At 36.2% G+C, this 106361-nt stretch overlaps 2 protein-coding genes across 5 annotated transcripts; both read left to right on the forward strand.

The window, feature by feature from the left end:
• Positions 1–1532: 1532 nt before the first annotated feature.
• LOC134542963 (E3 ubiquitin-protein ligase RAD18-like) lies at positions 1533–29530 on the forward strand. 2 transcript variants are annotated; one of them, XR_010076871.1, is made up of 8 exons: positions 1533–1823; positions 4825–4903; positions 6778–7426; positions 8946–9086; positions 11716–11848; positions 17749–17809; positions 21464–26113; positions 29446–29530. XR_010076871.1 is itself a non-coding variant. In XM_063387592.1 (7 exons), exons 1-7 carry the CDS (start codon positions 1776–1778, stop codon positions 21967–21969), a joined length of 1617 nt encoding a protein of 538 aa, XP_063243662.1. In that variant the 5' UTR covers positions 1533–1775; the 3' UTR covers positions 21970–29530. The 2 variants fall into 2 exon arrangements, 1 of the variants encoding a protein (XP_063243662.1); XM_063387592.1 differs by having other exon boundaries at positions 21464–29530.
• A 5785-nt stretch (positions 29531–35315) lies between these two features.
• LOC134542962 (NADP-dependent malic enzyme-like) lies at positions 35316–101164 on the forward strand. 3 transcript variants are annotated; one of them, XM_063387589.1, is made up of 13 exons: positions 35445–35538; positions 36383–36578; positions 81127–81285; positions 81974–82155; positions 83132–83312; positions 85795–85923; positions 86407–86589; positions 87747–87972; positions 88904–89046; positions 92977–93147; positions 94215–94338; positions 98416–98542; positions 100807–101164. In XM_063387589.1, exons 1-12 carry the CDS (start codon positions 35486–35488, stop codon positions 98535–98537), a joined length of 1869 nt encoding a protein of 622 aa, XP_063243659.1. In that variant the 5' UTR covers positions 35445–35485; the 3' UTR covers positions 98538–98542; positions 100807–101164. The 3 variants fall into 3 exon arrangements, with proteins under 3 accessions (XP_063243661.1, XP_063243659.1, XP_063243660.1); XM_063387591.1 differs by having other exon boundaries at positions 35316–35538; positions 98416–101164; XM_063387590.1 differs by lacking the exons at positions 35445–35538; positions 100807–101164 and adding an exon at positions 96347–96465 and having other exon boundaries at positions 98416–98599.
• Positions 101165–106361: the final 5197 nt, after the last annotated feature.

Here is a 106361-nt window from a genome sequence, read left to right on the forward strand (position 1 = left end):
TGAGGCTGGTGCAGATATCGAACCCCCTGGCCAATATATGGTGGCCATAGACCATAGACTATAGACCATTTGCCCTGTTCTAGCACCTGTTGTCAGTGAGGCCCAGGTGACTACAAATTGGGCCTGCTGATGTCTCGGCATTGCGCAGAGAGTTTCTACAGTTGGTTGGTCCCCATCTCCATATGTATCTGAAAGCCACTTTTTCACAACTCGGAGCTCCCCTGAAAGAGCGAGGTTCTATCCTTGAAGTACTTCGGTTGGTGTGTTCTCCCTTAATATGTTAGTTTGTCAGTTAAAGCAATATAGCAGCTTGAGCAGGTGGACATTCAATTTGGTGCGGTGATCCACTCGGTCGGGTTGGCCTGGGGGTGATATGTGGGAGTTGTGGTGGTCTAGCATCAAACTCCTGAAATCTACCTGCCAGCACCATCTGATGAACTGGATGATGTTATCCATTAGAGGAACACTGGAAAACCAGTACTGAGGGTACATCTCATTGTCGAGAGGATTGTGCCTGATCTGTGATCGTGCCTGCTATCATGTTCGATACTGTGAACACTTCCGGTGTTTTGTCTGGGTTTCTGCCTGCCATATTCACGCCATGCGCTGACATCAAGACCAAAGGTAGGAGTTTTACACTCTATTACTCACGCAATACAAATCCTGCTAGGTGGTACCTCGGCACATTTCATCACCTAAAACATTCTGTAGCATGGCATCAATGCAAAACACAATTATGTATATCAATTTTCTATTAGTTTGCATCATTTAAATTTAAATTATTCAACTGTTTATTATAAAATATAGTTAAAGGCACATGGATTTTTTTTCTTAACTTATTTGATGGGTGTTTAAACTAGGTTCGTAAATTTAAAGCTTCTTGTTTTAAATGTCGATTTTTATTGTGATTTTATCGTTGGATTTTATCTAAATAATGAATTTTCTTTCGTCTATGGAATTGTTTTTTTTTGTGTGATGGATAAAGGTGTAAAAGTAACGAAAAAAAGTGTACCCGTATGTATTCGTTACTATAACAATTAGTACTCGTTACTTTCGTATCGTTACTCGTTACTTCTGGTTCTGATACCGCATAACATGCAATGTTATGTAACAGCAACGAATCGAGTCGTATTTCGTACGCGTACAGTATGACGTCGCATAAATAATAATAATAATAATAATAATAATAATAATAATAATAATAATAATAATAATAATAAATCGAATATAAACAATTAAAAATATTTGGTAATTAATAGCTTTTGTTAACCAAGAAATAATTAAATCTCATTAGAGCGGCTTTATTATAATATCTCTTTTAAGATAAGAACAAAAAAAGTGAAAATACGCGATAATAAAAAACAAAAACATACCTACATATTTATAATTTGTAAAAAATAATTTATTACGTTGTTTCTGTTACAATCTCAAACTTTGTCTACACACACATAAACTGTAAAAAACTTTGACGACGAATTTCCAAATTATACAATAAACAATCATCGTTCTTTGTAACGAATAAGCGCGCGCATGCGTAAAACATACGAAAAATGCGAGTAACGAAATGCATTCGTGTGTAACGTTTCGTTACTCGTTACTAGATGCCGCACACGTTACTCAGTAACGAATACATACGGTTTGCTACAGCTCTAGTGATGGACTAATGGTTATGATGCAGGAATGTTTGGCGCCAAATGATTTGTTGTTATGAAGGCTAGTTTTGATCAAATTTTTAATGCATTTTTACTATTTTAGCGTCTTATTAAGAGTTGACAATGTGCGATGTGGATATAAAGTGGCCTTCATCATTTCCAGGGCTTAAGGTCGGTTGAATAAAATTATTTCATAAAATGGTATATTTGTAGAGTAAAAGTTAAAGGTCGGGATCTTTAAATAAATTCGAATATTGTAGTAATGAGGTAATGTTTATTGACTGTCCCATAAAACGGCGTTTAGAATTTTGTCGCTGACCTCCAATCGATTACAGTATTTTAAATGTGCTAATTCAACCTAACTTACCATTTGCCTACACGATTAATCATTAGTATTTTATAACATAATCTAATCGCCCACTTAATTTTAAAGTTTTTTTTATAATGTAGCTAACAACTTTCCTAAACAACTGTTGACTCAATTTTGAAAGGTGAATGTATATAACCTAAACAAACTGATCGTCTTCATGAGTTCACTGTATTTGTATTGTTATCTTAATCACTCATTTAATCAGTAAACTACTGAAGGTATAATAATGCTCAGCGAATGATTCAAAAACATGTTAGGAAATAGAAAAAAAATTTTTTATTTTTTTTTAGTAAAGGTAGATCTCCAGAATTACCATGAACCAAACTTAACTAACCATTTAAACAGCAAACCACAGGCAAACTCTTTTAACTATAAATACTGGCTTTTTCAGTATTATCAACGGCAATAACAAATACTAATTGTGTAACTAAAAGAAAGCAACTTCAAAAACTTTTTTTTATCAATATTTACATTTCTTGAAACCACACTTTTTTTTTATTTCATAGTTTTTTACAACTAAGGAATTTTCCAGAGTCCACTCACAATGTTCTGTATCACGTAGTTCATACCTTGATCCTGATGGTATGATCCTGTATAAATTAATCATGTGGCACATGAAACTTGCTGTTTTATTTGTGATATTCAAGTTTTTGTTATATTTGTAGGATCTTTCGATGTACGAAATTTAAACAGCAAGCATAATGTACTAAGTACAGTATCAATATCAAACTTATGTAAGATCATGCCATCAAAATCAAGGGGTAATCTTGATACGTGATACGGAATAATTGCCATGAATAAAAATACCATTTTGCTATATTTAATATTTTAACTATAATGTTACTGTGTTTTAAAAGTGTCTGACCTAACTTAATCAAACATTTCATGTAGGCATTAAGTCATGCATCACCTAGATTAGAAAAAATCTAACAAACAAACTGTTGTGTAAAATTGTAAAAAAAAATTATACAGAAAAAAATATATACCTACCTATACTTATTTTCTCTCTCCAGTTTACTACGAATCCTTAGTATTAAATTGCACACATTAACTTTTGTGGGCTAAAACATGCTATGCAGTAAGAACTTTAAAAAAATACTTAAATAATCATGAAATATTCACCAATTCTCAATAATTATACTAATTTGTATAAATGCTTTTTATAAATTAAAAAAATATATATTTACATGAATGTTTTTTTTTGGCATCATTCACTTATTCGGAGAAGGTATTGCGAATGTTAAGCTTCATGTTTAAAAATTGGTTCCAAAATAAGTTTGTTACCTTCAGCTTTTATGCCTCTAAGATTTTAAAATGTGAAAATCCTAATTGTGAATATTAGATGATATTTCTGATGGAAGGAAGATTAGCTGATAAAAAAAAAATTATTTTTCCTACAATCTAGACTTTGTGAATGTGTCACTGTAAGTTATTTCATACATAGCCAACATTTTTGCTACAGCTTAACAATAAGACTTAAAATTTATTCTAGTATTGCATTAGGCAATATGTTAGGTACTTGTTTTGTTAAAGTTAAGAAACAGTTTCATTTTGAATTTTAAGTTCTTCATAGTTTGCAATAAATTGCTGAGGTGTAGTAAGTAGGGTTAGAATTTTTATTTTATTTTACCCATTAACTTAAAATTTAATGTTAATTTGGGTGGGGTAACATTCACCAAAGTGATTGGCTTTTTTTGAAGCGAACCTATTGTGTGCTTATCATGGCATCATTACTGGGAGTTGGAATAATACACTTGGATAATGGATTTCAAAATTTTTGTTCGATCAACCAATTTGCAGCCACTGTTGCACTTTTCATGTGCTGGTTTCGTCCAGAGCTCATTTCAGTCAGCTGCCTAGCTCTCTTTGTGAGAGTTGAGCAAAGTGCTGCATATGCCTTGCTATTCCAGGGTTTGTACGCTTCCTTAATATCCATAACAAGCCCTTAATTTGTCTTTTATAAGGGCCCTTTACAGTCCTTAAATTTCACTAATTATTCTTAATAGAATAATAATCCTTAATAAAGACTGATAGTGTGAAATTATTTGCTAACTGAATTTTTTTTTTTTACATGGCAGCAAACAAGGCTTTGCACATGGCCAGTATAATTGGTGAATTTCAGGCCACGTAATTACATTTTATATAAAAAAACCTTAGTTCATTTTTAATAATCCTACATTAGCAAGCTATTTATAATCGTTATTACTAGCATTAATTTAAATTAAGAGATACCAAAAACCATGCATTTATTTGAAGCAATAATCAAGTAGGTATCAGAGTTTGATTGAATTAATATTATTGTTTTATTTTTTAGACTGGAAATGTCAACATAAAAAAAAGATAATGGTGTTAATAGTGTACTGTAATTCATTTATTATCTTGCCAGATAGATTGATAATACAAGGGGTGAAACATTGGATGTGACAGGCAGTGGCGTAGTCAGGATTTGTGTGGGGGTGTTAAGAAGCATCCCCCCCCCCTCCGTATTAAAGCGGTGAGTCCAGGGGTCCTCCCCCGGGAAAATTTGGATTTTACGGTGTAAAATAGTGCTATTTTAGCAGTTTTCGGTACTTAAATTTAAATATTGTAATGGTAAAAATTTTATTAATTTTAATATGAAATTTGTTTGAGTGATGAATAAGAAATTAATTTTTAGATTTGGTGCTAAGGGTGGGGGGGGGGGGGGGGGTTGAACCCCTAAACCACCCCCCCCCCCCCCCCTGGCTACGCCCCTGTTGACAGGGAAATTGGCTGAAGGAAGAGAGAGGGAACTGTGCTGATATTAATTCTTTTCTTTTTCAGACTGTGGATCAGCACTTGCGCTGTGGTATTTGTTATGAATATTTAAGGACTGCCATGATCACATCATGCTCTCACAATTGTAAGTAGACTTATGTATTTACGTATGCATAAATACTGCTTGATATTAATATTGAAACCTATAAGCATTTTATGTAATTTTTCAGTTTGTTTACGAACATTCAGTTATTCTGGCATTGGATTAGGTGTCTCAATTTATATAGTTGAATTCTGTACCAATTCTGCTAATAATTAAAAACAAATATGGATTTTTATCTTTCAAAAAATCATATTTAGCCTAGGTATCAAATTAAAAAGTTTTAATTTTTTTTTAACTACTGTAAATTTTCTTTGAGTGTGAAATAAATTTCATCTGACAAGTTACGCAAAATATTATCTGCAATATAATAAAATGGGAGGTACTCAAACAAAATTGAATCTTCACAATATTGTAAGATATTTTACATAAGTGCATGGGAAGTCAAAAACTATGAACTGCAAAGAATTTTTTAGGTTTAGTATTGGAATGTGTAGTGTACTATGTTATGTACTTAATGATATACGGTAATGAATGTGAGAGGTTCTAGAGTGCAGCGTATTCTGTAGAAGTTTTTGTTTTAATATTATAAATTAATAGAGCATAAAATCATCACTAATAAATAATTAAAAGAAGCATTTTCTTTAACACCATCAATATTTATTGCTTATGAAAATTTTCTCTCAGGTAATATAACTAGAACAAAATATATTGATTGCTTATTTTTTTATTCTTTAAAACATGGTCCACCAGAAATTTAACAGTTAAGTATATTGCATACAGTATGTTTTTCTTGTTATGATACAAATAGAATTTTAAAATACAATATTAAACAATTATTTTTATATGGAAATATACAATATATAATTTATATTTTGCGGATGTTTAGTGTTTCCAGACTTATCGATTTTCAACAAATAGTGTTGTAATTAGGTAACATTTTGGTCAGTTTTATTTATGTACTCTCTACATAATAGGTTCTTTGAGTGGTTGTTGCGATGGGGGAGATTGATTTAAGATGTTGTTTTGAACATATGCCATTGCTGGTGACACTTGATGTTATAAGAAACATCAGTAACGAACAAAAAAAGTATGAATATATGCAAATACACAGAAAACAAGCCAAATTCCAGCTGTATCAAAAAATTTAAAACATAGCACAGAAAATTCTGTGGAAGGAATTAGTCAAAACATTATTACGGCATAGACCAACACAGTGTGCTAACGACAAGACAGAAGCTACAAGAGCAGAAAAAATACTACTTTGGATAACGTGGTGACCAATAGAAGAACCCAACGTTGATACTAGACGGATAATGTGAAAAGCAAAACATCACAGAGATACACAGGCAAACCAGGCTGTGTGACAAAAAATATATCCTGGACACTGTAAAGAATACAACACTGACAAACACAAAGATAACAAACACAGTAGGCTTCTTAAGACAACAGTTGTGATGTTTCGGGAACTGAGATCTGTTCCCGTCCTCGGGCAAAACAGATTGATGTCACATCATTGGGTTCACCTGTGTTGTCTGTTTTCCACATTATCTGTTTAGTATCATTGTTGGGTTCTTCTGTTTGTTGCTGTGTTGTCCAAGGTCATTTTTTTGTTTTTATTTACTGTTATTGTTGCTACTGTCTCCTCATTAGCCCACTGTATCCATCTGTGCTGTAATAATTTTTTGATATTGCCCAGTTAAGCTTGTTTTCTGTGTGTTTGCATTTCATCATTTTGTCCGTTATGTAGGTTTCTTATGCATATAATGCACAGTGGTGTATTTACAAAAAATCTTAATTCACCATAGTAAAAGGTTACAAACAATACATTTTAAATTTGTTTTGCCTAGTCAATTCACACTGTTTGGTTATTTCTTCGAAGAGTCAAGAGTTTGCTAAAAATAACTTTCTCCTTGCAGATTGTTCGGTTTGCATCCGAAAGTCATTGCAGTATAGGACCCAGTGCCCATCATGTTTCGAAGGAACGGTGGAGACTCAACTCCGCAACAACCGAGTGCTGGACGAACTCGTGAGGATCTTCGCGGAGATGAGGGACGACCTGATCCACTGCATTCGATCGTCCGAGTACAAGCGGTCGGTCGCCCAGAAGGTCGGGACTGGTGCGTTGGGCAAAGGCGTCATGGCCGCGGCGCCGGCGACGCCCCTGGGAGAGCCGGTCGTATGCAGCACCCCGTGCCACACCCCTGACTCGCTGAGGTCGCCGGTGATCCAGCCGAGGAACCGGGCGGCTCTGTCGCAGAACCCCGCCGCCAAAAACTTGGCCGGCGAATTCGACAAGCGTGCGAGGAACTGCCCCGTCGACGGGGCGCAGCAGCCGTCCACCTCGTCGGCGCAGGGAAACGCGGTGATGTGGAGCGACGACCCGGCGTCCACGAGAGAGGATGCGGTTACGAAAAGGGACGTGCTCATTCCATCCATCTTCAGCCCCAAAAAGCCGAGCAGACCGAAAGTTCCGGAGAAGAAAGTGGCATGTCCCGTGTGCGCCGTGGAGGTTCTGGAGGTGCACGTGAACCAGCATTTGGATGCCTGCTTGAAAACACCGCTAAAGTAATAAGTTTACATAGTATTAGTTTCTTGGAATTGATTAAATTAACTGCCCGGCTTATACTCTTGATGGAAATGAAAATCTACATTGTGGTTTGCTACCCAACACAGGGTCAACATGATTATGATCACATCCATCCATCCATCAAATTAGGTGACCTGCAGCCAATCAGATGACCTGATAATATTTGTCCACCAGTACTACGTCAAAAGCTTTCTAAGCTTTTTTTTTTTTTTTGGGCGGATGGATGTAATCATAACATCCAAAATATTTGTATTATTTGTTTGAATCTGTCCATAACGTTGTTTAAATAGTGTTTGAAAATAGTTTGAAATTTTGTGTTTGAAGTAAAAATGTATCAAGATTCAAAGTGTTTTTAAATCTCTTAGGTACCTAATTATATATTTTAACTCAGATTTCATATTATATATATATATATATATATATATATATATATATATATATATATATATATATATATATATGAACTAATCTAGCTCTACAAAAGAACTTTCCCCCAAATTGAAGCAATTTTTCATCAAATTGCAGCTTCTGTTTGGAAAAGGAATTTGAATCATGTAGGCTTCAGAGTATTGTAAATCGCTCAGTAATGAGATGGATAGTCGGATAATGGATGGATGGATGACAGATGGACAAGAGGGATTATTGTAAACTTGGCTTAGTGCTAAGTCTATCCGAGGGACAGACTTATTACTGTAGCCAGCCTGAGGAATGCTCAAGGTGAAGAGAAGCTGTGACAAACTACCCTGAGAAAACTTTCCCATTCTCTGTAACCTGTGGCCTTCTGTTATCTTTGTCATTCAAAAAAGATTCTGAAGGTCATTTATTTTATAATCAATAAAACAAGTGGTTCTTTAAATTTGCTCCCAACCTTGTTTTTATGGTATGATTTTTGTAAACCACATATGTACTTATTTATTATTTTAAAAGTTAGGAAGTGTTTACAGTGATGGGTCAGATCCTAATTTTCTTGAATTAAAATCTCAAATTAAAATAATAAAAAAAAGTACCTTGAATCTATACTTCAAATCCAAATCTAGGTCTCCCATGTTTAAGATTAAAATAATTTACAATCAATTAAAGATATTACAGACCTATGGTGTTGAAACATTTAACACACTGAATTTTCATTTTAGGAACTATGTATGTATGGTTCCAGATTAAATACATATTTTTTACTTCATTATGTACTATAAGTTCATCTTTTATTAGGGAGTGGTAATATAACTTCAGAGTTGAATTTTTTATTTTACCTATTTCCTCTATTATTTTTCAAATCTGTTTCCTTGAATAGCAGAACTTGTGATTATTGAAAATTTGATGATATTTGGGGATTTGACTAGTTCATTCCTAATTTTAATATTGAACTATTTAAAATTCTTATGAAAATTAGAATTTTTTAATTTAAGATGTTTTAATAGCAGTGAGTCAGTGATTGCAAGTGTTATCTGCAGTTTAAAATTTTGGTTTTGATTACATCTTGCATGATTGTACTGTCAGACAGAAGAAGGTTGTGAAGAGGGTTCCGTTGCCAAAACTAGTCTACAACCTAATGAAGGAGAAAAAGTTGCGGCAGAAGTTGAAGGAAGCCGGTCTGAGCACGCAGGGTGATTACAAGACGTTGGTTCAGCGACACTCACGGTAATTCACTCGTTTCAGGTTCCTACAGACAGGGAGAATCTGGAAAACTAAGGGAATTGAAAAGGTGTCTTCAAAACCTGGAAAACATGGGGAAATTGACAAAATGATGATTACCTACTGGATTAATAATTCAATAATACTAATGTGTTTTTTTTTAATGTCTTAAAACCAGTCTGAACTTAAATCACAAATTCATGTGTGGTTGAAAACCCATTTGGTATATTCATTAATTAAATGTAAGGACAACAAATGAATCAACTTTGTATTGTTTTGATGATTTAAAGCACAATGAAATGTTGATAGTCATTTACCTGGTAAAATAATGTATTATTTTCAATTATTGGTAAAATATAGTGGTTTTATATTACAAACTGAAAGCATTGGTTGCATGCATTAATGGAAATGTTAAAAGTGCAAAATGTGCATGAAAGAAAATTTTTATGGTCAATTGATAGATTAGAGATCACGTGTGGTTGAAACGTGTTTTGATACATAATTTTATTGTAATATATTTATATCATCTTGCCAAATTGATTAATGATATAGGTAAAATATATTTGGTTGAACACGAAAACTGACGGTAACTGTCTAGATTAAGAGTGTGGGTATTCTGCATTTGTGCTTGTTTCGTTGTTGTCTAGCACTTGAGTTTTATATAAGGTATGTCAAAGTGAAATATTTATCATATCGTCGTATATGCTTGCCCTTATTGTGGCCGTATCAGCCACTGTATGATTAGGGGGGAGGGGGGAGGGGGATTGTGTCTGTGGTCATTGCTATTCACTTTAATTGACAAACAATGTAAAGGAGAGGCAAATATTCTTCAACTTTGACATTCTCTGATAACAGGCGTTCACATCACTCCTGTGTAAGTAGAAACTACATGGTAAATCAGAGAAATCCTTTCCATATAGTATATTTAGGTGTTCTTTTGTAACTTAAGTTTTAATGCTCAAAATTACCAGTTTGGTTAAATACATATCTATGGGTGGTATTCAAAGACATTCAGGTAAGAAGCGAATAAGCACTACCTTGTTGGGATACAACTGTAACCTAACTTGCAGACTGTATTCCAGAACGTGTCCTAATCCAATCCCTGTTAGCTAACGAAAAAGCAACCTTTTTAATAAACTATGCCCTGTACGAGGCTAGAAACTAATTTCAGTGCATTTTACCGGACAGTTTGGCAACCATTGGTACATTTGCAATGCCAATAATCCTACAGATAGCCCTATCGCTTGAATTAAATGGTTTAATTTTAATTTTCTCAAGCTTTTTAAAATTACAATTATTGGTTTTTATGACCATTAAAGTGTAGAAAATGTATTCCAGGATAGTTTCGCTATCATAAAGTTTCATTTGGCACACCAACATACTTGGTACGTCCCCCAATGATGACATAAATGACTATATATATGAGTTCATGGCGCCAGATGCGTTTCAGCCATCTGGACAAAATCAACTAAAACATTAGCTCTGTGCATGCGCAGAATTCGGGCAACAGAACGGCAATGGATAGGACACCAAAATATGATCGCTAAAAATAAGGGAATGGCTGTGTCCCATAGTGCACTAGGAATACGGTTAGAGTACAGGTAAAGCATATTCAATACCTAAACCCTTATTTTTGTGTCTGGAATACTGGCCTATATCTACTCAGTAAGTGTTATTGTATGTATTAGTACAGTTTGAGTGGCATCATGTAAGATTTAAAAAAATTAAAAATGAGGTACTTATCTATTTTGGATAATGGTTCCAGATACATATACATATTGCATTTGACAACAGCTAAATAAGCTGGATTGTTGAAAGATCTTGGTCTTTAATTTTTACTATGTACCCTATCAGCCTCTCACTTATCAGTGCCTGTGTTTAAGCACTTAAAAATATGAATACTAATTAAATTATTTAGAAATTTATGAAGTTAATGATATGAAGGACTTAACATACTGTGAAGGAATAAGATAAAACAATAGCAATAAATGTTAGTTTTGTGAAATGTTTTTAAGATCTCGTTTACAGCATTGCTAGGTACTCATAAATTTGATACAGTTTATACATCAAATTTGATGTTACGGCTCTGCCACTAAACAGTACAAACAAGGTAATGTGATATTCACTCGCTCAGACCTCACATGTAACACTGGGAGTTCACAAATAGCAGCATAGAATTATTCAAAATAGAAATGATGCTTCAGAATTTCTTGTTTGTTGTGCATAGAAAACATTTTTTTTTTGTTTTTTAAAGACTTCCCCTCTTAAACATTCATTTGGTGTTTTTTTTTCCTCCTGTGTTTTGAAGACATGCTAATACAGTAGTACCACATAAACTGAAATTTTTTTACTATACTTTTCTGATTTTTGCTTTCTAAGTATTTCAAAAACATAGAAGTTAATAACTGAAATAATGCTTAATACATATTGTACACTTCAAGTACTATTTGGTGTCTGTATTTCGGCTACTTACCTTATGTTTAGACATAACTGCAGTTATGACAAGCAGTTTGAAAAAGGCGAAGTTCTATTTTAATGATTAGTAAAATAAAATTTTATATTTTTTAATTATTTAATATGATTGTACTGCTGGGGCTTTCGAGCATTTTTCAGTTTGTGTCTTGTTTTTCGACAGGTACACTTTGCTGTACAATGCGGAATGCGATACACTGGACCCTCGGCCAGTGTCGGAAATCATCCAGCAAGTCGAACGGGAAGAAAGAGATGAAAAAGAGAACCAGGCCTCCTCTAAGATTAGTGATAAACTGGTAAGGTCATATTTTACAACTTTTTGGTCTTAGTTTGTATAAAGGTCTATTTTACTGTGCAGGTAGTAGCCCTGGGTCAGTCAGATAACTATCTGAATGTTTATTTATTTGTTATATGCCTACCAACAGTTGGAAACCTTTTAAGGTAGGCAAAACATTAATACATTCCGAGTATTTTATTTTATTTACCGAGTATAGCACATAGTATTTTTTTGTACTAAGATGATTGTCAAAGAAATGAATATGTTAATATTGATTATTGAAATTGGTTTAATCGTACCTGATAGTTTTGTAACATGCAAAGTTTGGTAGGTAGGAATCAAACTGCTAATGGTTATAAAAATCTATGTTATCTTTAATAAAAATATAAAAAATCTAATTGTGATGTCTGCTTAATACTGAAAAATCATCACATTTTCATTTCTTTCTTTGTATTACAAACTTTAAGTGCTGTACTACTTCATCGTAAGCGTATTATGTTTTTACGGGAGCATGAAATTGAAGCAGTACAAATACATACTTTATGTATTGAGTATTGTTAGTTGCATTCAGTTAGAAAGTTCTTTGGAAAAGAGAGTGAAATTTGTTAATTTGAAAGAAGTTTAAACTACGAAGATTAGTATTGTTTTAAGATGGTTCAGTATTACAGTAAAACCTTGGCAAGAAAATTTCCTGCATAATAATTGAAAAAAAATTAGCACTAGACCTATTAATACATAACAATTTTACCCTTTAAATAAATTTATAAGTACCTTGAGGAACTTTGTAAACTGTGATTTACTGTCTTTTCAATTACTAGGGAGAATATTAATAGAATAGGATCAATTTCAAACTACTCATTTTTTTGGCAGATATCTGGGTATAATTGGTAACAGTTTATTTGTTTCTAGCAAGGAGAATTCAATGAGCTGACCATTTGTAATAGGACTGTCGAGAGAAACTAAGGGCCCGGAGCAAATAATTTTGTCAGGCCCTCTGTCTGTTATTAATGTACAACTTTTCTATATCTATATTTAAAAAAAAATCTAAACTGTGTAAATGTTACTGTGACCGTTGTTATAAATCAAAGCCGCTTTAGTTTCACTACTTAATATTTATTTTCCACAGAATAAACAGGCATTAGTTATTTATACAAATACTCCAGCATCTTTACTTGAACATCTTAACTAGACACCGACGCCATACAGTTTTTCTCTTCTTTTGTTTTGTTTTTCAGTAGTACAATGTAAACAACATGAAAAACATAACCTAACACAAGTCTCATGATTGAGAATTATTTTTCATTACTTTTGTTTTCCAACACTCCCCCGTAATTCTCATCATGAAACTATCTCATTTGCGAGACGTCCAAATCTTACTTTTGATAATGGTTTTGTAAAGATATCTGCTATCTGTTTTTCACTTGGGCAATAAAACACTTTCAGCAAGCCTTCTGTTACCTTTTCATGAATGTAGTGAAACCTAACATCAATGTGTTTTGACCTGCGGTTGATCACCCCATTCTTCACTAGACTTATAGCACTTTGATTATCAATAAACAGTTTAGTTACTATTTCTTGACCTAGAATTTCTTCAAGGATAGTTTTCAGGTACATGAGTTCTTTTGTACATTCAGCGGCCGCAATGTACTCGGCTTATGCAGTAGAGAGAGCAACTACAGGTTGTTTTCTTGTGCCCCAGCTGATTGGTCCCCCACAGTAGTAGATGACGTATCCAGTAGTACTTCTCCTTGTCCTTTTGTCGCCTGCAAAGTCTGAGTCGCAGTAGCCTATCAGTTCTGTTGATAAGTCACCTGCAAATCTAATTCCTAGGCCAGCGGTCCCTTTGAGGTATTTTAATACCCTCTTGATTGAGGTTACATCGTTGTCAGATGGTTTTTCAGTTTTTCTGCTGCACATGTTCACTGCACACGAGATATCTGGTCTTGTTTTATTTGACAGGTAGAGAAGTCTGCCAAGCAGTTCTCGATATGGAAAAACACTATTTAATTCTGTTTCGTCTTCATCCACTGCATTCATAGCAGGTGTGGATACAGCTTTGGCATCACTCATATTAAAATCCTTCAGCAGTTGAGTTATTGCCTTTGTCTGGTTCATGTGTAGACTGTCTTCTGTTCTAGTGAGCTCCATTCCAAGGAATTTTCTAGGAGTTTCTTGAATCTTGATCTTGAATTCCCCTTGAAGATCTTTCAACAGTTTCTCAAGGTTTGTTTGGTTTGTACCTATGACTATGCCATCATCCACATACAACCCAAGAATCAGCGAGCTATCACTGTTTATGAAGATGCAGGGTTCTGATTTAAGCTGACTAAGTCCTTTACTTGTTAGGAAGGTTGTTATTCTGACATTCCATCTTTGAGGAGCCTGTCTCATACCATACAGAGATTTATCGAGTTGACAGATGCCATCTATTTTGATACCCTCAGGTGGATACATGTATGCGGGTTCTTCTAGATGACCATATAGAAATGCTGTCTTTATGTCAAAGGTTTGCAGAACATAGCCTTTACTTTGGGCCATACCAAGCAGAGCTCTCATAGGTCCACTGTTCAGCACTGGGCTGTATGTGTCTTCATAGTCAATACCTGCTTCCTGATAGCAGCCTCGCACGACAAGTCTTGCCTTGCGGTGGCCATCTTCTTTTGTCTTGAAAACCCATTTACTTGTTAGTATTTTCTTTCCTTCAGGCACTTCATCCCTTGCAATTGTAGTCCATGTTTTATTGTCGAGAAGTGATGCGATCTCCTCTTCAATGGCTTTTTTCCAGTTTTCCCCATCTGGTCCTGACAATGCCTCTTTGTAGGTCAGCATTACATAGTCTTCGTATCTTTTTGGTGCTTTCTTGTCTCTTCGAGATCTTAGGTTTTCTTCACCAGCAGATGATGTCTCAGATATGTTTCCAGCTTCTTCAAAACCATGGAATGGCATTTCTTCATCAGAGTCGTCAACAGTTTCTTTTCCGTATCTTGAATCTTCCATATTATCTCTTCCTTGCAACTCTGGCAGCTGTTGGGAGTTCACTGCTTCATTGTCACTCTTGCTTTCTGTATCATTTAATACCAGAACTTTGACCGGGAAATCTTCGCTGTGGCCATTGCAGTTTTCCACAAATTCTACATCCCTTCGGATGACTACTTCCTTTTTTGTTTGATCCCAGAGTCGATATGCGGTGTTTGCATATCCAACAAATATCAACTTTTCACTTCTTGGCTTCAGTTTTGGTTGGTGTCTGTTTATTTTTGCATATGCTTCACAGCCAAAAATTTTCAAGTTGCTCAGGTCAGGTTTTTTTTTTATACCAGAGTTCAGCTGGTGTTGTCTCAATCCCCTTCGTTGGACTTCTGTTGATGAGGTATGTGGCTGTATGTGCTGCTTCATTCCAAAGTTTTTCATCCATACCAGAATCGAGCATCAGTGCCCTGGTCTTGTTCATCAAAGTTCTGTTAAAGCGTTCAGCTTTTCCCTGATGCTGAGGAGTGTACGGCGAGGAAGTATCAAGCACTATTCCCTCATTGTGAGCCCATCTCCTGAGTCTGTCGTTTATATATTCTCTGCCATTGTCAATCCGAAGTTTGTGAGTCTTCATGTTTTGACTTCGTTCTATTTTCTTAATGTGCTGAATAACCAATGCGGAGACTTCGGTTTTTGACTCCAAAACATATATTTCTGAAAAATGAGTGAAGTCATCGATGAAAGACAGAATGTATCTCTTTCCATTCCACGTAGTTGGAGTCATGGGGCCAATCAAATCAGAATGAATGATTTCTAGAGGCCGTTTGGCCTTTGTTCGTTCACTGCTGAACGGAAGCCTTGTTTGTTTCGCTTGAATGCAAATTTTGCAAGGTGGACTCACGTGATGCTCACCAGACCAGTTGATACCATCAACTATTCCAGACAGATTCTTCAGGTAATCATGGCTTATATGACCTAGCCTTCTGTGCCATACATTTTGTGTTTTTGCATGGTCGACGGTTAGGGCTTCTGGCTTGGGCTTTAAGTCAAGTGTGATAGTATACAGTCCATTTGCTGTCTTGCTACCTCTATGAACAATTTCACTGTCTTTTACGATTGTGACATCATTTTCTGTGAAGCTCACTTCACCGCCATTGCGAGTGATGACATCTACAGAAAGAATGTTCTTACTAAGCTCTGGCACATACATAACCTCTTTTAGCTCACAGCAATCAGTAACAATCTTGCCCACTTTTTCTGCTAACATGCTACTCGATCTTTTTGCCAGTCCAATGTCTGTATTGATAGATGTCACATTTAACAGGAAGCTGTCATCATTGGTCATGTGGCACGTTGATCCAGAGTCTAGAATCCACTCGCTTGTACCTGGAGTCGAAATGCCCGTGAGAAAGGACACGGCCGATGATGTCTCTTTCCTTTTACGAAAGTAGCAGTCCCTGTCCTCATGATTATTTTTCTTACAGATGCTGCACATTCTCTTATTATTAGGGCATTCCCTTGCAACATGACCTATTCCAGAGCAAGTAAAACACTTAATGGTTGAGTTACTGTGTCCAGTGTTTGTTTTAGTGTTCAAGTGGAAGTTGGACAGATGTCTATCAGATCCACATTGGAAGCATTTCCTGATGGTTGTTTTGAATGCAAGAACATCACTTTCGTCCTTTGAACTGCTGGCGGCACATCTTTTCTCTTCTGCGATCAGTCTTGTAGTCAAGTTTGCCAATGTTTTGTTAACCAGTGGAGTAGATTCCCATGCAGTGTGAAAATGATTGTAGGCTTCAGGGAGAGTTGTCAGAATTTTAGAGATCAGCATAGGTTCAGGAATGTCATTGTTTAATGTCTTCAATCTGAATGCCAGGTTTTCTAGTTTACTTATGTGTGTTGCCATGTCAGTACCAGAAGCGTACTTATAGTCAAAGAAATTTTGCAGCAAGTCAAATTTCTGTTGTGAAGCATCACGCTCATATATGTCACAAAGTCTGGTATACATCTCAGAGGCACTGCAACAGGTCAGAATGTGTGTGATGGGTTTTTTGTCAATTGTGGAGATTATGATTTTCTGAGCTTTGGCATCTTTCTCTGCAAAATTGGCAAACTCACTTGTGCCTTCTTCGGGTTTTTTCACTGTTCCTACAACCACTTCATACAACCCTTGGGCCTTAAACAAAATGTTAACCTTAAATTTCCATAACTGAAAATCATCAGGTTCCTTAAGTTTATCTACAATTGAAAGTTCACTTATCTCACGAGAATCCATCTTCTTAGTTGTTTCCTTTGACCTCTTCAAAAGTTGGACATTTGTTGCACTACACACGAGTTTATATTTTAACAAAAAACTTTCACTTTTGTCTCTGGGCCCATAACCTGTTATAAATCAAAGCTGCTTTAGTTTCACTACTTAATATTTATTTTCCACAGAATAAACAGGCATTAGTTATTTATACAAATACTCCAGCATCTTTACTTGAACATCTTAACTAGACACCGACGCCATACAGTTTTTCTCTTCTTTTGTTTTGTCTTTCAGTAGTACAATGTAAACAACATGAAAAACATAACCTAACACAAGTCTCATGATTGAGAATTATTTTTCATTACTTTTGTTTTCCAACAACCGTGACTGTAAATGTGATCTGCATGTATTGCATAACTTTTAAGGTTTCTTGTAAATTGTAGTAACAATCTCGAAACTAAACCAGGATCCCCTGCCCAGGGATTTTGACCCCCTTATCCTCCCTCTTGATGGTTCTGTCTGTAAAAATACCTACAACATGCTTTTGTTGCCAGCATGTTGTGATGATGCAAGTTTACACAAAGGTTGTGAAAGAGTTGCAACTGAGGCACTATCTGTCACTGTTTTGTTCTGTCAACAGTGTGTGTAAATAACTTTGTTCAGTTGTCACAAACAAAACTTTGTGTTTCTTCCAGAGACTGCTAGCAGATAAGAGGAGTGATCCAAAAGTTGTAGAAGAAGCACGGACCAAGTATTGTGAGTTTGCATTTTCTAGCATTATGTTTTTAAGTGATGTTGCTGATTGTTGAATCTTTTAATTTGGGGATGTATTCAATGTCTTGACAGTAGAGCTAGGGGATTACATCTGGTACTGCCAGTAGAAATGTTGATGCAGTACAATTGTGTATAACTTCATCACATTTAATGATATAACCTAATCCTAAGATTTCAAGACATGTAAAACTTATCTTCATAAGGTATTACCGTAATCACTCGCGTAATGTCCGCAGTAATTTGACCACATTTTTTGCCAAAAAAATGGGGTGCGGACATTATGCGAGGAAAAATACAAAAATACAAAATTTTGTGTCTTAATTATTACTAAAAAGGCACAAAACGTATCTAAAATCAATTTGGATTTCACTAGCTAGGTATTTTAAAAGAATATTGCTGCGGGATCGCTTGCAAACAACCCGGCTTAGACAATGTTTATTTTGCTGTAATTGCCACCGGTAACTGTCTCGCACCCGCCGGAACATTACAAAAAAATTACGCGCTACACTGAAATAAGTGTGGTTACGTGTGCCTTATTAATGTGATGGATTAAAACGGCTATTAACGGCACAGCTGCAATATTTTAGCCGTACCATATCCTTACATGCGGCGCGTAGGGAACCAGCGAGCTGACAACAGCGCAGTGACTCACCAGTTCCACATCTGCTGCGCACTGTACTCCCCCCCCCCCCCCCCCCCCCTCACGGCAAACTGATGGCCTTCGTGACGTAGAGAAGGAGGAAGGGGAAGGAAACATTTAGAGCGTGAGAATGGCCAAGGGAGGGATTCCAACCAAATGTAAACAAAGAGGGGTTCTGTTCTGTCCTGACACGTAAAACAGGGTACACACTAATTAAAGTTGACGTTTCTTTTACGCTGCGCTGCGTGTCTTACCTCAACAGAAAACAAGACTGATCCACGCCGTGTTGCATTTGTTGACTGCCACTGTTCTTTTATTTTCCGCCACTGACGAACACTTTTTTCGTGCACTTCAAACTCCCTTTCAGCAGCCCTGTACCCATACTCTTCAGCATAACGAACAACTCTTAATTTAAACAGCGCAGTGAAGGATTTATATTTACCCATTCTGTACTTGACGCGAAACTCATGCCTTGAACTTGCGTGCGTATTGGTCAGCTGTGTTTACCGTTACAGTGCTTTGTTCGGTTCAACAAATTTTCCCACCCTTTCAGGACAGGAGAGAAAGGACAGCTCAAGGTCACGGCTTTGTTTACAGAGCCGTCAACTTTCCATTCTACTGCGTCCTTTAGGGGTGGCCAAAGTTGTGTTGCCCGCCGTAGATGACTGGTGTGGACATTATGCGAATTTTAAATTTTTTCTTTTAAGGATATATAAATAAAGGGTGCGGACATTATGCGAGGGCGGACATTACGCGAGTGAATACGGTAACTTATGTGTGCTTATTTGAAATAAAACTTGGGAAATTTGTAATTCTTTCCTCAACTAATTTCTATTATAATTTTTTTAAAAACATGTTTAGTTTAAGAATATTGTAAGCTTTACCAGTTTTAACAAATAGCTTTTTTTTTTTTTTTAATTTCTGCATAATATTAGTTGTAAATATTCTAATCAGAAACAAAAAAAAAACAATATGGTGGGTAATGTCAAGCTGTAAAGTCACAATATACCAGTTAAATATGAAAACTGTAATTGCATTCCTAACTGAAACAAAGATGGGAAGTTATAACTGTGCTCAATTTACAATTACCATTTATTTATTTATTTATTTATTTAGTAGTATAAAACTGACACATCAATGTTTGCAGATTTTTTTCAAGCTAAATTCTTTATTACATTCAACATTGTGCGAAAAGTTATTAATTTTTCCAAGAGAAACTAAAGAAAAAAGTATTTTAATGTCCTTCAATGTTCAAGGTTTGTTGCAAACCAGTATTTATTATTGATACCCTACAAAAATTATATAATAAAATTTGTGGCTTAAAAATAGGAAGTTTACATTATGGGAAATCAGTGAAAAGTTGGGGTAGTTGGAATTGGTCAGAGAAAGTCTGGGAATTTTTCTCAGAACCTTGGAAAAGTCATGGAAATTCATAGTGATAGTTATCTGAGGGGAAAATATTATCGGGTATTGTTTTAGTACATTATCATTCACACTATAAATATGAAGAGCTTTTGGAAAGAAAACAAACATTGACAAACAAACTCAATATTACATATTATGGTTCATCCTGTGGTGATCACTAGTGGGCATGCATAGAACCATCTGTTAAAGCAGTAACAACCATAGTTGGTTTGATACAAGGCTCAGAAATATGGAGTGATCAGCAAAAACAACCATCGTCCACAGTATTCTAAACAAAACTAATCATTGTCCACACTCTATAGTATTTTAAGTTAAAATGAAATAACTTTTGTTATTAGTATTAAAATGTCAAAGAGGGGTACAAAGGAGGAACATTTTTTGCTTCTGAAAAATCTCATTTTGGTACTATGGTTGGTTTTGCCAAAAGCTCTTCAATTGTTTATGCAAGCTGCAAGGATATGTTTAAGTTTTAATTTTTATTATTTATTCTAGGCTAGCTGTGGGGATAGTGAATGGTGATTTTTTTTAAATTGAAAAATATGTAAATTTTTTAACTGTATCAATCATGGAAATTTAAAATTTTAATCAGGGAAAAGTAAGGTAAATTTTATTACAGATTTGTGTAGCCATCCTGTTAACAACTACCATACAAGAACTCTGCAACTAAAAGTATAATTTAATGAAATTAAAATGACTTACCTGTATAAAATTACTTGACTCTTATAATAATTTAAGAATGTGTAAGTTATTCAATGTTTTTGAAAAAGATCCTGACTTTTCCGGCTTGTTTGAAGAGAAGTGAGGTGTTCAGTAGTGACAGAATCAGTGGTTGGAGAAAATGGAGCACCTCTAGAAAACCTGCTGGTTGAATATTCACCCCTTAGTATGCCTGCAAAACTTTACATTTTATTCTGTTGTTGGGATTCGAACCCAGATAGATATATTTGCAACGGAGATTTCTAATGTTGGATCCAGTTCTTGAGCAGAAATTTTGAGATTGTAATCATTATTATATTTTTGATGACATTGTGATCGTATTTCTATTTATTTCGGTAAGAATTTTTAAAATTAAAACACTTTGCAAGGCTTGGCCTCTCTGGCCATGCTGTTTTTTCCTAATTTTTTTGTCATTAATTTTATTACAGAGCTATTTCCAAAATTTTAACTCGTTACCTCCTTTGCATTGGTTTTTACTCCCTTAATTTTTTCAACTGATATCCACCAAGTGTAATATGATGTGTAAAACATTGCACAAGTCTTTGTAATTATCGTCACTTGCGCTACTTTTTTACACCCAAGATATTACACAAATTTGAAAATATTTGTGACAGAAGAACAAACGCAATGGAGGTATAGAGATAAAAGTATAGAAATAACCCTTAAAAAAGTAAGGATGAAAAACTCAATCAACATGGCATGTGAGACCAAACCTTAAAAAGGTTTGTTGTCCATTGAAATGTATTGTAATTGTTCATGGCCAGTATATTTTTTTACATTGTTTGTAAATTAAAGATACAATTGATACAGAAATGTCTCTAATGTGAAGAGATAGTTTTTCCTTCTGTTTCTAGTACAAGAAAACAAAGAGAGTTTTAATCAGCTGATAAAGTCGCTGAAGCAGAGGGAAGCGAGGAAGCAGTTTCCGAGTGCTGTCGAGGATGACGTGCGGTCAGATGCCAGCTCTGACAGCGGGGAGCCAGCGACCAGAAGACAAGTTTGCGTCATGTTCCGTGCCCGCGACAGCAGCCCTGACACCCCAGACAAGGTTGAAACCGTTGTGGTCAGTGACGACGATAGCTCCATTTTCTACGAGCAGACTCTTACTCACAACACTGGCGCGCGATCGCCGTCGCCGGAAGGCAGCGTGCGATCGCCGTCGTCGGAAGGCAGCTTGCGATCAGCATCGCTCGTGAATGAAGCTGCTGAGAGTCGTGACGGTGACGAAGAAGACCACGCCAGTAACCAGAGCTTCAGCCTGCTGGAGAACTTCGACCCAGGTATAGTGCTTTGCATCTTATCTACTCATTCTTGCCTTCTTGCTACACATACAGCTGTCTTTCGGCCTAGAAACCATTAAAATTATAAATGAGCAAATGAGTGGTATTGACATGCTGTCAGGAGGAATGGGTGTAATACAAACTATATGTTTAAGTGGAATTTTGTGCGGTTGCTGGAAGGAATGACACTTAGACTGTCAATTTCAAAAGACTAACTGAAATGTGCCTTTATCCTCTGGGTGGTTTCAGTGTGGCTGTATCCAGTTTGGTTCAAATTCATATTTGGTAATTCTGAAAGAGAGCTTACTTTCTGACATATTTTTTACAATACTTCAAGTACTTAACCTTTTTTAAAAGTGGTTAGGTTTGTGTAATGCAAATATTTATATCATTGAGAATAGTCATTTGTGTTGGGTTAGCTACATTAAAATTAATGTAAAATAGCAAGGACATTTGGTAAGGTTAATTGGTAAATCATAATCAATTCTCAAATGAGTTTATATAATTTTTTATGTAGCTATGCTAACTTCAACAGTACATTTTTTTTAGAAATATTTCAGATGTAACTAACGTAATCCAACAGAACATTCTCACAATAACTAGGGACAGGAACTTTTCTGTGAGTAAAATTAGTGAAAAGCGGTGAGCAAAAATGCCAAAAGCGGTGAGAAAAAATGCCAAAAGCGGTGAGGAAAAAAAGCGGCGAAATGTATCTACGCGTACCTTTTTTAAGAAAAAGTTAAATGAACTCAGTAATGAATAGTCAAAATGTTTAGAACTAATATTTAGAAGTGAAAAACCCTTCAAACTTAAAAGTAGCTACTCTTCCAGAATGTCAAAACTTTTGGGTTTAGAGGGAAGGTTTGTCAATAAAATATATTCCTAACTCACGTGGTATGCTAGGCCAAAAAGTTAGGTTTCTTTAGTTTTAGGTTTGGTTGGTTTAGGTGGGATATATTTTATATTTGGTAAGTTTAGCTTAGGTTAGTTTTAAAATGCCCATTTCCAACTAGCCTAAATTGGGTTTGGTTTTGAGAGCTTCTAAATTTAAGCCACTCCATGATTACAGATATTGATGTAGGCATAAATACAAAACTTCAACATATTTCTTCATCCAGCTTAAAATACTGGGGTCCTGAAGTTTATGAAGTGGGATGTTCGCTTTGAGGAACACCTCAGTGGTCTCCATAGCAAAACGTTGCGCTTCAGTTTTCCTTTTTTTTTTGCTTGCTGCGCACAAACACCACTAGTATGCTGCAGTGCTACAGTAGCGGGGGAAGAAATGCGTGACTTTTTGTGCTTTTCACTGCTTATGTGCTTAACAGTTGAGGGGTTGTTACCACAATGCCGAAATACCACAACGCCAAACGTACAATAACGCAGAATGTCAAAATTGACCACAACGCCGACAGCTAGAAAACTGCTGTGTACCGTAACGCTGAAATAACAACTGAATGAATTTGTGTGTGTTTCTTAAATGTACCTTAACGCCGAAATACCATAATCAAACCTAACCTTACCTAACCTAGCGTAATATAACCTAACCATTAGGCTTCTGCGAGCAGAAGATTTTCACTTCGAGTCGAGCTCGAGCGAGTTTGCTAAAATACTCGCGAGTATCGAGTCGAGTTCGAGTTTTTTTTTAAAGTTTATTGCACATAAATTTACTGTGATGGAGTAATAAAATGTGAGAACTTTTGAGAAAAATATGGAAATAAAAAAAGAAACCATTATCATTGTTAGCCTACTAAATAGATAGACCTACATTAGAGGTCTGCAAGCCTAAGAATTTTACTTTGAGCCAAGCTCGAGCGAGCTTACTTGAAAGTTCTCGAAGCTTGAGCTTTTGTGATACAGTTACACTTTTGGGAAATTATTTTTACCTTAAACTTAGTAGGTATAATGTTTGAATAAAGTATTAAAATGAAGTGGGCTTATTAATTTTGGGTAACTATTTACAGAGTGCTTTTATAATTTGCACTGCTAGGAAAAAAAACATGTTTTCCATTGAATCTAACCTGTTTCCATTGGTTCATTAGCAACTGATATCATCCAACTAACATAACCACAGTTTACAAGTACGTATATGTTTGTGTAAATGTAACATATCTTTGGAATAATTTCATCTTTGTCAATTTTTCTGGAGTCCTTACTGAGCTTCAACTAACTGGGCACCAAAAATCATGTTGTTTGAAAAGTACATTCACATTGTTTCAACATTTCCACTTTTCGGCACAAAAATTCTGAGAGAGATTGTCACAGAGTATTAAATTCTGTTCTTCAATCTATCATGCAGAAAAATAATTTGTTCTGCACGTTCAGGAGTTAAATTAGCTCTACGATTGGAGATGGTGTTTACAGCAGATGAGAAGCATTTCTCGCTGGCAACCTGTGTGGCTGGAATGCTTTAGTAAAATTGTTGGTAAATATGTAGAGTCGCGGTATATGCGGAAAAAAAAATGCTAAAATTCCGAAAATACTTTTATTCTATGCTCTTTCACTTCCTCTTTTCAAATCAACCGGCGGAGATAAGAAATTCCAAATACTTTAGGAATATCGAATTTTTTAATTTTCATCACAATACCTGGGTATTCATGTGGCTATCACCATTGTTTCTGGTTTACGAGTATCTATTATGTTTCTTATTGGACAATTTTGTCACGTGACAGTTCCGTGATTGGCCAGTATTCAAATGAACCAATACGTGATTATTTATTTATTTATTAATGTTCCGTCGGAGGTATCGCGACGTAGGTGAACGACTACATCATTTCCTTCTAATGGCAAAGGAAATGTACCCGCCTCCAACTTAGGTGGGTTTTTAACGTTTCTAATTTTAAAGTCTTATTTTTTATTTGGATATTGTTGCGCAAGTAATAAGTAACAAAAATATTTTACGTGAGTTGTTAATGTTCATCATTTGTCCGGGTTTGTTAGGTCAGGTCAGTTACATTATAAATACTTTAAAACTAAAGAACCATTGAAATTAATTCACATTATTTTTTATGTCCGCTTAGTTTGAAAGTATTAATAATGTAACTGACCTGACCTAATCGACCATTTTATTTATTAAGCATTCACGAACATACGGCAAAATAACAAAAATGGCGTCGGTCTAATGGTTGTACAGGTGTTGTATTGCAAAATTAAAAAATTCTATATCTCCTAAAGTATTTGGAATTTCTTATCTCCGCCGGTTGATTTGAAAAGAGGAAGTGAAAGAGCATAGATTTTTAGCATTTTTTTTCGCATATACCGTTACTCTACATATTTACCAAATTGTTTAACCTCAAAATTAGTGTCAAATATCTGTAACTTGTCATTAAGTTTAATCAATTTAAAGTAATAAAAATAGAAGCATTTTACTTAATTCAATTTACACTTGCAAAAAAAACTTACGCACAATAAACCTACATGGAAATTAAAGTCTTTTTCAATGTCCTGTAGTCTGAAATATGTTTACTCATGTCATCAAATGTAGAGCTGTACTGAAGAAGCCGATTTTGCCAATATTTAGTTGAATCGGCATTTCTGCCAACTTCCAATACTCTTGTTAATTTTCGGCCGATATTACTGAAAAACGAAAGAGAGACTGCCATAACCTAAAAATCCACGAGTACCCTTTTCACTTTTCGTAGTAGTACTGCATTCTTTCAGATCACATTATTTCTTAGCAACATGTGCCAACCGTACATATCAAGATTTAACATCCTTTTTTTTTCAATAATGTTCTTTAATTTTAATATGTCCTAAATAAATACATTACCATCACGGTAAATACACATCTCGGTTATTACGGCAACTATAGTGCAAATGTGGTAACTATCATGCTTCTGCAGTAGTTATGGTATCTACAAAGAATCTTTAGTTCTTTTTATGGTAATTATCTTAAGATAACTATTGGAATTGTACTGTAGTTATGGTACATCATCCATATTTCTTCGTAAGTTGTTGTTCATTTGTCTTTTCTTCATATTTATATTTACGTGCGCCATTACTGGCAGGAACTTTCATAAAAATTTTAAACGGGACTTTATATCACACATTTAATGGCGTAAATGATGAGACCCCGGACAATTTAAACACTTTTTACAGTAAAATGCGGGAAATGTTTCCGCATAAAGCGGGAAATACTTCCGCATAAAGCAGGAAAGTGATACATTAATGCTATGCGGAAAATTATAGAAGTAAAAAAAATTAATCACGGAAATTCGTAAATCCCGGGTACGTAAAAATGATGTGTTCATGTATACGGTCGATCATGTTACATTATAAAGTAAAGGATAATAGTGTTGTAAGACTTTTATTCCGATATAATGAGAGTTTTTTTTTCTATAGGTAGAGTGCAAGAAAAGCTCGCTCGAATTTCGAGTTGTTGAAAAGCCACGAGCTCGAGTTCGAGTATTACTAAAAAACTCGACTCGAAACTCGAATTTCGAGTACTCGCAGGTGTCTACTAACCATACTTAACCTAGCCTATCCTAACTAGGGCTGTGCGAATGTGACTTTTTCAATGCAAATCAAATGCAAATCAAATAATTGCAAATATTTGCGAATAGCGAATAATTTGCGAATATTTTCTAATTAAATTCTAAGTATAAATCTGAATAATTACAATCAAATTTGGCATATTATAAATTGTTGTTTAAAAGAGTAATGTTCTTTAGCTTTATATACAGTTTTATTGCTCAAGTAAAATGTAAATTTTTATGTCTCTTCTAATGGTTTAGTAAGAAAACACAATCAGTGATATAGAAATGTCTTCGTCAAAAGCCAAGCCTACACCTTGCCATCAACATTACGTAAATTGCAGTGCAAAAAGACCAATTTCTTTACATGTTCTGGATCCAGGCATTGCCTCTTGGAAGTGACAAGGTTCCCAGAAGCAGAAAAACAACGTTCTGAACTTCACTTCTTCTTCTGATAATTAAAAACTGCAAAAAAAGTTTATGAAAGTAAACAGATCTTCGATGTATCAGTTTTATTTTCCGCAATAAATAGTCAAGCTATTACTAACTGATATATCAAAGAGTTGTTTATTACAACTGCTCGTAAGCATGGTCAATATTCCGTTCTCTGAGTCTTTTGGAATCAAACGTGTCAAGGCAAAATAATTTTTAATGAATTTTGTTTATCGTGTCTTTTTAATTTTATCTAATTATTTACGTAACATTTTCGGTAGTTTAAAAAGCGATTGCGCTGGAGCAATTCTAACAACACAATTCTCTGGCCAAGGGCCACTCTGCTAGCCATAACCACAAACGGACACGTTTTCTTTTTTTGCTGTAGCCATGATGGCAGCTGTGTTTACTTTTATATTGTTAAAAAAAATTCTCTAGATTTGTATTAGTAAACTTAATAGAATGGTGACCAACGAGTTTGTGTGCATTAGTTTTTAAAGGTTATTTATGAAAGCTGATGCGCTGGCATTGTTTTAAATTGTTTTACACTTTTATATGGCACATGGCTTGCCCAAAAATTGTGCTAACGACAACTGGATATAATAAATTAATTATGCTACACATCACGTACAGTTTGCAGTAAAATCGTAAGCATTTATGATAATTTTCACGCTACATTGGCTTTAACTGTTCTCAGTATGCCCATGTACCTAACCTAAAATTTTATGTAAGTAAAGGTCCGCTTACAGTTTTTTTTCTTCCATTAAGTCTCTCGGGAAAATGATTTCTCTAGGTTCGACATATTATTGTATCACACGTTTTGTCAAACAAAAGTAATATTTTAATACATTTGAAAACTTTCGAATATTTGAAATTTTCAAATACCTAATTTGGTTTCGAATGTGAATCGAATCAAATATTTGATTTGCACGAATATTTGCAATTTCGAGTATTTGCACACCCCTAATCCTAACATAACCTAATCTAACCTAACCTAGTCAAACCTAACCTAGTCAAACCTAACCTAGTCAAACCTTTGTGGAAGTCCTGGAATGACATTTTTCGGTTTTTATGTATTTCTGCGTTGTGGTAATTCGGCGTTGTGGTACACAGCAGTTTTCTAGCGTGCCGGCGTTGTGGTCAATTTGGCACTCGGCGTTATTGTACGTTTGGCGTTATGGTATTTCGGCGTTGTGGTGCGTCCCCCAATTGAGTCTCTACGGTCGCAATTGACTCTGCAATTACAGTATTTACAAAATAAAACTGCCTTATCTGTCGAATAGAGACCATCAGAAGAAAATTCTTAGGCCCTATCTAGTGTGTTTATGTCATACTTCGTTCAGTTACCGCAACGAATAGTCACCGAACAATAATAAATGCACGCATGTGCAGTAACCTAACAACCGAAGAAAAAAAATCACATACATCCATCAATTTGTTTGTTGCAGTTTAAAATTGCCTAAAGTATTTTATGGTTAAGTAAATTATGAAGAAAAAACACTTATAATTTTCGTTGATATCAAAATTTACGCGTTCTGAACGCGGTATCGTTTTTATCTACCGAACACGCTTGATTGTATGATCAAACAATCGATTGTTGGTAAACGTTCATGTTCTTTCTCGCATTCTCGTACTGCTATGTTGGTAACACGTTTATTGAGAAGCGTGTTTTGTTTTGATAACTTCATGGCACGAGAAACAAATGTTGAAGCTTGTAATGTTAAAATGCAAAATATAAACGGTCCTGGATTACCGTCATCTGTGGTCAACCTCGCCGTGATTTATTGCCACAGAATGTGGTTTTTGTGGTTATGGTTGGAGAAAATAAATTGTTTACCTAGTTTTGCCTAGTAATGTTGCCGGCACGGTGAAATGTATTTTTATGTAGTGTTTTATTGTTTTATTTTTTATTGGTGCGCTGGTGTTACGAACGGAAGATGAATTATATCTAAATTATATGTGTTTGTGGCAATTTAAGCTTCAAATAACGAAATTTTGACCAAATTCGCGACGAAACAGTGGAAAATCGCAAAATTCGCATTTTCGTAAAAAGAGGGCCAAATTCGCGAAATAACGACGGTGATTCGCGATCGCGAAAAGTACCTGTCCCTAACAATAACACATTATTTGTTAAAATATAAAGCTTACCTAACCACTTGTTGAAACAGTAAACTACTGGTAAACCACTTGCAGTATCACATGATTTGAAAATTGTCAGGAAGTGAAAATAAAAACATTTTGGGATTTTTATTTTTTTCAGAAACACCTCAGAAATTTTGTTGGAAATGTGTTGACTAATTTAAATCATTATTTTTGACATATGCCATTGCTAGTTTGCACTGTATGACATGTGAAACCCAAAGAACAGAGCAAAGAAAGATGAATACAAAGATGAATAAATAAATCTTCAAATAAATCAATCAAAGAATTTGCTTACTGTTAATGATAGTAGTTGATTAGTTTTTCATGTAATTTTATTCTGTATCACCACAACCTTACTCAGTTTCAAAACAAGTTATAAACATTTTTTGCTCCCAAGGTAAACCGTACCCACTCCTTTCTTGTCATAAAAGAGGCTAGTTTGCCTGCTGAGCTGACACAGCCAGCTGGGCAGTAAAGCGTAGATATGAGAACTGCTATTTGTTTATTTTACAGAGTCCGTGTTGAGTTCGAAAATGGCAGATAGTTGTGCAAGCAGGTGGAATATGGACAGTGATGGTGCCAATGAAGACTATAAAAACAGAGAAGTTAAAAATAGTGTTTTGGAGGCACAGCAGAAGAATGTGCCAGATTCGCAGCTGGAAGATCCCAATTACGAACCAGATACCCAAGACTTACTGGACTCTGAGGATAGCAATGCAGGGTTCTGTACCAAGGATCGGTGCGTTAAAAAATCAGGTTTATCGAGAAAAATGCCTAGTGTAGGAAGAGTGGTGTGGTCCGATAGAGGTGATAGGGATGTTAAAGGTCAAGGTAGAACTGATGTAACAAATGTGGCCGCAGCCACAAAGTTGAAAACCAGATTCTGCAGCAAGAAGTTGGCTTCCAACCGCAGGCAAGGTGGTTTAACAGTTTCTATAAACGTATCTAATGGCCACAGCAAATCGATTGATGATGATGATGATGATGATAATGCTGTGGTTAAAAAATTTTGTCCGAGAATAAAACGAAAAGTGTCAGGCTGTATTAGTGATGAAAGTTCAGAAACTAGCGTAAGTAGTGAGGAGAATGTTTCAAGTCGTGAAAAAGGTAAAGTAAAACTTCCTACTGGACAGCAAACCCGAAATTTACGTCCGCGAGCAAAAAAAAGATGATATAAGGAGCAGTTTATTTTCATCTATCTTCATGGTCAAAGAAACTGTCTTAGTAAGTCACTGTACAATAATTGTATGTGTATAATCAAAATTATTTTTGTTGGTGTATTCTTTGAAAGCATTAAGTTTTTTTATGTAATTTTTGGAAAAACATACAAATAAGTTTCAGGGGTCTGAAGATGAAAACTGGTTATTTTTTCTTTACTCAATAAATTAATTTTCAGTGACAGCCTGAGCTGTAAACTTAGCTTTCAACTAAACAAACTTCTTGAGAATTCTGTTTCATTATTTGTTAGCATTTAGTCCAAATCCATTACAAAACATTCTGTTGCATTTTAAAAGTTTTTTGGATGTTTTTACAAAATGTACATTATGATTAGCAATTATATATAAATTTTCTGTAAATAATGGGACAATTGAAGTTTTTAACAACGTAAATTTGTAAGTGAAAATGCTACATACCAAAGAAAAGTGAATTTAGTTGCTTAAAATATCAATGTAGTGTATTTTTGATTTCTTAGAATAGATAAATATTGTTGCTGTTTTGACAGATCAGGAACATTCACGGTTAAATAAATGTAAATTGTTATATTTAAATTAATTTCATCTGTTCTACTTTTTTTCTGATCAAGAGTTCAATAACTGACAAATTTCAGTTCTGTTCAGTTTGTGTAAAATTTTGAAAGCTTATTGTATGATGGTTAATACATCTCCACAAACAGAGTACATGTAACATTTTATTATATTAATATAATGTTTGTAGTTATATATGTTATTTATTACTATAATAATTTTTTTTCTGTAGTTATTTTGACTAATAGAATTTCGGTTCCAAATACGTACTGTATTTTTTTGGAAGAGAGAAACCAAATAAGTTGAAAATACTTTATATTTTCATAAAATATGCACATAGTAATCTGTATTATAAATTATGTAGATTTTAATACATAATAGTCACCTAAATAATATATTCTTTATATAAGATCACCAGAAAAAAAATTAGTCACCCCTGGAGAAGTCATTACAATCATTATTTATAACAGTGTAACTCATCCTCTGGACTTGATAATCGCCAGGATTTGTTTAGGAAGAGAATCCTTGAGGTTGTTCAGATAAGTCACATCCAGGTTAAGCCACTCGCTGAGGATTTGATAGCGCAAAACACCAAATTGCGGGGATGCTATCTGTGTTTTACCCACTGTTCCAAGTCCCACATATTTTCAATGGGGTTCAAATCAGGTGTTTTTGCAGGTCAGTCTAGATGTAATAGGGTGGGGGAGTGTTCATAAAACCAGTCACATATGCATTCAGCCCGATGAACTGTGCTGTTGTCATCTTGAAAAATTGGGGTATCGATATGTACAGATGTTAACTGAAAGGCAACACCTTATCATCCAGAAAGTTTAAATAAACTTGCAGTGAGCGGGCCCAATCCATGATACAAAAAACACCCCGAAAACATCACAAGCCCACCTCGAGCTTGAACCTGACCTTGCACACAACCAGGATTAAATACTTAATTTGGCCTTTCAGTGCAATCGACGATGTGCGTCATTGGAATACAGGCAAAAAACGTGATTCGTCAGACCACATTATGTCCCGCCAGTCAGCTACTGTCCACATTCAATGATTTTTAGTCCACTGAAGATGTGGATCTTTATGTGCCTCTGAGAGCAATGGCCTCTTGCGAGTTGACCGACTCCAAATGTATATTGCATGCAGTTCCCTTTGCCATGTCCTCTCGCTAACATGTTGGGATGGACCGTCATTCAATGACTGCAGCAATTCCTTTCAGGTTTGGAAGTGATTTTGATTTACAAGCTGTGAAACATGTCTCCTGTCTCTCTCAGTCAGAATCTTTTTCCTACCAAAATTCTGATGTGTTTCATGGCCTCATGTAGTACATCACTGCTTGTAAATACACGTTGTACAGTTCGCTGTGAAACACCAAAAAATCCAACAACTTCATGCACCGTATGGCCATTCGGCACTGCCAAACATGTTTGCCCCTTTATGCCACTCTCGTCAAATCCTTACATCTACCCATGTTGACGTACACTGTAAGCTTGAAAAATCAGTGTCTCACTGATCGCTATTGCCTTATGGTTATGCTCACGTAGAGGCAGTGCGCAAGCAGTTGAGCACGGGAATCATTTGCTGTGCCATCTGTAGGGACTTAACGATCCTTCCGTGCGTGCGCACCTTGGTGACTAATGTTTTGTCCGGTGAGCTTATTTATAATAGATATGTATGGCATTAATATATCTTGCTCTGTTAATAATTTTTTTTAGTAAGGAGGGGGAGAATTTTTCTTGGAGGGGGGAAGGTGTTGAAGTATTTCATTCCAACCCCTTAAATTTCCTCCGTTTTCCTAAGTGTTCTGTTTTTAAACCAAGGTAATTTTTAGGCATTTGTTTCTAGCTCATGATAGTGTTAAGAAATGTGTGATCATTCCATTGACATGTAAATAAAATATATTAGATTTTTATTTTTGTAAAACTATTGTTACTTTCAGTGGTTTTATACAGTGGCGGGTACAGAAATTTATTTCAGAAGGGGATTTGAAAAAAAATAATTCAAAATATGAATTTTTATATTCTGTAAATTTATGTCAACAACAAGGTGTTTGGGCAGTTTATCTTCATTTTCAACATGCATTGCCTTTGTGGTTTGTGATTTCAGGTGGTGTAACAGCTCACCTTGAATCACCCAAAATAAAATAGATACTTTTTTTGCCGAGATCTTGCATATTTTTTCATAACTTCTGGATGGGATATATCCTCCCTATCCCTCCCCTGGTTATCTGTCACTGGTTTGTCAGTATTGCGAGTAGTTTTAATATTCAATTGTTAGATTTTGAAAGAGATAAATTCATGTTACCATGTGAGATTGAATTTATTCTGTTACCTACAACTTAGTTTTGTATGCAACACAAACATTTTTATCTCGTCACACACTTGTTTACTGTTTAATAATTGTGCCATTTGTGATTTTAAGTTTGTAAATAATTTTTACCAGAATGTTTTGATTTAGCATTTTAATTTATGTGGATCAATGTTTTAGTAATGTTTATGAGTTCTCTGTACATAATAAATTAAAACTAAGTTGGTTTACATATTTCTTTTAGCTAAATTAAATTTTTATGCATTTCTAATATCTTTAAAAGTATTTTTTTACATGTCAAGTTATTTTTAGTTATAGGGGTTATGGGAGGGTAGTAATTTCCCCCATTGCTTTTCCCATAGGACCGCTTTTGTACATAGGTACATGATATTGCAGTGCAGTAGCATAATACACTATTACATATTATGTTATTGAAATTTCATTAAAATAAGTGTTAATTCCTTTGTTAATTAATAGTCATTATTTTTTTTAAAACATTCATGCATATTTTGTAAAGGTGCTCCAAGTGCACATTGATAATTACATTATATTAAATTAATGTGGAAAGCCCTTTTGCACACATTAATTAAGCTGTTTTCAATTTCAAAGTTGAAACTTTCGCATATTAATAATAAATTGATTGAGTTGTTAAGTATTCAAATTCTAAGTGTGTTCAGTGTAGCTGAAAGTTTTTTTGGACTACATAAATTTGGTTTGTACTTCACATTTAAATCCAAGGGAATCACAGGATATAAAAAACTAATGTACGATGAAGCGCATACAAAACATTGCTATGTCTGAACATCAGGTAAAGAAGGAAAAGTGGTTGAAACCAGTAGTGAACACACAAGTAGCTTAGTTCTTGGGGAAACCAATTAAGATTTATGGAGGTGGATGTTGGCGGCAGTGGTTTGAGGGAGTGCTGCAGGCCGTTGTGGACATTCACCGCCTCGCTCGTGGCCTTAAAAATGTGGCACAAGGTCACGTGCCCACTCGTTGCCTGGACTGGGCAGTTATGAAATTGTGTTTGGCTGCTCACCAGTTGGGAAGGTAGCAAACAGCCATTTCTTCATTAACATTGGGTTATAATAGGGAACCAGTGTTTGCATATCCAAATGTTAATACCCAATAATTTTTTTTCTTTAATGCTTTTTGGTTTCCCATGCAATAATGCTGGTTTATTCCATTTTTCATGGCAAAGTCAATTTCTTTGTATGTTCCACTATGTAAGCATTGTGTTTGGTTTTATGTAGCAAATTTTGTTGCCAGATTAGTAAAATGGCCTCGCATGACAATTTTTTTCCCCCAGACTATTTGTGCCATGGTCGTTCTTTGGAATTCATTTTCAGAGTTTACACAGCTGGGTTATGCCTACCTATAGTCAAATTTTAAAACTTTTTCTTTATATAAAAACCTAGAATCAGAAGAAAAAAGAGAAAAAAAGGTTGAATACTTGAGATGAGGTATTAGTTCTTTTAGTTCATTCAATAGTCAATACGTAATTACAAATGTTAAGTAATTAGCAGTATAATCACAAAAAATTTTAAGCCTTTAATAATCCACTCAAGTATAATGGTAACAATTTTATTTGAAAGATAAAATATTTAACAGCAGTTATAATTTTGTGATATTTCTTTTTTAATATTTAAAACACTTCACATTTTGCTTTTATGTGCCTCCTATCAACAAAAACATGTGTGTACACAGATTTTACTGTCTTGAACAGTCTTGGCCAACAAGTTTTGTGAATGAAAATTTTAATGGATTCAAAACTATTATGTGACTGATATAAAGAAGTGTTTTACCTACCTTGGTTTTCCCCCCAAAATACTTGTGAAATTGTTGTTACAATAGTGATATATTTCATATTGAGAATCTAGAATTGATGAAATTTCTCCAATTCAGAGTACCTATTATCATTTGAGGATTGTCAAATCTATACATTGCCTTTCAAAGTGATAATACTATCAGAAATTTATGAAAATAACTGTGGTGACTTGCTTGGATACCTAAAAATTCTTCTAACATTTGACAAATTTAAAATATTAAGTGAAAATCTGTAATGGGCATTGCTTCATTTGCCTCCATCAAAAACTGTGGCAGTGCCATAGCTGAAAATTTTGTTTTGAGGGTCATTCTATGCTACTCCCATCTGAGCCTGTTTTAAAATTTATCACTGGGACTTTTATATTCAGAAATTTTAAACAAAGTTACTATAGTAAAAGACAAATGGTTTGGTTTTTTTTTACATAACTTTCTTGAGTATTTTTTTAAATATTTTGGAGGGTCTACGGACCTCACAGGTGCACTAATGATTGCGCTGATTGTACACCAACCTCGAGAGATATGATGCTACGGCTACGGGCACCGGCTCATGGTCGTGGTCTGTTTGCTGCGAGCCAAGCCGTGGTCCTTGGTTCCACTCCTTGGATTGCATCACACCCAGGCGAGCAGGGAATGTGTGGCAAGGCAGTGACTTGGACTGCACTGTGGTTTCCATGGGCAACACTGCAGCTGTTGCCGTCTCCTGTCCGAAGTGGTGCAGCACCAGGCAAGTCTATTGCATGCAAGTGTCTCACTTGCTTACTTTGCTATTAAAAATAAATTTAACGTGCACAATCTTTTGGGGGGTATTGAATAGCAATTAGTAGATTTATAAATATATATAAAATAGTGAATACCTATTATATAGCATATATCATATGAAATAGATACATGTATATTTATATATTAAATATCTACTGTGATAAGAATTAGGTAGGAGGGAGGGACGTGTGTGTTCATTGGGCTTAAATGATTAGAGTATGTAGTTAAACTACATGAGACTTGATAATTTGTCTCTGTGTCTTTTTTTTTTTAATAAATTCACTTTGTGTAGTGAAAATAAAGTTTTATTTAACATGTTCAAAAATCTTTGAGGCATAAGTGTAAAACTTTTTTTTATTTAAATGAAAGTAACTATATTTACATTTATGTCCTTTATGTTACTCTAAATTTGTATACATCTATACTGAAAGGGTTGTGTGTGTGTATGTACATATATTTAAAAAAAAAAAACTGTAATGAAACAGCTGAAAAGAGGTTCTATTCCCCCCCCCCTTTTTTTTTTTTGACGGGTCAAACAGTTTCAACTAATTCGTAATCTGATGAAATGAAATTCCACGTCATGCACGTGAAACAATTGTAAAACAAGAGTTAATAATGCTGCAGTGTTGAGTAGGTATTGAATTTTTAATTGTAATTTTAAGCTGTAAAGTTTAAAAAAATGTTTAGTACTGAAGTTTGTTTCTCTACAGAAACGATGAATTTTGGGACATTTCTAAGTTTGTGTTGGCTGAACTGGTTGCGTTTGTGCGCACGCGTCAGTCGTGACGTTGATTTTTTTTTTTCCTCAGGGAGAGGGGAGGCAGTTTCTGTTATGGCGACAAATACCGTATTATGAGCGACGCATTTCCTAACTTACCGGCAAACATGACGGACGAAAGAAGAGACCGACTCGGTCAGCGACCTTTTTCGGAAGGTACGGGGACGAATGTTTGCCCTTCCTTCGTGCGTGGTATCGACTACCTACGCAATCCTCAGCTTAATAAGGTAAGTGTTGACGTTCTGTTTGCCGATTCATTGTACTGATTTTATTTTGACTGTTAGTGTTATGACCTATTTACGTTTACTATTTAGCTCAAAAAAAAATTTAAACATTATCCTTTAGTCATTTTGTTGTGGCTTATTAGTTGTTCGCAATTGCAATTTTTATCTTTACTGCCTGACTTATTTATTCTCATGATGGAAGTCGTAAAATATTACCAGGACGTAAATATGTTTGAACCAAACTGATCTAATGCTATTGGCAGGAGTCATGTATTTAAACTAATATGCAAATTGAAAAAAAAATTTTTTAGGAACGATGTAATTTTTTCTTTGCATTTTTTTATTGACTTTATAGCACTCGTGTGCAATAATGTGTAGCAATATGCATACTTAAATCGCGTGATATTTAGCTTACGCACCTAATTTAATCTTCGTTCATAATCAACAGATAACCTATGACTTGTTACCTAACATGCGAAGGCTTTTAGTTTTTAGAATATGTGCTTAGCATAAAAACAACTTCAACTAGTAATAATGCCGTGGCTTCGACGTTTATTTTTTTTTCTTATTGTGCTTTTGAAATAATTTCCACTAAATCTTCCCCTTTGATAATTGTTCAAAGGCAATTACTCTTAAATTTGTTTAGTAGTATTATGTTATTCATGTACGATATAACCTAGGCATATGCATTTAAGCAAAATGTAAATCGTTATCGTGTTGTAATTTGCAGTGAACGTTTTGAGCCAATATCTCGTTATTCTAAATATATATCGTTTTTAGCCACAAATGGGTAACATTTTTTTTTAGATTATTGGTTAGTAGTTTTTATTTTTCTCTTAATCGAGCAATGGATGTTGAAATAACTGGTGCGAGCAGTGAAATACATAATTTAAATATTTCCCGCGCAACTGCTGCCAACTAATGGCGTGGAAGAATGTACAAGTCAGATTATATCGCGATAATATGGTTTTATTTGTGAATGGTTTGCAATTTTTTTTTTAAATGTTAGGTTTTAAGGTTTTCTCCACAACAGATTCGATTTGACGGGGGAGAATAATTTGTCTAGAGTTCATGGTTCTTAGGCATCGTGCCATCATTTTTACATCAACCACCTTGGTAGTCTGGTTTATCGATTCTAAAAGTTTGATTCGAGAAAGATAATTTGATTTTAATAATTACTTTATTTTCAAAAAAGAATGATTTTAAGGTCCCCTCCCACCTGGTCACACATACGGCGTGCAGAGGGTCAGAAAAAAACACGAGGTGTAAAAACTGCTCAAGATATCAGTGTGCTGTCTACGAAAAACATTTAAGAATACACTGGGGGCGGGTGAGTTCTGTCACCAAAATTCTCTTTTAAATAGTATATTTAGAAGAGTGGAAGATACAGTTTAAAAACTAAATATGACAGATACACAATAAGGAACAATTACCCAGCATCAGGTTATGGTTACCACTCAAATCTCATACTTGCCTTATGCACGACGAGAAGACGCGCATGAGCTCAGAGTATTGCGCTTAGGTCCGCTATACAATACGATACAATAGCAAATTTTTTTGCTCTTTCTAATTGTACCAAGCACGAGATTGTAAAGATTATTAGAAAAAAAGGTTATAATAGGATTACTGAATTGGTCTACAATTTTTGGTAATTCAGTTTTTACACTTCTAACATAAATTGCACGTACTTGTGGGCTTTTAGTTACGTTTTGCGAGTTATGTTTGTAATCTACGTAAAATTCTGAATAAGTGTTGTGAATTTCATGATTCTACATTAATAACTTATTACAAATGAAATTTGAAGCAAGATAACACTCGACTTTGGTTGCGGATTAAAAATAATCCACCAAACAAAGGGAAACTTTGAAGGGCTTTCAATTCCAAACAAGAGCCAATATTCCAAAAAAGAAAAACACTGGTTCTTATATTTGTCTGAAGTTACCAGGTACCAAATTTAATCCAAATCTGAGATGGTGGGGTGGATAGCCCTGGATGTACTGGCTTGGAATGCCCCATTTGCCTACAGATAAAATAATAATAGTTATTCATAGCTGCAGTTCATGGTGTTGCCCGGGCTGAACACAGGGTGATAGTGCTATATGACAGTGCAGTGGTGGACATAGAGAAATGACACACAATTACTTTTTGTATGTCTATGATTTTCTGTTTACCCATGGAGATCGATTGAACGGTTTAGAAGTTGATGCGCTGCAGCGCCATCTAGTGAAGAGTTATAACAAAATGGAAATCGCGCAAATATTCTCCGTGTTCAAATATTACCAATTTTCATGGCGATCGGTTTAATGGTTTAGAAATTTATGCTCTGTAGCGGCGAGTTACAAAAACATGGATAGCATGAAAACATTCTCCATAAAAAAAACTTCTATGTGCCAACTTACATGGCCTTCGGTCAAACGGTGATACCAACATCATATATATAAATATATATATATATATATAAATATAAAAGATTAAGTAATAGATATTCGTGTATTTTAAACTATTTTTAACTTTAACGAATTTAGTGGTCGCACGGAGTAATGTAAACGGAAGAGCCCAGCATTGCCGAGTCATCGTAGAAACCAGGGGCATAGCCAGGGGGGGGGGGGGGTTTAGGGGTTAAAACCCCCCCCCTTAGCACCAAATCTTTAATTAAATTTCTTATTCATCACTCAAACAAATTTCATATTAAAAATTAATAAAATTTTTACCATTGCAATATTTAAATTTAAGTACCGAAAACTGCTAAAATAGCACTATTTTACACCTTAAAATCAAAATTTTCCGGGGGAGGACCCCCGGACCCCCGCTTTAACACGGGGGGGGGGGGGGGAGGGATGCTTCTTAGCACCCCCCTTACACAAATCCTGGCTACGCCACTGGTAGAAACTCTGATCTGTGAGATCCGTCTCCGTTGACGTGATCTTCATTTCTCTGTCACTGTATAACGCGCCTTGGAGGCGATACCGCAGGAGAAGTATGACAATGGTGTGACTAGAGCTGGCTAGGCGAAAAGAAACTGCTGTGATTGGCCACTGCATTTCGTAGGGACACCGCAGTACCCAGTACTGAAACCGGGACGGTAATTTGCCACAAGTAAAAAATTCTCGACCTGGCCGCGAATCGAAGTTGGGAATTTTTGACTTAACAGCTAGAAGCTTGTAACCACTGATCCACAGAAGCGTAAACGCAGAATATAGTTTCAGGAGAGAGAAAAAAAGGACGGGGGGGGGGGGGGGGAGAGCGATAGAACATTTTTGTTTTCTGTTTGCTTTCAAATTCTTTCAATTTTTTCGGTTTACGGGAGAGGGGATAAACCCCCTCCACCGCAATCTCTACCCTTTATACTGCGTACGCTTTTGCTGATCCAATATGTCTGAAAATATGAATTTAGAAAGCAGTATTTACTACTAAATGATACGAGATACTTGTTCATTACCAACTTGACTATTTCATACAACAGAAGCAATAATTTTGGATATGCTTCACAGTTTTAATTATATATAGAACCTAACCTATGTATGGAATTTTTGTCAAGTCAGTCCCTTTATCGAGGTTCGCTAGTGTTTGCAGTTACCTTGAACATTTACAGATTCACATTCTCTCTGTCTCTCTCTTCCCTCCCCCCCCCCCCCCCATCTTTATTCCCCTTGATACCTACTGCCTTTGTAGCTGCGCGTCTTTGTGTTAATGAACAAGCGCCTTCGTGAGAAGGCAACCCGGATAAGATTCCAAACTTTTTTTATGCGCGAGTTCAACTTAGTTGTTTATAAATATTTACTACAAGTCTACTGCCAATTGGATTCATTGGAAACCTTACAAGTTATGTGATACGCACAGTTCACGTTTACAGTTATGACCACGGCAATTTTTAGTCGTTAATTTTATTTTTAATTGTGAAGAGTTTGAAAAGTGTTGCACCCATGCACTTAGTTTATCTCGACGGCCCTAACATATTTATAGGCAAATGTATAAACGACACTCGTGTGAAGGTCGCGCTTGTCCTCATTGGAAGTTCCTCACACGCTCAATACACACACTGATGTGTGGTCGACAACCTTCACACGAGTTAGATAAAATTTCAGGGTCAGTTATCGAGTTAATAAAGATGCGTTCAAACTGGGCGTCAGTGATTTTCCTCGTGACTCCATCCAATACCTACAGTAAGTACAGCTTGTTTCCGCTTTTACGGAAGAAAAAAATTAATGAATTTAATAAGTGCCCGACTTCTCAATTTTGTCTTAATATGATCCTTCCTGGTCACACATATGGTGTGCAGAGATTCAGAAAAAATCCACGCGATTTGAAGATATCAGAGTGGTGTTTGTTTACGAAAAGCGTCAGAATAATTTTTAGACTTGAAAAAACGCCCTATAAAGATTCTTGAAAGCACGCAAGGGCCTTGTATTTCTCCGCCATCTTATGTTAAGATTACCGCTCAAATTTCATAGTTGTCCTATGCACAACGAGTAGACTGACTGCGCGCCAGTTCAGAGCCTTGTGCTTAGAGACGATACCGCGCCAGAAACACCAGCGAGTGTCGCACTTATCATCCCGCCTCACTTAACACTGATTAGATGGGGTACTTAATATTGTTGAAGCGACTCGCGATATTTCAATGGCTTGTTTATAGCTAGTTTCCCCCGCAAATGATTTCCGTAACTGCTACATTCTCGTATCATCGCCCGTAATTCCAGCCACCTCTCTGCCGATGAGACATTGTGCTAGGTATATGAAAAAAGTCACATGCTATAGCTATTATAAGCCAGGTGGCGAGATCCGAGACGGCCGACCGCAATATTATTATTCTAGTTGGCGGAAGTTGCCCTGTTCGCTGGCCCAGTGGGGGATCCAGAGGTTCACCTCGTAGGGCACTCTAGGATTTCAGAATATCCAGAGAAAAAAGTCTTAAAATTACTAAATTTGTATTTAATCTACTCACACTACACATAACATCCAACCACCAGATTTTAATATTCTACAAGAAATTCATTAATTATATTAAAATATTTTATTGGTTTCAGAAACAATCATTTTTGTCGGTAATATTAATGTAGCAGACAACTGGTTTTTCGGGAGGGGCACTTGCCCCTGGTGCCCCCCCTTGGATCCGCCACTGGGCTGGCCTGGGTTCGCATGTCGGACGAAGCTGAAGCGAGCGGACAGCAATGACGTGTCCTGAGAGAGCGCACACGCCGCACAGGTCAACGCCTGGCACGGGCCCAGGCACACGTACCCGGCGGTAAACAGTAAACATGGAGGGGCTTCCCCTCGAAGGGGGTAAAAATAAAAGCTCCCCCGTAGAGCCGGGAGATGACTCGGCGAATCTCTCGCGATGTGAGCACGGCCGCAGCGACAGTTTCAATGCCGTGCTTGGATTTGGAAACTTATACACACATGGCCTTGTTTACTAATGCCAGAGTAATTTTGGAGTCAAGAAATAAAAAAAAATTATGTATGTAAGAAAAAGTGGCCTGCGAGTCTAACTGGATGAAAGTGTTTCGAATTTATTTTTCACTTTTGAATTCAACCTATCATTCCATTTTCGGCAATTGTAATGGGGTCTAATTTTTGGTTTTACATATACATACCAGTAGATTTGTATGCATGGACGTAAATCCGGTGGCCCCCCCCCCCCCACTACCCCCCTGGAATTAAAAATTCACTATACTGCGGGGGCTCCTTGCTTTTGCAAAATCGTAGCTGTGAAATGGAAATGATGAAAGTAATTTCCCCCCCCACCCCCCCCCCCCCCCCCCGCACCGTCTTAGGGAATCTACTGATATAGTCCGTCTCACGCTTAGATTGCAGTACAGAGTAAATGTTGAACCTTGTTGCCAGATTGATGCTACCCGGCTTTTTAACATTTAAAGTATTAGTTTTATCATCGTTAATTTAAATTGTACTATTTCTAATTTTTCTAAGACAATGAAATAGTGTCTACTGACAGTATTGTTACAGGTCTAGTAATTCTGATATAACATGTAATTAAGCGTTAAACACCAATTGTTATTTCACATGAGCACTTTTTAAAAAAAAAAATTAAATTATGTAAACATATTGTTAGCTAAAACTGCTGGAACCAAGTGGTCTCTTTCAAGTTATGTCACCTTAGAAATAACAAAAAAATAATAATTTTATCAGATGATGCTCTTGATAAAATACAACATGATGTTTATCTACAAATCTAATTTAAAAAAAGACAACTTTTTTTTTAGATTTATTAAAAAAATATATTCATTACTTTACAAAGTCGTTTCTGAATCTTTTGCGCTCTGTGGTGTGCATCTGGCAACAGAGCACGCCTAAACAAGGACAGCGCTAATGGCAGAAATCGTGCGCTGTAAAGAGAGAGTAAATGCCCATTTAAATGCACACTTGCAATCTTAGGGATGAGATGCGCGCTGTAGTGTGTGGATCTCCCGCGGGCGAGAGTAGAGGGAAGCCTACAACTCACGTAGTTTCTGTTCCCTACCACGTTCGTGCAACTTCGGATTTCTCTCAAAAATTGAAATTAAAAAAAATCGAAGGGTTAGGTCAGTCACAACATGCTTGTTTTCATTGGAAACTTCTGATTTAGCGGCTGAAGTGGCGTTAATACCAAAACGCAAAACTTCGGAAATCTTCTGAAATTCTTGCAGGGAACCGAAACTACGTGAGTTGTAGGCTTCCCGAGAGTAGGCGGGGGTGAACGCTCAGGGACGCCGGAGCAGTTGTCTCCGTGCACCGGGGGACAGCAGTGCACGGGCGCGGGGTGGCCTTGGGGGGGCTCGCACCTCGCCGTGCGGCCCGGCGGGGTTTCTGGGGCAACCCGGTGGCGCAACCCGGACGCCTCGAGTTCGCTGATCCCGCCTCGGACAGGCTCGAGGCCATCCCCCCCCCCCCTCCTACTCACCCATTTTACCTTTTACTCTGTCCTACTCCAGCACTCTGTCGTCCTGTCGGCCGGCAATTACACGTAATTGTCGCGGACTCCTTCGCCTTGGTCGACATCATGCCAGGACATTCCCCCTGCCAACCTCGGAATTTAAATTGACCAAAAAAAAAAATCCGCGTTCGTAAAAAGAGCGTAATTTATGTGGCCCGATGCCCTCTTAGGAAAGTATACCAGTTGTTGACTGTTTAATTTGGTTTTCAACAGTGATCGGTCTCTAGTTTTATGCACAATGGAGTAAAAGTTGGAATTTTTTATCTGCATTGGAGCGCGTTTGACGCAGTGTAAGACAGATAAGTCACCTATTCCAGAGGACCTGGGTTCAGATCAAAGGTACGGCTATCCCGATTTTGTTTTTTTTTACGTGATTTCTCGAAAATCTCTGCAGGAAAATCTGGGATGGTCCCTTACTATAGACATTCCTCCATACATATCCCAGGTATGTTTCGTTTGTTTAAAGTCCCCTCGCTGTCGACACTTTTTTAAGTCCAAGTCTATAAAATGACTACTTAGTTATTGCAAACTTCCCTTCTGTTAGCTTTATTCCTCTCGAATTACGGAAAGGCATATGTAATGTACATACGTAAAGCGTTACTCTTATCTAAAGGCCCCTTTTTGCTTGGATTTGGCCAGTACCCATCAGAAAGTCATTCTGAATACATAAGTACAGTTTATGGGACATATATAGGTAATTGCTGTTAAATGAATAATATAAACCGGAGTATTGTGTTTGTCTGAGGAGAAAACCTGGCAGCATAATCGAAGTTCTGGTTTCATACGAGAACTCGTAGACTATCCACGGACGCATGAAGCAATTTCATTGCTCTCTCTCTCTCGCTCTCTCGCTCTCTCTCTCTCTCTCTCTCGCACACACACTCCGCCGTGGCATGCGAACATGACCAGCGAAGCGTTAAAATGCAGATTCATGGTTACTGGTTCCTGCCTGGCGTGTTTTACAAGACTATTTTTGAGGCCCACGCTGTGTGGGGCAGGTGGGGGTTTGGTTGTAATGGTTTGTCGTTGGCCGCAGACGGTCGATGTGAACGTATGGCTATAAAGAAATACGACTGTCAACATTCAGTTGTGTCCAAACTTATCCGGGTCATGGGTTCGAGATCCATCTCTCGAGCACGTAAGGTTTTTTAGAATGTTGTCAGTAGTTAAGCCATTCTGTTCGGCAGAGACGTTAAGGGGAGAGCTGGGAACTGAAAGGCGCCATCTTAGTATCAACAGTTTTCATGTGTATAACTATTTTTCGTCATTTAGTTCTCAAAATTTGGCTTCATTAAAGTATAGTAAATGATTTAGCACAACGACTGAAGTTAATATTGACTGGCTGTTACGAATATTTCCTCCGTTTGTGATCATGAAATACTGTCCAATGTGTGTGTGTGTGTGTGTGGGATCTCGGCCTTAAAGAAAGCCAATCTTCAATACTAAACGATACAAAATTATGACATAAAAACTGTTGGAACTAATGTTATCTTTCGCAGCCACATCGTGCAGGACATTCCCGCCTACCTCGGCACTTTCGTGACAAGAAATCAAAAAATCCCCCGTCCGTAAATGCGTGCAATTAGGCGGCCCGATACCCTTATTGTAATTTTGCATCAAATCAAAAATTCTGTGCCGTGGGAGGTTTTAGAATTGATGTCTTTTTTAGTCATTCCACTAAGGTAGAGACTTTAATCATTTAGACCTATGAGATAATAATAAGTGCCCTTCTTGGTAGCCGTGATCCGCTGAGGCTTCACGGTAACGAGGCGAGGATCTGTGGTTCGATCCCCACTTCCGGCGTTGCCCTTTTTATGAGCACCGAGTCTTAAAGCTGGTTTTCTTCCAGACCAGTGCGTGTCGAGTGGACGAGAAAACGGCAAGTATGCGAGTGAGGCAAGAAGCTAGTTTAGTTGATGCTCGAGTGTCTAGCTGTACTAATTAACTCCACTAAAACGTCGTCGTTCATACCTTTCCACTAAAGTGCGAGTGAAGAGGGGTGAAGTAATCTACTCGGCCATAGAACGAGGAGGGAGAAACAGTGAAAACTGAATCCATGTTTTGCGCGACATGTGACGCTATCTGTTGGGTGGGCCCGTAACTATAACTACTAGCGGAAAAAAAACCTCTAAAACCTGAGGATTTAAAATTGAAAGTTTAGTTTTATAATGTTAATTTAATTACTTGACTAATTGCTTAGTAACAGAAATTTAAACTGTGCAAGAAATACTTAATGCTGAGTTGTAATAAAAAAAAATATGTTCTATAGAACCACAAATTACGTGGCTACCAAATTAAAGTGTATTAATTTTCACTGGTTTGTTTGCCTGATAATAGCTTATGCATTGCTTTTCACAATATAGCAATGTTATTAGTATATTGTGAAAGCTACTATCTAGCGGGTGGGTCCAATAAAACTACTTCAAAAAACTAGGTGTCAGTCTCGGAAATTTAGAGTACCTCCCTCCATTTACTCGACCGTCGACTATTCACTGAACTCGATCGAGCTCACTCGCCGTTTGACTAAACCACGCGACTACTCCAGTTCTGTTCACACACATGGCGAGTTTACTAAATTACTGGTCTAGTGTAAACTAGCCATTGGACATCCAGAATGCGTGTAGTATATATATATATATATTTTTTTTCATTCTGTAGCTTTTAAATCTAGTTCAGCTTTCTAAAGTATTTATGGCTAATGAGTGTTATGTGAACTCTGTTTTCCCACATGTAAATTTTTAACTGAGGAGCAAGTTTGTGACATGGTTTGATCAAGAAAACAGGTTTGGTCGGCAGGCTTTTATATCGTGCACGTGAAAGTTTAACCTTTTATTCAAATTAAAACGAAATCTGTATGATGGGTGTATTTGTGTGCACGTGAAATACGGCTATGGGCAGTAAAACAACAGTTAGTGTCTGGCCTAACGAATATCGCTGCCCGGTTGCTTTCGACGCCTTGGATACCATTTATTACATCGCTGCTTTCGACGGGCGGCGTAAGGCTAAAGGCTCGCACCAAGGGCGAGCGAATCAAGGCTGTCGCTCAGCGATGGTTTGCTATTATTGATCGCGGGGCCGCAGCCGTGCGTGACTTACCGTCCAGACCGTCTCACTGACGACAGCTTGACCGAGTTCGCGACTGCTTGTACAGGATGCCCCAGTTTCAGTGGTATACTATAAAAGTTTTAATTTAGACTATTTACAACAAATCATACCATCGAATTGAAGGTAAACTAACCTAGGTTTTCTTACAAAAATGTTGAATATATGCACTTTTAGTTATACGGCACACATCCCAACCTTCAGTCCAATTCTTCTCACTTTTTGGCTAACACGTCCGGAGTAATGGACGCAACAGCCTCTTCAATACTGTGTCTCAACTCTGGCAAATCATTAGGTAGTGGCGGAACGTAAAAGTTCGGAAGGAAAAAAAAAATCTCATGGTGGTATGTCAAGTGAACGCGGAGGCCAGTCATCGCGACCATTGGCGGATGTTTTTGCCATGAAACGTACGTTGAACTGAAATTACAGATTCACTCTTGGCAAATTGCAAAACACACAACGCTTTACGCTCTGGAGTCGTCATTTTGCGTAGGTGGTGTTGCAAGCGAGAAAATAAAGCAGTTCTCGCTCATGCGCTTATCTAAAATTGTTTGGAGTTACTATTTAATTGTGACCTTAGACCAAAACTCTATAAACGCTTACAGTTGATACTATTTAAATTTATAACTGGGAAATGTTTTTATGGACCTTTATTCAGAGTGATTTGAAATTGATATTTCGAACATTCATGACCTCATCTTCGTTCGGATATTCCATCAATCTTGCAAAAAACAGGTGTGTGCTAGATACGTTACAGCAATTCTCAAATAAAAATTTGTATTTCAAGTTACCCGTAGTCTTGACATAGTATGATTACAATATAAGGTTTTTAATTATTTATCAAGCTGATAGCTTTTCTTTTTAAAATGGTTAGTTATTTTACCATCCCGAGGTGTTCACAGGAGTAGCCAGTGTTGGTACTTTTAAAATAAAGTTAGTTTTCTTTCTGTGCGTTATTACTCAGTATTTGGTTTGTTTGTTTTACTCTTACAAGGATTGTGTGGTTCTTGGAGACTGTTGCCAACGATGACACTTGTAAAAAAACGGCTTGCCTTGCAATTTTAAAAGTTATGTCGTTGGCAAGAGTTTCCAAGGATTTTCCTTGTAAAAAATTCAACAAATTTTTTTATGTATACTAGTGAAGCCACGTGATGGAGTCGTATTTATTTTTTGAGACGTGTGGCCAGTTCGCGCCGAGCTTCCACTGGAAAGCGCTCGTGGGTTTTCACCAAGCTCGCGATGCTGAACATATTCCAGCTATCGGTGACGCAGCTGTGACAAACATCAAGAAGTGTGATGCTGAGGTAGTGCAGGTGAAATAATAGCTGCTCTTCGCGTATTTCCACTATCGCGTGACCGTGCATTCCAGATAATCACTTTTTTTTTATCATATCAGAGTTTTCGTTTTGACCACGTTTACACCGCACTATTTGAAGACATTCTCATGATTGGTAAGAAAGTGCTTGGCAGGATTCACGGAAATAGATCGTTTACAGCTCGAATCTATCCAAATATTTGCTTTTCAGTGTTTACCACGGTGGTTGTTTAATTGCATGTTCAAGCCATCATAATAATAACCTGTACATCAATTCACTTACACAAAACCAATCAAAATATTTTATTTACCTTTTGGGAGTACCGGCTGTTGCACGTCTTTTTTAAAGCTAATTACAAGCAAATAGAGAATATATGTCGTTCTGAAGTAAAACCTGCTTAGTCTGAATAATAAATAACTCCGAGGAGAACATGTTCAGAATACATTTGTAACTAGTTGCTGAGTAAAGCATATTCCACTGAAGTAGTTCCAAGTGTCGTGAGACTGTGGCATTTGACCCGAAGCAGTTTTGATACGCAGTCAGCTGGGGCAGCTGTAGATCAAGCTGTGTTATAAGTTGAATTTCGTATGGTTGTCGGAAAGAAATGACGGTTGTTAGTAGAATCCTGTATGTTTAGATAATAGTTGTCTCACGTGACGTGTCTCGAATTTAACACTTGTAAGGGAACTTAATATTGGAATTTTATGAGGTGGTCTGCGGCTGGCGAAGGAGTGTGTTCGCTTCGTCAGCAGAGAGAGTTGGCTGCCCTGGCAGTGCGCCGCTAGAGGCGTGTGTGCAGTTCAGCCACTGTGCAGGAATCACTGACTGCTAGCGTAGCGCGCCCCCTCGTGGTCACTCACCGACTTTCTTACCGTGAAGCCCAGCAGTTGGACGTGCGCAGACAGAGTGATGGTAGTTGTGCCGAGAAGCGCGTGAGATTTACTTGTGTAGTGGAATGGTGGTTACCAACGAGTATAGCGGGTTGCAAGGCTGGAGGTCTCCGGTTCGGTGCTAGGGAGAGTGAGAGACTCCAGCGACCGAAGCTGTGCAGGGCAGATCCGTGAATAGGAAATAAATAGTGCGTGTATGGGACAACAGGCATGAACTAGTTTTTGAGTATAGTCCATGACTCTCCAGAAGAGGCAAATCCAGACATCAGAATTCCGCCCACTGTGGTCCCTAACCTCTTCCTCATCCCCTTCTCCTTCCTTTCATAGTTTACTCTGGTGGGGTCAGACTTAAGAGTGAAGACCCCCATCCGAATATGGTACATTACACAGTGGACTGTGTATCCTGCCACGGTTATTCTGTCAGCAGTGTTTGTAAACAGCTGCATATGTTAGTTTTCGTAAACAAACATGTGTTGTTTTGCATGTGACAGGAAGTGTGTACCTCCAGGACATGAGAACCGTCAACTTTAAGACAATAGCTGTAATGAATGCACTGTACTTCCGGCGCGTGGTGGTATAGGTTGTAACCCGTCCATTTTCATAGGAATTACGGCAGTTACGTCCTTCGATCTGTTTTACTTCATGATCCGGCTATGACATGGTAAAAGCACAAAACTGATTGCAAGATCAGACAAGTTAAAAAAAAAATTAAAAAATGGCCGCTTGTTAAACTTGGCTGCTAGGGGTACAATTTATGACGAATTTAACATAATAATTATTCTCTTACCATTAAGTTCTATTGAAATCACAGAACGGATTTATTATTTAATAACTGAACTATCTCATGTCCTCCAAAGGCCGATGCAATTCCTGAGGTGTAATGAGACCCTAGTTCATGCTAGTTCAGTGACCCGGACTATCCCAGCCCACCAACCAGCACTCATCGGAGGAAAAACCTAAACCCCGCCCCTGCAGTCAGATTTCATGTTTGTGGCCTTTATACTTTGGTACATGAATTTCTTAGATCAGAGTTATGATGTGAATGATATAATGGAACATTAAAAAAAAGTTATTATTCAACTAGCCTTGAAATACATCTTAATTGGCCAGGAGGAAAGAAAGTGACGGGTAGTCTTCCTGGCTGGTGCCGTTAGCTTCGCGAGCAGCTCCGTTCGGCCTATAGCCCGTCCCACTCTTAGATTGCAGTACACGGCTTATGGCGCGCGCTGTTGCCAAATCTCTAACATATTACGAATTTCAGGAGATGCGTGTCTTTGTAATTTGGATCGAACAACAAGCATTTTAAGAAATCATATCGTAATTTATAATATTTTATACTATTACACATATAAATTTGTAATAATGCCACTTTTATGTAAATTTCAAATAAAAACTACCTATTGCAGACGAAAATTTCTTATAGTTTTCTTTTCTGTTCTAAAAATCATATATATATATCACATTTTCATGGGCCCGATAAATGCCGTATTTTTGGACAAGTCATGTCCAAAATGATAAATAAAATACGGTAATGGAAATTCTCGGTCAAGTAAGTTATGGGAAAAATCCGAGCAATTGGTTCGAAATGGGGAAGATTTTTTGAAAAACAGAAAAATCGCTACAACTCCCATAATATGAATAATATCGAATCCGTTTTAACGTATGATGAGTCGGATTACCTAATGCCGAAAAATGTTTTCTAAATACATTTTTGATACGACCAGCCATAACTGCATGGGTTCGAAAAAAATTTTCACCGGACAAAAAAAACGTAACTGCCTTAGTAGACACCTTATCAAATCTGTTTAAATTGTTTGTAATAATATCATAATTATTTTCCAAAACTTTGTCTAAAACAATGTTTGATAAGATGCTTGGTGTTGAGAAGGATAGAAAAATAATTCAAAATTTTGTACCATGATCGCTATTGAATTCCTTCGTATTTATTTCATACATTTTACATATTATGTTCAAGAATCGATTATAATATTTTTTTGTTGGCTAAGGAAGCCATGTATTTGAAATTGCTTGTAGGACAGAACCCCACTTATCTTAACACACGACCCTGTTTCCTCTTACGACGGCAGCGCGCGCTCTTGTACTGATAAGACACATCTTTAACAGCTATTTACACGGAAACTGTAGAAGCAATTGAGATGGGGCTGCTTTTAAAAACAAATTCAATTCATTTTGAACATTTTTCCCGCTTTCGTCCCACATCTATCTTTAATAGAAAAAAAATTTTCCGCGGGTCGACTTTTTGATGTGTCAGTTTGTGAGAAAATGCATTTCAATATATTAAAAAAATTATTTAAGTGAAACCTGTACAGTTTTTGTCTTAACATTTGTTCGGTGGCGTCCTAAGGCATTAATTTACTAATTAAAAAAATCTGAATGAAATACACATGTAGGTTTTCTTTTTTTGATGTGAAACATATCGGAATACTTCAAAACAGTTCGCAGCGAATAAGTTATGTTTTTTAATTTTTTCGGATACTTAAAATATTGTTAAGTATTCAAAATAAGCATTGCCTGATGCGTATTTTGATTCTATACAATATGAAAAAAAGCTTGGTCCAAAAATTAAAATTTTAAATTTCGTTTGATATTTGGCAACAACGCACGAAGAAACAAGGACAGTGCTAATGGCAATCGGCGTGTGATAGAGAGAGAGAATGCGCCCATTTACTTCCACACTGCAATCTAAGAGTGGGATGCTCTATAGCTGTAGAATAGTTGGAATCAGGGGCGCAACAACAGGGGGGGGGGGGCCAAGGGTATTTACCCCCCCCCCCCCTGAAACCATTGAAGTGGGGGCAACCGGGGGCAAAGAAAGTGCTGTGTAATCAATTTTTAGATAGTAAAACTGCTTAAATAGCACCATTTTCCACCTTGAAATACAAATTTTCCCGGGGGAGAACCCCCGGACCCCCCGCTTCAATAGGGGGGATCGATGATTCTTTATAAAAAGGTATATTGCCCCCCTTTTGGAAATTTAGTTGTTGCCCCCCCTGGTTAGAATTACTGAATATTTAACACGGGATCTTAAATATTACATTTTTGGAATTCGTTGATGCGTTATTATTGTGTAATAAATGGGACGGGCGTGCTGGCGCGGGTGCGTGCGGCGCGTGGAAGGGAGGGGGGCAGTCGGGTCGATGGGGCGGTGCCCGGGGACGATGTCTCCGCGTCTCGGGGCGCCGCCGGGCCGCGGGGCAAGGAGGCCCCGGGAGCCTCGCAGCTCGGCGATGGACGGCCTGGGCGAGTGGTGGCAGCTGCAGCAGTGCCCCCTGGCGGACGACCTGGCCGCCGCCGACGGAACGGTAACCCTCGCCGCTTCGTTCGCTCCCCGGGGTCGAGGCTACAACAGCGGGGAAGCCTACAACTCACGTAGTTTCGGTTCCCTGCAAGAATTTCCGAAGATTTACGAAGTTTTTTGCGGTTTTGGTACTAACGCCACTTCAGCCGCTAAATCAGAAGTTTCCAATGAAAACAAGCATGTTGTGACTAACCTAACCTAACCTTACCCTTTCGATTTTTTTTTTTAATTTCAATTTTTGAGAGAAATCCGAAGTTGCACGAACGTGGTAGGGAACCGAAACTACGTGAGTTGTAGGACTTCCCACAACAGCGAGCCATCACCAACCCTGCGACTTGGAACTGTTGAAGAAAATCTTTCTTCAGCGAAGCTTCTTTTCATACTATCGAATATTGCGATACGGACAAAATGGGGAAACTGGTAAGAAATACGCGAGACCAGTGGTGTCAGCGAATCTGGCGGTGTACCTAAGTTATGTGCGTGAAACTAGTTTACAGCGGCGTGGAGTGTAAAATGGCTTTGAAAGCTTAGTACAGTGTCTCGTGCTTCGCCAGTGCTAATTGGCCAGTGTTTCCCATATTATCCTATTACGATATTTGATATCGAGAAAACTTGTGATATACTTAATTATTTGATTTAAAAGCGTAATTTTTGCTTTAATTTTGCGACAATTTTAACAAGTGTAAACGTGATGCGTGTCGCGAAAATAAACTCATGGCCTTCTAGGCACAATGTCTGCGTGTTAGAAAAGTTTTCCAAACGCTTCAATTCAAATATAGAAGACGGATACGCAAGCCAAAACGTAAATTGAAAGTTGGTCGCTGATTGCGTTGCGTTTTTGCGTCTTGCGTAATTTATAATCTGGCTAGAATAGGTACCTTCTGTGCTGAAGACCTGAAACTCGCTGGAAACCTAGGAGATGGGTGGATAAATATGGAGAAGTTTTTTATTAATTCTGTCTTGAGTTACATGAATGATTCTTATTCTCGCATTTTATAACCGGCTCTAGAGAACCGGTATGCTTTCTGAATATTTATCTAGCATTTTTCAAATGTGCCACTTAATGTTGAATATTGTTTACAAAGCCACAAGACTGTGTTCGAAGGGGAGGAATAACAGTTGGTTTCCACTATCAGTCGCGCTTGATTGATTTATCTATGAACAGCTCGAGCACCAGCTCATGGAAGTGTCTTATCGGAATCAATTCGCAGGTTTTTTTTTAATAGCAAGTTTGACATTTTATCGCCTATTATTGTCGACACTTTTACTGTTAAACAGCTTGTTCGCACTTTTCACCTAGATTAGCCAGAAGCACTTAAGAGTACGTTGACTTATTACGAACATTTTTCTTGTCTTACTCAACGAGTTTTACCTTCTCGAAGACACTTGCATGAAGATCCACTAATATAAGTCGTTGTGTACTTAGGAGCATGTTTGATCTAGTAATTGAAGGTCTGTTGTGACACATTTTAACAAGATGGAGAACGAAACAACACTGAATATTACACACTGTGATATTTTGTCCCCTCTTTGTTTGCATCATTTACACAATTTCAGTTTTTTTTACAAAATATTTATGTATCTCGCAAAAGCTAGCTTGTGTGCGAGTCCAATGAGTGTATTTCATAAATACTAGTAGTACTCTTGCAATGTGACGTTACATAAACATCATAACTACTAGTAGTACTCTTGCAATGTGACATTACATACACATAATATCTACTCGTAGTATTCTTGCAATGTGACATTACATACACATAATATCTACTCGTAGTATTCTTGCAATGTGACATTACATAAGCAACTATACACTCGTTGAATTCTATGTTGAGAAATACAAGTAGTAGTTTGTAAGATAAAGTAATAAATTAATGTAAAATACATATTTGAAATATCGATTAAAAGAAAAATTAATTTTCTATTAAATAATTGTATACTACGATAGAAAAGAAAACCCACGAGTTAAATTATTTAATCATTAGTTGAATTATTTTCAATTTAAAGATAACTTTTTTAATAATAGCTGCCACTATGGAAGCAAAAAATTCTAAAAGAACTATATGAAATAATTTGGTAAAGTAAAATAGTTTGTAATGTTTTTTATTCTGTGTATGCCGTGTAGGACATTATGATAAACTTAATTTAACAGAATTTTACTTCTACGCATACTAATTATTACGTACAATGTTTTGATTACATTACTCTTAGAAATTTAAAGTTTCTTGGATGAATACGCAAGGAATTTTTTTTTTTTAAATTTTAATTAAATGTTCTTCCAGCATATTCAGGCGTCTATTTGTAAGGTTGGAAAACTATTCGCCATTACAAGTAAACCGATGTACACTCACGCTTATCAGGTGTTTTTTTTTTTTACGATGGCTCTAAAGATTGACACCGTCCTGCCTTTAGATTGCGCCATGCCATGTCATAGCGTGGGATATCTCCGGCGCTCCTGACCACTCGCAGGTAGGCCGGCTCCCAATTCACCTGTACCTTTGAATATATATACTGTATAGAAGTCGCGAGTGGATAGGATTTACTCTACGTTTTTCATAAGCGTATAATGAGCAGCTTGGGATTTTCACCGCTGCAGTGCGCTGCCGTAACGCCCTGTATCGTCTTAGTTGTTATTTATACGTTAGAGCGCAGCACTGTCGCCCGCTGTCATTCCCCGCACCCCTCATCCATCATTCTCTGCAGCTCAACGTCGTTCAACAGGAGGGGGAAGGGGTGCTTGAAGAGTACGACACTTGTCCGCTAGGGACCACCACAAGTCGATGCCCTAGAGATGGTGGCGATTGCGGCGGTGAATTAACCAACTACCTCAAAACCGTATTAGAATTTTTAACCTGGGCTGGCGACTTCTATACAGTATAAATATTCAAAGCCTGTACGTACCTGTCCTCGGAGGTGGCATCGCGAGGCTGTCCAAACTGGAAGTAAAGCATGCAAGTAAACTTAATATACGTCTAATTTTCTCGTATTCTCCCAAGTAGGGGCCTACAGAAATTACGCGATTTTGAAAAGCGTTTTGTAGGTTACGTTTGATTGTAAACTGAAGTAATCGACTCTTAAAATAACTTCACTTAAAATATAGTTCTATAATCGGCGTATGTAATGAAAAACTAATATTTAAAATTTTTTTTAAAACTAAGTTTGAACAAAGACATGCATATATACCAATCGTAACTAACGAAATAAAGGTGAAAACTTAGTTAAGTAGAAAGCGTTTGAAATAGTGTAAAAATTTACAATTTTCAGCTTTACATTTTTGCTGGGATGAAATTTATATATTACTTATATATCCATTAACAACCTGTTTAGCTGGATAATGACATTTATAGAGGCCAAAACATTTTCCCGAGTTGCTCTAGTACACCTCAAAGACAAGTGAAGTATGCAAGGAGGCAAGTATAGAACTGTGTACCTTAATTCGGACACTGCCTTAATTCGCCAGCTTGACTAGAAGTAGAATGACATCAGCGGTTACACCAATGCCTCTTCGAAATTTACTGAAAAATTTGTGAAAAATGCGCAAAATAATGGTAGCGGAATGGAGTGGGAAATGGGAGTACCCCGGGCACACGCGTTGTTCCTCTCATTTCCCTCTTTCCGGAAATACTGGAAGGACCCTTTGGGGATTGAACCCTGGCAGCCTGGCGTGGTGAGGTAAGATAGCGAGCGCGAGTGGCCTCGTCAAATAATCTACCTTTTCATCACCAAAAAAATTTACAGTTTCCTCTCCAAAAAAAAAACTACAGTTTCCTCTCCAAAAAAAAAACTACAGTTTCCTCTCCAAAAAAAAAACTACAGTTTCCTCTCCAAAAAAAACTACAGTTTCCCCTCCAAAAAAAAACTACAGTTTCCTCTCCAAAAAAAACTACAGTTTCCTCTCCAAAAAAAACTACAGTTTCCTCTCCAAAAAAAACTACAGTTTCCTCTCCAAAAAAAACTACAGTTTCCTCTCCAAAAAAAACTACAGTTTCCTCTCCAAAAAAACTACAGTTTCTTCTCCAAAAAAAACTACAGTTTCCTCTCCAAAAAAAACTACAGTTTCCTCTCCAAAAAAAAAACTACAGTTTCCTCTCCAAAAAAAAACTACAGTTTCCTCTCCCAAAAAAACTACAGCTTCCTCTCCCAGGCAATCCAGTCACTACCGTGGCTTCACCTTCAATAAATCGGCTCGATTGTAAATGTTTGCTAATCTGCGAATGCCTCTAGAACTGCAAGTTAAATTTGACTTTGTAAAAGAAAGAAAACTAGTCTGAACCGGTATGTACAGGCTACTGACGTTTGGTTATCGCATAACCTTGTGTATACTTTTAGCAGATATTACTATTACATAAGCTGCTGGTGCCTTAAGTTCTTGCGGAAAATTATGAATGACCAAATAGGCCAATGGGTCATCTATCAAAGGGGTATTTTAATTTCAAACAGTTGATGTCGGGTCATCCTTCGTAATTATTGCGATCGGCCTAACAAATTTCTTGCATATTTTGCAATAGACTTATGTTTAAATTTAAAAAATATATATTTATATCGCCTAAATAACGCACGTTTGCTGTAACAATGTGCCGACACAAAATCAGGGTTTTGAGGCCTGATTTGTGTGTGAAAGTTTTCAGTAGCATTGTATATGAAGTGTGTGGAAGGTACGTGCCAAATTCAGCGTTGGAGCGTTGACCTGGTACTGTATGAACTCAGAGGTATATAGGTGGAAAATAGAGTTGGCTTAGCACGCAACGCACAATGACACCGTTACTGAGGCTGAGACACGGTTGAGAGCTAGCGTGTGGTGTAACACAACCGTTGTGCGTAGAAGCACAAGTAGAGTTTAAGGACTTTAAATACTTGTAACCTTGCTAGTGTGCCGTATTATTTACATTATAATTTAGAATACTTTGTGCTGTTGCGTGTTTACCTATCAGCTGCTCTGTTTATTTTCAAGGCTCTTACATTCATCCGCGTTGTGATTTAAAATAGTGACAAATTCGTATACCTGTAACGAACTTCGCAGTTGCTTCAATTTAGAAGCAACTTTATGTAACTTAAAAAAGTACACGTCAAATGCTAAAAGTTGCGACGGCTAAACTATGGAAACTAAGTTTGCATTTCTTTGACTTTTCTTGTTTCAGTTTTGCATACAAAAATTCAGGTTTATTCTCCTATATATGGAAAATCACTATTTTTTTTTTGTGGTTTCTGTTCTGCTTTATATGATTATATTATACTAACATTAAATATAGCTTTTCTACCTAGTGAAGCATACCCAATTACGAATATCATTTTACTCATCCACACATACAGTGAAGTTGTAATGGGAATTGTTTACAACTAAGTATTTTCACAAAATACTTGACGGGTAGTTTTAAAAACACAAAGTAGAAGTATTATCTTTTGGGGAAAAATTTGTCTCGTTTCTGTCTACAGTGTATGTATACTTTATAACTTTATCAAATACTTAAGACGATATTTTGTTTTGTCATGAGTATCAAGTGGTTGTATGTGTCAAGGAGTTTAAAAACAAAAAGCATACAAGCTCCTTGGCAATAGGGATGGCGGAGTGGCAGTGCACTATGATCGCATTCCAGAGAAACCGGCTGTGAATCCCGATACACCTGATTTCGATTGTGCTTTGTTTCTCGAAATCACTCCATGCAGATGCTGGAATGATCTAATTTTTTTTTGTCTTGGAATTTCGACCTTAATGGCACCGCCTACCTGGGCACACATTCGGTGTGCAGAGCTTCAGGAAAAACGCGATTTCAAAACTACTCAAGATATCCGAGTGGGGCCTATTTACGAATAGCATTTAAGAGTTCGCTGAGGACCGAAAAGTACTTTTAATTTCGGATTAAGTTTTTAAACTGTATTTTTAGAAGCGTTAAAATGGCTAAAACGCGTGTTTTCGGCATTTTAACGCTTCTAAAAATACAGTTTAAAAACTTAATCCGAAATTAAAAGTACTTTTCGGTCCTCAGCGAACTCTTAAATGCTATTCGTAAATAGGCCCCACTCGGATATCTTGAGTAGTTTTGAAATCAAGTTGTTTTTCCTGAAGGTCTGCACCCCGTATGTGTGCCCAGGTAGGCGGGCCCCTTAAGAATATCATGTGTATCATTCATTATCATTTATATCATAAATCATGTATAAATGACCGAAAAAGTCGGATATGTATTAAAAGATGTTTTTTTTTTTTTTAAGCGGGGCGTATGTTACTAGCTGGTATTCCATACCATGCAAATTAATCTGCTCATCCTCCTCCCTCCCTCCTTCGTAAGATAAGTGTTCGCCACTGCGCATCGACGAGCGCCGAGGGGATATGGACACAGCAGGGAGTGGCGGGAGTGGTCGGGAGACGGGGCGGAAAGGTCGGGGGACCGCGAGGCACCTCCGGAGTTCCGGGAAGCGAGTGTCTCACTCTCTCTCGAGTGAAGTGGCGCGCCACTTCCTCGTCGCCACGCGCTAACGTGCCGTCGGTCACGAATTTACCCGGCTCCCGGGGCGAGCAGGTTTCTACGCTACGTTAGCCGACAGCCGGAGAGTATGTGTGTTGAGTAGAGAGAGAGATAGATAGAGATAGATGTATAGAGACAGATGTATAGAGACAGATGTATAGAGACAGATGTATAGAGACAGATGTATAGAGACAGATGTATAGAGACAGATGTATAGAGACAGATGTATAGAGACAGATGTATAGAGACAGATGTATAGAGACAGATGTATAGAGACAGATGTATAGAGACAGATGTATAGAGACAGATGTATAGAGACAGATGTATAGAGACAGATGTATAGGGACAGATGTATAGGGACAGATGGACAGATGGACAGATGGACAGATGGACAGATGGACAGATGGACAGATGGACAGATGGACAGATGGTGGTACAACGGGCATGTTGACAGCGTCCTGGAAGCGCTGGCCATTCGCTCAGACCAGCTGCTTATTCAGGCAACACCGCGACACACGACATTGCTCGTGACAAACCTCAATACCAGACAAAAAAAAACGAATGTGCAATTACACAGAAAAGAAGCCTAATTCACTCCTATGTGAAAGGTTAAATGCATAGACAGCACAGAAAAAATTCTGTGGGACGAATTGGAAAAAAAATATCACAGCACAGATGAACACACGTGTGCTGACTGGACAGTTGCAACAAGAACAGTCAATAGACAAAACATTACCTTGGACAACACAGCGAAAAACCGACGAATCCAACGATGATGCCAACATCAGATGATGCGGTCAACACAATGAATGACAACTCGGAGACGCACAGGCAAAAACGAAGTGATGTGATTTAACAGATATTCTGGACAAAGCAACGACAGCTTTCTAAGACACAATCAGACTGATAAATCGAAGTTTTTAAAGGCATACAGTGTAACCAGTAGTGACGTAAGTAAAAAAAAAAAACACTTTAAAACAATCTTTCCTATTGCAAGAACCGTTCAAAGATCGTATGCCGCGGATAGTTTTGTCATCATAGCAGCAGCGGGTTGGTGGTCCGTTCGCAGATCGGGAATCGAGCCCCCGTGCCCTAGCATATTTCAGAACGCTTATTTCCTCGCTTGTAGAGCGATAATTGAATGATAAACAAGAAATGTAAATAGCATGTTAGTCATTCTACAGTACTTAAGCTTTGTATACTGAATTTTCGAGCTTCCATTCTGCAACCTGTTTCGCACAAGTGTCTTGTTTGATTGTTGCCACTTGAGTCACTACGGTATCTTGGACTTTTTTATATGAAATATTCCAGATAATAATTATCTTCAGATTTATAAAAATTGCCTGTTTACTTTAGATGATTTCGTTATCTTAATGCTATCTTTATCTGAAACAGTTTGCTGTCCGTGTTAAGGGGATTGGTGCACCAGCATCGTATTAAAAAAAACAATATATTTGTTAATGATTCAGCTACTAGAGAAGATTTGAACCATTCTGGTGTAAAATTATTTTTTTAATTTTTTTATTTTAATTAAGTTATTGCTGATTTTCGGGAATTTTTTAAATTCAAGCTTTATTAATAAACTATAAAGAATTCAGTGGTAAAACTTTCGCAGATAAATTTTCAGACACGGGAGATATGACTGTGACCATTATTTTATCTGTAATCATTATTAATTTAACGTATTTACAATTTGAATTTTAATAAATGAGCTGCTACGAAATTGCGTGATATTCATTTGCGAATTTAATAACATTCGCGTTTTCATTTGTAATTCAAACGCCAATATATCTGTCGGCTGAATGATTGACTTTATTTTAGTCTTTAGCTTATTGCAGTCGGACCTAAAGTAAAAACGTAGCTGTAGAAGTTTGAGCAGCGTGCAAGCTCGGATACGAGAAATTATGGAGCGCGCTGGACAGTAGTGACACCTTGCGACAGTTTCCCGAACTGTTTGCAGCCAGTGTTTTCTCTCGTTCCCACCCTGCCTCAGCTGTCTGCTGTTTACGAAGGGGAGACGGGATTTCGCGCGAAACTGATATGAAGGTCAACGTACTCATTTTCAGTAGATAAGAGAACGTGTTTGGTCTAGCTCGGCGTATAATTGAATGGTTATTCTCTGTTATTATTTAACACAGTGATTTAGCTAGATGTTTTTTGTTGTAAGCGTGAGATTTATTCAGGAATAAAATGCCGAAGAAACCTCCACCAAGCATAGTACACAAAAGAACAAAACTATCGAAAGCCATTAGAGCGCTTAGAAAAAAGAATAAAGAAAGATAAGAGATTATTTTATTATAGCTTTTTTACCATACATTTATTTTTCAGAGTTGCGTATGTACAACGCGATGGACGCGATGCGACAACATAAAGATGTGTAAAATTGTAAACATGCTTTTTTTTTTCCAGCAATGCGTGAACCATTCATAAACTATACTCAACATGTATCCGTATGATTACGTTTGAATTTTTTTTATGACAGGCATCAATGTTAACAAGTTTATTAAGCCACAATATACTTTTTTTCAGAAAAATAAGTGTAGCAGAAAACACTCAACATAGTCTCACACAAAATCAGTTTACATGAATGCAGTTTTAAGAAGTAAGCTACGTAAATAATAGTTAAACATTATTTAATATATGCTGGTAACGTTTCCAAAGTATCAGCTTCGCCTTCATTCACGAACAATATTCGTGGCCTTATTTATTTATTTTGCGGGCGTTTCGTTGGTGACTGTTAGGACTGCAAAACTAGTAAACATTTTTCACCCTATCCTGAGTTAAATCTAAGTGTGCGCGGTTAGATGAGGACCTAGATGTGTCTCATGCTTACGCCTTTACACTCTACTCATGCGGGTATTAACCATGCGCGTAAGGGCGTGTTGCCAATGACCTGTACGATAGTCAATCCTTTACGGACTCGAAAAATGTCACCTGCTCATTGGCTACTTGACTTGTGACAACTGTTTGTTATAATGCCTGTGATTCATCGTTGATTTTGTTAAGGAGTTTTCAGGGATTCAGAGCCTCCCATTTAACTGTGGCCGAATTGAAGAAGCAGTACAAATGTTACATGCTTGAATTCATAGCGAATGGAAACCACAAATATTTACTGATGTAGTGGTTGGTAAAAAAAAATATTATTCGTATCGCGTCCATCGCTTCGCGCCATGGTGGTTCCTATATTATATGGATTTACAAAATATAACGATTCATTTACGACACTTAAGATAAGGTGTGTAGGATTTTAAGAATTCACTTGAATTAATATTTAAGAACATATTTCAGGATAACTTGTGAAGACGCTCGTACAGACGGCACCGGTTGTGATGATTCATTGTTAGGGACACCTGTATTTCGAGAATACATTTCGTGTCAAGGTATTTCACAAAATGCTGTAGTTTTTCTCCTGTGGTTATTGGCTGAGAGCGGTGAGAGGTGTCGTCCCGCTCTTGACGAGGCCAATGAGAATGTGGTCACAGTACTGCTGCACCCTCACAATTTGCCTTTCCTCTTATAAAAAGCTACAGTATTTTGTGAAATACCTTGACACGAAATGTATTCGCGAAATACAGGTGTCCCTACTCATTGTTACCAGAGCAGGGGCCATCTCGTGTACACGAAGTGGCATGCGAAACCTCAACACAACTCGAAAATCAGTGAGTGTTACATTGAAATGTGTCCGCTACAAATGTTCAGGAATTATAATTTTGAAATCGAGTAGAAATATTTCTGCAATTAGCATTAGGTATATTTTAATAGACATTGAAAGCGAATCATTAAGTAGCTTCAAAATCCAAATACCAGAATACATATAGTCTGTAACAATACAGACCTCACCGACTAGATATGGTCCAGATTGTTAATACTAACACATTTGAAAAAAAACTGACTAGTTAATGAATATGTTGAAATTTTGTAAACCTGTTACTTAAGATGATTGGTGATGTAATAATGTCTCTTGGAAACTACATAAGATTTTAACTGCTTTTATTTCTCCATAAATTCGCAAATCACCATGGCGGCCAATTTACGATCACGATTTAGTTCTTAAATTTTAAATTAGTTTATTTGTTGAGAGCCTGGTACAATGTATCTGACCACTAAAGCGATCCGAGCCGCGTAGTGTATACTACTGCGAGGTTGCAGAAGTAGGCTCGGGTCGGGACGAATTTCGCTGTGAAAAAACAAAGGTTTTTAATACATAGAAAATTATCCCAAAGCCGAAATTTGTACAGTAGTAGAATGAACATTTATTAGTAACACGTCAAAAGTGTAAGTACTGCCGCAAACCTTGTGTGTCACACCGAAAACGAGTAGTTAAGTCCAAAATTAAATTTTTTTGCAACGATCCACAATAATGGATATTGCAAATGCAGTTTATGGAGTAGACCTCAGTATGGAACCCAAAATAATCTAGAAACATTGCCCTATCTGAGGATAGTGATAAAAAGCACAAAGTTTAACATGTTTCTATAAAATAGACCTTTTAAATCATTAAAGTTAACGAATTCACTTTCATTCAATTTTAAGGAAATATAAATACATCTTACATAAACTTAAAGAGCCCAACGTGGAAATCGCTTAAAGTAATCGTTGTTGCATATTTATTCATCTTTCAATTGGTATATTTTTTAAGTGTCTCATACAATTAGTCTGACTACTAAAGCGATCCGAGCCGCGTAGTGTATACTACTGCGAGGTTGTCGAAGTAGGTTCGGATCGAGACGAATTTCGCTGTTAAGAAACAAACATTTTTAATACATGGAAAATTATCCCAAAGGAAAAATTTTGTACAGTAGTAGAATGAACATTTCTTAGTAACACGTCAGAAGTTTACCGATGAAACTTTGTGATCACACCAATAAATGAGCAGTTGAGTCCTTAATGATAATTTCTACAATGATCCACAAAAATGTTTCGTAAATTTAATAACTTTAATACTTTTTTAAGTCGGTTCTCATTATGGCACCAAAGTAATATAAAATAATGTCCTACATGGTAACTGTGATAAACACCTCAAAGTTAAAACGTCCTATTATTAAATTGGTAATTTTAATCATAAAAGGTAAGAAAAAAAAATATTTTTTTATAGAAATTTGACTACATGTTACATAAATATTTTGAGCGTAACGTCAAAATCACTTCATAAATATTGTCTGTGTTTCTTTTTTTTTTTTAAGGTTTAAATGTGTATATTTTGAGTGTCTGGTACAATAGTCTGACCACTGATGTATTTCAAGCTGCGTAGTGTGTGTGCAGCAGTGTTAAAGTCGCTCGTGCTGGGACGTTTTTTGCTCCAGAAAACTAAGGTTTTTAATGTATGGTAATTCCAGACTGAATTTTACTCTGAAAGAATAAAAGTTTCCTAACTGCAAGTGATTTTTGCTGCAAACGTAGATAAAAATCTTCCAGGATGCAATTTGCATAGATAAAAATGTTAGTATGATCGACTCTTTAATTTCTAAATTATAAATAAATAACAATAGAACTTCCCGGAAAGTTGTGATAAACTGACGATATTGCGCGAGTAGCAGACCCGTACGTGACTACAGAGAGAGGCTATTTTCCTTGACCGTTAGGATTTCTGGGACGAACACCCTCTCACAGCTGGGGTCATAAAATACGGTCAAACTCTTGCAAAAACATCCACCACCGCTCTTTGCCACTAGCAATTCAACGAAGTAAGCTAGGCGCAGCACTCCAATGAATTAACTTAGAAAAAAAATTACTAAATATGTAATTCTATCAATACATTTTACAACACAACTTATGTATTATTTATTTTCTGGAAAAAAATAATATTATCATCCGAATTATGTTATAAAAGTGACAAAACTCAATAAGCACATTAACGGTGTATCGTTTTCTTCAATTGTTATATAGTAAAATAATTTCATACAATTAAATATATATATATATATTTTATAATATAGGCTACATTAAAATTTTGCACAGTTCTGATCTAAAATAATATAATGTATTAGAAATAAAAAATAATTATATTTTTTGGTATTAAAATAATTTTTAATAATAAAATTTTTGTAACAAAATACGAACACACATATATAAAACCAGAGGTCCTCTAGAATTTTGATTTACAAGTTCCAAGCAGAAATTGTTTATTGTTAATTTTATTGTATCAAAAATGATTCATATATAAAAAAATAATATGTATATCTCAATAGATGTAACATGAATACACCCTATCATATGCATTAAATATATTTTAAGTAATCCATAAATAAGACCAAGTTTATTGAGTGTCGCAGTACGCAGCGTGTTTCAAAGCCCGCCGGCCGTGAAAGATCAGTACGGCCGCAGTACACTGCAACGCTCGGGCAGCTTTAATGAGGCAACTAATTATGCTAGACTCTTTATAAATATACTATATTAAAGCTAAAAGTATAATTAAAAACATTTATTTAGACATTTTTTCGCATTGGGCTCTTCAAATCGGTGTAAATCGTATTTTTATCTGGGTGGCAAAGATAAAAAAAAATATGTCTTGAATTAATCGCTTTATATCATATATATTAAAAATTTAAATTTTTTCTAACATTAATGGGTCTATTAAAGTTTCTAGATTATTTTGGTAAGTTTATGGACAGTCTAAATTAAAAACTGTATAAATGGGTAGCATTTTAATGGACTGATGCAAGTTGCTGTCACCTAGGACTTAAATGCAAATTTTCGGTGATAACGCACAAGGTCTACAGCGGTAAACTTTCGGTATGTTATTAAGCATAGTCAACTCTACCACAGTACAAAAATTCAGCTTTGGACAAATTTTTCACAGGTTGTCGTGGTTTCCTGGAGTAACATGAAAGTCTACGCGGGGAAGGGCGGCTACCTGATCCGAGAATGAAGGATAGGGCGAGATGGGAAGCGAAGATAAGAGCTGGTTGGGTGTCCGTGTTGGAGAGAGAGAGAGAGAGAGAGAAAGAGAGAAAGGCGATATTGTGGAAGACCTTCGAAAGATTCCCGCTAGATGGCAGGCCTCAGAGCTGCAATATTCGACAACCTCCCCTCACAGAAGCTCTCTCGCCACTAACTTGCCAAATCTCACCCGCTAGCTTATATACGTGCTGGCTGGCCATACAGTAGTAATAAACAAGCATTTATGAAACACTTAAGCTCATTTCCAACAAATTCTGACGAATGACTGTTTTTTGTCCTGCACCAATCCCCTTAAGGCTAAGATCCTGAGTTTCTCGCTAGCGGGCAAAGACACGCGTAGTTATCTTTGTCCTCAACAGAGCGCACTAGCAGTACTGTTGAACGATGTAGCGACGCGCGGAAAAAGGAGGGGGGTGGGCAAGAGGACGCTGTTCTCAGAATTCTTATCGCCCAGCGGGGTGTCATGTTTACGACCGGTCTGGGAGAGGGGGGTGGGGAAGGGTGTACTCTTCCTCGGCAAGCATTAGATTTCCAATCCCTTTGCCTCTCTGTCCCTTTCCCATACACCCATCCATCCTCAACAAAGCGCAAGAGAATAAATATTACTATTTTTGGTACATTTCAGTTAGAAACCCGTACGTAACCGAGTGCAACCCAAGGTAATTATAATAAATATTAATTTGGTGCACTACACATATACGATATACAAATTGTATGTTTTACTGCGGTGATTATGTGGCCAAAACTATCAAGATTTGGTCTCTTTTCCAAGAACGCTTGTTCACAGCTAACCGCTACATTCAAATAAGTTGGCCAGTAATGTAGTTTTCCTGCCCCCGTAAAAAAAAAAAATAATTTTTAACTGTGTACTACAAAGGTTTTGCGCGCCTACAAATTTTATTTCTTTACACATTTTGTCACAGGTGTGTGCGTATGTGTATTACACAAACAGTTGAACGTTGACCATCTAATAGCATGACGTTATGTTGCAAAGCGGTATTATTTGCTATATTTGATATCTCATTAGGACTGTATTTTTCTTTGCAACTATATATACAGGTGAACTTTTTATACTATCGGAGAATATTTTGTAGCTGAATATCTGTCTTCAAAATATTGCAGGTTATTGCATTAATTTTAGTGTTTTAAATGTATTATGTTTTTAAGCATGTATACATGAGGCTAGAGCTAGAAAAATGTTTGGTTTCCGTTTTTAGCTGACCTGCAGCTTATGGTTTTTGATTACACTTCCTTTTTTTATATGTAATGTTTAAAAACGATGTTATTTGTAAATGTCCTGGCATTCGTACTTCTTGTAAAAAAAACAATCATATTTTCTAAAAATAAGCTATCATTTAGTAATTTATTATTGCAATATAAATACGTGTGTATGCCAGTCGCGTCTGGCGAAATGAGGAGCTCCTTCACGCTATCCCTACTGGTGACGTCAAGCATCACATCTTTTATGTATGAACTGGAAGTCAAAGAGGCTCGAAATAAACATCAGTTGTAACTAATAATAATAATTTAATTCTGAAAGGGCCACATACTCGAAGAATCGCCTTCTCTACGCAATCAAACGTGTTGGAAGTAAAATATCTAAGGAGTAGGCTACACGTCATAGGTTGTATAAGAATATTTCGGAGGGAGCTAACCAAAGGATATTTTATCAAGCATACAGATAAAGTGATATTTTAAGAGTAGTAATCCCCCCCCCCAACACCACCCACAAACTGACGGATGTATTGACACATCCGTACATAAAAAAACACTGCTCCAGAATCTGCACCTGAATCGTCTTAGTGGAGAAAAGGTGTACATAAATTACGATCACTGACTGAGGTTATACAGGAGGTAATCAACCAGAGTAAGTGATTAGGAGCAAGGAATAATAATCCAATAAATATGCCATTGATATAATTTAATGATAATTTTTACTCGCGTTTTAGAATTTGATATTGCTGAATAGCAAATTTACATTTTAAAATATTGTAACAATGAAAAATTGCGAACCAATAAATATTTTTTGCTGAGTGTATAATTTGATTATGTCTTAAGACAAATAGAAACTAGATATTATGAGTACAAAATATTTGTAAGTAATAAAAATTTAGATAATAAAATACTTACATTCATACAAAATACAAATATTTTTTCTTAGATATACAAGTATAACTTCAATTCATTTTCGGCCAACGAACATAAAGTTATGCTTTGGGCCCTGATAATAAATAATACCTACATAATTACATTTTCACTTTTCACCAAAAGTACATGAGGTACAAAAGTCAACAAACCTTAAAACACAATAAAAATATACCCGGTATACATTATATTTTAATACAAACACCAATACAATACTAATTTTAACTGAACATTTTTTGGAGGTATGCATAATTTTATTAAAATTAATCAGAAAGTAATGCAGTTACATGTTTACAACCTTGCGTACTTCACTTGCCTTTGACGAATCCGGATATGTTCAATGTTTAGCCAGCCGAAAAGGATGTTTGGATTTTATTTTTAAACACATGTGAAATTAGTCCTTTCTTTTAACACTTCATCGCTGTCACGTGAATTTAAGGCATCTTACATTATTATTGTACTTTTGTTTTGTAGTAACGATCGGTAGGCTAAATATATACATGTGTTTGTTGAAACTTCGTTTTAAACATCCATAAATTAATTTTGTCAATTTATTTATTGATACCAGTAAAATACAAAATAAATGATATTTATTTTACGACCTCTTAAATTATTTAAATGATATATAAAATATGACCAAATTTTTTTTCAAATGAAGACGTATTTTCAACTGGAAGTACGCGAGAATTACACAGATTCATTTACTTGCGTATTGCATAGCATACTTCACGTCCATTTCTGACAGCCTTGCGAAGTCACTTCCAAAGTATCTACAAGTATATTCTTCAGGCGAATTCGGACACGGCATTATAATCTTCCATTATATCTAGAAGACGTGTTCTTACATTTGCTTGGAGTTTTCAATTATTTTTTTGAAATAATAAAGGCAATTTTAAAGTTTAACTCCATTTCAGAAACACTTACGCAATATATTTGGTGGTTCTCTGCAAGTGTATTTTGTGTTTTATTCTATTTCGATAATGAAGTCAATCTGAATTTATTGCCTTTTTTTTCAGATTTGTTTATACATTAGATGTATATAAATATAAAAATGTATGTAACAGGATGAATCTTATATGGTTTGAACAGTTATCTATAATGACTTAGTTGGTTTGTTCATTAAAAGCCTTTCTTTTTTACTGTTCAAGTTGGATTCCTTTATAACTCAAAATAAATTATCACGTAACTAAAAAAATGAATAAAAGAACAAACTTCTGTTAGTATAAAGGTGTTAATTTTATGAACATAATGTAATACAATTTGTTCTCTAGATAAGTAGATTTAGAAGTAAGACTTCATATATCAGTCGTTACCGTGGTACGACTTCCGGAAAAGTTTTACATACATATATTTTTTTTTACAGAAGGTACCGGAGCTTGCAGGTTGCGCAGTAAGTAATTGTATTGTTTGCGAGAGTTCTCTGTTGGCAGTAACACCTATGATATATGTTTGATGTTCTGTTTCCAACTCATCGTTAAAACTAAATTTTACAGACTGATTATTATCCTTTGATTTAAAATCTAAGTTATTTACAGTGTTTAAAATATGCTTTCTTGCGTTTAAGAATATTTCGTATTGTTTGTATGATGTTTGAGTTACCCGCAAAGATAATGAGATAGTTATTTTATACTGATTCTTTCGCGGTTTTTTTTAAATTTTAGTCTTGACAATAGGGAATGAATTATTCAGGCTGTGCTAAATAGATAGCTTATGCTTTATGTCATTAAGATCAAACTCTTCTGTTTTTGTGCATTGTATAGTATTCCTAGTTTAGTTAATTTATCCAACAATATATTTATACAGTCAAGGGCTTAGATGCTTTATAAAAAAACTCAAGTGATTCATAATCAGTTGCCGTGCATAGATATAATTTGTAGAAAATAAGCAGTATATGTTTTACTGCTTAGAGTTGATATAAAACCATGTATAACATTTGAAAGTATTTTGTACTTTTCATATTTAAAATTATCATGCAATGTTCAAATATTTTTCGATATAAGTAAGGACACATGTATAAAGCGAATACATGTCGTGTCAGGCTATTTCACACATAACTGTAGTTTTTTTCTTAGAGGTTTGGCGAATTGCGGGCGTGCAGCAGTACGGTAACTACGTCCTCATTGGCCCCGTCAAGTGCGGGAAAACAGTCTACACCGACCACAGCCAATAATTACAAGAAAAATCTACAGTGTTTTGTAAAATACCTTGACACGAAATGTATTCGCGAAATACAGGTTTCCCTAGATATAAGACGTAATTGCTCTCTGACGATAATTTTCTTTACTGGTATTTGGCAGGAGAATAGTTTTTGTAGTCTTGTGATATCCATTCTAAAAGAATTCCAATAATGGAATATGTGTTTATTATAATTAATGGAGAAGTGTATATACTATTAGCAAATGGATCATTAAAAATGTGAAAATAAATTATAAAAAATTACAAATTAGTCTACTGCACATAAATCACAGATTTTAAAAAACCAAATTTACTATACTATTCAAAATATTACAGAGCGTGCCATGTAGAAAACACGGACGCATGTTGTTGTCTAAATGAAATAAATAAAATACAAGTCTGCGGCTTTAAATATCAAAGAAATAAAATGTTTCATAAATATTCAACGCTTGTAAGGGTACAACCATACATTACACTGATAGGACATATTTTTTCTAGTACATCATACTGATTCCTAACCAGACACACATATATAAATAATTTGTGTTACACTTCAATTAATTTGGCCATGAATTAAACCTGATAAATAAACACTGCAAACAAGCGAAACTCTACAGAGTATCGTCAAATAAAACCTGGGCCAAAAGTAAATCAATATTTTAGTGCTCAATACAATTCGAAGGAAATGGAAGATTTTTTGTAGTATTATAAATTCTCATACAAGGATTGCTGATTTGGTTTTGTATTAATTTTGAGCGTAAAACTACCCCGAAAATATTGAATAAATTTTTCAGTTAAGCTGCATATAAACTGAACTGGTTTGCTAGCTGTCTTGCCATCGTAAACATGACTATGAGTCTGATTGGCCATGTTGGTGATAGGCACGATTTTCAAGGCAGTCTCCCGTTATTATATGAAATGTGTTTTATTTTTATACAAAATGAAGCACGAATATGTTTTATATTTTTTGTGTGAGATACCAGTTGCAAAGACTTTGCAGTTTGATTTTATGGGTAGTGAATCAATGGTATAAAATAACTTCATTTATTTTTTCCTGATAACATCTTTTTGACATTAGTATAATTGAATCACTCGCCAAGCAGAGAACCTTATTTTTTGTAGTCACGAAAAAAATTGTTTGTATTCAATATCAGCTAATAACTTACTATTGCTTATGTCATCAAATACATTTACAGTACTGTTCAATTTGTACAAGCATGAGAAGTAAACAATAATTTCTGCAACAACGTTCTTCCGAAAGAAGGTATAAACCGATTTTAAAGGTGCGTCCCTATTTCTTAATTTTATTTTTTTAGTAATTAGAAAATAAAAATCGGTACTTTTCCGAATTTACTCATTGAGGCTGCGACCCAAATTTCAAGTTTCCAGCCCTTTTGGTAGTGGGTTGGAATTTTTATAGGCCAGTGTGTGAGCGAGTGAATTACTTTTTGCATATTCGAGCAATTCAAAACTTAGGCAATAAAGTTTAATTATAACAATTTCACGTAAGCTAGAAAGCTCAAAGGCTGGTAAAACAATAGAATTTTATTTCATATAATTCTAGATCAATTTCATCTAAGTATAACACACCCATTTAAACACATTTTATATACATAATAATTTTACTTCAGCAAGGTCTTCGGTTTCTTGTAACACAAATAAAATTACCTAAAAAAATTACTGGACATACTTACAAAAGTTTTTAGATTTATATTTGCCAAATAATTTAAATAAATCTAACTGAAAATGTAAGAACACAATATAAAGGTCTTTAAAATTGTATTTTGGAAAATTACCTGAATGTTTATTTGCTAAAACTCCCCATTTCACTTGTTCAAAAGTATTTACATGTATACATATGCGTGCGTGTGTGCGCGCACTTGGAACTTATGTTTCTTTGATCATTTATAGTTGCAAATAATGTAGCGGAAGTTAAATTGAAAAATATATAATTCTTTCTGGCCAATATTTGTTTACAAACATAATTTTACATGACCCCAGAAGAAAAATAAAAAAAAAGAATCGCCACTGCTTTGTAATTGTGTTTCTAATGAACTTGTGTAACTAACGAAAATGTTTAACTGCTCAAGGTTAGTGATACAATAAATGCTTGGGTAGTGAAAAATCTATTGTTAAAAACCAAAGGTAATTTTAAACGACTTTTAGTTAACCATTGTTCAACGACAGCATCGAGAGATTGGCCCTTATTTTTGTATCGTTATATACATAACTAAATCATTACGGGAGGAAGTTGCCATAGGCGGCTGGTCCTTCAGTTTCTATTTTTTTTTAAACATCTCTATAGAGTTGCAATAGTAACTATTAATATTTTGATCATAACTCATTTATGTAACATTACACCCAGAGGTATAGCCCATTCTACTAGAGCTAAAGTCGAGGTACAAATATAATTAAAGAAACACAATTAAATAAATTTATAGAAAATCATTATCATTTTGCAAATAAATTTTTTTTACAATAATTGAAATATTCTAATAAAATCTTAAACATTATTTATTTGTCTTGAATGTACGATTCTTGAATAGAAGTATAAATAATAATTTAATAATTTAAATTGATTTTGGAAGTTATATTATTATATGAAACCATTTTGCTATTATTGTAATACACCGTGATTGCAGGATTCATTCATGTGTTAAGGTAAAGAGTCATATCAAAATACATAATGAAGTCACTAAGATAATATGTGAAATAATGTTGTAATAAAATGTAATGTGCGACGTTAAGGTTAGATATTATAATCATATTTAGCACTTTAGTATTTCCAAAATAAGTTTTTTTTAAGACGCCCAACTATTATAATAAATCTCTATCTACCAAAACAATTCAGTAATTGTAGTTAGATGATTTTAAATAAAAAATATTCTATGAATAAATTTGTCACAAGTGAAGCATATTAATAATAATTTACATCACTGAAAAGCTGACAAATATATCTATAGAAATTGTCGACAACGTGAGACGGTTTTCAATTCATTGATTACTATTGCTGATACTAGTGTTGTGTTTTGACCGTTTCGAAGCGATAATATTCCCGCCTGAACTCCTGCGATATTAGAGCCATCTAGTGAGTAAACTCGGAACTAATCGGAGCTCTAGCGGCAAACTGTTGAACTCGTTCCTTTCGTCAGCGGCAAGTGACAGTTAAATCACAGTATTTAATACTCAGATTATTTAAATTCTGTACGTTGTATTAAAAAAATTACTAGACAGAATTGTTCATTATACCTCCTTTAAGTTGTGTGCAAAGTAACAGCCGTGTACCGTTAAAATATATACCTAATATTTAGTTTTGAAAATTTCAAAATTAAAATTAAATAAGAAAGCATTTTTTGAAAAAAAATTTATCGTCATATTTACAAAATTCAAAGTTTTATTTACAATTCTGTCTAGTATGTATTTTTTATCTACTACGATATTCATGGGAGAAATAATTTTCTTGGAGTCTGCAAAACTAAGGATCTTAGCCTTAAAACGGAAGTTTTTAAGAGTGATAACGTCCCGAAAGTGCAGTTGACGTGACCACTACTTACACACACTGGGCAAAGAGTGCTCCAAGATTCATTCGATGTCGGAGACTGAGGATCAAAACTGGATGTGCCAACTTTCTGTGTATAGTTAAAATAATTAAAAATAATTATTAATTCTGCAACTATGAAATACTTTAAACGGCAGATTCACCCGTTATCTATCTGCTAAAGCTTAACGTCTCGACATGGAAGTCATAATTTATTATCGTTATTTCCGCCCTGAATAAGTCAGAGTGCATGACGGGCCTGACGCGAGACTCGTCGTTTCAGCGGTGGAGCAGCTATGGGAACCATCGGTAGGGGAAATGGAAGTACCCCGAGGAAACTCAATGGCTGTTAATAAGTGGATTTAGTTTCTTGACTAATTTTTGTTGTTGTCAATTTAATTACATGTTGTCATAATCGATACTTGGTGTAAAATCTCTCGTAGTCTTGTTCTAGAGAGCTCGGTTAAGTTTCGAAACTAAATAATTTTTTTAAAATCGCTCATTTACCCTGATAGTACTGACTGACACAGAAAAACGGCAACTTTCGGCAAACAAATAAAAATAGAATACATGCAACCTCACAAAATTTTACTGACTGTAATTGAACTATTACATCTTGCCTTTTAAGGAACAACAATCCTAATTATCAATTTTATTTATCGGTTTGTGGGGCTGCCTCAAGAGTCTGGTTCATATGACTCTACTAAGGACGCCGGATGATTTGAAACACAGAACTGAAGACGAAATTCGTGGCAGCCCAGCCGAGATATTGCAACGATCAGTGGGGGACCTGAACAGATTAGAAGAAAGTCTGCAGGACGTAAATTTCATTGAAATAATTGTAAAAGTTCCAAAATTTCCCGTTTTTTTGGTGTCATCTTGTAGAGCGAAAAATTTGTCGGTAATCTTAAAAGTTACGCAATACGCACATATCACGTCAGTTATGATCACTGTAATATTTACAGGTTTTTTTTAACGGTCTTGAGTTGCAAAATTTGTGCAAACACTAATGAGGTTAAAGGAGGGGGGGGGGGGGGGGGGTGACAAACTAATTTGCCCCCAGGCACTTGTTTCTCTCGACAGCCCTGTGTGCCGGTTCCGAAGGTATAATGTTAAGGCCCCCGCCTACCTGGGAGCACAAAACGGTGTTGCGGAGCTTCAGAAATATCCAGGTTATTTAAACTGCTCTTAAGATATCAGAGTGGTGTCGATTTACGAACACCATTAAAGAATACACTGTGGGCGGATGATTAGTTCTGTTTCCGTATTTCGTTTTTAAACTTTTTTTTTTTTTAGAAGATTGACAATGCCTGAAACGTGTTTTTTGTAGAATAAATTTTGGACATGAACATCCGGTAGAGATTCTTGAAAGCACTCAAGAGACCTGTATTACACTTTTATATTATTTTCTCCACCATATCATGTTATGGTTACCGCTCAAATCTCATAGTTGCCCAATGCACGACGAGAATACTGCACGCCAGTTCAGAGCCCTTGCGCTTAGAGGCGAGACCGGGCTAGAAACATCAGCGATCGTCGCACTTATTCATCCCGTTTAACTAACTCAGATTCACCCTTAATTTGTTTCCCAGTAGCATACACCACGTTGCCCCCGTCCTTCGGACAGGCGGGCCATGCCAGAGATAAGGCTGGAACCATGAACTCTCACGCCACATGAACGCGAGCGACGCGACGCCTCAGCGATCAGTCGGATGTCGCGTGATCTAGTGGAGGTATTGCGTGTGGCTGGATCAGAGAAGTCGCACTTTGAGCAAATACGAGACAGCAGTGGAACTGTTTACTGTACTGCGATAACGGCAATATATGGCTGTGATAGAGGTTCGACAGGCTTACAGCCTCATTTTGTGTCCTGTTGCTAGGGAATACAATATACGAAGTGGCAGCAGCCTGATTCATGAACACTTTGTTACAAACTAAAAAAAAAAAAAAAAAAAAAAAAAAAAAACGCAAGAAAAATAAATGCAGGTCGTGGTTGTGACGGGGATGTAAACGCTATGCGCACAGTTTTATCTTTTGCGGGTCACACAAGCTGATGGCAAACTCTCTTACACAGTGGCGAGACATATCTGTAATTGACGCTACGACAATGCGCTCTGTGAGAATTTTGTGGAACTACTTGAATTTTACACGGCCCTTTAAATTACTTGCGAGCACCTATCAAGGCCTTGCCTCTTAAGTATTTCACACTCCATGCTGGTTATTCATTGTCTTGCTATTTGTAATGTTTGAAGGCTTTCCCTGGAAATTTAATACGATAGCTCTCTTGCATTTTGTTTTTCTCAAATTTTCTGTACAGATATTTTCTAAATACTAAACATCTTAGTGTTAGAAAGTGACATATTACAGCTCGAAGATAACGTTAGTGAATATCTCGCAAGAACATTTGTGACACTATCGGAATAAGTCAAGAAAGTGAAATAACCTACTTGGCCTGTAAGGCTGTTGGGTCAGCTACGTTTAAAAAATGGAATAATCGTAATGCTACCCAGAAAGGACGGTTCCTAAAATTACGAGCGCGTTTTTCTCCGGCGTCTGATCGAGGATGCGTGAACCTTGGGCCACTCGCGCGGTGGTGACGCGTTGCGTGGTGAATGCCATGGTTATCGTCGGTTCCAGAGGACAAGGTCGCTAAGTCTCGCCGCGTGAACAGCGACCCAGCCTCGCGGCGATCGCGAACGGTTGTTTGTTTAACTCGCGGCTCTGTGCTGCTCTGCGGTTGCGTCTCGGAACGAGACATCCGCCTTTCCCCGCCACTGCGCCTGTACTCCGGGTACGTCCAGTGGCGGATCCAGGATTTTGGTTTGGGAGGGGCTTGACCCAGCTGAGGCTAGGCTTTATCAAGGCAAACACTAAAACAATAGTGGACCCAGATGCTTTTGGAAGGAGCTTGAGCCCCTTAGCCCCCCCCCCCCCCCTCTCTGGATCCGCTACTGGGTGCGTCGGAGCGTTTACGCAAGTGCGTGGGAAAAATAACTTTATTTCTGAAACAAGCAGGTGCTGCGCATTGATATATTATTGTTTTTAATTTTTGTGGGGTTAATTTTTACAAATAAAACATGTCTCGGCGCAACATAATAAATTACAACTACTTAGATAAATTTTCTTATTACCGCAGTCAAGGTTTTTTATTTTTAAAAAACCTTGCCTTGAGCTTTATTTATAGTACTAACGAACGTAAGACGTATTGGAAATTGAAGCTGTTTGAACTCGAACGCTATGTCGGTCGGAATGAGTTGAATTCGTGGAAGTAGTAAGTCTTCACCGTTATGAGGTCCAATCAGAATTGTTGCTTCAATTAGATTGTTCATATTTTTTCTCTTCCAAACTACTAATCATGTGTCATTACATAAACTTTGGCTGATTGGTGTTTCGGAGTAATATAATTTGTACTCCAATTTTTAAATTCAGAATGTGTGACGGTAATCCGGTAGCATAGTGAATTAAGAAATTCCGTTGAATATTCACTACTTCATTTTGGTTTCCACGGTGGATTTGTATGTCACTGTTTCACCCGCGATTCTATTAAAAAGCAGTGACTAGTCTAATCTCCTTTCTCGCTCGGCGTTCCAGAGATAATTAGGTTCTAAACTACATATTTGCATAATGTGAATAAAATGTATAACAATTCTATTAAAAAACCCAACTTTTTTTCATTCCTAAAAATGATCAGACTCGTATATGTTTATTTCTAACCGAACACCATAATATCAATATTACTGCTTTGAAAATTACTTGACTTCCCGGGAATTTTCCACATTTTTAAAAAATTTTATCATAAAAATATTTAAAAAAAAAAAAAAACACTTGTATTGAAATGCAACGTTGTGTAATTTAAATTAAATCGATCGACTACTTTTCGATTTTTGCGAGAGCAACATATAGACTGTAAATATAGATAATATATGTGTATATATATAATATATATATAATCACATTTCTAGGAACATAACGGCCGTAATTTTTCACAAATCACTTCCACACTGTTACATAAAATATAATCATGGTAAATCTCGTTCGAGTTCGTTAATGAGCAATTCCCGACCAATGGGGTAGAAATGGGGAAGGTTTTTTGAAATGCAGAAAAATAGCTATAACTCCCATAATATGATGAATATCACATCCATTTGAACGTATTTTAACTCGGGGTAATACCAAAAAACTTTTGGGTAAATTCATTTTTGATACGATTAACTATAACAGCAAGGTGTGGAAAAAAGAAGGGTTGGAGGACAAAAAATTCATAACTCCCTTAGTAACCATACTATCGAATCCATTCGTTATTTTAAAATTGTTTTATTTTTATCTAAAACATTAATATAAAACAATTTTTGATAAAACGAGCCATTGCAGAAACGGTGCTAAATAAAACAGGGGTAGAATTTAAAAAAATCCTTAAATTATTATCTACAACTTTCGTCTGAAATAATTTTTATACGACCAACTATTACTGCAAGGGGTATAAAATAACACGAGTTGAAGGACAAAAACATTAATAACTCCCTTAGTAATTTCAATATTAAATCCGTTCCAATTGTTGTAAACCGTATAAATATTATTTAAAACTTTGGCTGAAACAATTTTTATGAAACGAATTATTACTGTAAAAAGGGTGTTGAAATTAAAAAAATTCAATACTTTCTTAGTATCAAATCCGTTCAGATTTATTTTAAACCATCTAATTATTATTTTAAATCTTTGTGCAAAGCAGATTTTTATACTACCACATTATTAGTGCAAATGATGATAAATAGTTTTCGAAGTTAAAAAAAATTAAATTGAAATATTACCTTAGTTGGCATGTAATTCATTCTAAGCTATACAATGTTGGATGCATTGAGTTAAAAAAAAGTCACGATACTTTCACTGCGTGGAAGTTGAGGTAAAAAAAAATTTAATCGATCATTTTGTAATATTGGAGAATATAAAATGTACATTAAGTTATTCAAATGTTCCAGAATTTCATAGAAGTTTGCAGAAATGTAGGTATCCAGAAGATACGCCTGTAGGCCGTGCCGAAATTTTTGTTACAATAATTGCAATTTTTTTTTAAATCTAACTGCACAATGACCGGGAAGTAGTTTAGCGCGGCCCATAGTTTACTTTCGATCACCCTGCTCTTGCAGTTCCTTTGCCCAGGGTTGTTGTGATGAGATGAGTGGGTAGCACAGTCAGGGAGGGGGGTGGGGGTGCTGGGTATGATCTTTGAATATATATACTGTATAGAAGTCGCCAGCCCAGGTTAAAATTTCTAATACGGTTTGAGGTAGTAGTTGGTTAATTCACCGCCGCAATCGCCACCATCTCTAGGGCATAGACTTGTGGTGGTCCCTAGCGGACAAGTGTCGAACTCTTCAAACACCCCTTCCCCACCCTCCCTCAAACACGCGTTGTCCTCCATCCACCCTCTACTCCACCTCTCATCCTTACAGTTTTGTAACGCACAAACTCCCGTTGAACGACCTTGAGCTGCAGTGAATTTTGGGTTGGGGGTGCCGGGAATGACAGCGGGCGACAGTGCTGCGCTCTAACGTGTAAATAACAACCTAAGACGATACAGGCCGTTACGGCAGCGCACTGCAGCGGTGAAGTTCCCAAGCTGCTGCTCATACGCTCCTGAAAAACGTCGAGTAAATCCTATCCACTCGCGACTTTTATGCAGTATATATATTCAAAGGTATGATGCAGTCCGCGGAGGAGCCTCCGCGCCGTTGAGACATGACTGACTGCTTTCCCGTCGCACGGGCGTTGCGGAGCGGCAGGTCGGTGCAGGGTGACGGGAGCTTGTTTCCCCAGCGAGCCCGCGCGCACGGCCATTAGCAAACAATCGTGGGTGCCGACACTGCTGACACTATGCTGCCCGGAGTTCAACGGGCTGATGTCGTTGTTGCCGGCCGCAGCACAGAACGCTCGGTGCTTGGAGCTTTTTTGTTCGCTTGTTTTTCTATGTGTAAACATATTGGCTCTCGGTGTACGGCATTTGGTAGGAGAAATTTCGTGAATGGATGCTGCCATTTGTGGAAGTCTCAGAAACATCGAAAATATGCCGGATCCGCGTGATTCATACGTACATATTAACTTTCGCGAACGCCGGGGGATATACTAAGCGTATTGGTGTTCCATACCAAACTTCACAATAGTAAAACTATCCTTTGACACTTTGTTATAATTTATAGTAATAAACAGAAAATGAAAACTTAAAAAGTACACATGACAATTTTGACATCCTTAGTTAAAATTTAATGTAGGGATAGTGCAGCATTCGTCGTAATGTGGACAGTAGACACTCGAAAGATTTTGAACCTAACCTACATTTATATTCGACGCCAGTTGCGTGATGGAATTTTTACTGTTATATCTTAAATGTTGAATCAGCTCAGTTAGGTTAAGGTTGGTTTGTGGGAATTGTTTACAGGCTGATTTAATTTATTTAAGCAAAAGCAAATATACATAACATTTACTTAGTGTAATTTTTTTTAATGTTTCGGGTTAGTTTTGTTTTAATAGGTTTATTGGACTGTAACTTTTAATTTGAAAAATACTTGAATTATCGGTTATGTTCGTAATGCTTTAGAGAACCAACAAAATGTTAAATATCTTTAACGCAATGTTGGTTCCTACAGAATTTTCCTGGATAATAAATTAGATATTTTTTTTTAAGTTGCGTTTATTAGTTATGTCCAAGTTTACAAAATGTATTCCAGGATAGTTTCACTACCTAAAGTATACATTGTACTTAGTACATCACGTGGGTCCCTCATCTTGACGACTCAAACTCGTAGGTATAGCAGTTTCTGCATGCTTGTGCATTGTACTTTCAACCTGTAAAATTCCGTTCTGTAATACGCGCTTATTTCATTACATTTCTGGTGCATACTGAACTCTTTCACCCTCAACCCTTTTAAAGAAGTATAACCTCAAAAACGCATACGTTGAAAATTTATTTAGTCTAGGGGAAAATGTCTCAGGTCCAGTGTTGAGGCATATGTGTGTGACGCGTTTTTGTACTCCCGTTCGGCTAGCCTTGAGAAATCCATTGTACCATCCTGTTTAACAAAATTATAATTAGATTGTTCAAAGGAGAAAGTTTATACAATTTTTCCCGAAAGTATATTTCTCACGCCCCGCATTATGTTCAAGAATTCTATTTTAAATTTTGTGTCCCTGTTTCGTATTGTGTTTTTCTGCAACATGATAAACGTGAATTCGCTTGTTTCCTAGTTCAGATGTTTACACATAATTGGCGAGTACTGAAAGACTAATCTTTAATTATTTGTAAGTCGCCCTGAATTCTACGTACCTATATCAAGGATATTATAGGGAAAAACTAGATGTGTTGTAAAACCACTATTACATTTGAGCGAGTTTGATATCTATTCGTTTAGTGGAAAAACCTCGTATGCATGTTAATGCATTGTTCCTCGCTCATAAAGTGTCTCTTACTTACACCTGCTTACTCACTCACAATAGGTTTCTTGTGAGGTCGTGTTTGTGGTTATTTGTATTTATGGTTATTTTTATTGTGTTATTTCCGTATTTTCGCTTTTTAAAAACCAACTGAAACAGTAACCTAATATTTTTTCAAACCTAAAATGTTGAACACAGCAAGCTGGCGAGTCGTTGAGGCTGGCGATCTCTGTCTGCTTCCACATGATGGTTCAGTTTTTGCGTAATTATGTTGCTAGTTCAGTGATGGCGCACTCGGTTCCACCTGGCAGTTGTAACCGTGGACGCTGACGGCAAGTGGTGGTGGCTGCTGCAGGGCATGGCGTTCACCCTGGAGGAGCGCCAACTGCTGGGGATCCACGGCCTGATCCCGCCCCGCTTCAAGACCCAGGAGGAGCAGCTCGAGCTGTGCAGGATCAATGTGGAGCGCTATCCGGAGGACCTCAACAAGTACATCTACCTCATGGGGCTGCAGGTGCATGTCGCATGTCCTTGTGGACTTGCGTGATATAAAATTAGTGCATTTGAACTGCTGTACGGAGTAAAATATAAATTGTTATGCATATATCAGTAGATACATGCAATATTCACACCAGTTTGTTACAAATATATGTGGGATGGTCTAGAATTGAAACTTCTTTTTGTACCTACAATCTAGAAGATGCCCAGTGTGTGCACAGTATTGGTGCAGACTCGAGTTTTGATCCCATCACTGATGGTTTGTGATTGTATTTTGAACAGAAATTCTACCAGAAGATGCCTTAATGTTTTGAAATAAAATATGAATCTGTGTGTGTGTGTGTGTGTGTGTATGTATTTATATATAGTATGTGTGGTGTTTGTATGTATGTTTGTATGTGTGATGTTTGTATGTGTGTTTGTATCACCTTTCTGTAATTATCGCAGGTGTAATATCTCTTATACCTCCGGAACACTACTTGACTTCACTATGTTCAGAACAGTGACAGTGTGCCAATGACTCTTAATTGTCATAAATAAATTAGATACAATATAATAGGTAGATTTACAAAGGACAAGAATTGAATAAGAAATTTGCATTCGATTTATCCCTCCAAATATTGTAAGATTAAAAATAATAATATTTTTTGAGAGGTGTTAGTTTTAAAATTGTTCCTGCGATGTCCAAATGCTTGATTGTGCAGGATCGCAACGAGCGCCTGTTCTATCGCTTCATGTCTGAGAACGTGGAGCAGTTGATGCCCATTGTGTACACCCCGACGGTGGGCCTGGCCTGCCAGAAGTTCGGTCTCATCTACAGGCGACCCAGGGGCCTCTTCATCACCATCCACGACAAGGGCCACGTCTACGACATTCTGCGCAACTGGTGAGGACACCGTTTCCTTCATCCACAGTGTGTGTGTTTGTGTTGAGATTACAGCAAGTGCATAGTGCTTCTGTACACGCAAAATATTATATTATACGTAGCTTTTCCATTAAAATTTACTGCTGGTTGAATTGTAACTGTAAGGCACAACTGTTTGTGAAACATTGGAATTGGTCATGTTTTAATATGTGTTGTTAATAAGTACATGTTTGTTTAGCTTTACAAATTTTTTTCTCGATAAAGGGAACCCTGTGCTGCATGGTAACGAAGTTATTGATTCACTATACCATTGTTTTTTATTAATGTATTTAATTTTAAGTTTCATTCTTGTATTAATGTGTCTAAGAAGGAAGGTCATTAGACACACACACACACACACACAGCTAACTCAATACGGGACAAATGTGGTAAGAAATGGTCAAAGGCCTATATTAAGTACATATCCCAACATTTCCTAGAGATTTTGTGAATCCATGGGAAAATTAATCCAGGATTGGAATCAGGCTCCTCTCGGATGTTAGGTCTATACTTCACCATTATGCCAACCTGCTCAGCGGTGCTTGAACCTTGGCAGAACAGCTGGGGAAGTAAAGGTGCAGGTGCGCAACACCAAGTGCAGCGGAAATTTGTAAATGCAAGTTAGTACAGTACTCAAAGCCTTGTCAGATGCACTTCGCCACTAGTAATGTGTACAGACAAAAAATATTGCTGCTCAGTCACGTTATACCATTTAATGGATTGAAATGATAATTTCAATTTTGAGGTTTTTCTTTTTTACTTAAATTTCCCTTCAAAACCTAAGGTGTTAAGAGAACAATTTTTCAAAATTCATTGCCAAAAATTTCCTATACCGCAGACAGGAGGTTAAGATCGGCGCTGTGTAGAGAGTGGTAACTGACTGTAAATGGTATACCGCAGCGATGAGAACCTTGTGAACCGAACGAAAGGCGCAGGGTTGGGTTGATTTGCGTGGCAGGCCCGAGTCGGACGTGCGTGCGATCGTGGTGACGGACGGTGAGAGGATCCTCGGCCTGGGCGACCTGGGTGCCTACGGCATGGGCATCCCCGTGGGCAAGCTGGCGCTGTACACGGCGCTGGCCGACATCAAGCCCTACCAGTGCCTGCCCGTCACGCTGGATGTGGGCACCAACACTCAGGTGCGCCGTGGCCCCTTCCAACCTCTCACTTTTAAAAAAAAAAAATTTCCTAGGGAATGTTTATGCTAACTTTAACACTTAAAATTCGTATCTTAAACTTTTCTTTCATCAAAAGTTATATGACACTATTAAAAATGTTCATAACCTGACAATGAAATTGTAAACATTCCAAGGACAAGCTCTGACTTATTTATTGTAATTTTTTTTGCAACTGTGTCATTTTGTTTGTATGAACGCCCCTCCTGAAAAGTCTGCTCCATTCTCAACAAAATATCCTGACGCCGACTAGGAATTAAGGTCAATTAATAGTCTTAATTAGCATAGTTACGTAACAGTGCACCTACACGGAGGTGTGGCCAGGAGGTGACCCACAATGCATGCAAGTGTGTGGGTGGAGATGCAATATTCTAGGGACTGCATTCCCTACATTAGTTTATTTTTAAATAAAATTCTAATTACAGTTAACTTTACAGTAGTAGTAAGCCTCTCATAGTTTAAATAAACAAGAGGGTAACTCCTTCAAAATATATAAATGACATGTACCATTATTTTATTTATTTATTTATTTAAATTTTTTTTCATGCCCACCAACAGTCCATGGACTTAAGCGATAGGCCTGACATACATAAAATAACAATAAAGAAACACGAAAGAAAGGACAAGAACATACAAACAAACAGACAGCACAAGGACAAATATAATACATAAAATAATATTAGTATAAAGTAATAAAATAGTAAGCAGCAACACACAATTTAATAGATATATCTAAATATATATATCTAAATATATATAACTCAAAGGTGACTGACTGACATAGTGATCTATCAACGCACAGCCCAAACCACTGGACGGATCGGGATGAAATTTGGCATGCAGGTAGATATGACGTAGGCATCCGCTAAGAAAGGATTTTGATTAATTCTACCCCCAAGGGGATAAAATACCACTCACTGACTCACTCATCAAGAGATCTCTAAAACTATACACCCGATTGACTTTAAATTTAGCATAGTTACTCATTTTGTGATGTGGACGCTCACTAAGAACGGATTCTGCGGAAATTCGATCCCAAGGGGAGTTTCGGGGGAGTAATATATCAAAATTTCCAGTTTTTGGTAGGAAATCACCATGGCAACGGCTGTTGCTTTGTTGATGCTTCATTCGTCTCTATGGCAACGACTATTTCATTGTTAGTGCAGTCCTCATCACCGTTGAAAGTTTGGCGGGTACTTTAAACTTCACAGTAATGTACCTTATGTTACGCAGGATGACATTTTCCGAAAATTAGATCCCATGGGTGGTTAAAACCAGGCAACAGTGGGTACTTTGTCTGCATGAGAACAGGATTTTGCATTGTTCATGCCTTCTGCGTCTCCGTGGCAACGGGCATCGCGCGGCAGTGGCGTACCCACAAGGAGGGGCATGTATAATGAGCGGTGCAAGAGTGATCTGCCTGTAGACTTCCGTAGCGAAGTACGGGTACATCAGTTGTACGTTGCGTGCACGAGTCTGGAAACCATCGGTGCTATTCATTTTCTCTCCGGTACATTATACAGCATTGTAATAAATTTTCACTCAATTTTTTTTATTTACCATTACTGTAAATGGGAGATGTGGCTTAATTTTTTTCCATTAGTATAGCCGTGCGAAGCCGGGTCGGGCAGCTAGTTACTAATATAAACTTGAAAGTGAAAAAATTCTAAATATAATAATACCACACAGAATAAGGCTAACAGAAATAGTAGGGGTAGATATTGTTAAGGTTCTTGCTGACAGAGAAACATGATGTGAAGTCACACACATACTAGAAAAATACTGAGCAAATACATTGGATAGTGTAACAGAATCACTTGAAACCTAACCATCGATTTTTAGTGAGAGGTGATCATAATACCCATTTTTCATAATTTTCACAACGCCAAAAGTTTTTTGGATTGTTTTTGAAATTATTGCATAATGAATCATTACTGTAATAATAATTACTGTAATATACCTACACTTTTTAATGCAAATCAAAATAGGTATATTTCTTAAAGGCTAGGTAGTTAAGCAACTTAATTATCCATGTCAAATTTTAAAATATTCTAAAGAAATATTTTATTTAAGTTTTGGCAAATATTCTTTTATTGGAATTTATTTTCTTGGCCTTATAATAATCAAGTAATTTTCTTTGCCCCTTTCAAACTAATTGGTTTTAAGAAACTATTCCTAACTACCAAACATTGCTTATATAATCTAAAGAATGACAGTAAAAAGTTAATACTTGTTTTAACAATACATTTATTACATTTTGGTGGAGAAAAGTATCGGGACAAGTGGAATCATTCTTTGTGATCTTGAAGAATCTTGGTGGTAAATAATGTTTTGTATACAGCTTACAATTATAACTAAATATTATAAATAATAGGTTAAGTGGTATTTTTTTTTTAGTTACAGCATAAGTGAGTTGCCTGTCTAAAGGCTCAGCGGTGTGTTGCAGAAACTGCTAGACGACCCACTGTACATAGGGCTGCGACAGAAACGGGTCACAGGGCAGGAGTACGATGATTTCATCGATGAGTTCATGCAGGCAGTTGTAAGGCGCTATGGCCAGAATACGCTTATACAGGTTTGTGATGTTTTTATTTATTTGATATTTAATCGCTGGCTAATCCCCATACTCTCCATATTCAGGGCTAATCCCCATACTCTCCATATTCAGCCACTGCTCCATTAGCGAGTCTCACTCGACATTGCATCCTGGCGATGGTAGATGCCTATAGGCTTCCAGTACAGAAATATGTCATTGAGATATAAATCATTTGAATATTGCTTATTTTTGTAAATTATCTTGAGCTTTTGCACATCACCATGTGAAAATATGTTATTGATAATTAGAGAAATTTCCTGGTAATTTATGTTTGCACTTAACTTTATCAAAAATTCTGTAATAATGTAAACAGTGGCATACCAGGGGAGGAGATAGATGGGGAGGGGATATCCCCTCCACCCTTCGAAAGCCTAAAAAATCTTATCCTTTCCCTCTTCACCAAAAATAATGTACACTCCTGATTGTGAAGGCGACTTCTTTCGATGTTGTTATGCATTTCAGTTTGAAGACTTCGCCAACCACAATGCATTCAGATTTCTGGACAAATATCGAGACAAGTACTGCACGTTCAACGATGACATCCAGGGAACGGCTTCAGTGGCAGTTGCTGGTCTGCTGGCCTCTTTGCGCATCACCAAGACTACCCTCTCGCAGAACGTTATTCTTTTCCAAGGGGCTGGTGAGGTGAGTCATCTCGAACATGGCGTGAGTTGTGGATGTTCATTGGTTTGTAATGAAAGCATCCTCACTGGTTCAGTTACTAGTTTACGTATCGCTTTTCTACTGCTTCATTTTGAAACTACAATAAGAAGAAATCAGTATTATCTTTGAAATATTTGTGCAATGGGATTGCATGACTTGATGTAAGTTTTTGGACAAACGCCATTGCTAAGAACTTTTTCTGTTGAAGAAAAACAAAAAACTAAAAATAAAGAAAATAAATAAAACCCAAAAAAGACAAAAAAACACAAAATTAAGCAAAAAAATTGCTGTTGTCAACAAGGATATAAACAGCACAAAATATTCCGTAACAGGAATATGGTCAACAATACAAAGAAAAACAAAATGTTTTTTTGTCTTTTTTTTGGGTTTTATTTATTTATTTTCTTTATTTTTATTTTTTATTTTTTTCTTTAACAGAAAAAGTTCTTAGCAATGGCGTATGTGCAAAAACTAACATCAAGTCAAGAAATCAGTAATTGTTTCAAATTCCCGTCTGCTCGCGGTTTTCCGCGGAGTCCTGACATCGCACTACAGGCAAATTTTGGTATCGTTTCCCCAGTTCTCTTGTACTGAATTGTTGAGGCTATCTGTCTGTAATGATCTAAACCACACGAAAAGCTGGGACCACGGAATACCCTAAAGCAGTGGTTCCCAAACTTTTTCAACTGGCGACCCACCTTTCCTTACAGGAATACCTCCACGGTCTATCGGTCCATGGTGGAGTAAAAAAAACCTTATTTGTATTGTATCCCTTCCTTATTTACAATATATAATTAACCATCAAATATTGCAAATATATATATATATACATGTATCTGCTTTTTTAAAGATACCGAATTGATTATTGATAAACAATTTGTGTTCTGATTTGAAAATGGTTGACAAAATATAAGCACTTTGTAGCAAAACAGTTATTTATTTAACAATAGATATGTGTTTTTCGATTTGTGTCGTTTTTTTCTTATCATTTCTGATGGTTTATTCGATGGTTTCTGGTAGTTTTAGGATCGAGTCGCGACCCACCTGTAACCCTTCTGCGACCCACCGTTTGGGAACCAGTGCCCTAAAGCACCTGTTGCCCAGGCGGTGAGGAGCGTGAACTGTCTGGCCTTGTGCAGGCGTCCCTGGGCATCGCCGACCTGTGCGTCATGGCCATGCGGAAGGAAGGCACCTCGGAGGAGGACGCGCGGGGCAGGATATGGATGGTGGACTCCAAGGGCCTGATAGTGAAGGACCGGCCGGAGGGAGGCGTGGCCGGCCACAAGGTGTACTATGCCAAGGCCCATCCCCCCATGAAGGACCTGGAGGAGATTGTGAAGAAGATCAAGCCGACTGTCCTCATCGGTGAGTACCTGCAGTTTGTTCGTGCAAGTTCAGGGCGTTTTGGTAACATGTTGACTTCCTGTGGAAGTCTGGCAATTCTAGTTTACTGGCAATTATAGTTTACTGGCAATTATAGTTTACTGGCAATTATAGTTTACTGGCAATTGTAGTTTACTGGCAATTGTAGTTTACTGGCAATTGTAGTTTACTGGCAATTGTAGTTTACTGGCAATTGTAGTTTACTGGCAATTGTAGTTTACTGGCAATTGTAGTTTACTGGCAATTGTAGTTTACTGGCAATTGTAGTTTACTGGCAATTGTAGTTTACTGGCAATTGTAGTTTACTGGCAATTGTAGTTTACTGGCAATTGTAGTTTACTGGCAATTGTAGTTTACTGGCAATTGTAGTTTACTGGCAATTGTAGTTTACTGGCAATTGTAGTTTACTCATATAAATAAATGCTAGCTATTATTTTGTTAACATTGTTTCAGTAATCGAGGACATACGTTAAAGGTGTTTTGAGTAAATCACCTTTTAAGGTTATTAACTACTGTTTTTCTTGACATGAAAATTTTTTTAACAACATAAAACATAATAAAAACAAAAACGAAAAAAAAATCCTGTTTTATTCAAATTGTGAATGATTTGAATGAAGTAAAGCATGTCAGTTGTTATCCAAATTATGAGATGTGTTGATTTAGGCAATATAACAACATGGTGGCCCTTGTAAATAATTCATACAAAAATATATGCTGATCACTTCAATTTTTTGAGTATTATAGAGATTTTCAAATGTAGGAATTCGGTTGGTTTGTTGATTTTGTATTGAACATTTGTTAAGTACATTTTGCCTAAATTATTATTTTGTTATCAGCATTATTGGTTGCTACCTAGTTCAATATTGTCCCTCATGCAGCTCCTAAAATAATACTGAACTGGTTGTGGTTATAGGTGCTGCTGCTATTGGGGGCGTGTTCACTCCCCGGCTTCTGAAGGAGATTGCTGCCATAAACCAGAGGCCAATCATATTCGCTCTCAGCAACCCCACCCACAAGGCAGAGTGCACTGCTGAGCAAGCATACACCCACACGGAGGTGAGGGAAATTAGGCTGTGTAACTCTTAGAGCTACCTTTACCAACTTGCACTCAATTTCAAGTTTCTTTTTTATCTACAGCAGGCACACGTCCAGACATTATCTAGAGGGAAAATGCTGTTATGTTACAAAGAAGATCGATACTTTTAACATTTATTAAACGTAATTTTAATGTTCCTTATTTTCATTCACAACTTATGTGTTTTTAAAAGGTTATAAAATATGATTTTTGTTCAGTAATTATTTACAGTGATAAAATATCTTAACAACAGATACATACAAAATGTATCCTCAATACAGACTAACATAACACCTATAATTAAAAATATAACATTCAAAGAATGGTTGTGGCTGCTTTCTTAAAATTTTAGAGCAATTTTACCACGTGGCATTGTGGCAATGGCGTGCCTCTCCCATTTACTTATTAAGTATTATGTTTTTTTTTATTTTACCAACACTAGTTTTATTTGATTATGTTTAGAACTTATTTTATTTAATTTGTTTAGATTTATTTTTATACTCACCTTAAATTTGATTCAGAATGATAAAAGTTAACAATGATTTATAAAAAAAGCTGGAATGTACTAAAATATGTATAACTGCTTTCAGTTACATTCTTTATTAAATGTCTTCAAGATTTAATACAGCTCACTATGCCATCTTTGTCGCTGTTCTCTCCTGCATGCCATTTGTTGCCAACCCTCAAACACTAACTGCCAAACAAAAAGTTTCACTTCATTAGTTAAATTTTTGTAGATTTAAATATTTGATGCTCAATACTAGGGATGGGACGAATCCACATTTTGGTCGAATCCGAATCCTTGTTCGAATCCTCAGTGTTTGTCATCGAATCTCGAATCCCAGTCCCACACTAAACTTCACCACATGTTATTAAAAAAAATCACACATTTATTATAAAAATTATTTAGGCCTATGTATTAAAAAAAAATCACATGTGTATTTATAAAATTATAAAATAAGTGCATAGTGTATACACCTGATATAAAATAGAGACAAATAACCTCAAAAACCACACACGTAAGTTTGTATCCGTCTAATTCTCTGTTAAATTAATCCTTCCTATGCTTTCAATAAAATACGTTTGTATAACAGACACCATTTTAAAAAAGTTATGTTTTTTTCTGCAATATTATATTATTGAAGGTTGGAAATGATGGATTAGTTATGCTAATTGAGAAAATGCAGCATAGTTTATCTTATGTTTGTGCTATTTCCATTACCTTTATAATATAGTTTAGGTATACAATTTTCTAGAGCTGGACAAACCTCAGTTCTCTGGTTTCGAACCGAGCAGAACCGAACCTCATACAGAAATAATTGTTTCGAATTAAAATGAACCGATGACCAGCATTTTGGTCTTTGAGAGGTGAGAAAGAAAGGTTCTCCAGCCATATGTAAAATTAAAACATATAGCTTAGCTTATATATATACCAACTTTTAATTCATGAAGAAGTTCCATCTAAATTTAAATAAGACTATCTTCCTTACTCAGTGTACACTAACCTACATTAAAAAAAATATAATATTATAAAGATGACGAACATTCAGCATAAGGCCACATAACATATTTTTGTGGTAGACATAACCTAACATTTTTAATAAGTAAAACCTTTTAAAAGGACATTAAAAAAAAGTCGAATGTGAATCAAGTTACCTATCTACATTACAAAACCCGCTGACTGCAGTTTTTGTTTTCTTGGAAGAATGCTGCTCGTCAGAAGAAACTATAGACATTTTTGGGGTGGTTCTGGGTCATCTGGGTCGTCATTATCTTTTCTCCATTTGGAAAACTTAACGACGTAAGCCTGCTCATCACAAATCACCTCAAGAACAATAATATTGTAAACGTAACGTAAGTAGAGCTGTAGCAAACCGTATGTATTCGTTACTGAGTAACGGGTGCGGCATCTAGTAACGAGTAACGAAACGTTACAAACGAATGCATTTCGTTACTCGCATCTTTCGTATGTTTCACGCATGCGCGCGCGTATTCGTTACAAAGAACGATGTTTGTTTATTAATAAAAGTATAATTTGGAAATTCGTCGTCCAAGTTTTTTACTGTTTATTAAAGGTACTGTGTGTGTAGACAAAGTTTTAGATTCGAACAGAAACAACGTATGAAAGTATTTTTTACAAATTATAAATATGTATGTTTTTGTTTTTTATAATCGCGTATTTTCACGTTTTATGTTCTTATCTTAAAATATATATTATAATAAAGCCGCTCTAATGAGAGTTAATTGTTTCTTGGTTAACAAAAGCTGTTAATCATCAAATATTTTTAATTGTTTATATTCGATTTATTTTTATTTACGCGACGTCATACTGTACGCGTACGAAATACGACTCGATTAGATGCTGTTACATAACATAGCATGTGCCATGTCATGCGGTATCAGAAGTAACGAGTAACGATACGAAAGTAACGAGTACTAATTGTTATAGTAACGAATACATACGGGTACACATTTTTTCGTTACTTTTACACCTCTAAACGTAAGAAGTGTGGTTATAGAAATTTGCGTCGGAAAAAATAGAACACGAGAAATAATGATGGCTGCCACGACTACGCTAGTCAACTTAGTACCGTACTGTAAAATTTACTGGATCAGTGTGCTTTTAATACACAAGATTAAATTAATATTTTCAGTACCTGACTGTTATAACCAAAAAGGCCAAAGAAAAGAAATACATCCCAGTAATTTAAAATACGTAATTTACGTAATCATTTCCTACCGCATTTGTCTTGTGTTAACTTGATCACGTTAGTTTTGCCGAAATACGAGAGTTCTCGTACATGCACTTTAGTTTAACGTATGGGGTACGCAATCTTTGGTGATTTTACAACACTTCTCGTACACACACTATAGTTAAAGGTATAACATACAATAACTTTGGCATTTGTACGATAGTTTATATTACGTAGTACGAGAAATGCATACAAAATTCTCTAAAGTAAACAAAAAACAAAGCGCGCCTACATGAAAAAATGCTATGCGAGTTATGCGACGATTAATAATTTTTATTTTGTCTGCGCTTGAAACTGTTGAGGCGACTATTATGCGATAAAAGTCGGAATATTACAAGTAATGGAATTTTGTTGTGCTGTTTTGTGAATGGTCTCAAATGGAGGTTAGAAAATTAGAAAAACTTAATTTTATTTAAACAAACGTTCGGTTTTTCGAATATATTTTAAGAGGTTTCGAACCGAAACGAACCGAACGTAAGGGTTCGGTTCGGTTCGAAATTTTCGAACTTCGCCCAGCACTACAATTTTCAATTACTACCTAAAACTCTTAAAAACCCACCTCGAATCCAACCTCGAATCCCACCTCGGATCCTACGAATCCTCGAATCCATAGGATTCTGTATATTCGACGAATCCAAGATTCGAGAATCCCATCCCTACTCAATACCCATTACATAATATATATTTTGTGCAGCATAATACTAGACTGCAAAAGTGTCAGATTTTTATATTAATTAATTTGTAATGTCTTTAATGTATTTAACACAGTGAAAAAAAACTACTCTAGCATGTAAAAAAACACACTAATAATATTAGAATGAGTTCAAAGGATCATTGCGAAAAGAAATTCCATTTCTCCACCTCCCCGGTGACTTTTCATAAATTTTAATAAACTTACTGAATTTTATATTATGGTTAAATGAAACAAAAAAAAACTTTTTTTTTTACGTGTTTGAATTTTTTTTTGTTTACTTAATCTGTATCTGGTTTATTTCTGTTTTAGTGAAATTTGCTATAAACAGTCGTATTGTGTGTGGTCATTGGCTAATGAGTTTTATTTCACAGTATTGTGATTTTGTCTATCCAACTGCTGACGCTACTACTTGGTGCTTGGACTGTTGGTGGCTATGCGTAGTGTAACGTCCTAGGTGTTTGCAGGGCCGAGCAGTGTTTGCCAGCGGCTCACCGTTTCCTCCGGTGACGTACAACGGGAAGACCTTCTACCCAGGGCAAGGCAACAACTCGTACATCTTCCCTGGGGTGGCCCTGGGGGTGATCTGTGCAGGAGTGAGACACATCAGTGACGAGGTGTTCCTGATCGCTGCCCAGGTAGGCAGAAGTCTGCATTCACTGCCGCTTCTTATTTTGATGTTAATTTTTTGTCTTAACTATTTATGAAGGTATTTTCGTGTAAATTTATTCAGCTCAGCTGTAAAAGGTTGCAAAAGTGATAATAATTTTAAACATCTGAGTGAAATTCCACAGATACCAGATAATACTTTATAACTATTTGTTGGAAAATTTTAGATATAAATAAAATGCAAGAGTACTATTCGGATGAATTTAAAAGAAATCCGCGATGAGTAGACGATTGAAAAAATCAACATGGCATGTGGGATGGAGTAAGAAAGAGCACAGCAGTGAATCTTGTAACCAGGAAGGAAACTTGCCACAAGTAAAAAAATAATCTGAAACCTTTGGCTCACCAAACCGAAGCTCTAAACCACCCAGCCAAAGGTCACTACTGTAATACTTACCAGAAAATAATTTTTATAGGCTGTTGCTGTCACTAGAATTTTTGCTGTTTTTGGTTTTTAATTCTTCCAAGTTTTGCTGGAGGATTTTATTCTCATTCGCAAACACCTGGAACCCATTCTACAAACTCATACTGTCAGACAAAAGTTAGATTAACTCTCTGCTGTACCCAGTAGAGCGTTACTATAAATGGTTTATTATTTTAAAGTAAATATTTAGTATATATTTTCAGGAGTCTTAGTATATGTAGAACATTTAGTAACAGTTCAGATAAAATACGTGCTTTTTCATTTAGTATACATTTTTAAAAGTATATTATTAACATTAATTTTCACTATTATCTCACTAAGTAGTATGTGCAAATTTGTCATGGCACCAATAAATTCAGGCTTGCATATTATACTCAAACAATTAAAGTGAGTCTTTTATTTAATGGTAAACATAAAATAAATAATATTTAGTCTTGTCCAATACTTTTACCTATTGCATGAAAAATAAGGCCAGTGTGATGAAATCTGCAAGGGTACTAACTGGTAAAACATTGGATTTGCTTGTTCACGTGCACGTCACAAGGGCGTGAAGCGGGACGAAACACAGCCGGAGCGAGTTGTGAAATGCACTGTTCACATTTCCTCTGGCAGGCACTGGCGAACTTGGTGACGCCCGCTGACCTCGATCTGGGCGGCTTGTACCCTCCGCTCAGCAAGATCAAGGAGTGCTCCATTGAGATCGCCACCAAGATCGCAGAATACGCATACGACCAAGGTAGGCGTTAGTGTGTAGAGGATGGTGCAACACTTAAGCTATAGTGTGTTTGTTTTGTGTGTTGTATCTGACATCTTGTTATTGTGTTTGATTTTGAACTGTGTAATTGTGCATACAAAATATAGGTAAGAAAAATAAATATAAGTTATTCGTAATGTGCGACCATAGGCTATACTAGTTAGTGGTAAATACTTAAAAGGTTTTAAGTTTTTTGTAATTATTTCACAGATATTGTAAGGTAGACTTAAAAAAAATCAAACTCTTGTATGTCATTGAAAGGCTTACTTAAGGAATTGCCTCCCATTTCAGGTCAAGATTTTATATTTACCGTAATTACAGATAAACTTGTAGACATTTTTAAACTTTTAACTTTGACGAAATGAAAAATATATACAGCGCATACTTTTTGCTTAATTAGCTGCCAAAGTTACATTTTTAACGTTTTTGGGTTGTACAAATAAGGAGAATTTAATTTATTGCAGAACTGAAACTTTTTAGGTTTAACTGCAATGCCACGGGCTACTTCAAGAAATGGTTTGAATTTCTTTCAGAAAATATTAATTTTACCTGGCATTTCAAAATTCTTAAATTTTGTTACGATTTCAACAGCAAGAAACATGAAATGAGTTTTTATGATCATAAATATAAAATCTACTCTTAATTATTTTAGTTGTTAAGATCAAATAGTATTCCCAAGAATATTAACTTTAAAGTAATAATGCAAAGAAATACTGGTCTTCATTTACTCTTTCTTAACTACATACCGTGTTTTATCGCACATTGGTCGCACGCGCGTAATCGTCGCAACCATATTTTAGGCTGTCAAAACCTCTCGCGTAAACGTCGTATGATCTTTTTGGTCCCGCTAGTAGATGCCGAGCGCTTTGTGTAGGTATCTTTTCCGTATAAAACGATGTATTTTAAAATAGAAATATAATATTTCTTCGGTCATTACCACTTACTTAATAAATTAACGGAAAAATACGAAGTTGTTTGACGTATACGTAAATTTTCTTATAAAGACGTTTTTAAAAGTTGTTTCCTTTATCTGATTGTCTGCTTTGCCACGGCGTACCGCTTATAAAAATTGCTTCCCGTATAGAGAGCGCGCACGTAGTCGAATATTGATATCTCGCCGATTGGATGCAACGCGCGCACTCTGTCAGGTGCCGAGTTAACTACATTTGATAGCCCGCATTCTTTCGTGGTAAGTGTGTACTACGACACGTTAGTTTACTTCAGATTCAAGTGGCTTGCGTTCGCGTTAGAGTTTTGGTTTTTCTATTTAAAGTTGAAAAAAGGTTTTTGTTTAAGGAATTATTAATATACATAGATTGTTTGGTGTGCTCTTGTAAACTCCACCTTTTTTTAAATAAACGTACTTTCCATGAACAGGTTTTTTTTTATGAATATCTTTACCTAACAAAAATAATTTTTTCTGCATATTGGTCGCATCCCTAATTTTCAAACTTGATTTTAGAATAAAATGTGAAACGATTATACGAGAAAACACGGTAATTTTTTTCTGCCCATTTAAAAATGTAAAATGGGGTTTATACTGTATCATGGTAACTACAAAATGTAAAAATCAAACTTTCCTGACAAAAAAAAATTCATAATGTTCTACATTAAGCCAAATTGGTTTTAATGCTTGATAACTCTCCTGTAAACTACTACCAATACCTTTCACACTTAATTATTTAAGTGAAGTGTTATTTAAAATTACAACTTCAGTGACTATTTTCTCTGATATAGCCAGTATTTTCCTGGCAATTTTCAAATTTCCTGACTCTCCCATGTTTTCCAGACCTGTTGCAACATTGCAACCATGTCTTTTTACAGACAAGGTTTAGCTTAGTACAGTTGTGCAAAAGGTATGTAATGCAGTGTTTCAAGCTACCTTGGTATTTGGGTTTGGGAAAGTATTGCTCTTCGCTGTTTGTATGGTACAACTGTGGCTTACCTGCGGGAGAGAAGTGGCATCTTGAGGGAGGGGTGTGTGTTGCAGGTGAAGCGTCGGTTTACCCCCGGCCCGGCGACGTGGCAGGGTTCATCTGCGCTCAGCAATACGACTACCACTACTCCTCTGCCCTGCCCGCTACCTACCCCTGGCCCTCGCTGTGAGAGGTCAGCAGTCCCTCGCTTGATCCTCGCTTGATCCTCGCTGCTGCGTCCTAGCCCCCTCACCATGACCTCTCTCTCTCTCACTCTCTCTCTCACTCGTGCGGTGTTAGTCGCATCATGATGCTGTATCTGTGTGCACACGCTCGGGTCGACACTCTTTGTCTCGCACGTATTTTGTTGGATTTTTTAATTTCTATTCTTCGAAGGTTTTTACTGTAAAGTTATCATGATAGTGTTCATGCACAATATGTTTCGTCTCAAGTATTCTCAACTGATATTTACTAACTATTATCTAATAGAAGTAAAAACTTCACGCAAATGTTCAGAATTATCATTCGTGTGACCTTTCACAGCTCGTAAATAATGTTTAATAAATATCTGGTTAGAGAATTTGTAATCAGCAAATGAAAGTGAGCTATCACATTACTATTCATTACTACCAAGATATTTTACTGTAAATTTAAAGAAAATTAAATTACTTCGCATATAAGACCGTGCCTAAATAGAAGCCTCACGTTTTGATTATAACTTAGGAGTTTTTTTTCTTTCTGTTTTTATATACTTTCAAAATGTTAAAATGGTGTTTTTACTAATAGCTTAAATTGAGCAAATATACTTTTTTTTTTAAAACTGGTTGTAGTTAAAATTTAGAGCATGGCAAATTAACGTAGCATAATTAAAAGTAGTGCAGTAATTGTTACGTAGAGACCATACTGACAATCATACTGCTATGGAGTGTTTTGAAATGCTTTAATTGTAGTGAGGATGATACACATAATATGATGAATACTAATTAGGGATACAAAAATTACTCCTCAATACATACTAGTTTTCAGATCTGTACACCATGGGATGGCCACTCATTAGTGGAAATTAGTAAAATTAGGTAGTTGAAATTTGTGGGTTGAATACTAAAAATTTTTTTATGAGTACTACATAAATATTTTAAAATGAATACAAATTGAAATGGCTGGATGTGTGCGCACATACAGTATTCAAGATTTGAATTTTAACTGCACCGTGTGTTGACTGTTTGGTTTTGGCTTCTTCCTGTTTTATGTACTAATTAATACTTCTGTGTGTATATTTTTAGTAATTTTGTTTTTGCAAGCAAAAAAAATATTTTAGGCTTATGGTTTATTTGTATTGGTGATTGTGATTTACATTTGTAACTGCTCTCTGTTTGGTTGGTTTTGGCTTCTTCCTATTTTTTTTTGTGTTTACTGTGTTTGTGTTGGTAGTTTTCAGCTAGCCAAAATGTTTTCTCACATTTGCATGTTTTAGCAGTATCTGCATCATTAACTATAACATTAAACCCAGGAATAGAACAAAGCACTGAACAGAAGTACAATGCATTATTCATTTTATCCACACAATGATTAGGAAAGTAGCAGATGTTGCTATGTGCTAATATGTTTTCAGGTTACTAGTTTTCACCCACCCATTCATTCCATAAATATTCCATGCTTATCTCATCACCGTCTAATGACCTCAATGTCGATGAGACTGAACCGTTACTGAGTAATTAATAATTCATTTAGAGCACTTCATTATTTTGAATAATTGAGTCAATCTTATGCCATTTAAACACATGCCTACAAGGCATCTGGAATTTACTTTGTATTATAACTAAAAAGAAAATTTGTTCATGGGCCACCTTGTTTGCAGTAGTAAGCTTTTGCCAGCTTAGTGAATTTATTACCCTTATTGTCACGTTAAGTTCACCAATAAGTTGTGTGTTTGCTAACATTACTCATTGGTATTGGAATTCTGCATCAGCAGCAGTATTGGTTGATATAAATCTTTTATTTTAAAAACAAATTTTTATGGGAGGAGGGTGGAGCAAGGGAAATTGGAAGAAAATTTAAATTTATAATTTGCTCTGTAGACATCTAGATAGTGCAGCATGTTATCCCAGTGATTAAGTAATTTATTACATGTTTGTTTGCGTAGGTGTGGCCTCGTTCTACCCGGAGCCTACAAACAAAGGGAAGTTTGTGAGGAGCTGCCTGTACAACTACACTTACGAAAAGTCTGTGCTGCCAACCACGTTCTCCTGGCCAGAAATAAATTAATCAAGGTGCATTAAATTAATCTATGTACTGTAAAAAAAAAAGTTAAAATTTTTAAGCTGTGAGGGTTTCACTTATTTTATTCAGTGATATCTTAAATATGTTTGTTATGTATATAATAGTTTAAAAATTAAATGACATACAGTATTTATTAAAAATGTGTAATTTCTGGTACATTATTTAACATAAAATACGTTCCGATTTTTGCAGTTTTGCTCTTGTCAGAGAAGGAATTGGGAAATAGACATAGTACAGAGAAATAATGAACACTGAATGGTATATGCAAATGGGGGAATAGATGAGGTAAAATGGCTGGGGAGAGGGAGATAAGGCTAGAGAAGGTGCAGAGACAGAGTAAAAAATAGTTAATACTTAATAGCTAGATAACAAGATTGTATGTTTTTATTTTTTATGAAGATGGTGGCATTATTCAACATAGTACAAGATGTGAAGATATTACTCAATACTTATTTCAGTTCTAAAAATTGTTTCTTGATTTTAGAATATCAAACAGTAAATTGGTATTGTTTTAAAATAATATTTGGTGTTATAAAAAAAAACCTTATGTTTGAAACACAAAATAAACATAACAGGAAATTTGTTTTAAGAAGTTGAATTAGAAGACTGGTAATAGTTGTAAGTCAAATCCTGTTGTCAATTACTAGCTAAAATAATATTTTCTCTACAAAAAACTCGAAGAGGAATAAGTAATTTAAAAGGCTGACAAGAATATTATTACAGTAAACCAATTTCACAAGAAAATAACAATTCTGTAAAGTTGAATCAAGAGATGAAATAAGGATAATCCGGAGGCAAACTGAAAGAAGAGCATTGACCGGAGTACTCCAGTTTCCATTTCGAGGGCCCAAACCACGAAGGAAGGATGTGAGGCTGCAGCAGCCAATTTTGCAGACTCGCTCGTCTAGGGAGGTTGACTCCCACTTGCTGACCTTTTCAACTCTCTTGCAGATGTCGGAAGGGCACCTACGGTTTGTCACAAGCGAGTATCACAAGTACATAGAGATAGAGTGAATAAAAGATGTATCAAACTGTTTTGTTAAAGTAAAAACCATTTAAAGAAATTACTAATCTCTTTTAAATCAATTTGCTTATTTTGATTGGTAAGACTGCTAAGATCAATTAAATTTTTTTTTGGTTCAATTGAGTAAATGTTACATGAAAGCACCATGAATTCAGATTTTTTGTTTATAGTTAGCTTTGCTAAGCTGTAACATAATAGTTTAATGTATTTGAATGCTTTGAATTTCAAAGTTGAAACCAGATATATCTATGTTGCAGATTGTTTGAATTTGAGAAATATACTTTTATTTTGATTGAATTTGTGTACTAAACGCAGTGGTAGAGTTCGCCGCTGAGAAAAGCCGAAATTAAAGATAGTCACACACAGACTTAGTAAATATTAGTCAATTTGTTGTGTTAACTGAGATTCAACTGAAGAACTGAGATGTGAGAATGGGGAGATTAATTTTGTGTTATTGTCAAATTATATTTTGATAACTTTGGAATAAATTTAATAATTTCGACCCTCATTTGACCCTATAGTTTTCAGAATACAGTGATATTTGAACGTGGTAATAGCCACATTTTACCTGGAACAGCCAGCAACCGACTGGATGGATGTGTGTGTGCAGGCAGAAATGGCGGACCGGATTCATGCATGCTACTCGCAACTTAACCTCTGGATGCATAATTATGCAAATTGTCAAATGCATCATGATGCAAATAGTTGATGCATCATAATGCATCAGACCATCTGCATCATGATATACCAGGTAAATGCATCATTATTATTATGCAGCCAGACTAATTCATCATGATTCAGATGGTCAGAGGCATCTTGAAGCAGACAGAACGCAAGCCAGCCAGCAGCTTACCTGACGGATGCATGCTTGCAGACAACCATCAAGAGACCAGAATGCAGAAAGCCAGCCGACTAGATGAATGATGCAGATTGTTGGTAGTATCATGATGAAGACAGTGAGTCAGAAGCGACTGGATGATACTATTAAGATAGCCAGCCGACTGAATGGATGCAAGCATGCAGACAGCTAGCGGGACGGGACGGGACGGGACGGGACGGGACGGGACGGGACGGAGTCAGCCAGCCGCCTGCGATTGTAATGTTATTGACTATGGGTATTTATGTTCTATCACAAATCAAAACAGCACAAAATGTCACGGCTGTCTGCAGATAAGGGAACACATCCATGTTAAAAACAGACCAGTGTGTGAGGCATGCTGTGTGTTACAGAAGTTTATAGCCACTTCCCTGGTGCATCAAGTAGCCTGCCCAGCCCATCTGCTCGCCAGGATACGTCCGTCACACATCCCCTGGAGTTAAAGCGGACGCTATTTAACAAGTGGTACATACTATGTTACATAACAGCTGGAAGAGTGCATACAAGTGATAATTACTTGAATAACATTTTACTGCTGTTATTTAATATAATAAGCACATCTGCAGAAAATTTATTGAGTAAACAAATGTGAGGAAGATATTTGTATAATGTAAAGAAAAACACATGTCATGCAAAATGTAAATTGTTACTTACTGACAATGACATATGGATATGTATTTTGCCGGTGCAAATAAATGGTAATAAATTGAACCTGTCAGATTTTTTATTACCATGTTTGTATTTTATTTAAATGTTAAACTAGAAAACAATTTTTTTGATGTTGGACTTAGGGTGATATTTTTAAGCATTTTTGGGGGGCAAATTGGTAAATTTTGTGCTGGTTTTAAGCCAATGCAGTTTATTTTGGGGGGAAACAGTTGTAAAATTTGTGATTTTAGTTTATTTTTACAATTAATGCTGTATTTTTATTCAATTAGATTATTATGAACCAACACAACTTGCTTTACTTTGAACTTTTTTGTTGCCATTTTGAAATTGGTTGGTTTGAATTATATAATGAACAGAAGAATATAGTTGATACATCAGAAGTCTGTTAATATTCACATAAAGACAAAATTATTAAGAAACTTACCAAAATATCCTTTATTTGAACTGAAAATGTCCTAATTTTCACCCAAAAATCCTTAAATTTCACCTAAAATATTGCCCTAAGTCCAACACCAAAATCTTTCATTCCTAGGTTTATACAAGAGAATTTACTTGACCAGGGTACTAATAAGACAAAATAAGTTTCCTGTTCAAAACAAAATTTATTTATATTTTTAATCATGCTACACAAGTGTACTCAACAAGGTATCTGTTACAAGATTTAAATTTATGTGAACATGTTCCTTATTAAATAAGTATTATAAATACTTCATTTATCACATACTCAAAGGTCACCAAGTTTACAATACCTAATGACTACAAACATTAGATGCTTGGCAGACCACATAGGTTAGTAAGTTACCATTACTGACCATCTTAGTGTTTTATCGCATAATATTCACACATTTTATATTATGTTTGAAAAGTTATTGATAAAATGGAAATTATGTTTTTAATTAAAAAGTATAAAATAGCAACGCAAGCCAAACAATTTACATTAATTTGTCATGCAATAGAAACCTATTTAGTTAACCTTAAATAGAGAAGGAAAAAAAACTAGCCCTCACGTGAGATAGAAAGCATATTAAATTATAGATTTAAACTTTAAAATACATACATAATTTTATATTGGGGGGAAAATATCATGGGCAACATCTTACATGGAAAAAATAAGGAAATTCATATTGCGGCAATTCATTTTAGTTGTAATGCTGTATTTTCCCATTATAACTACGAAACTGCCTGACAGCAACTTCAAAACTGAATGTTGTTCAACACTACACGATCAAAACCATCATATGACATCTGTGCGAGAATTTTTTCTCTCCAAATTTTGACGCCCTAAAATAATGGTGCGATGATTATGCGATAAATCACTGTAATCAATTTAAACAAAGCAAACCATACAAACATTTAAAAATTGCACAAAATTTTAAAAAACAAATAATTTAAACAATATGAAATACTCTTAACATTCTAAATGCAATCAGTAGTTAACTGCATTCTGCCATATATTTTAAAAAATTTACATCTAAATTTTATGAAACCACTTTACTCAATAATAAGTACACAATAGTACTTCAGTGAAACCTCATTAAATTAATACAAAATGTTCTCAGTTCCTAGATATTACTTAGAAATTATAGTGCTAAGCAGATTATTTACCTAGTACAAAATATTGTTCTGATCATGTAATACAAAGTTTTTTTGTAGGTAATTTCAACTTACGTAAATGTTGTAAGAATACCTAGAACAGAAGAAAATTTTTTACATATCTTATTATTGCTTAAAATTTACTTCTGATAATATGTATAGTTACTATCAAGTTTTCTTACAGTGCATTTTTATTTTGATTGTCTATGAATTATTTAATTTGCTATTCAAAGAGTTAAAATTCAATAGTTTGGTTTATACAAACCTCATTATAACAAAGTGACAAATTTATGGTCCCTCTATTTTGGTATTAGTAAGGTTTGTCTGTATACATATTATTAGGGATGGGACGATTCCAAAATTTTAGATTCCGATACCCGATTCTCGATACTCACCTAGTTAACTTAATATTAAATAATTCAAATTCTATTTGCAACATTTTTTTTTTTTTCAGCTTTCAATACATATATGATGTAGCATACATCATAAAATCATATTTATCAAATTTAAGTACACAACTAAGTTATTAACATTAACTCATATAAATGTTTACATTATTAGAAGTTAATGGCTCATATGTCAAAGGGGTCAAACTAATCTAAATATTGTTTTGTAATACGTAATAAACTATAAAAAAAAATTTTAAGCTTTCCTTGAGCAGTATAAATTATTTTCGTTCATACAACTTGCCTAACTTAGAGAAGGGTACAAATTAACTAAAAAATTTGTAAAATGAAACAGTTACAAAATTAACAAACAACTAGAGAACTAGCAAATAAAAGTGTTGTACTTGATTGTGGTATTTCGGCGTTAAGTTACATTTAAGAAACACAAATTCATTCGTTGTTATTTCGGCGTTGTGGTAACGACCCAACAAAATCTATAAAACACTGACCAACTAATCATCATCGTCACACCATTCGAAAATGAATGTTTGTTTACATTTTTCCGCTTTTTGGCGCGATTTAAAATGCTTGTGCTGCCCCGTACGGCTGGGTGACGAAGTAGCCTGGTTCGCCCGATAATCTGCTTGATACTACGATGCTGTTCCAACTATATGCCAGCGCCCCCGGCTGACGTGGTATGGCCACTCACGTAAGGCTGTTCCAAACACCGTTCGCCCAATCATCTGCTTGCTTTTGTATTTATCCGGTGTCGCTGTTCCAAACTGACGCCAGTGCCCCGAGCAGTGTGCGTGGACTTTAAAACTTCGCCTGTTTGTCTTATCTATCCAAACATTATGCCGGAAAGGAAAATAAACTCCGTAGGTTTGCATATTTTTACAGTATATTTTTGGGTTTAACATTATAACGTGAGCGTGTGTAAGCTTTTGTTTGCTTTAGTGCATTTATGATTAATGTTCAGTAGCGGCCATGTTGCGGTGTTTGTTTACCAGTGACGAGACAAATCTTTTACCCAGTATTTAAATTTCCCGTAAAAACATTACGATTTCGCGTTTTAATACTAAATTTCGTGGAGAAACGCTGTGTTGTGGTGATTTCGAGTAAAAAAACTGTATTTTACGGTGATTTCGCGTTTATCGTCGTTTACTTGTGTATAACATCGACCCAAGTTTTAGATATTGTTTATTTGTGGAAATATGACTGTTATATATGCGTCTAGTCAGTCATAACCGCACTCAAAGAGTCGTTAAATAATTGTATCTGACAGATTTGCAATGTTGTGAAATGGTTTTTTTTTTTCTACATGCGGGAATCGACTTTTATCATCGATTCTCGATTCTCAATTATTTAAGTAGAATCGGTAGGTATCGATGAAATTGGGAATCGGTTTTCCCATCCCTACATACTATACATAATTTTACAATTCACAATCACTGAAAAGAATTCTATGTCATTTCCAGAATAACAAAAATTGCAGCACTGTAGCATTCTTTAAACATTGCTTAGGAGTGGGGCACTCAATATTCCTTCACCCTGCCAAGCATTCTAGTCATCACCTCAACTCACTCTACCTCTTAGGGATCGTCCATTAATCACGTGAGGCTCGAAAGGGGGGGGGGGGGGGGGGGGGTTTCCGGGAAAAATCACGAAATTACACAAGGAAGGGAGGAGGGCTGTAGAGAGATATCACGTGTATTTATTTTTTCACGCGATTTTTTCTACTAGACCGAAAAGCGACGCGTGACCTTGACTCGCCGTAGCCAGGCAACAATATCCCCGCCCGCCGCAACATGAACCACCCGGCTCGGCTTGCCAGTCGCCAGTAAGACTGTGATTTTGGCGCCGAATATACATGCTGTGCTTAATTTTCCAGAATTAAATTATATTATACCTATATTTAAATATAATATTCTGAAATTTTTAAAAATATTTTGTACCAAAAAAATACACGTGATTTATTGAGGGGGGGGGGGGAGGGTAAAGTCTAAAACCTCACCACAAATCACTAGGGGGGAGGGGGGGCTAAAAATTTGCTAAAAAAACATCACGTGATTAATGGACGACCCCTTACCGGCTGTCACAAAAAAAAAAAAAAAAAAAGTGAATGCAAACTATTCAACTGTCTTAGGCCAAGTTTAAAAACTAAGCATAGCAATGCAAGTATCAACAAACTTTCAAAGATGCAGATATTCTGTGCATGTTATGTGCACATTATTTGTATTACATACATTACATTTATCACCTGTGTAATTTTTGCATGGTGAAAGGAAACCCTTTTCAATCAAATTGCTGGCAACAAACGTGATGTTGCGACACTTGCCAGGTTCGTAAACCCATCCTTGATCCTCGAAGTTGCTGCTGTGATTCGTAACCCCACCTGTTGACGTCCAGTCCGGCCAACAGGAACCTTCAAAAACACAAGTTTCTCAATGCGAATGTGCTATAAAAACAAAGGCATAGCTAAAAAATTTCAAAGAAGGATGAACTTACTGTTTGTATTTCACTAAATGCATGTCTGCCAACTTCAACATCTGAATTTAACCACGTGACTTGCCAGTAATGCAGCACAGTGGGTGCAAGGTGAACTAACCCTTACAGCTTCTACATTCATAATTACTAATTAGCAATGTTTAAACCAATCAGCATAAAAAAAATGCACACAATCAAAACTTAATACACATGTACGCATGTGTGTCATATTTCCACGGTAGCTTCAAGTGTAGAAAGCTGGCTGCCAAGATTTAGGAAAAAGCTTACAAGGCCATTAAAAAAATTTTTTTGGGAAAATTTTTTTCCTTTAATCTGGCAGATGGTAATTTTTTTTATGTTAGATAACTAAAAACATTTCTTCCAGATGACTTCCACACAATTTAAGTGGAGTCTCCAATTGTTTTATACTATTTAATATGAGACTATAAACTGAAGCAAGGTTACAAAAAACAATGCAAGTTAGCAAAAGTGCTTTGCAAATTATAACACAAGAGAATCCTCTGTTCTCAGTTCCCCAAAGGATATTCAAAATAGGTACCCCATGAAATATATTTTTTTCATTGTTTTCTCCCTCTTTCCCACATACCCCTCCACCAGTGGCTCAGTCCCTTTTTCATCTCTTAATCAATTTTTATTCAATTCTCTGTTGTTATTGGCTGTTGGCCAACCCCCTCGACCAATGACTCCGCCCCTTTTCTACCTCCACTCTCTCACGACCAATGGCTGAAGTTTGCAGCGACCGTTCCTCCAGT

This window comes from Bacillus rossius (genome assembly GCF_032445375.1).
Source record: "Bacillus rossius redtenbacheri isolate Brsri chromosome 9 unlocalized genomic scaffold, Brsri_v3 Brsri_v3_scf9_2, whole genome shotgun sequence".
Classification (NCBI taxonomy): domain Eukaryota; kingdom Metazoa; phylum Arthropoda; class Insecta; order Phasmatodea; family Bacillidae; genus Bacillus; species Bacillus rossius.

Bases quoted from the DNA above. Each gene is read 5' to 3' on its own strand.
- LOC134542963 (XM_063387592.1), top strand. From the start codon at position 1,776: ATGTGCGATGTGGATATAAAGTGGCCTTCATCATTTCCAGGGCTTAAG. The intron at 7,427-8,945 runs GTAATAAGTTTA...TTGTACTGTCAG, and splicing joins TGCTTGAAAACACCGCTAAA to ACAGAAGAAGGTTGTGAAGA. The intron at 17,810-21,463 runs GTGAGTTTGCAT...TTCTGTTTCTAG, and splicing joins AGAAGCACGGACCAAGTATT to TACAAGAAAACAAAGAGAGT.
- LOC134542962 (XM_063387591.1), top strand. From the start codon at position 35,486: ATGGGCAACACTGCAGCTGTTGCCGTCTCCTGTCCGAAGTGGTGCAGC. The intron at 81,286-81,973 runs GTGCATGTCGCA...TTGATTGTGCAG, and splicing joins TCTACCTCATGGGGCTGCAG to GATCGCAACGAGCGCCTGTT. The intron at 87,973-88,903 runs GTGAGTACCTGC...TTGTGGTTATAG, and splicing joins CAAGCCGACTGTCCTCATCG to GTGCTGCTGCTATTGGGGGC.